Consider the following 144,179-nt stretch of genomic DNA (forward strand, 5'->3'; position numbering starts at 1 on the left):
GAAAATCTAGATTGCAGTCAAATGTTAAGAAACAAGGGTGAGTAGAAACCTTTTGGGTGGAGAAAATTTAAGAAATTAATATTGTGAATTTTTTGGTAATTAATTGATTTTTGCAAGTACTAACACTTCTCAATGTCAAGTAAAGACCTAGAGAGTTTTGTAACTTTCAGATACTCAAATTGTGGATTTTGATGCAATTAAAACATTTTCAAGGCCTGAAATTTCTTTGGAGGTTGCATGCGGGCAGCCTAAGTTATCCTGCTTGAATTTCTTGATTAATCCTATTGCAACTACAATATGTGCTCTCTCATGTAAAGTAAGGTTGTTAGAAGCTTTTCTGCAACTCAAGATATGCCTTACTTTTCACCTGGTGTGGGTGCATTTCTCATGTTTAGTGAGATCCCTTTTCTGAGTATAACGTTTCTGGCTTTCCCCTCCTGTATAAGGCTTTAGTCCAGTGTGAATTCTCTCATGTGAAGTGACATTGTATTCATGATTAAACCTTATCTGATATTCAGAACACACATCATGCTTTTTCTCCCGTGTGAGTTTGCTCATGACAAGTGAGAAGTAATTTGTGACCAAAACATTGCTTGCGTTTCGAGCACTCATAAGGTTTTTCCCCAGAGTGGGATCTCTCATGAAGCATAACTCTGTCTTTCAGATTCAAGCTTTTATGGGACTAGGATTTTCTCCAGTGTGGAGTTTCTCATGGTGAGATAGCGTTTTTCTCTGCAGCTTTTCTGGCATTCAGAGCACTCATAAGGTTTTCATCAGTATGGAGTCGCTTATGGTTAGTGAGGTTGTGCCTATCAAATAGGAATTAATTTCTGGCATTAATAACATAGGGAATGTTTTTTCCCTGTGTGCGTCTGCTCATGTAGAGTGAGATTGCGTTCAAAATTGATGCTTTTCTGGCACTTGGAGTACTGAAGTATTTTTGATGGTGTGTTTTCTTATGGTGCATGTAACCATCTCTACCTCTGAATCTTTTCTTACATTTAGAGCACTGATAATTTTATTCACCAGTGTGGATTCTCACATGTGCAGTGAGATCAGATTTACGGCTGAAACATTTTTGGCATTCGGAGCACTGATAAGGTTTTTCCCCAGTGTGGGTTCTTATATGGTGAGTGAGATTGATTTTTTCACTGAAACATTTGTGGCATTCAATGCACTGATAAGGTTTTTCCCCAGTGTGGGTTCTTCTATGCCGAGTGAGTATTCTTTTTTCACTGAAACATTTCTGGCATTCAGAGCACTGATAAGGTTTTTCCCCAGTGTGGAATCTCACATGTGCAGTTAGAAGTGATTTAAGTTTGAAATCTTTTGGGCATTCAGAGCACTGATAAGGTTTTTCCCCAGTGTGGGTTCGTATATGCTGAGTGAGACTGAGTTTGTTTTTGAAACATTTCTGACATTCAGAGCATGGATAAGCATTTTTCCCAGTGTGGGTTATTATATGTCGAGAAAGACTTCTTTTGTCACTGAAACATTTCTGGCATTCAGAGCACTGATAAGGTTTTTCACCAGTGTGGAATCTCACATGTGCAGTTAGAAGTGATTTAAGTTTGAAATCTTTTGGGCATTCAGAACACTGATAAGGTTTTTCCCCAGTGTGGATTCTTATGTGCCGTGTGAGACTACTTTTTATTCTGAAACATTTCTGGCATTCAGAGCACTGATTAGGTTTTTCCCCAGTGTGGGTTTTTATATGCTGCGTGAGACGGCATTTTTCATTGAAACATTTCTGGCATTCAGAGCACTGATAAGGTTGTTCCACAGAATGAGTCATTGCATGTTGAGAAAGACTTTGTTTGTTACAAAACCTTTTCTGGCATTCAGAGCACTGATAAGGTTTTACCCCAGTGTGGATTCTTGTATGTTCAGTGAGTCTGATTTTTACACTAAAAGATTTCTGGCATTCAGAGCACTGAAAAGGTTTCTCCCCAGTGTGGGTTCTTATATGATGAGTGAGACTGTTTTTGTCAATGAAACATTTCTGGCATTCCGAGCACTGATAAGGTTTCTCTCCAGTGTGGGTTCTTCTATGCCGAGTAAAACTGGTTTTGGCATTGAAACATTTCTGGCAATCCGTGCACTGATAAGGTTTTTCCCCAGTGTGGGTCCTTGTATGTATAGTAAGTCCTCTTTTGTCACTGAAATATTTCTGGCATTCAGGGCACTGGTAAAGTTTTTCCCCAGTGTGGGTTAATACATGTCGAGAAAGACTTTGTTTTTTACAAAACCGTTTCTGGCATTCAGAGCACTGATAAGGTTTTTCCCCAGTGTGGGTCCTTGTATGTATAGTAAGGTCTCTTTTTTCAATGAAATATTTCTGGCATTCAGAGCACTGGTAAGGTTTTTCCACAGAGTGGGTTAACACATGTCGAGAAAGACTCTCTTTGAAACTAAACCTTTTCTGGCATTTAGAGCACTGGTAAGGTTTTTCGCCAGAGTGGGTTATTACATGTCGAGAAAGACTTTGTTTGTTACAAAACCTTTCCTGGCATTCAGAGCACTGATAAGGTTTGTCCCCAGTGTGGATTCTTATATGTTCAGTGAGATAAGATTTACTGCTGAAACTTTTTTGGCATTCAGAGCACTGGTAAGGTTTTTTCACAGAGTGGGTTAATGCATGTCGATAAAGATGCGGTTTGATACTAAACCTTTTCTGGCATTCAGAGCACTGATAAGGTTTTTCCCCAGTGTGGATTCTCATATGCTCAGTGAGATTAGATTTACGGCGGAAACTTTTTTGGCACACAAAGCACTGAGAGAGGTTTTTCCCAGTGTGCATTCTCTCAAATTCAGTGAGATGAGATTTATGGCTGAATCTTTTTTGGCACAGGTAACTTTTTTCCCCAATTTGGGTTATTTTGCTTTGATTGAGGCGGGTTAGAACACTGAATTTGTTCTCACACCCCGTGTTTTTATAAGGTGTATTCCTAGAGTTACATTTAGTTTTTTCTTGCTTATATGCCACTGTAAGAGTGAACCCGATTTTAGAGTCGGGCTTGTTTAGATAATGTTCAGCATTTATCTCTAAAAGAAATAGTGTGTAATCTTCTTAACACTTGAATTGAGCAAAATATGTCTCGATGCAGCCCTGTAAAACCTGTCGAAATGTTTCTAGCAGATAACAGTCTTTTGGTTATAGCCTCTCCGGCAGCAACTTATTTTGTGACTGAAGTTTCTCTCAAATCTATTTGTATAGGTTCTTAGCAATGCAGTGATAAGGTGTTAGTCTAATATTTAATGATTAAACTGAGAAGTACCTTTTTGCATTGGCGTAATGGCAGTAACTGAGAACATTAGAACATGCACAGTACTATTGTGGCTCACCAGTCGCAGAACCAAAGTTCCTTTTACCCTTTGTATGTTTGGTGTAAGGGTAAGGATTGTAGTTCTGAAGACGAGGATTTATTTACATTAGCTATGGCACAACGGTGCTCATTAAATCCATTTTTATATTTAACAGTTTTACATATCACTCATGCACAACAGATAATGTTGAGGCGATTTACATAGAATTACAGAACAGTACACAATAAAAAGGAAACAATCTGAGATGGTCATTAACACAATAAAGTGGTGAATTATTAAGGTTTTCGTCAGAGTGAGTAGAGTGGGTGGAGGTGTTATATCCCGAGGCATATAGTCTCAAACTTGCGTAACTGGTTAAAACGGTTGTTGAACAAAAGTCATTTTCAAATCTTCTGGTTGTTCGCGTGTCAGCTTTGGAGTCTTCTTTCAGTGTCTTTTCTTTGATGGTTTGCAGAAGAAACCTTTTGCTATATCTTTCTTTTATGCAGTGTGTGCTTCCACTCTGGAATTACATGATGCTTTAGATCATGTGTGCTTTAGATGAACGTTATTCTGTCATGCTGAGGCAATTTGTCTTTCTGATAATATTTCAGATGAGGATGTTGTGATTGGTCTTTCTGGCATTATTTCTGATGCTGTGTGGACAGATATGACTTTGCTCTGGGTTATTGAAATGCAAAATTAGAGACTTCACTTACAGGTATAGTACTTTCCTCAGCTCTCGCAACACCGAGATTTTGGAAATTGTTTAAACTTAGAATGCTGGATGTCCTTCAGTTTTTCAAAATAATCCTTCCTATGGCACGAACATTCCATTGGCTGGTGCTAAATCTTGCTTTCTTCGTCCGTAATCACCTATAGTATTAAAATTAAATAGTTAATAGATATAAATATCCCCAAAAATAATTTACAAGCCATATCATTGCAGAATTGCAGAATTTTGAAAGTGTTGAGCTGTTTTTCAGACAGAGCAGAGTCTAGAATGGTAGCCTGAGAGTACTTGGATGTAGGAGTGAGGATTTGTAGAATTTTCAACATTTTATTAAGCTCAGAAAGGATATATGTACCCTATGGACTTGTATCATAGAATCCCAAAAGCAGGACTTAAAGTCATATGGACAGGCACCAAACAGATATTTAAAATAGAATACTATTAATTAAAATGTAATGTAGATTTCTAGGATGGGCGTTTCCCCCTGCCCTGAGTTACCACCTACTTGTATCTGGTATCCTGACTTTTGAGCTCTGGCCTCTGCCGCAAGCAAATCTATTGTGTGCTGCGATGACTATGCCTAGACCGATCCCTCAACTATGGTCCAGAGTATGAATCAAGGGCAATGAAATTAAGGAGTACTTTAATGTGTTCATTTTATTCCACCTGATTATCAGTTGTTAGGCTTTTCTGCACCTGGATTTACCGGGTGCAGAAAAACAGGACACCATTTTTTTCCAGACAGAAAAATTAGACTGAAAAGACCCACAAGACTCTGGGTGCAGCAGAAGCAGCCAAGACTTATGCTGTTTTTTTACTAACTGGGGGAAACATAATTCTTCCCTCTGTTAGAAAGTGCTTTCCTCTTCCCTCCCCTGCTTCACCCATCTCCCCCAACCAACCACATGCATATATCTACCACCTTCTTAAAACAAGTGGTAAATAAAAGCAGAAAAACACTATGTAATAGTGAATGGCATGTGGTTTGACAGGCAGAAGAATCTGTTCCTCGTGGCAACTCCCCAGTCCATGGCGTCAAACTTGTAACTGCATGTTACTGGGATAAATCTACCACAAAACAATTACATGAGATTTTTCTGCCACCTGTGCAACTTCTAACAAGGGACTATGAGAGATCTTGGACCGGTCCTGTGACCTGGAGGGTCACACCAAGTGTGCCCACATTTAAGGCAGAGGACTGTCATGGGTTTTACAGCTAGAGCGGTAGTGGAAAGCACCCTGTTGTAAGGATCAATAGCCTGATGAGTTCTTTGCATCATGGTCAGTGGAGTGGCTTTCTACTGAAAAACCCATGTAATGCTCCATTTCTATGCCTGTGCCCAGACTTTGCAATAACATCAAGAGCATGTTTAGGGTGTTGGTGTGCGTAGCATAAATGCAATGTGAGAGTGCGACAGAGTAAACTGCATCTCCTGCCTGCCAGTTGTGTATACAAGTGGAACCATCTATCCCTCTTTTATACCCCAGTTCAAAGTCCTCTGTTACCAAGGAATAATGTGCTCTACAAAGTACTCAGGTGCCTGCTGTGACACCAGGGATGGTGTCAGCCTGACAATTTATCTAAGTTGAAGGGACATCACCTGCCGGCTGAATTAATTAATGGAGAAGCTGTGCACCTGTCCTGAAGAGCCTAGAAGTCTGCCTAGAAGCCTGCCTGTCTAGTAAGAAAGGAGAGGGAGTTTGACTATCCAGCAGGAGGACAAGACTGTCCTGGAAAAAGCAAGGTCCGACACATCCTCGTTATCTGTAGGGCGGGCCAGAAAGCCATGCAGCAGGACCAGCTAGTCTGAGGGATGACCAGACTCTCCCAACAGTTCAAGGCAGAAAATAAAACTCTACGACAATATGATTGTTGAGACCCAGTAGGATGATTGTGTGCTGCCAACCGTCCCGTTCAAGGTTGCATTTGCCAAATTCCTAACACAACAGAGACTGAATCTACTGACTTCCTGGAGAGCCTGTGTTGGGCTTTTAGCAGCTGAATTTCTGACTACTCTGTGTCAGAGGCCCATGAGGGACTACAACTACTCCAGTGTCGAAAGCCCTGTCTGAGCTCACGCCTGTGGTCCAGCCGGCCACAATGTGGGCTCAATTGCTGATGGTCGGGTCTCCAGAGGGGGCTGCACTTACAGACAGGCCAGGTGTGACTGCTACCTTGGGACTGCTGATCTTCAGGCAACTGCAAAGAAAAGACAGAGTGGGTGCCCTACTGAACGCAGCACTACATCCAGGACAAAACCGCTCCACAAACGCATGCTGGTCGGTCACTGCTCTCTCGAGTCTTCGCGCGTGCCATTCAAGTGTCGGGAAACAGGAAAGAGACCCAGACAAGACTGACTCATCCTGTGAAAGGGTAAGACACTTACGACAGAGCATACAGGCATTGGGATGACTGGAGTGACAGAACTGCACCTATACTATAGTCATGATGCTTCTAAATGCCCCTAGAGGGGAAGAGGGTATCAGAACCGGATGCACCTGTCTGCAGCACATGGTAGTCTGGCATGCCTGCACTATCTTTTCACCCAACTGTCCATAAAGATGATTTTAGAGCCGCTACGCACATAGCAGGGGCAATCTCAGACCATTCGCTGGTGGAGTTGCAACTCGATGGTCCGGTTGTGGCCTTCATGCTACCCCCAAGGGTTGATCCGTGATATTTAAAAGACAAGACGTTCAAAGCTCGTATGAGAGATAGAGCAGAATTCTATTTTAAGGAGAATGGGCGGCCTGTTGAATCAGTTTGCGTGCTATAGGGTGAATTTAAGGCAGTGATTCGAGGCCAGACACAAGCCTTGATTGGGAGAATGTCGAAGGAACGTAAATTGAAGTGCGAGGCTCAGGACAAGGAATGTGCTTTCCTGGAGGTTCGCTTGGCAAGTGGGGAATCAGTTTCTCTCCCATTACACCATCAACTGAAGCAGCACACATTAAGAGCACTAATGGAAAATAGCGGGCACTAATGCGCTGGCTACCCAGCATTGTCTCTATGATGTCGGTGATAAAGCCAATGAGTTGCTTACATGGTTAGAGAGACAAGACAAAGGACGGAACTGGATCCTTGAGGACACAGACAACAAGGGGACGGAAATACTGGGAGAGACTTCCTGAAAGACCTGACCCTGCCAATGCTAACGAATGAGGACCGAGACGCACTAGACCAAGACCTGACAGTAGACTAAATAAATTAGACAATAGGAACCTTGGAAACAGGGCAAGCGACTGGACCTGATGAGCTCCCATTAGAATTATATAAAAGCATGATAGATAAAATCAGGGAGTACCTCCAGAGTATATGAAAATAAGGGTGTCTCCCGGAGGACCAAAGAACGTCTGAGGTGGCGGTCATCCAAAAAAGGACGAACCGGCAACTGAGTGTGGGTCTTATAGACTTATCTCCCCGCTTAATATTGTGATTAAGGTCCTTGCGAACGCCCTGGCGATCTGCCTGCGGACAGTAATTGCAACAGTGGTCAGCCTGATCAACTGGGATTTATACCACACCAAGGAACGCGCTTAAATCTCCGACACCTTAATGGAGTACCATATGCAATAGGGGATTCCTTTGCTGAACCAGTGGCGCTGCTCTTACGCTCTTGTATGTGGCCACTCTAGCGCGCATGCGTGTCAATAATACAGTCTACCGAGTCTTTGCCGTCCGACAGGGATGTTCCTTGTCTCCTATGCTCTTCACACTTGTTTGGGTTCACCACGACCTCTCATATGGGGTATTCCAGTTGATCAGGATATAATATCAACTGGAAGAAGTCCTTAATATTCCTGCTGGTGGCAGGGACCCTGCGGCTGTAGTCTAGGTGCACAGTTAGGGTGGCACTACATGGCTTTAAATATTTGGTTGTGTTCATTACAAGAGAGCACAGGCAGGAACATACTTCCGAAATTAGACCGTCTTCGCTGGGATGCCCCACACTTGCGGACGATCTCCTTACTGGGCCAGGTGGCCCTATTTGAAGTGATGACGCTCCAGGGTCTCCTGTACATTGTGCAAAAAATGCCCTTTAAGATCCCACCAGACATTTTTTTTCAAAAGGTAGTCTGAGAACTTCAGCTTCTGTTGTGGGATGGCGGCACGTCACGCTAAGTAAGGTGCAGAGGGGAGTTTATTAAGGTGGACTGGCGGTCAGGAGTATTCACAAGTATTACTGGGCCACGCAGCTGGTGGCAGTCAACAACTGGGTTTTTGCGGACTGTGAGGATCCTGCTTACCGGGTAGATAGATTGGCCATGGGCAAGAGAGGTTACCCCTCCCCGGTGCTGTATCGAAGAAAGTATGAGTGCACCCTACCTACTCATACCCAAACATTGGTAAGGGTGTGGAAAGAGGCTACCAAGTATTTAGGCTGGGAAGGTAAGCTGACTGAAATTAATCTAGTGTAAGATGGTGATCTCTTAAGTGCAGTGGGAGGATTGCAGGGCTTCATAAAATGGGGATTGATTAGCTTAGAACGGCCCGTCGATGTGTGGAGGGGACAGGCACTTGTGTCCTTCACGATCCTACAACAAAAGTATAAATTAGGCGACTAAACACAGTTCTGACATTTGCAGGTGGCCACGCTCTGCAAAGTCACATCCGGGAAGGGGGGCAGTTGCCTGATGCATCCCTACTGGAGGACCTGCTGCTAACTAATCCCGGACCGAAAAAGCAATCTCAACCATGTATAGGAAGTTGATCTGCAATTCTCTGGATCCCTTGGGGACGCAGAGAGCTGTGTGGGAGAGGGATCTAGGCAAGCTTTGCGATGGCGATTGGGTGGAGGCCATTCAGGATGCCAGGGAGGTGGCATTTAGAACTCATTTTTGTCTAATTTAACTGCAGATACTAATACTGCCAAATCAATTACCCTGTTTACATTAAAGGGCAGCTTGAACTCAGAATTCAACAACAGACTCAATTGAATAAATGACCAGCACACTGCTTATCTTCCCAAGACACAGGTACTTTGTAAAACTCTTTTTATTGAACTAGTGCTCAATCGATAGTGTTGACACCGAAAATACGGGGCACATTAGTGAGAGTGATCAGACCAAAAACACAAAGTCTGCAAATATAGAGTGAGTAACATAGCTTGGTTTGTCCTGACACTCCCTGGCCAAATCCCACTACATAAAACTAGATTGCCCTTTATTGAAGGCAGGTAGTCCTCCCAAGGTTCTGGAGGTCGCTGGGCTGCAAGTCAATAGTTCTCCACAGATCCTCACCAGCAGAGAAGGCCGCAGTGCCTGGCTCTTCTTAGGTCGCCAAGAACTGAAATTCAGGGTCTGGGGATGCCACCTAAAATCTTGATTTAAGGGTGTTACAAGGGAGTGACAGGTAGAGGCTAATTGGCCCCTTTCCTGGGGTGTCTATACCCTCTATCATGCCCACCTCCTGTGGGAAGGGGACACAGTCCTAGCCCTGATTGGATAAGTCCCATCATCTTCAAGATGGTGGGCACTACAAAGTGTACTTCACCTCGCCTCCAGCTCCTGAGGGGTGGAGTTGAAAGAGGGGGCGGGGGTTGCACCTCCTGTTCTATCTAAGGTTTCCCACCTGTCCTTGCGCCTAAAAGGGGTTGAGGACAGGAAGATCGCTTGCTCCCCCTAACAGGAGAGGCTGGGGTCGCATTACAAAGTGGAGAAGTGTGGCTCACTGGTTAGGAGCGGCAGACCCTGAAGCAGAGGTCGGCCCGGGACCAGGGTTCAATTTCCGACGCGGCAGGGTCTTGGGTCAATGTCCGCGGACTCGATAATTCTCGCTTAGGTGCCTACGCTAACCATGGGTCCCACTCTGCAACTCTGGGCAATAGCTTGCTTAATCTCCACAACGGCCCCAGCAACGCCGGGGATGCCTGGCTTCACCTTGGGGTGCCCTCTCACAGGGAAAGCCAGGACGGGTTCCCCAGCGGTATACAGCGCCAGGACGCCACGTAACGAGGTAACAGTGCGCTTTACAAGTATACTTACATTACATTACAAAGGCAGCAAGGCCTTTGAAAATCCCGGCCACAGATGGCTTTGCCTGACTAGGGGGAGGAGTGAGCACCTCCACCCAGGAAAGGCATTGTTATCAATCTCAAAGTGCACATGCACTCTCCCCATGAGGACAGAACACACTCTGGTGGTAGCAGGCTGGCTTAGGACAGTCGATGACCACACTAAGGATTGGTAGATTTTAGGGGACCCCTCTAAGGGGCACTCTGTGTGCAATTTTTAATAAATTGGACACTGCAATCGGCACAGGTTTATTATGCTGAGATCTTTGGTAGAAAATATCCCATATTTCAGTGAAACCTTCATGGAGCTGTGGAACTCGTAACGACAAAGGTGCAGCCAATGCACTTACTATAGAGCTTCCCTGGTCACTTGCAATATCCCGGAATCAACAAGGATATTGCTGGGGCATAGCTGCTCATGCAGCTGCGCCCTCACAGGAGATATCCCTAAAGCAGCCTGTAATATAAGGCCTGCTAGAGGGGTGTCTTACCTATATCTCAGACAGGCCCTAGGGGCATCGCATACAGGGATGTGTGCCATGTCGACTCTTCAGTTTTGTCTGCACCAAGACACGCAGGCTGCAGTGGCAGTATGTATGTATGTATGTGCTTGGTGAGGGGTCCATTAGGGTGGCATAATGTGTGCTGCAGCCTTTAGAGACCCTCTTAAACAACAAGGCCCTTGGTACCAGAGGTATCTTTTACAAGGGACTTATAAGTGAGCTAATGGGGTGACAATCGTGGAAACAACAGGTGCACTTAAGGGAAGGAGATCGGTCTATGGGGACCTGGTTGGCAGGGACCCTGTGCACTTCCAGTAAATACTATATTATCATTTTTTTCCAGGTAAAAAGTGAAGGCTAACCATGTCCAAAACAGGCCCTTTCCTACATTGAGACATATTTCCTAGGACATCGAAAACTCTACAGCAGGTCTTGCTCACAGTCCTTATACTGTGACTGCCACTACTGAACATTAGTCTTGAACTGTTAAAGCAGGGCCAGGATCTGGACAGGAGCCAATGAACAGGAGGGCAACTCACCAGATAATAGAAGTCTTCTGTCTTCACACGCACTCAGAGAGAACAATGCCATCCCATGTATTGCATGACAAAGAGCCCACAACCCTCAGTGAAACACTCACCTCTCAGATGGGATTCGTTAATAAGAATAAAATGAACAAAACGGGTTCCTGGGAACCCCACAGATACTCCGTTCCTACCAGTTCTATAAATGCTTGGGGTCCCGCAGGTAAACCTAACAGTGCTACAAAGGCGTAGGGGCCCTACAGGTAAACCTTTCCTAACCCAGTGCTACAAATGCTATGTGCTCACTGCAGCAGGACTGGGCGTTCTAGGGGCGCAATTAAGTTGCTTGGCATTCATCTACCCTTAGCAAAGCCATGTGATAAAGGCAGTCGATCAGGATGATTCTCCTCGATCAGAAGTAGCTATCACTATCGAAAAGATGAAGACCCTAGCATTCATCTACCCTTAGCCAAGCCACGTGATAAAGGCAGTAGATCAGGATGATTCTCCTCGATCAGAAGTAGCTCTCACTATTGAAAAGGTGGAGACCCTGGTATAAAACAAACGGAGACATGCGGTTCGGCTCTACCAGGACATGTAGAAAACTATTAATTTATGTATATGTAGGATTAGATTGCATTACAAGTTAATTCTTATGTCACTATTTTCCGCACACAACATACAACATAGATTCCTCACGTGCACCCTCTGATGAAGGGAGAACCCCCAAAATGAATTGGGCAGACTGAATTTGAATTTAATTGAGGAACAGTGGATTTTGAAAGTGATTCTATGAGAATAAATATGCTTAAACTGCAATACAGGTGGATTTGCTTCCAAGGGAAGGAGACATTGATGCACTTTTAAGGGAACAAGCTGTGGAGCAAGAGACACAGACCAGATCTAGTCTGGAGCTATATAAACAACTCTAGCCACACACATCTACCTTCTGGAACGCGATGAGTGGATTACATAAATACTACAATAATGAATGAAAAATACACGGCATGCATAGACAAGGTTTGCTGTGTAACATCTGGACTCCTGTAAACCTAAACAAACACCAGTAATCAGACACTAGGGACATCCCCTGAAGCTCCTAAGATTCTCCTTTTGTTTGGTATCTTGTTTTTGGGAGGTGGGTTTTTAGGATAAGCTATTTTTAGGTGTGTCTTCTTTTATTCCATGATGACACTGGTTTTAGCATTGTCATCTTTTATACTCTGCATACCAAGTTGCTGACTTTCTTTCACGCATCCCCTATTTCCCCGAACGGGAAACGTCTGGGGGTGGGGTGTGTCAGGTAGCCCCTGTGGTAGACGATGGGATAGAGGATAAGGAGTGCATTGCCATCCCTTCATATATTTCTCCCCTCCTATATTCACAGTCCCCTTTTACCAGCTGTCAGCTTTGCTGTCATCAAGAAGTGGAGAGGGGGGAATTGGCAGGTGGCCCCTTAAGCCGGAGCTGAGGAGGGACATCAGAGAATAAACGCTTGAAGAAGGCGGGGTGGAGAGCGCGTCAGGTTGGTCAGTAGTTGGTCCAGCTACACATGGCATGGGAACGCGAGGCGGAGAAACCAGCGGGGGAAGACCGGAAAGACAGAGAAGGACTAACAGCCTTACGAGAGAGAGTACCGGAGCCCAGGGGAGGTCACAGCTTGTCGGCGAGCAGAACACCCGAGCCTGGCGGAGGTGGGAAAGCCGAAACAGAAGACCAGACTTCACTGAAGGACGCGTCAACTCGCCACGGCCACGGAGAGATTTGGCTCATCCAGGTGTGTTGGTGTCTATGGGGCTTTTGGAAAGGGGTCTGAGTCAGAGAGGGACGGGAGGGGAGGCTGAGGGGTGAAAGGGATCCAACCTCTACCCCCCCCTTCACATTTATGCATAGCTATAATTTATCCCTCACATCCTCCCTTGACTAAACTATAAAGCAAAAACACTTACCTGAGTCTTTTCCTTCTGTCCGAGAGACGACGGCGGCCGAGGCTCACCTAAGGGACTGAAGTGGAAGACCCTGTGGAAAAAAAGAATAAAAAAGAGACAATCAATCACTGTGATTTCCTGTAATACTAATATGCATACCAAGAAATTATTCAATGCAGTGTGCTCCGTCTTGACCGACTCTTCTACAACGGGGAGCTACATACTTTCCCTACAGGGAATGGGAGACAGACACACAGAGACCAACAGACACACACAGACACACACACACGGGAAAGCATGGTAGAAAAACACTATATACAGTTTTTATATGCTTGCATATGTACATTGTTTTAGAAAGATGGTGGAACTATTTATTCTGTTCAATGTGCTTATTTTGCTTATTACTTTTATCTGCTTCTATTATCATTGCAGTTTGGGCTGGACTGTTTCCATGTGGCACAGGGTCTAGACTGATTTGCATATGACCAGGCCTAAACTGGGGTGGCATGGTGAGCAAAATAATGATGGATTTAACCCAGATCTCTTGACTGGGGGTGAATGTTTTGATTTGTTCTGCATTCCGTCCATCAATTGTGTGTCTTTTGCTCTATTATCATTGCAGCACATAAATTCTATACAAGAATTAAGATGGTTCAATTAATAATAAAAATGCTAATGATATGTTATTTTAATTTGATATCGCACAAGAATTACCTCTAAGCAGAAACTACTTTAAGGAGAAATTTAGGATTGGTACGTAGAACCACTCAATCTTTGTGAAGTTGAAAGAAAGGCTCTTGTATAGGTAATGCCTGAAGTTCCTCGACTCTCCTTAGTGACTTTATCGTTATGAGGAAAGCAACTTTCCATGAACGGACATTTGTGCATTGGTTCAAAAGGCGGGCCCATTAGCCTTGTAAGGACTATGTTTAAGTTCCACTCTGGAGCAGGAGGAATACTTGGCGGTATAACCCTTTTTAATCCTTCCATTTTTTTGTTTGAATATGTTTATTATATTTTGTCATTATACAACAGTACACATATGCAAGCATAGCAAGTAAGAGGCGCTGTTACTTAAGTCATGAAGTCCCAGAATATGTGGACCATCCCCCTCACACAGAAGTGTGGCGGTAAGGAGCAAACTATATCGGTGTACAGGTAGACCACATATCAAAGTGGGAGTGCAATAGCTGTTGTGTTACATTTACGTTCAGTAATGGCAGTGCCCAGTAGCGGCGTAAAAGAACTGCTGCTTTGTGTCTGCATACCTTAGACTCATTTCGTATAGCGCTCAAAGTATACCATGACCGGAGAAACAGAGCTAGCATTCACATTGGCAACATATTACACATTTCAAAATTGCATTAGAAAACTATTAACTATACAAAACAATTCCAGATATATAGGAAACCATAAACCAGGTGGTGTCTGTTAGCGGTCATGGGTGTGTGTGTGGAGCTGGAGGTGCGGAGAGGAGTGTAATTCAAGAGTGTCAGAACAACAGTACTGTAACATTCGTAGGAGTTTCCACCTGTGCAGCGGGGTGTGAGGGAAGCGCCGCGGAGAGGGGGGGGGCAGGGAGGGGGGAGAAAGAGGAGGGGGGGGAAGGCTGGAAGCAAGAGGAACATTGGGCGTGTCACAGGTGAATATGGCGTAAACACTCACTCAATACCATTCCGCAGACACTCTCGGTGGTAGGCCACCAGGACACCATCCCACTCCAGCGCAATAGGGTACATCCGGAGACCCGCCGTCTCCTCCCGGTGCAGTGCCACACTCTCAGCTCTCGCCCAAGCATCCAGTGAGCGACGCCACTGCACCGTTTGGGGGGGCAGACCATGTTTCCAACGACTGGTAATGAGACGTTTCGCCGTTATCAAGCCCAGATCCCAAAATCTCGCTTAAACTTTTGTCTGCTTCGTCCTTTTAAATAGCCCCAACAGGCAGGCTTCCCATGTGTGTGGTAAGGTACCTCCCGTCGCCCCCGCCAAGACAGTCGACACTGCGGTCCAATATGGCTGTAGCAGATTGCAGGACCAGAGGACATGTAGGAACTGTGCATCCACTAGTCCGCATTTAGGGCATCCTGTCGTAGTGAGCCCAAAGTAGCGATTAATTTTGTCCGGGGACAGGTACGCTCGATGGATCACATAGTACTGAATAATCTTGAAGCGTGCATTGCGTGGGACATATAGAGCTCCAGCCAGCACCCCCGTCCACTCCCTGTCTGTCCAGTCCCGGCCTCTATCAGCCACCCATTTGTCACGTAGTCGCTGAGGGGAGAATTGAGTGTGCGTGTGCAACGCTTGGGCTAACCAATGTACAAGGTGAGAGCCATGTCCCATCACATGTAAGTATTGTATGAGCAGGTGTATTGGTGGTTCCTCCGTCAGCGGTCCCCAGGCGTTCGTCAGTGTGTGTAGCAGCTTCGCATATGTCAGGAACTGTCCTGCCGGCAGTCCAGTGCTGACTGTCAGTGTCTCGAAAGGGAGCAACGCACCCTCCTCGAACAGGTCGCCCAAGCTCTCTAAATCTGCCGCTCCCCAGCTGTCCAGCAGAGGCGCCGCAAGCATCCCGGATCCCCAAGGCGTGCCCAGCAATGGTAGGTTAGGCGCGTATGGTTTCACCGCAGCAGTGAGTTTCAGGCTTCTCAAGAAGCACCTTCTCGCCACCTCAAGGTGGAGTTGGGTCTGAACAGGCGGCTTAGCCAGAGGATGAAACAACGCATGCACCTGCGGGACCGTCAGGATAGTCGTCATCGTGGCCGTATCACACAAGTTACGTCCACTCAGCCAGTAGGCTACCCATTGCAGCTGTGCAGCCAGGAAATACAACTCATGATTTGGAACCGACAGCCCACCACTATCTGTCGCGACATATAGGGTTTTTAAAGCTACCCTGGGACGACGTTTGTTCCAAATCAGTCGCCTGTGTATAGTCTCTAGCTCGCGAAAGGTGCGGACCGGCACATATACCGGCAGGTTTGCATAATAGTACAGTAACCGAGGCAAAACAACCGCTTTCGCCAGGGCAATACGGCTGGGCACAGTCAGCGGGAGAGTAACCCTTTTTAATCCTTCCATGAAGGCTTTAATCACTGGTACTGGTACTCTGAGAGAGATAGGTGTTGTCTATTTTGCAAGTATGCAGCTACGACTCCCAGGTGTAAACGAATGGATGTGTAAGTTAATCCCCATTGCTGTAAATACAACAGTTAACAAATGATGTTCTGCACAAACGCATCAAGATGATTGATATTGTTGTTGTTACAATAGGAAATAAAACGTTTCCATTTGCTGCATAACATGCTCTAGTAGTAGGCTTTCTAGCTTCCTTGAGTATATTCATACAGTCTGGTTGTGGTTGTAAATAACCAAACTCTATGACTTCAGGAGCCAAATCGCTAGGTTGAGTTCTCTGGGAATTGGATGTCTACTTTCTCCATGGCTCTGAGTGAGGAGACAAGGTGTGAGATGTAGCTTTTGATGTGGAACCACTGAGAGTGCTAAGGATGAGAGTACCAAGGTTGACGAGAACATGTGGGGGCTATTAGGATCAGTGTGAGGGACGTTTGTCTGAGCGTCCGAACTAGTAATGGAATTAGCAGGAGAGGCGGAAAAGCGTAAGCAAATATCCCTGACTAAATCGTCCATAGGCATTGCCTTCGGATGCTGGGTGTGGGAACCTGGATGCAGAGTTTGGGCATTTTGCGTTGTGCACTGTGGCAAACAGATCTATCTGTGGAAAACCTCTGTTTTGAACATAGGGAAGAAGAACTTGGGGAGGAAGTTTCCACTCGTGGACTTGCTGCCTGTGTCTGCTGAGCAGGTCTGGAATCTGATGGTCTACTCCTGGGAGGTGTTCTGCTAGGAGATAGATTTTCTGGCGAATCCCCCAATCCCAAATGCTTTGTGCAAGGACCGACAGCTGGAAAGAGTGAGTCCCTCCCTATTTCTGTAGGTAGTACATTGCTGTCATGTTGTCCGTGCAAACTAAGAGTCTTGCCTACAAGTTGGGTGAGAAAAGCTGAGTGCTATGAACACTGCTAGAAGTTCCAGGTAGTTGATGTGGAGACGTTTGTGTTTGTCCGACCGCAGCCCCTGGACTTTGTAATGTTGAAGATGGGCACCCCAACTGGTTACTGTGGAATCGGGTCTATGAAAGGCTGCCCTTTTGCTAAGTTTTGAGGGTTCCACAACTGCAGCGAGCGATGGTTTCAGTTGTCGACCAACACTAGGTCGGGGTCGCAAATAGCGAGGCTCATTAATATTAAAGAGCATCCCACAATCTGCGAGCCCATTGGGAATGCCAGCCCTACCAGGGATGGTGGCCTGCTGGGCTCAGCAGACCACTATGTCTGGGACTGCTTTTTAATGAAGCAGCTTTTTTTTTTCCTTTCTTTTTTTTAAATGCAGCCCGTTTTTCTTAAAGGAAAACGGGATGCATTTTTAAAAAAATGAAACGTTTTCGGTGTCGGTAGTAAGGTACAGGGGTCACTACTGACTGGAGTTACTTAGCAGGATAATAGGTCCCAGGGAGTCACTACTGACTGAAGCTGGTTAGTATGATCTCTAGTCCAAAGGTGCTACTAATGACTCAAGTTGGCTAGAATGATAACAGGTCCTAGGGGCCAGTACTAACAGGAGCTGGCTAGTAGGCTTACATACAGGCCCAAGGGGCCACTACTGACTGGAGCTGGCTAAAAGAATAACAGGCCCAAGGGTGGTGGGGGTGCGAGTGGCACCAGTGACCAGAGCTGGCTAGAAGCATTGACGACCTTCGGTATTGATTAAATGCAGGATTCCAGGTCACAGGAGGCACTGCTGAATACAGCTGGATAGCAGCAGTGGTGGCCTCTAGGAAGAAGGAATTGAGAAAGCATAACTGGATATACTGGTTTCTTTAATGCCGATAATTGTTTACACATCATACACATCACTGTCACAACGTGCATTGATATATTACATTACCAAATTACAATATTCTTCTATTAATTTGATGTGACTGTTCGGCTTAATATGCCTACAAAGTTACATGATTCTATTAGGGCCCAGAACCATTTCATTTAGTGATGTCCATCTGCACACTTTCCTGCATCTTGTAGTAAATTGAATATTGACAAACAGAAGTGTTATTTCCAGAAACAGTGAATTCTGCAGCTTGTCTGTGTATCTTTGATCTGCACCTTATGGACTCCTCACATTCCTCTCGAGAGAAGATCCTGCCTCCTACTCATTAGTGTTGTTTCAGTAACTGTTTCTATCACGTGTTCATGTTTCATTGACTTGTATTAGGAGAAAAGTGTAAAAAAATACATTGTGTAGCATTAGCATTATATACTCCAACTTGCTTTAGGGTGGATGCTCTCGTCCATTGCAAAGACAATTGTCACTTGTTAGTTTGCTTAGCCTTTTGCTATTTTTGCATTAAATGTATGATAGATGTGTTGGCCTCCCGGTGTGTTGTGTTTTATTTTACTTAGCACAAGAGACGCTGAGGAAAATGACAGTCCAGTATACACATTCTTCATATAAATCAACTCACAGTATACTGTTTTGGAGGTTCAGTCCTACAGACATTATCTCTAACTGAACGCAGGCACCCTAGGAGGCATGTGCTTTTCAAACCAGTTGCCCTCTGATGCGGCGTCCGTCCTCGTTATTGGATAAGTCAGTATGTCCTGAAGTTTAAGAGGGTTACCGTATCTAGTGCATCCTGTTAGACAGTGCTCAACTGTGGTAGTAAGATGGTACTAGGCACCTTATCACCTACGCACGGTGCAGGGCTTTGAGTTACAGAGCTCCTCACGCTGTGGTGAAGATTAGGTCACATTTACCCATTTTCCCATATTTGGTCCTGATGAAATGCCAACAGGTTGCTCCATGACTACACAAGGAATGAAAAAAGTTGACCTGAAGTATAGACCCCAGCTTACCAGCAGGTCCACAGGTGATCGACACTTTCACACAGTGATAGGGGCCATTAGTTCCTCAATTTCTCTGCCACTGTTTTTAATCTCAACATGGATCAGGATGATCACATTAACTATATTGCGCCAACTGGTCGATATAGGCTTTCACCAATCTCACATCTTATGACACAACATCCTCTGTCCTACTATGCTCATCCGGCATACTTAATAAAAGATCTCCGACAAAGTGCCTTCTGGTGCTGCCCGCCAGGCATTGTAGCGCCAGCCTGGTGAGGAGTATAGCCCAATAATGAAGCAAGTCACCATCAGGTGAGTGAACGAAACTTGGGAGAAGCCTGTTCCTGGGATCTAGCCGACGAATTGGATGACGGCCCCTTTAACTGGAAGACACACGAGTACGCAGCTCCACCCCCTGATGACGATGCAGGATTCCTAGTGGGTAAAAACGTGGAAGAAGATGTCCTGGCGTGTGACGTCACCGACCAAGGATCAAGAGTGGGAGAGCGGCCCGGAGGAGCAGAGAACGGAGCTTTTGGAGGCGAACCCGAGGACGACAGGAGTAAGCCAGGAGGCCACCGGATCCGTGAATCGCCATGCCACACTCCCGAGGGAGGAGTGTGGCTACAACAGGTATGGCAGCATTTGGCGGGCTGGGTAGGAAGACGGGGTTCTTCTAAACCGTAGCCGCATGTGTGCCAGAATATCTGCCCAACCTTTCTTTGTCTTCACCAAGTAAATATACCCCTCCTCACCAGTAATCACGCCTCTGCACCCTCGCCCGTTTAATAAAGTGTTTAGCACCTTAGCACGGGTGTCCCCTGCACTTGCCCGGTTCCCTGTGGGAGAGTCCAGATAGAGTACATATCCTGACGATCTGTACCTGTTTCTTTTCCCTGGCGGAGTCCAACGAGGAGTTAGGAAGAACGGAACATCTCCTGAAGTCTGCTTCTTAACCATCTGGAAACAAGACCATAACCAGGCGCCATCACGGACCCCAGAGCTTTTCAGAGGGACACCTTCACAACCCGCCATAAAAAGACGTTTTCCAAAATAAAACCTTACCTACCCCGAACTGGTCTTAGGTCTCTTCTTGATCCCACGCCACAGTCACACACTACAACATCTTTCCCTTTAAACCGAAGATAACAGCCTACAATAAAAATAACCAAAATGCGACAAAACTAGAAAATGCATTTCCAAAAGCTGCAAAAGAGAAACTGTTACTACAAATGCACAATATTAAACTTTGTTGGTACCTTAGTAATGTGCTTACTTCTGGGCTTCACTCTATCTGCAGCAATAACGCTCTGAAATGAGAAATTACTGCTGTGAGTCTCAGAGTCTTCAGTATTACTGGTCTCAGTTACGAAGACTGTGGTGTCGGAAGATAACTTTCTCTTATTTGGCTTCATAGATCCACCAGTCACGCCATCGCTATTAGCAGACAGGCCACTGTCAGCAGCATCATAACTTCAGGCAGACCAGTAAAGCGGCTCTCACCACTCACATTGGTTGAACAGACTCGTCTCTGCTACATACATCCACTCTGTTCTCAAATTTGCTTGGGGCTGTCAAAATGCAAAGAGCTGCAATATATTCGCCACACTTTCCTGACTACCTTGTTTTAAAAAGTTGTGACATTCAACCGTGATTCTTGGTTCATCTCCAAGCTGAATTTTTTTAGAGGATCTATTGCCACACAATACTATTCCCATATTCCAGTTTGTCCACAGGGTGCTTCAAGCCTGGTAGGTTATCACCTGCCTGTTTTACAGATAATGTCCGATAGTTTCTGTAATAAACTGAATTATTATCTACGGTAGATGAGGAACAATCACAACCGTTGTCAGAATGAACTTTCAAAGCCATTCAATTAACCTAGGATCAACCCCCTGGTACCTAAGCACAGAACAGGCAGGCTTAACTTAAGGTAATATGTCAAATATTTATGCAGAAACCAAAAAAGTAAAAGTCAAAATGCAAAACATTAAAAAACCCAAACCAAAATAGAAAAAAAAAAGTAAAATGTATTGAATAAAATGACATTAAAATGACAAAATCCAATAAGGGGAATGAGATATGAACTGTAACGCTGTAAGAATCACAAGGTGCCAATGTTATGTTATGTTAATTTCGATTTATATAGCGCCAAATCACCGACAGGTCTCTTAGCGCTTGCTTTGGGAACCCGTCCTGGCTTTCCCTGCGAGGTTACCCCTACTGGGCATCCCCAAGGTGAAGACCAGGCATCCCGCCGCGGGGGGGGCGTAGTGGAGATTAAGCAAGCTATTGCCCAGAGCTGCAGAGTGTGAACCCATGATTCGAGTAGGCACCGAGGCGAGAATTATCGAGTCCGTGGATATTTGGGCTCAAGACCCTGCCGCGTCGGGAATTGAACCCTGGTCCCGGGTCTGACCTCTGCATCAGGGTCTGCCTCCTCTAACCAGTGAGCCAGGCATGGATTAGTCTCTCTGGAGCGGACTGCCAAGTCTGAGTGAACTTGTTCTCCCAGTTCAGCAGGAAGTCACTATACCGGAGAAAGGGCTTTAAGTGGAATGAAAAACCTTGTGATGGCTCCCAGAGGGACGTGGTCGATGTAATGAAGGGCGTGGCTTAAAAACCCAAATTGAAAATCCATGCTCGGCATAGTGTGTCGCCCCACTGGTATTTTGCTGCTTCGCCATTGCATCCATATACAACAAGTAACATTACATCCACTACAAGCCAGGACTATTGGCTTTGTCAATGGTTGTTAGTTGCATAAGATAAATATGCAACAGCGATGGCTTCAAAGCTTGAGGGGGGCTGCTAAGGGTGAGACGGGGCTGCGAGAGGTGAGAGAACTGTAGCTGGTGTGAGAGCGGCGCTGCAAGGGTGTAATGGGTGCTGCGAGGGTGTGATGGGTGCTGCGAGGGTGTGATGGGCGCTGCGAGGGTGTGATGGCCGCTGCGAGGGTGTGATGGGCGCTGCGAGGATGTGAGAGGTGCTGCGAGGATGTGAGAGGCGCTGCGAGGGTGTGATGGGCGCTGCGAGGATGTGAGAGGCGCTGCGAGGATGTGAGAGGCGCTGTGGGGTGGTGAGAGGACGCTGTGAGGGGTGCTGCTGGGGATGAGAGTGGCGCTACTAAGGGTGAGAGGGGCTCTGCTAGAGGTGAGAAAGAACTCCAGGTGATATGAAAGCTGCACTGCTTGAGCGAGAGAGGGCCTGGTGGGGGTAACAGATGGGCTGAAGAGGGAGCGAAAGGGCACTGTAGTAGACAAGCAGTAATTCGGGAGTTAGAAGGGTAACACAGGGTTCGGGGACGGGGGCTGCAGGGGGTAAGGGATGCCCTGCAAGGGGGGAGAGTGTGATAAGTGTGTAAACGGGCGCTCCTCTGGTGTGAGATTGGATGCCCCACGGAGGGAGGCCGGGCAGCGCGTCACTTGTTGAAGGTGTAACTCAGGGAGTGATCGGAGGTGCGCGTCTGGTAGTGAGCCGTCACAGTGAGATCTTGAAAGGAGTGAGTTTGTATGGGGGGGAAGTCCCTGTCTACTGGGACTGTGTGTGCACACGTGTGGAGGTGTGAATAGGGCGCACACTGCAAGAAGTCACTGTGGGGAGAGTGGATGCGTGCACGGGTGATAGTGAGTGTATGGAATCACCGTGTGAATGTTGCATCCGTGCAGGTGGTGAGGAAGCAAGGAGAGGGTGAACCAGTGTGTGTAATGACTGTCTGCTGGAGGGTTGTGTGCAGCGATGAAGGGCTATTCGTTAAAGGTGTGTGCAGCGTGATTGTGAGGGTACTGTGAGTGCAGGTAGTGTCTGAGAACAACTGTCTGCCAGCAGTGCGTGATACGTCACTGATGCCCTGAAAATGCGCTGGCCGTACATATATCGCTGTGACACCCCTCATGGAAAGTGCGTGCAAGGCGCGTGTCTTCAGAGAAATGTGTGCACCGGGAACCATTGTGCAGACGTTATATCAGAGGGAGTGTGTCAGTGAGATTGTGCATAGAGAGGCTTCTTGCAGAAAGTCACTACAACAAAGTGTGTGTAGGGGGAGTTCGTGTATGGGGGTCACCAGCTAGGAAGTCACCACAGCCGATTAGGAAGTCACTGCAAGAAAAGTGTGTGCAAAGGGGGTCACCAGCTAGGTAGCCACTAGCCACTGCAGGGAGAGTGCGTGCAGGGTGAGTGAGTGCATGGTGAATACCAGCTAGGAAGTCACCGCAAGGAAAGTGTGTGCAAGGCAAGCGCGTGCATGGGGGGTCACTGGCTAGGAAGTTATTGCGACAAAAGTGTGTGCAGGGTGAAGGCATGCATGGGGGTTACCAGCTAGGAAGTCGCTTTAAGGAAAGTGTGTGCAGAATGAGTGCATGCATGGGGGGGTTACTGGCTTGAAAGTTATGTGGCCTACACTGTCATCCACTCGAAAGGGTGTTCTGTTCTGTATTATTATATGTGTGGTATACGAGGCTCCGAGTAGGATTGCATGCCATGAGTCAGCAGGGGGCAGTTATTCCGCAGCTGTTTACTCCTGTCGCTCATGAGTATTCTAAGTTATGGGTAATCCACACGCACAGGGGTGTAATCACTCAGAAAAACACAGCAGGCCGTACACGATGAATACCACTTTCATTTGAAAAGTCCCAAAGACAGCTCTGTGATCAAGAACAGAGAATGGTGTATGTGTGCGTGCTTACGTGCGTGTGTGGGGATTGCCCTAGAGTAAAATGTCAATGTCTGTGTTCCCTCACAGATTTTCTGTAATTTTCGCCAAACTGCGCTTAAGTGGACAATACTGCGTCCATCACCACCACATCCACCACCTCCATCACAACCACCACGTCCACAACCACCACCATGTCCATCACCACCACATCCATCACCACGTCCACCCCCACCATGTCTACCACCACCGCGTTTAGGAAGGGCCTCAAAACTTGGCTCTTTACCCTGTAGGTAGCAGTTTCTCTTTTTAGCTAGGTCTTCTGTTTATCTTTTCTGTTCTGTTTTTGCCTGTTATGTTGTGATTTCAGTTACAATAAAGCGCCGGGACACTCTATGAGTAGCCGTGCGCTATACAAGATTCAAATAACATAAGATAACATAACATAACACGTCCACCAGCACAACCACCACCCTTCACCTCCACCACCACCATGTCCACCACCACCACACCCACCACCACTACCACCACCACCACGTCCACCACCACCATGTCCAACACGTCCACCACCACCATGTCCACCACCATCACCACGTCCACCAACACCACGTCCAACACCACCACATCCACCACCACCACATCCATGTCCTCCAACACCACCACTACCATGTCCACCACCAATACCACCACATCCACCACCACCATGTCCACCACAACCACCACATCACCACCACCACGTCCACCACCACTACGTCCACCACCATCATGTCCACCACCACTACGTCCACCACCATGTCCACCACCACCAAGTCCACCACCACACCCACCTCCACCAGCACCACGTCCGCCATCACCACACCCACCACCACCACGTCCACCACCACTACCACCACCACCACCACCATCACCACATCCACCACCACCATGTCCACCACCACCACATCCATCACCACCACGTCCATCACCACCATGTCCAAAACCACCATGTCCACGTCCACCACCACACCCACCACCACCACGTCCACTACCACATCCACCACCACCACATCCACCACCACTACGTCCACCACCATGTCCACCACCACCATGTCCACCACCACCACATACACCTCTACCACGTCCACCACCACCACATCCACCACAACTACGTCCACCACCACCATGTCCACCACGTCCACCACAACTACCACCACCACCACGGCCACCACCACTACATCCATGTCCTCAACCACCACATCCACCACTACCATGTCCACCACCAAATCCACCACCACCATGTCCACCACCACCACCACATCCACCACCACCACGTCCACCACCACTATGTCCACCACCATAATGTCCACCAACATGTCCACCACCACCACCACGTCCACCACCACAACAACTTCCACCACCACCACATCCACCATCACCACACCCACCACCACCATGTCCACCACCACATCCATCACATCCATCACCACCACATCCATGTCCTCCACCACCACCTCCACCACTACCATGTCCACCACCAACATCACCACATCCACCACCCCAACCACCACCACATCCACCACTACGTCCACCACCATGTCCACCACCACCACGTCCGCCACCACACCAACCTCCATCACCACCACGTCCACCATCACCATAACCACCACCACCACGTCCAGCACCACTACCACCACATCCACCACTACCATGTCCACCACCTCCACATCCATCACCACCACGTCCATCACCACCATGTCCAAAACCACCATGTCCACGTCCACCACCACCAAACCCACCACCACCACGTCACCACCACATCCACCACTACTACGTCCACCACCACCACCACCACGTCCACCACCACCACATCCACCTCCACCACCACCACGTCCACCATCACCACCATCACGTCCACCACCACCATGTCTACCACATACACCACATCTACCACCACCACCACGTCCACCACCACCACATCCATGTCCTCCACCACCACATCCACCACTACCATGTCCACAACCACCACCACCACATCCACCACCACCTCCACCACCACCACGTCCACCACAGTCATGTCCACCACCACTACGTCCACCACCACGTCCACCACCACACCCACCTCCACCACCACATCCACCATCACCACACCTATCACCACCACATCCACCACCACCATCACCACATCCACCACCACCACATCCATCACCACCACGTCCATCATCACCATGTCCAAACCCTCCATGTCCACGTCCACCACCACCACACCAACCACCACGTCCATCACCACATCCACCACCACCACCACATCCACCACCACCACTATGTCCACCACCACCACGTGCACCACCACTACCACATCCACCTCCACCACCACGTCCACCTCCACCACTACCACGTCCACCACCACCATGTCCACCACGTCCACCACATCTACCACCACCACCACGTCCACCACCACCATGTCCACCACCACCATGTCCACCACCATCACCACGTCCACCACCATCACATCCACCAACACCACATCCACCACCTCGTCCACCACCACCATGTCCACCACCACCACGTCCATCACCACCACCACATCCACCACCACCATGTCCACCACCACCTCGTACACCACCACCACGTTCACCACCACCATGTCCACCACCACCACCACGACACCCACTTTCACCACCACCAAGTCCACCAGCACCACACCCACCACCACCACGTCCACCACCACTACCACCACCACCACATCCACCACCACCACCTCCACTACCACCAGCACGTCCATCACTACCACATCCACCACCACCACCTCCACTACTACCACATCCACCACCACCACGTCCACCACCATCACGTCCACCACCACCACGTCCACCACTACCACGTCCACCACCACCATGTCCACCACCACCACCACGTCCACCATCACTACGTCCACCACCACTACGTCCACCAACACCGCGTCCACCACCACCACGTCCACCACCACCACATCTGCCACCACCACCACCATGTCCACCACATCCACCACCACATCCACCACAATGTCCACCACCATGTCCACCACCACCACGTCCACCACAACCACTAACAACACCATGTCCACCACCACGTCCACCACTACCTCCACCACCATGTCCACCACCATAACATCCACCACCATAACATCCACCACCACCACCACCACGTCCACAACCACCACCTCCACCACCACCTCCATCACCACCACGTCCACCACCACCACCACGTTCACCACGAGGCCACCACCAAGTCTACCACCACCACGTCCACCACATCCACGTCCACCACCATGTCCACCACCACGTCCACCATCACGTCCACCGCCACATCTACCACCACCATGTCCACCACCACCACGTCCACCAGCGCACCCACCACCACTGTGTCCAACACCACCGCGTCCATCACCACCTCGTCAATCACCACCACGTCCACCACCACCACGTCTACCACCACCATGTCCACCACAATGTCCACCACCACCCCCACCACCAGCATATCCACCACCACCACGTCCACCACCACTAAGTCTACCACCACCACCATGTCCACCACCACCACGTCCACCACCACCACCATGTCCACCACCACCGCATCCACCGCCTTAATTTCCTATGCAATGAATAACGTTAACAGATTTTTCAGTGGCCCATCTGCAGAAAAGTCCTCTTCCTGTTGGAAATTAAGAGAAACTTAACCCCTCACCCAAACAATAAATTTACAAATAAAAATGGACTGAATGAGAGCCGTGGCCTGCGGCCTTGGTGCTACAGTAATATTACACCTGGCCAAGAAACCAAGCGCGTAGAAGCCCTGAGAGCACGGCCGCCGCGCCGCAGATGCACGCACCGCGGCGGCCATCTGTGGGTTCTGCCCCGGTAGCTCGCATGGTTTAATGTAACAGGCCATTGGCTTTGAATAGATCCCACGGGCTTCCCAGGGGCGGGATACACTTACAGGGGCAGATTTAATCTTCCATGAAAAATCCGTGGGATGCCAGTGGAGCATGGGACAAAGAGTCGCAAGTGGTTTATAGCCGCTGCCAAAAGGACCACTGGACATAACTTCTCCAAACAGTATATGTCCATCTTCACCATTGACCTAGTAATGCACACCAGAACCGGAGTCCTCAAGGACAACCGTGGCAATCAAACCACACACACAGGTATCTGGGTAATCCATAGGATTGCTTCTGTTGTGGGATGGGAAGGGGGAATTCCATAAATCTAATGCCATTTGAATTAATTAAATTGGGGACTTTACTATAAGGACAATAGTACTTCAAGGAAGAAAGCGGCCACTGAGGCATTTATGCCACACACATGTTTATTTGTTGACAGGAAAATACACTATGCAAAATGTTTCAGTAACAGATAGCTTTTGGTTAAACCTGGGCAGAATCATTCAAATTCAAACTTTGTTGACAACGAATTAGAAATTTATGGTTGTGTGTACAGCGCCCTGGGCCATAAGGGCCCACACAAAAGCTTCAAATTTAAGTTTTCTAATGTTACTAAAAAGACCATGAGACTGAAGATAACAAGCATTTGCAATGCAACAGGTAGCACATTTACACGAGTTTAAGCTATTGGGATTGTAAATGACAAAGCATTTTATTTATGTTTTGAAACCCAAAACATAAATAAAAGGCATTGTCATTTACAATGCCAATAGCTCAAACTTGCGTAAATGTGAGACCAATTGCATTGCAAATGCTTGTTCCAGTTTGTTGTGTGTCCAAACACCCATTTGGTAGCAAGTAGCAGGTATACCCCAACTGCCTGGTTTTTAGTAAACATCAAATGAATCGCTAGTGGGCTGCCAACTATCAGGATCGCACTGAGATAGAGAATATTTACGGGCACCAAAATAAAAATGCTCACCATTAGCGAATAGCTGAAGAAGTGGCATCTATAAGCTAACTGTAATGCACAGCTATCATGCAAAAGGGAAATAATAATAGACTACTGCATAGAATATCTGTGCAATGCAGTAAAAAAAGTACATAGATATGCAAGTCATATTCAGAGAGGACTATATTCATTCTGTATCATGTATTACAATATTTTGGCTTTCTCCCACTGGAAACTTGCTCTGCCCAATAAAAGTTAATGTTAACATGTTCCCCCACGTTTCATTAAAACTACCCACATTGTTGTACCAAAATACATTTAAGCTTTCTTTATTCATGTACATGAGCGTATACGCTGCTCATTTGTGTGCTTATATTACGTGAATCGCGGTTCATTACCATTACAGAGAGGCATAATAGATTTGCTATGTCCCTCTCTGTGACATTACTGCACACTGCCTATGCTAATTTGCAAACCCTGCCCCTCTAAAACCTATTTTTTGCTTTGTTTAGGGCTCGTGCCCCCTATACTTTTCATGTTTGTACTTGCGGTTTGCTGTTTTCAGTATCTGTATGGACTTAAATATACAAAAGTGATGTTATTACAATCCTTAAAATAGCAAATGTGTCACAAATTGTGGCTTACGTGAGGACGGAGGGACAAGAGACTGATTAGTTAAGTGGTGAATAAATACACCAGCCTCGTCACACTCACACTTCCTTGAAGACTTGACGAGCCTGTCTGCTCTGACACTTCTGGAAAGTTAGGGAAGGATTAGCAGAATGAGCAGCTTTTACTCCCATGGGACCACCAAGAGCAAAGGAGATACAGCGGCCCCGGCTCAACTGCGACCCCTTTTTGAAGAACATGGAAATACACATGTAGCTGGGGTGGTCGCCGGGAGGATCTAGATCAGTGATACTCAAAGTACGGACCGGGGGCCGCATAAAGCCCTCCAGGTCTTTACATGCGGACCCCTGGGCAGCAGTAGTTCTGGGCTGCCGTTTACAAGACTCAGAACTAACATGAAAAAGAAACGTATATATACAGCAAACACTTATTTAAAGGTTAATTGCAGTTAGGAAAAGGAAGTAACTAGGCCTTTAAGTTTAGGAACACCTTCATTCTTAAAGGCAGCCACTAGATATACATGCTTTGTTTCCCTCCCCCTACTTTACACCCCGCTGGCATTAGTGCGGTCTTCGGTCACACCATAGACCAAACGTTGCGGCCCCCAGGAAAATGTTTGTGAGTAACCGTGATCTAGATCAACAAAATGCGGGAGTAGTTAGACACGAGGACGAAACAGAAGCATGCATCTCTAAAAGGCTCAAACAGGAACCAATAAAAACAAGCATTGGCATAGCCAATAGGTCGCGCCTTTGGGACCTTATACGTGTTTAGTCTTGCAACAGTTGACGTTGTTGCACCAAGGGTATTGTGCTGGATATCTAAACACGTATAAGGTCCCAGAGGCGAGACCTACTGGCGATGCCAATGCTTGTTTACCTGATGGGCATTGGCTGACCGCTGCCTGGTCACTGAGGCCCTAGTGAGGTTGAGTCATATTTGGGGAGTTTTAGCCTCATCAGATGATGCTGTGCAGGCCCAGCCCAGGTGCAATGAGGCGCAGTCGGTGCTGACTGGGAGTGCGTTCTTTCACTTTCGATTGACGGGGCGGCCCCCCTTCACTCTCCCAGGTACAATGAGGCGCGGTCGGTACTGGCTGGGAGTGTGTTCTTTCACTTTCGATTGGCGGGGCGGCCCCCCTTCACTCTCCCAGGTACAATGAGGCGCAGTCGGTGCTGGCTGGGAGTGTGTTCTTTCACTTTCGATTGGCGGGGCTGCCCCCCCCCTTCACTCTGGGGAAAGACACAAACGGGATTCAAGTCGATCTTCTCATCACACAGACTTTTCAGGTGAAAAAAATGTCACCGTTTGCTGAGGCCTTCAAAAGAGCGACCCAACTCCAGCAGTGAGGGCCAATGAGCATTGTTGAGACAAAATAATCATCGATCGTTGCAACAACAACAACAAGATGAACCCCGGACAGCAGGCTCGAGACCCTCCAGCACCAGGCAGTATTTGTATCTCCTGACCTCACCTGGTCCTGTGCTCCCTGCTGGGGTCGGGCCTCCTCCTGCTGAGCCGGAGGCCAGGACTGAACCATGAGCGCGGGGTAACTCCACCAAGGAGCCCCTCGGTTCGGCTCCTCTGTGGGGAAAGTGTCTCTCCTCTGCGCAGGCGCTGTGAGCGGGGAGTGTCTCTCCTCTGCGCAGGCGCAGTGAGGCTGCGCGGCCTCTGTCCAGGGCAGTTCACAGGCTGCACTCCTAGCAAGGCCCTAACTCGGCGATAGAAAGTAGTATCTTCGCTCCGCACATGCGTAGCAGTGACGCGCGGTGCTGCGCGCGCGCAGCCGTGAGACGCCATGTTTTGTTCGCGCGCCTGTGGCTGGGCGTGAGCGCGCGCGTCACTCCGGGGCAATAACACACCGGAACACACTCCTCGCAGGCAGCCGGGCCCCCCGTGCCGGACTCGGCGGGGCTGCCCCCACCTCTACCCCCGGCCCTGCAGCCTCCACTGAGCGGAGCACAAGGAGAGGTGAGGCACTCTAATCCCAGTTTCCAAGCTCCATTGGGACTGTCATCTTTGCGCGTGCTGGAGACAGTGTCTGTTCTCCGCGCATGCGCAGTTGCACGGCGCGTGAGACTCACTATTCTATGCCTGGCTGCAGCATCGTTTTGTATCTGGGACATTTCAACGGCCACTGGGGCTGGGGGGAGTTTGGAGCGCTGCCCAGTGTGGTCATGGGACGGGCGGGGGAGCATTGAAGTGTTGAAGAAGCCGAGTCAGTCACCGGTCACTCCTTGTACACACCCTCCGAGGGATCATAAGAGGGTCAGTCACCGGTCACCACTTGTACAGACCCTCCGAGGGGTCATAAGAGGGTCAGTCACCGGTCACTCCTTGTACACACCCTCCGAGGGATCATAAGAGGGTCAGTCACCGGTCACCACTTGTACAGACCCTCCGAGGGATCATAAGAGGGTCAGTCACCGGTCACCACTTGTAAAGACCCTCCGAGGGATCATAAGAGGGTCAGTCACCGGTCACTCCTTGTACACACCCTCCGAGGGGTCATAAGAGGGTCAGTCACCGGTCACTCCTTGTACACACCCTCCGAGGGGTCATAAGAGGGTCAGTCACCGGTCACTCCTTGCACAGACCCTCCGAGGGATCATAAGAGGGTCAGTCACCGGTCACCACTTGTACAGACCCTCCGAGGGATCATAAGAGGGTCAGTCACCGGTCACCACTTGTAAAGACCCTCCGAGGGATCATAAGAGGGTCAGTCACCGGTCACTCCTTGTACAGACCCTCCGAGGGATCATAAGAGGGTCAGTCACCGGTCACCACTTGTAAAGACCCTCCGAGGGATCATAAGAGGGTCAGTCACCGGTCACTCCTTGTACACACCCTCCGAGGGGTCATAAGAGGGTCAGTCACCGGTCACTCCTTGTACACACCCTCCGAGGGATCATAAGAGGGTCAGTCACCGGTCACTCCTTGTACAGACCCTCCGAGGGATAATAAGAGGGTCAGTCACCGGTCACTCCTTGTACAGATCCTCCGAGGGATCATAAGAGGGTCAGTCACCGGTCACTCCTTGTACACACCCTCCGAGGGGTCATAAGAGGGTCAGTCACCGGTCACTACTTGTACAGACACTCCGAGGGATCATAAGAGGGTCAGTCACCGGTCACTCCTTGTACAGATCCTCCGAGGGATCATAAGAGGGTCAGTCACCGGTCACCACTTGTACAGACCCTCCGAGGGATCATAAGAGGGTCAGTCACCGGTCACTACTTGTACAGACCCTCCGAGGGATCATAAGAGGGTCAGTCACCGGTCACCACTTGTAAAGACCCTCCGAGGGATCATAAGAGGGTCAGTCACCGGTCACTCCTTGTACACACCCTCCGAGGGGTCATAAGAGGGTCAGTCACCGGTCACTCCTTGTACACACCCTCCGAGGGATCATAAGAGGGTCAGTCACCGGTCACTCCTTGTACAGACCCTCCGAGGGATAATAAGAGGGTCAGTCACCGGTCACTCCTTGTACAGATCCTCCGAGGGATCATAAGAGGGTCAGTCACCGGTCACTCCTTGTACACACCCTCCGAGGGGTCATAAGAGGGTCAGTCACCGGTCACTCCTTGTACAGACCCTCCGAGGGATCATAAGAGGGTCAGTCATCGGTCACTCCTTGTACAGACCCTCCGAGGGATCATAAGAGGGTCAGTCACCGGTCACTCCTTGTACAGACCCTCCGAGGGATAATAAGAGGGTCAGTCACCGGTCACTCCTTGTACAGACCCTCCGAGGGATCATAAGAGGGTCAGTCACCGGTCACTACTTGTACAGACCCTCCGAGGGATCATAGAGGGGCAGTCATTTGATGGTTTTGCAGATTATGTTTTCTGAGGAAACCGAAGCCCCCTGCGAGATGCCGCGTTTGTCATGCACAGATACTCCTGCAGTGCCGTTAGGATGATGATAGCAAGATATGGACTGGATCTGTGCCTACACCTGCGTAAAATTAGTGTCATTTAAGCAATACATATTCAGAGGGCACGAATGTGTGTTTGTCGACATGGCCGAACAGACTATTCAGTGGACTAATAATTACTGTATTGAGTTACTCTTTCTCTTAACTATAATACACTTGCACCGATTATATGGGGCCCTGGACTGAAAGCTGGGTGTTTCCGGTTATCATACCAGATTCGGGCACACATACTCATCCAATATGGCGGCGTTTACTAAACCGTCGAATCGGAGAGGGGGAGAGGTGTCATATCTCCCATTAAAAAAAAAAAATAATAATAATAATTAATGCACCTTGTTTTTAAACTGCATAGCTAGAATATGACATTTTACTGAAGGTTTTATGTTGAACTGACTGGAGTAAACAAAAAATTAGGGAATATAACTTATGTCGTTTTTTAGATAACTATTTTTATATTGTCAGCATATTGTAATGATTTTAAATAATTGAACAATAAAAGCTTTTTCACCCGTCGAATCGGGCAAAACGGTCTAGCTATTGCACGGTTGGCACTCCTTTACAGTGCTTCCGGCATCCGGCTCTGAACTCTCGACCATACTGAGTTGCCGGGTGACGAGTGAGGATCACGGAGGATGCCGCATACAGGTTAGAAGTGACGCTGGTTAGAGTTAACTCGCACCACGTGCCCTTTTTCTTCCTAGATATGGATGTTTGCTCGGATACTAATGGTAGTCCCCGTTTGTCCTTTGTATTTGCCTTGTAGCATCCAAGCACAGACTATAATACAGTTCGCGAAGCAGCACGCATACCAAACCGTGCTTTTTGAAAATATAAGGATCTTTACAGCGCGCACACATATCGTGCGCTGATTTTGGGGTAATCAATCATCAATCATAGCATTTGTATAGCGCGCTACTCACCCTGAGGGTCTCAAGGCGCTTGGGGGGGTCTGCTATTGCTCGAAGAGCCAGGTCTTGAGTTGCTTCCTGAAGGAAAGGTGGTCCTGGGTCAGTCGGAGGTGTATGGGGAGGGAGTTCCATGTCTTGGCTGCCAGGTAGGAGAAGGATCTTCCTCCAGTGGTGGCTCTGCTGATACGTGGAACGGCGGCGAGGGCGAGGCTGGTGGAATGTAGCTGCCGGGTGGGAGTGTAGAAGGTCAGGCGGTTTTGAGGTACCTGGCTCCCGGGTCGTGGAGAGCCTTGTGTGCGTGGGTGAGGAGTCTGAACGTGATCCTCTTGCTGACGGGGAGCCAGTGCAGGTCTCTCAGGTGTCCGGAGATGTGGCTGTGTCGGGGGATGTCCAGGATGAGTCGTGCGGAGGCATTCTGGATGCGTTGGAGTCTTTTCTGAAGTTTGGCTGTGGTTCCGGCGTAGAGGGTGTTCCCATAGTCCAGTCGGCTGGTGACGAGTGTCTGGGTGACTGTCTTCCTGGTTTCGGTGGGGATCCACCGGAAGATCTTTCGGAGCATACGCAGGGTGTTGAAGCATGACGACGAGACGGCGTTGACTTGTCTGGTGATCGAGAGGGAGGAGTCCAGGATGAAGCCCAGGTTACGAGCGTGGTCCGTTGGCTTGGGAGTGGTGCCCAGGGCAGGGGGCCACTCGGATCTGAATGGGGGAGGCGGACTCTCTGGGTTCTTCCGGTGAGGAATGAGATGATCCACTCCAGTGCCTTCTCTTGGATTCAGATGTTGTTGAGGCGCTGCACTAGGGTGCGGTGTCAGACCGCGTCGAACGCTGCGTAGAGGTCCAGGAGGATGAGGGCTGCTGTTTCCCCGTTGTCGAGCAGGGATCTGATGTCGTCTGTGGCTGCGATGAGGGCAGTCTCGGTGCTGTGGTTGGCACGGAAGCCGAACTGCGAGTGGTCGAGGGATCCGTTCGTCTCGAGGAAGGTGGCCAGCTGACTGTTGACGGTCTTCTCGATGACCTTGGCAGGAAAAGGGAGGAGCGAGATGGGACGGTAGTTCTTGAGATCGGTGGGGTCCGCTGTAGGTTTCTTCAGGAGGGCTCTGAGCTCGGCATGCTTCCAGCTATCCGGGAAGGTGGCGGTGTTGAAGGAGGTGTTGATGATGTCCCGGAGTTGGGGTGCGATGATGGAGTCGGCTTTGTTGAAGACGTGGTGGGGGTAGGGGTCGGTAGGTGATCCGGAGTGGATGGTGTTCATCACGCGGGTGGTGTCTTCGGTGCTGACCGGAGTGCAGGCGCAGAGGGTGGTGGTGGGGGGCGTTGACTCAGTGGTAGGGCGCGTGGTCTGTGCGTCGAAGCTGTTGTGTATGTCGGCGATCTTGCTGTGGAAAAACGAGGCAAGGGAGTCGCAGAGGTCTTGCGGGTAAGCCTCATTTCTGCTTCTAATCAATACACACGGTATAAATAGGGAAGGTGAAACCCTCTGTAGACTAATGATTACCGAGCACGTAATTAAAGCCACAAACCCGAACACTAGAAGTTGATGTAAGTCACCGGATATGAGCACTTACCATATACTCACATAATAGATGCTATATAAGTATGATGCAAGGGCTAAATTTACACTTGTATGATAATGATAGTACCCATCATCTTTGTACAGAGAATTTAACAAGATTGACGTTCAAGATTACGTTTATTACCCAGCCGATCTTAGGCTGGGTCGGAACTATAACCAGGCAGAAGGTATGTTTCTTACCTCCTGGTACTAAATAAATTCACAATCTTGGGATAATGAGCAATTACTAAATATGGTCACATCTGGCTACCCTCTTTAGGCATAGAAAGAGAAGTTGTACTTTACAAGGTAGGCCTGAGCTTTTCTGCTCAGTGTGTGTTTGGGAGAGGACACAGATGAGTGTATTTTCACTGACGTATATTATTAAGTATAGTAATGCGCTTGACCCTTCCTACACTTTCCACCACGAGCACCATGGTTTTTCTTTGTGATGTTCTTGATCTGTTGCTTATACTTCAACGTTTAACCCTTTAACCCAGGATATTGGGGCTTTTGTCTCTTCCTGTCCCTCACCCTTTTTTTCCCATCTACTACCTCCAAGTGCTGGTGGGATTTGTGATGTTGTATCACAACTTTGGAAATGTCATAGCATGGATTCTGCTAAAGTGATTTTAATGTAACAATGCCCGAGGAATTGCGGGATTACATGATGTTTTCTGTTTTTCTTTCCCAGCCCTGAGGAAGTCGTGGGCCCTACCCCATACGACGAAACACGTGTTGGCTGGATTCTGAACAAGATACTAACATTAAAAGCATCTTGTCTAACTATTGTGCTCATTCTGTAACTTGAAAGTAATTTAACTTGAAAAAATCTGTACTTTGGTGTGATAGGGCTTTACATGTACGTTTGAGATCTGCGGGTCTATTTTAGGGGATTTTGGATGATTGCCCCTCCCTAAGCACCCACTAAAACAAATAATCTCAAGTAACCCAATATTGCCGAAAGACCTGAGAGTGCCATAATCCATCCAGGATAAAATCATCCCAGCTTTTCTCATAGAAAGTAGTAGTCTACTTTTGTGTGTGGAAGTGGTAGGTCATTCACCAAAGATTAAAGCCACAGGTTTGGATTCGGGCAGCGCTCTTTCAATGACGAGGCTTCTAATTTGTTACTGTGTCAAATCCATTGGGTCTGGGAACGAAACTAGAATATCTGCAAGAAATGTGATATACATTGATTGCAACTGTTGTATGTATTCAGGAATTGCTGCTGCCCATCGGAATTGAGACACACATGTACATCAAATAATGCGGCTGGTGATACTAATGTTTCTGCGGATAGAATGGACTTTTGTTGTCTATTGGCAGTTTTAACTGACCAACATGGCTAGTAGCTCTGATTGTAAATTATCCAGCTCCAAAAAATGCGTACCAGGCTTTTATCACAGAAATGACTATTTTATGAGGATTATAGCAATGAGTTACTGGTTTTGTCATAGAGATCCTTTTGCTATTCGTGTAATGTCTGATGAACTACAGCACCGAGCACTGAGCTGGGAGAGTGGAGGGTCAGGTGCTGTATATTCAGAAATAACATGGGTTTAAAACCACCTGCTGACGAATTCCTTGTGTGTCCAAGAGTTCTCAGGCAACAATAAAAATGTAAAGATGCCTCCTGTGAATAATGTTCCTGCTGGAGAGAGAGAGGCATTTTGTCTAGTGCCTGTTTTTCCTCATCATGAAGTAGCGGAAAGGGTTAATGTGACTACTGCAAAGAACGTGTACTATGCAGACCACTTAACAGCATCTTATGTGGCTAGCTCAATGAGTTACAGCTTGTCGCAGAGGTCCATTTGTTACTTGCATTTCATTAGTTACAATCCTAAAATGGCACAGTTAGGTATGAACTGTCTTCAAGAACTGCATTCAAACTGTGTGTATAGGTTAGAACATTCTTTTCTCCCCCAGTTTTTCATTATCCTAATGCTGCTAAAAAGGGTTAGTTCGCGTAGATGAGCATTCTTTTTACTTATGCCAATTACTGTGGTATGTTTTAAATCCTGAGTTTATGCTTCTCCAGATCATATACTCTTAAAATATACTGCATACTTATATCTATGACGTGATTCCTACAACTTGCAATCCTCACCGTCATATGTAACATTTCCTATAGACTACATTTACACAGATATGATTAATTGTCTCTGTATAATGTGTGTGTGATGTATCGATCTCTGACACTCCACATTGTTATGAGCAGCTCTATAAAACAAATAAAACGTATATGAGAAGGTAAGCACCCTTCCATTTTCATAACTTAATTTTGATAGCGAGAAAGTGTCACTCTAAGTGTCACACATTTGGTCGTTGGAAGTCATTCATAAGTACACTGAAACTATGAAAATGTCACACATAAGCAATCTGAAACCTTGGCAGCTATGGAGATTTAGTGTGCCTCACTCACATAACCGTCCTGACCCAGTCAGCCACGGTCGCTCCACTCGCTCCCTGAACCCTTTTGCGCCTGATTGTGCTCCGATCTCGCCTGGAAACGGATATTGCCCTCAGCTTCTGCTTCCTTGCTGATTGGGCCCCCGAGATCGCCTGTGGTCATATTGTTGTGCCTGGTATCGTATTTGTATAGATATTGGTATCATATTTTGTAGCTATTTATTTGTTCTGCTTTGCATTGTGCCTGGTTGTGCCCCCGACCCCCCCACTACATTTTGGACATTTTGGACCGTGCCATTTGGTCCTAGCACCCTGCCGCTGCTCCCCCGCGGCCCCACCCCCGTTCCCTCAAGCTTTCCCTGGACATCGCCTCCCCGCTCCCGCCTCCCAGCTGCTCCTCCCTCCCACTACCAACAAATAGATAGTCCCGCGAGCGGAAGCGCTGTCACCGTCCTGACCCAGTCTGCCACGGTCGATCCACTTGCTCCCTGAACCCTTTTGCGCCTGATTGTGCCCCCGATCTCGCCTGGAGACGGATATTGCCCTCAGCCCTGCTGCTTGCTTGCTGATTGTGCCCCCGAGATCGCCTGTGGTCATATTGCTGTGCCTGGTATCGTATTTGTATAGATATTGGTATCGTATTTTGTAGCTATTTATTTGTTCTGCCTTGCATTGTGCCTGGTTGTGCCCCCGATCCCCCCACTACATTTTGGACATTTTGGACCGTGCCATTTGGTCCTAGCACTCTGCCGCTGCTCCCCCGCGGCCCCACCCCCGTTCCCTCAAGCTTTCCCTGGACATCGCCTCCCCGCTCCCGCCTCCCAGCTGCTCCTCCCTCCCACTACCAACAAATAGATAGTCCCGCGAGCGGAAGCGCTGTGACCGTCCTGACCCAGTCAGCCACGGTCGCTCCACTCGCTCCCTCAAGCTTTCCCTGGACATCGCCTGCCCGCTCCCGCCTCCCAGCTGCTCCTCCCTCGCTCCGCCCCCTCCGCTCCCCACTTATGACAGATGCATTCGCGCGCAGCGTTCACGCGCAGCGGACGCGCCCCATGCGCGCCGAGGTCGCGCCAAAGGTAAGCCCGTCTACACCCGTCCGCGCCTGGACCGCGCTCAGCGCCAGACCCCCTGGCCCCCGCTAAAACCTCTCCCCCCGCCTAACGTACGATGCCGCAACCCTCTCTGCACTCAACACCGGCCGACTCCCCGACTGCCACCAAGCCGCCCCAGGACGTACCCATGGACCCTTCACCTGCCAATCCTGCAAGCTCTGCTGCATCAGGACCAACACTACAACCACTAGCGCCAAACTGAGCTCAAACAACAACCACCTGAAGTGCATCCTGCTCAACACCCGGTCGGTCCACAGACACACCATTGAATTATGGAACCTACTCGACACCATAACACCGAACGTCGCCTTTCTTACAGAAACCTGGATGAACGCCTCATCAGCGCCCGACATCGCCATAGCCATCCCGGACGGTTACAAGATCGTCCGAAAAGACAGCATCAACCAAACAGGAGGAGGCATCGCCATCGTCCACAAGACACCATCCGCATCTCGACCAGCTCCGACGACACCCTCAAAGCAGCCGAACACCTTCACTTCCAGATACACACCGACCCCAAGACCACACTTAGAGGCACCCTCATTTACAGACCCCCCAGGACCCCGCACACAATTCAGCAAAGACATTGCTGACTTTATCAGCCCACACGCCCTCCCCTCCGAGGACTACATTCTCCTAGGAGACCTCAACTTCCACCTGGAAATGGACAACGATAGCAACACCACCTCCCTTCTGGACAACCTCGCCAATCTCGGACTCAAACAACTGGTAAACACCCCCACCCACTACGCCGGACACACGCTCGACGCAATCTTCTCCTCCAGTAAGCACGTCTCCTTCAATCACGCCACAGAACTCCACTGGACGGACCACAGCTGCGTCCACTTTCAACTTCAGAAAGACCACGACCCACCACCACCCACAACAAGTCTCCCGCAGAAACTGGAACAAAATCACCACCAACCAGCGCACCACATTGCTAAACCAAAATCCTCCCGCCAGATCATCGGACCCAAATCAAGCAGCCATCAATCTCGCACAATGGATCACCCACTGCGCTGACGAATTAGCACCCTTGAAAAACCATCACAACAAGCCAGGAAGAAAAAAAGCCCCCTGGTTCAACGATGACCTCAAGAACTCCAAAAAGAACTGCCGATCCCTCGAGAAAGCCTGGCGAAGAAACCCAACCACAGACAACATGACCGCCCTCAAGGACGCCACCCGCAAACACCACCAGCTGATCCGATCCACCAAGAAATCAGCATTCAAGGATCGACTCGACAACAACGCCCACAGCAGCAAGGAACTCTTCAACATCGTCAAAGAGCTTACCAATCCCAGCGCCGGCACCAACGACATCACTCCCTCTCAAGACCTCTGCGACTCTCTAGCATCGTTCTTCCACAGCAAAATCACTGACATACATAACAGCTTCGGCGACCAGCCCACTCCCCTTACCTCCGAACTGAAGCCCCCCACCACCACCCTCAGCGCCTGGAACCCGATCAACACCGAGGACACATCCGCTTGATTAACTCCATCCACTCCGGATCGCCAACCGACCCATGCCCCCACCACATCTTCAACAAGGCCGACTCCATCATCGCACCCCAACTCCGAGATATCATCAACTGCTCCCTAAACACCGCTACCTTCCCGGAAAGCTGGAAACATGCCGAACTCAGCGCCCTCCTGAAAAAACCTACAGCAGACCCCACTGAACTTAAGAACTACCGCCCCATCTCGCTCCTCTCATTCCCTGCCAAAGTCATAGAGAAAACCGTCAACAGTCAGCCCGCCGCCTTCCTCGAATCAAACTGCTCCCTCGACCCCTCACAGTCCGGCTTCCGAGCCAAACACAGCACGGAGTCCGCCCTCATCGCAGCAACAGACGACATCCGAACACTACTCAACAACGGGGAAACAGTTGCCCTCATCCTCCTGGACCTCTCCGCAGCGTTTGACACGGTCTGTCATAGCACCCTTGTACAACGCCTCAGCAACGTCGGGATACAAGGAAAAGCATTGGATTGGATCATCTCGTTCCTCGCCGGAAGAACCCAGAGAGTACGCCTCCCCCCTTTCAGATCGGAGGCAACCGAAGTCATCTGCGGCGTACCACAAGGATCATCACTCAGCCCCACCCTCTTCAACGTCTACATGAGCCCCCTCGCGACCTTCGCACGCCAACACAACCTCAACATCATCTCATACGCTGATGACACACAGCTGATCCTCTCCCTCACCAAAGACCCAAACACCGCCAAAACCAACTTACACGAAGGGATGAAAGACGTAGCCGAGTGGATGAAGAACAGCCGATTAAAACTGAATTCAGACAAGACGGAAGTCCTCATCCTAGGATCATCCCCCTTTGCATGGGACGACTCATGGTGGCCGCCGGCCCTGGGCAGTGCACCCAAACCAACGGACCATGCTCGCAACCTGGGATTCATCCTAGACTCCTCCCTCTCGATGACCAGACAAGTCAACGCCATCTCATCATCATGCTTTAACATCTTACACATGCTCCGAAAGATCTTCCGATGGATCCCCACCGAAACAAGAAAGACGGTCACCCAAGCACTCGTCACAAGCCGACTGGACTACGGAAACACCCTCTACGCCGGAATCACAGCCAAATTACAGAAAAAACTCCAACGCATTCAAAACGCCTCCGCCCGAATCATCCTAGACATACCCCGCCACAATCACTTATCCGGTCACCTGAGAGACCTTCACTGGCTCCCTGTCAACAAGAGAATAACGTTCCGTCTCCTCACCCACGCACACAAGGCCCTCTATGACCTAGGACCCAGATACCTCAACACGCGCCTGACCTTTTACACCCCCACCCGCCAACTACGATCGTCCAATCAAGCCCTCGCCGCGATACCACGCATCCGAAAAGCCACCATGGGAGGAAGATCATTCTCCTACTTAGCGGCCAAGACCTGGAATTCGCTCCCCACCCACCTCTGCCTCACACAGAACCACCTCTCCTTCAGAAAACAACTCAAAACTTGGCTATTTGATAAGTAGCGAACCCCCCCTCCCTCAAGCGCCTTGAGACCCTCTGGGTGAGTAGTGCGCTATATAAATCTTCGACTTGACTTGACATAAATGCACGTTTTGCATCAGAGAGTGATTGACACTGCCAGGATTCTGTTCCAGTGTTGGCCAGCTAGGTGTTCGCTTGGGAACATTTAGGGGATGCTACTACTATTATGATAGTAGTATACCAGGGGTGTTAGCGTCTTCCTTGTGGCTTTATGTAGCTCATACAGTCCTAATCTCCCTGATGTACATACTGTACTATGCAAAGGGAGACCAACTTGGCCCATCAAAAGAGGTTGGAGAAGCAAAGATCATTCATGGAAATGAATTAATAGTTCAAAATGTAATTTTAGATTAGGAATCTAGGAATAGGTTATCTGATTTAAAATAATCAATACTGTGTCTGTCAAACTGTTTTTTGTAAAGAGAGTACCACCAATCATTGTTCTTTTTATCTTTATTCCTTTCATAAGCACCCAAGGGCAAGAGGGCACCTTCATAAGCAGCTGCCACCACCACCAGCGCCGCGGAACGTTTGAAGACAACCACAACCAGGTTGACTCCCACCACCAGCTCTGCAGCCTTGGCAGATGGTTCTGCCGACCCCAGTAAATCATGTTTATTATTATTTCTAACGTGTAACTATTCCCACTAGTAAAAGTATGGCCTTGTACATTTATACTATTTACTTTTCTTCAACTTTACTATCAAAGGTTTTTTATCCCTTCATTTTCCAGTGTTTTTCTATCTTGTGCGGCTGACTTTCTCCTGTCTGTAACTTTTTTGCATGGACATCGATTCATCAAAATGCCAGGGGTATCAGAAGTGACATCACACAGCCTTTGACCTTAATGAATCATAGCATTTGTAAAGCGCACTACTTACTCGGGTTTATAGACGAGGGTTCCTCTGAGAGTGGTGTTGGGGTCGGTGTGGATCTGGAAGTGGAGGTGTTCGGTGGTGCTGAGGGCTTCGTCGGTGTTGGGCGTTTCCTCCTCCTACTCCGTTGGTGCGGTCCCTGCTGGTGATCTTGTAGCCTTCCGGGATGGCTATGGCGATGTCGGGTGCCGAGGAGGGGTTCAGCTAGGTCTCCGTCAGGAAGGTGACGTCTGGGGTGGTTGAGTCGAGTAGGTCTCAGAGTTCAACCGCGTGTTTGCGGGCAGAGCGGGTGTTGAGAATCAGAGGAAGTTATATCATATGACCTTTAATCCTGAGTCTTTCCAGGAGGTGAAGTCATATAACCTTAATCCTTAGGACATCACAAGAATTGACATCACTAACATTCTATAATAACTGCATCATTATTATGAAAATACAAGTTAAACAAATGTCTGTTTTAATTTCCACCTGTATTATGGTGCTGATATGATCTTCGAAAGTGGTGGGAAATAATACTAGCTCTGAATTGTAGAAAGCGAAGCAAATGAGCCAAACCTCCTCTATGGAGTGTGCAGAGAGGTTCAGAAACTGAGGAAATGTTTTTAAGTATTGGGTCAAATAGTGCATTGTAAAGCACACTTTTCAAATAGATTAGCTAAAAGGGCTCTCATTAAATATTCATGTATTTTCCTATTATGCCAAGCCAATCGACCCCATTGTTTCAAAATGTGATCTAGGGCCCCTATATGTTAAAAAATATCTCTAGCATGTCAGGACCAGCATTTGATCATGGCTGCCCGCTCCCATATCCCACTGTTGTGCTCCCATATGCAAAGACTTACCTCCAATGTGCAGTAATCATATCTACAAAAACATCAGCGAACACATACAGAGGAAAACCCCTTAAAGTGCAGCTAGTCAATCATCAGTCTTAAAAAAGCAGGGGAAAAACCTTTCCAGTGCAGTGAATGTGTGAAAAGCTTTAGTCAGCTATCAATCCTTCAGAGTCATCAGAGAACACACACGGGCAAAACCATACCATTGCAGTGAATGCGGAAGTAGTTTTAGTAACTGCTAAAACCTAAGGATGCATCAGAGGACACACACGGGGGAAAGCCATACAAGTGCACTGAATGCAGGAAAGGCTTTAGTCGCTCATCAGTTCTACACCACCATAAGCAAAAACACACCTTCATTGAACACACATGGAAATAATCCAAGAGATGCAGAGAATCTGGCAAGACCCTAAACACATCAACAATAATACTGACCCATTTGTGGACACACACAGGAACATAAAAGTGCAGTTTGTGTGATGGAAGACTTGACTAGAAGGAAATAAATAAAATGGAGATATTTGTGGTATTATGAAAGTGTCTATTCTCAGCAAATGTTCATTTCTCTACATGGAGGAAAAACCAAGAAGTACCAGGAAGCTTATTGGGAGACTAGCATAATGTGGAATAAAAGAAAAGAATCATGGTATCTTTTCGAGTGAAACAGACATAAAGAAAAGCATCCAAGCACAACTGATCACGCTACTGGTTAAAGCAACACTATGAACAATACTTGCACTCATGGGTATTTTCAGCAAAATTTAGGGATTAGTGATAAAAACCCGTTAACCCATAAACCCAAAACAAATGTACTCCCATGGAATGCTCATCCAAAAGTCAAAGGTAGTTCCTAATAGTGAACAGTGTAGTATACATGTCATCCAATCAGAAGGATGGTAAAGAGGCTTTACTCCAGGAGAGTGACAAGCACAAGAAGAGCCAACACAGGCTGACACACAACATGAGAAATAGGCAAGCTACTGACGACATTTATCAAACAATATCCTAGGATAAAAGCTAGATATGAGCATAGTTTTTGTTCTCTGCACTAAATAATACAAACAATCACGTACATGCCGTTCACTCGTGTCTCTCTTTATTGAAGAGTGCTGTTACCATCAAATTTCCTGATACTCATTGTACGAAACATAGATGGAAGAAAGGCTGAGTCAGTCATACCGAGCTGACTGGTGTTCTGCCAGTTTATATTTCTATAAACCCTACCTTAGGAAGGCAAGAATAACACTATAACGCTATAAACTCTAAAGTAGAAAATCATTTGTGGGAGGGAGGCAGCAACTCAAGTCAGTCACACGTAATAAAAGAGGCACATATTTCCCCTATTGGAATTTATATCATAAGACAAACATATATGTTCAAAATCTGACTCAATGCCGATGAATATAAAAGCTATTTGAAAACTGTAGACTGTATGAAGTGCTTTTTTAGTGTCATCACTGCCAGACGTTCATGGGCATGTGGCATTATTAAGAAATCGTTTTGGTGTAATGGTGGAGGAAGAAGGTGTTAGACAGATGCTGATAACATAACATATAACCAATCGAAATTGATCAGCGTGTGGGGGCCATCGGTATATGTATTACACTGAAAGCTGGACTACCTGATCAGGATTTTTGTTTTTTGTCCTCATCTTGCCAACTCTCTTGCTAGGGTTGATCTTACCCCACAAATGTCCGGGAGGGGACGGAGTACATCTCTGCAGAAGAATACTGCTGGTTCCACTTCCAACTCCTTTACGAAAAGGGGACCACAACACAGGAGAGGCCAGGACCCACATCATGTTTGGCTTAATCATTGGACCCACTGATGTTTTCTCTCCAATTTACCAACATTGTCCAGATCTTATCCTGACTCCTTGGGTCACAGGCCATATCAGTCTGGCTCGTATAGATGAGAATTTTGAGGCACTCAGAAAAAAATGGGGGACTTTCAGACTTCCAAAGCCTACATATCTCGCGCCTCGCCACCAAAACCACATAGAAAATAAACTTGGGAACAGCAGAATGTATTCGTACATCTTCCTCTATGTTGAGCTCAAAGAAAACAAGACGAGGGCTTACCTTAATCTGTTTACCTATTACTTCCCCAAGAAAATCACACACAGGACGGTAGAGTGGTAGAGTGAGGGCAGTAGCATGAGGGCGGTAGAGATGTAGAGTGAGGGCAGTAGAGTGAGGGCGAGATGGTGGGAGAGTGAGGGCGGTAGAGTGAGGGCGGTAGCGGGTAGAGTGGTGAGGGTGTGTGTGTGAGGGTGTGTGAGGGTGAGGGAGTGTGTGAGGGTGAGGATGTGTGTGAGGGTGAGGGGGTGTGTGAGGGTGAGGGGGTATGTGAGGGTGAGGGTGTGTGTGAGGGTGAGTGGGTGTGGTGGTGTGAGGGGGTGGGGGTGTGAGGGTGAGGGTGTGGGTGAACGGGCACTATCAGCGGAGCAGAAGGCAAGAAAAACTAGTGCAATCAGGGGAGCAGAAGGCAAGAGAACAGGCACAATCAGGGGAGCAGAAGGCAAGAAAAACGAGTGCAATCAGTGGAGCAGAAGGCAAGAGAACGGTCACAATCAGGGGAGCAGAAGGCAAGAAAAACGAGTGCAATCAGGGGAGCAGAAGGCAAGAGAACGGGCACAATCAGGGGAGCAGAAGGCAAGAAAAACGAGTGCAATCAGGGGAGCAGAAGGCAAGAGAACGAGTACAATCAGAGGAGCAGAAGGCAAGAGAACGGGCACAATCAGGGGAGCAGAAGGCAAGCAAACGAGCGCAATCAAGGGAGCAGAAGGCAAGAGAACGGGCACAATCAGGGGAGCAGAAGGCAAGAAAAACTAGTGCAATCAGGGGAGCAGAAGGCAAGAAGAAGGAGTGCAATCAGGGGAGCAGAGGCAAGAAGAACGAGTGCAATCAGGGGAGCAAAAGGCATGAGAACGGGCACAATCAGGGGAGCAGAAGGCAAGAGAACGAGTACAATCTGGGGAGCAGAGGCAAAAAGAACAAATGCAATCAGGGGAGCAGAAGGCAAAAGAACGAGTACAATTAGGGGAGCAGAAGGCAAGAGAACGGGCACAATCAGGAGAGCAGAAGGCAAGAAAAATGAGTGGCATTGCTGTGGGGGGGCGGGGCGGGAGCGCATTGCTTTGAAGTCTGATGGCGGGGGAGCAGCTTGGGAGGCAACATTCCATTGCGGTGCGAGGCTGATAGGTTTGACGTGCACACGCGTCTCACACGACTGGTCCACATGAACTGGACGTAATCCGCGCTTGGTCAAGAGTTTGTTTCGCCTACTATATACTCTCGCTATTAATCCCTGCGGGATATAATAGCGAGACCTAACAATGTACATATGCAAGAATATAAAAACTGTATATAGCGTTTTCCTACTATGCTTTCCCGTATGTGTCTGTCTGTGTGTGTCTGTTGGTTTCTGTGTTTCTGTCTCCCATTCCCTGTAGGGAAAGTACGTAGCTCCTCGTGTAAAAGAGTCGGTCAAGAAGGAGCTGTCTGCATTGAATAATTTCTTGGTATGCACTTTTTATTAGTATTACAGGAAATCACAATGATTGATTGTCACTATTCTTCAGTCCCTTAGGTGTGCCTTGGCCGCCACCGTCCCTCGGACAGAAGGAAAAGACTCAGGTAAGTGTTTTTGCTTTATGGATTAGTTAAGGGTCTGTGACAAAGAGGAAAAAATGTTGCTTTCATTCTTAAATCTTTTATATTTTCCTGTATTGGTGGTGCCCAGGTGCGCAGCGCCCCTACCCACTCCCTCCCCCGCACTCCTCCATGCCCAAGGCTCACACGGGCATTCTCCATTAAACTGAATTGTTTATGGGTTTTTTTCGTAAGGTCACAAGCCGCAGCGTGCAGAATGATGTAAATGTGAAAGCTTCTATTGGGCTTCTTGGCAACTTTTCTTCCCAATGCACCGCAATCCCGGGGCTGCCCCAAACCCCAGGCCAACCCCCTGGACCCAATAACCCACCGTATTCACTCATTGAAGGGCCCTTTGCCAAATGGACTATCCACAAATGAAGACCATTTAACGTGCTAATAAGGCTTTGTTGTTATTCATATAAGAGCCCCTGCAGCGCCACTCTGCCTGTTGCTGGAAGGCCCGCGGGGGTGATCTAAACAGCATACTAAAACCGGGACATTTGGATGTTTTACCCGGACGCTGTTGTAAAACCCGGACATTTCTCTACTTTGGAGAAAAGTGTCGGGACACTGGGACACTCCGCCAAAAACGGTGGTCACCCTACTTCAGTACTCCCTCCCCCCGCCTCGTCGTGTGTGACAGCCCGGGACCGCTCACAGCCGCACCCGAGCACTTCACAGGTCTTTAAGACCTTGTGCATGTTAATAGGGCTTTGTTGTTGCTTCGCCCCTTCTAAGAGCCCCTGCAGCTCGACTCTGCCGATGCGACACACCTACATATGGGTCGCGCAACATAGTTTGGAAAGCTGTGGTGTAGAGGTTGGAGCAACCAAAAGAAAAAGAGTATCCGATGATTTCTGCTCTTGTCTTTGTTTCCGTCTTACTTATTTCCTTTTCCCTGGGTCCCTTTCACCCCTCAGCCTCCCCTCCCGTCCCTCTCTTACTCAGCCCCTTTCCAAAAACCCCGTAGACGCCCACGCACCTGGAAGAGCCACATCCCTCTGGGGCCATGGTGTGGTGACTCCGCGTCCTTCAGTGAGGTCTGGTCATCTGCTTCAGCTTTCCCTCCTCCGCCAGGTTCGGGTGTTCTGCTCGCCGACAAGCTGTGACCTCCCCTGGGCTCCGGTTCTCTCTCTCATAAGGCTGTTAGTCCTTCTCTGTCTTTCCAGTCTTCCCCCGCTGGTTTCTCCGCCTCGCCTTCCCATGCCGCGTGTAGCTGGACCAACTACTGACCAACCTGACGCGCTCTCCACCGGCCTTCTTCAAGCGTTTATTCTCTGATGTCTGTCCTCAGCTCCGGCTTAAAGGGGCCGCCTGCCGATTCCCCTCTCTCCACTTCTTGATGACAGCAAAGCGGACAACTGGTAAAAGGGGACTGTGAATATAGGAGGGGAGAAATATATGAAGGGATGGCTGGCACTCCTTATCCTCTATCCCATTGTCTACCACAGGGGCTACCTGACACACCCCAACCCCAGACGCACCCAAAAATAGCTTATCCTAAAAACCCACCTCCCAAAAACAAGATACCAAACAAAAGGAAAATCTTAGGAGCTTCAGGTGTTGTCCCTAGTGTCTGATTACTGGTGTTTGTTTAGGTTTACAGGAGTCCAGATGTTACATAGCAAACCTTGTCTATGCATGCCGTGTATTTTTCATTCATTATTGTCGTATTTATGTAATCCACTCATCGCGTGCCAGAAGGTAGATGTATTTGGCTACAGTTGTTTATATAGCTCCAGACTAGATCTAGTCTGTGTCTCCTGCTCCACAGCTTGTACCCGTAAAAGTGCATCAATGCCTCCTTCCCTTGGAAGGAAATCCACTTGTATTCCAGTTTAAGCATATTTATTCTCATCGAATCACTTCCAAAATCCACTGTTCCGCAAGTAAATTCAAATTCAGTCTGCCCCAATTCATTTTGGGGGTTCTCCCTTCATCAGGGTAAGCATGTGAGGAATCTATCTTGTATGTTGTATGCACAAAATAGTGACATAAGAATTAACTTGCAATGCAATCTAATCCTACAGATACATAAATTATTAGTTTACAACATGTCCTGGTAGAGCCTAACCGCATGTCTGCGTTTGTGTTATACCAGGGTCTCCACCTTTTCGATAGTGAGAGCAACTTCTGATCGAGGAGAATCATCCTGATCTACTGCCTTTATCACGTGGCTTAGCTAAGGGTAGATAAATGCCAAGCAACTTAATTGCTGCCCTAGAGCGCCCGGTCTTGCTGCAGTGAGCACATAGCATTCGTAGCACTGGGTTAGGAAAGGTTTACCTGTAGGGACCCTAAGCCTTTGTAGCACTGTTAGGTTTACCTGAGGGACCCCAAGCATTTATAGTACTGGTAGGAACGGTGTATCTGTGGGGTCCCCAGGGACGCGTTATGTTCATTTTATTCTTATTAACGAATCACATCTGAGAGGTGAGTGTTTCACTGAGGGTTGTGGCCTCTTTCTCCTGCAATACATGGGATGGCATTGTTCTCTCTGAGTGAGTGTGAAGACAGAAGACTTCTATTATCTGGTGAGTTGCCCTCCTGTTCATTGGCTCCTGTCCACATCCTGGCCCTGGTTTAACAATTCAAGATTAATGTTCAGTAGTGGCAGTCGCAGTATAAGGACTGTGAGCAAGACCTGCTGTAGAGTTTTCGCTGTCCTAGGAAATATACCTGCGATGATTGCAGTGTCCAATTTATAAAAAATTGCACACAGAGTACCCCTTAGAGGGGTCCCCTAAAATCTACCAATCCTTATTGTGGTCACCGACTGGCCTGAGCCAGCGTGCTACCACCAGAGTGTGTTCTGTCCTCATGGAGAGAGTGCCTGTGTACTTCGAGGTCGATAACGATGCCTTTCCTGGGTGGAGGTGCTCACACCTCCCCCTGGTCAGGAAGAGCCATCTGTGACAAGGATTTTCAAAGGCCTTGCCGCCTTTGTAATGCGGCCCCAGCCTCTCCTCTTAGAGGGAGCAAGCGATCTTCCTGTCCTCACCCCCTTTTAGGCGCAAGGACAGGTGGAAACCTTAGATACAACAGGAGGTGTGCCCCCCGCCCCCTCTGTTAACTCCATCCCTCAGGTGCTGGAGGCGAGGTGAAGTACACTTTGTAGTGCCCACCATCTTGAAGATGATGAGACTTATCCAATCAGGGCTAGGACTGTGTCCCCTTCCCACGGGAGGTGGGCATGATAGAGGGTGTAGACACCCCATGAGAGGGGCCCGTTAGCCTCTACCTGTCACTCCCTTGTAACACCCTTAAATCAAGATTTTAGGTGGCATCCCCAGACCCTGAATTTCAGTTCTTGGCGACCTAAGGGCACGGCAGCCTTCTCTGCTGGTGAGGATCTGTAGAGAACTATTTTCTTGGTCCCAATCCTACTGGCCTGTCTGCATCCCTGGATGATCCAGAACCAAAAGTCAAGTCGTCTTGCAGCCCAGCGACCTCCAGAACCTTGGGAGGACTACCTGCCTTCGATAAAGGGCAATTTAGTTTTATGTAGTGGGATTTGACCAGGGAGTGTCAGGACAAGCCAAGCTATGTTACTCACTCCATATTTGCAGACATTGTGTTTATGGTCTAATCACTCTCACTAATGTGCACCGTATTTTCGGTGTTAACACCATCGATTGAGCACTTGTTCAATAAAAAGAGATTTACAAAGTACCTGTGTCTTGGCAAGATAAGCAGTGTGCTGGTCATTTATTCAATCGAGTCTGTTGTTGAGCTCTGAGTTCAAGCTGCCCTTTAATGTAAACAGGGTCATTGATTTGGCAGTGTCAGTATCTGTAGTTAAATTAGACAAAAATGAGTTCTGACACCCTGAAGGGCCTCAACCCAATCGCCATTGCCAAGCGTGCCTAGATCCCTCTCCCACACAGCTCTCCGCATCCCCAAGGCATCCAGAGAATTGTAGATCAACTTCCTATAGATGGTTGAGATTGCTTTTTCGGTCAGGAGATCAATTAGTAGCTGGTCCTCCAGTAGGGCTGCATCAGGCAACTGCCCCCCTTCCCAGGTGTGACTTTGCAGAGCGTGGCCACCTGCAAATGGCAGAACTGTTTTTAGTCACCTAATTTATACTTTTGTTGTAGCATCGTGAAGGACACAAGCGCCTGTCCCCCCACACATCGCCCGGCTCTAAGCTAATCAATCCCCATTTTGCAATACTCCAGCTGCACTTAAGAGATCACCATCATACAGTGGAGTAATTTCAGCCAGCTTACCTTCCCAGCCTAAATACCTGGTAGCCTCTTTCCACACCTTTACCAATGTTTGGGTATGAGTAGGCAGGGTCTTCGATACAGCACCGGGGTGGGGTAACCTCTCAGGTCCATGGTCAAACTATCTACCCGGTAAGCAGGATCCTCACAGTCCGCAAAAACCTAGTTGTTGACTGCCACCAGCTGCGTGACCCAGTAATACTTGTGAATGCTCTGGACCGCCAGTCCACCTTAATAAACTCCCTTCTGCAACTTACTCAGTGTGACGTGCCACCATCCCACAACAGGAGCCGAAGTTCTCAGACTACCTTTTGAAAAAAAATGTCTGGTGGGATCTTAAAGGATCTTTATTGCACGATGTACAGGAGACCCTGGAGGGTCATCACTTTAAATAGGGCCACCCGGCCCAGCAAGGAGAGCGGGAGCGCCCGCAAGTGTGGGGCATCCCAGCGAAGACTGTCTAATTTCGGGAGTATGTTCCTGCCTGTGCTCTCTTGTAATGAACACAACCAAATATTTAAAGCTATGTAGTGCCACCCTAACTGTGCACCTAGAGTGCAGCCGCAGGGTCCCTGCCACCAACAGGAATATTAAGGACTTCGTCCAGTTAATATTATATCCTGAATAATCTCCAAGTATGTGAAAAATGTGTAGGATTCGTTCACTCGAGAAGGCTGGCTACCTGTCATATAACAAAACGTCTGAGTAGACGGAGATTCTCACATCCCACTCCTGATCAACTGGAATACCCCATGTGAGAGGTCCTGGTGAACCCAAACATGTGTGAAGAGCATAGGAGACAAGGAACATCCCTGTCGGATGGCAAAGACTCGGTAGACTGTATTATTGAGGCGCATGCTCGCTAGAGGGGCCACATACAAGAGCTTAACAGCAGCGCCACTGGTTCAGCAAAGGAATCCCCTATTGCATATGGTACTCCATTAAGGTGTCGGAGATTTAAGCGCGTTCCCTGGTGTGGCATAAAGCCTGATTGATCAGGATGAACCACTGTTGCAATTACTGTCCGCAGGCAGATCGCCAGGGCGTTCGCAAGGCCTTTGTCTCAATATTAAGCGGGGAGATAGGCCTATAAGACCCACACTCAGTTGCTGGTTCGTCCTTTTTAGGGCTCTGGCCTACCGTCCCACTGCGTCAGCAGTGGGCGTGGCCTAAGAGTCCTTTTCTCAGGGCTTCCGAAAACGTACCTAACAACTTCCAGGCTGCTTGTGGTTTTTCGTGCTTTTTTTTGCTACGTGCATTGTTATTGGCCTTCGTGTGCATGTGCTTTAGAAACAGAACACGCAATAGGCCATAGACGGTCGAGTAGCTCCGCCTATGGCCTATTGGTGTCTGTTAAGCGCACCAGAAGGCCATATATCTTCAATTATCTCAGCCGTCACGGCGGAGATAATTCAAGACATATGGTGGCAGTGGCGCGCGCGCGTGCACCACTCGCCGGCGGTTTACGATTATGTTTCTTTCTTTTTTTTTTTGCGGCTTCTGTTTTTTGTTGCGAGTTTCTCTCGTATCGGGCATACTAATATCTGTTATAAGATAGAGTAGGCAGGGGTGCTGAGAGATAGACTCGTATATTATATTTAAATTATATTTAAAACTTTTAATTGAGAGACTGGATACATTTCATACCCATGATTTATGTCAGCAAATGGGGCCGCTTAGCTGTCTATGAACTGAATAACAAGAGCACTTGGAGCCGGCGCTTGCTTTCCAGCTGGAGTTGGCAAACTGCAAAAATTCCAAATATGTATTTAGAGCACGGAGCTCTCCCTGTCAGCCTCTTCTCTGTGTCACCGCTGGGCTTGGGCAGGGTCAGTCTGCTCCCAGGGCATGGTTCTTGCGACACAGAGGGGCGCTGGGCTGGGGCAGGGTCAGTCAGCTTCTAGGGCAGAGGTCTTCAAACTTTTGTCGGCCGAGCCCCCCATCTAAACCTTTTAAACGTCGAACCCCCCCCCCCCACCACCACCAGACAAAAAAGTTCTGGAAGCTGGTACTCTGCATCATTTATGACCATTCCCCCCTGCAGAGCCCAGGGTGAGCGGTGGGTTGAGCGCATAGTGATCAGTGTGAGTACATTGTGATTCCTGTGTGTGCAGGGTGAGTGTGAAAGTGAAGGGCGGGTATGAGGAGTGAGTTGTCTGAATGCAGGGTGCATTTCCAGATACAGTTGGAGTAACTCAGCATGTCCTTGAGGCCTGGCATAGGGTTTCAGATATTAGTTAAACTATTGCTTTTATGGCATTATTCAGGGTCCAGGGGTCGAGGGTGGGGGAAATAAATATTGTGCTCATCCTGCAACAAACTTCCAGTCTTGCGATTAGGGTTGCCAGCTCATTATAGTGATGTCCCAGACGGTGCAAAAGTAAGCAGTCCACTAAAGCTTATTTTCAGCACTTATCTGTGCATACTTGGAACAGCAAAAATAAATAGAAAACATTTTTAATTGTGTTCTAAGGTTGCCTGAATGATCTATGACTTATAAATAAAAGGAACAAAGTTTGAAACATCACATTACAAATGAATACATACTATTTTATGTATAACCCTATTTAGTGTCAAGACAAGATCTTTGCAGGGTCTTTAAAAAACACATGGCTGGCATTTTTATTTTGGTAACCCTACTTTATATTCCCTGTTCATGAAATGCATTCTCACATTAAGGCAGTAAAATGTAAAGATAGGCAGAGTGGGGGCACAGGGGGTACTTGAACCAGAAAACAAACAGCCTCTGTAATCAGTTTACAAAGGTATGTAAATATGCACAGCCCCCCCGCCCCCCTCCATCCCCCCGCATATTGTGTCAGCCCGGACTGAGACAGCCTCCAGGGCACACACAGACAGTTTTGGAGCTGCCAGCCACAACCTGGGTACTTCACACGTCTTTAAAAGACCATTTACGCATTAAAGAGAGGCTTTGTTGTTTTGTCACTCCTTCTTAGAGCCCCTGCATTTCCACTCCTCATTTGCTGGAAGAATTAGGCTCCCCACACGAAATTGTTGCACCTCTGGCCTTTAAGACCTATGAACCCAGTCACACTCAGCCGGGCCCCAGGCAGCTGGAGCTGCAGCAGCCTGGCTGAGACACACGGCTCGACTCGTGGATAGAATCAACAAAAAAAGATGACGGTGGGGTGAAGTGCGCGCCCCCCCTGAAGGGATGCTGCGCCCCCCCAGTGGGGCGCGCCCCACAGTTTGAAGACCGCTGTTCTAGGGCACGGTTCTTGCAGACACAGAGGGGCGCTGGGCTGGGGCAGGGTCAGAGAGTGTTGAGTGCAGAGAGTGTTGAGGGCAGAGAGTGTTGAGGGCAGAGAGTGTTGAGGATAGAGAGTGTTGGGGGCAGCGTGTTGAGGGCAGCATGTTGAGGGCAGCGTGTTGAGGGCAGCGTGTTGAGGGCGTGCAGAGTGTGTGTGAGTGCAGAGTGTTGAGTGCAGAGTGTTGAGGGCAGAGTGTTGAGGGCAGAGTGTTGAGGGCGTGCAGAGGGCAGAGTGTTGAGGGCAGCGTGTTGAGGGCAGCGTGTTGAGGGCAGCATGTTGAGGGCAGCGTGTTGAGGGCAGCATGTTGAGGGCGTTGTTGTAACCTAGTTCTGTTTCCCCCCTGCAACCTTTGGCAAGTGGTGCCTACCAGCTCTCCTGCGCGAGAGCATCCATTGTCCCCTGCCCTCCTGATTGGTTCCCCCACATTCTGCACTGTCCTGGTTCCGTCCCCCTGCCCCCAACTGTCATAATGATTCTAACTAACTGACCGACGCACCGCCTTAAGGTGTGGGGCTGATTTAATAAAACTTCTACTTCGTTATCTTACCTTGACTCTGTCTTCAATTCAACAGTGGCGACGAGGACCTCAGCCCCTCACCGCGAACCCACTGCCGACTTTTGAGTGAGTCGAGCGTGAAATGAGCCATCGACTTGTGAGTAAGTCGAATGTGAAATGAACCAAGGACGCTTAGCAGATTGATCCGACCAGTGAAAACCATTTGAAACTCGAGCGTTCTTGTGAAACTGACGAAGTAAGACTCGAGATAAGGATAACTGGACTCTGCGCAAGCAACCTCTTCTTAAGGCACGGTGCTGCAGCCGGTTCAAGGAAGAACTGGTGCTACGCATGACTGATTAGCCGTGTCTTAGGTGATAGTGAAGTGCATTTAGAGCGGCGTAAACTTTGGTTGTGTAACAGTCCGTATGAGAAAAAAAAGTGTGACTCTCCTCAGCGCGAGGCGAAGAGGCCCATCTGCACCATTGAGCGTCAGCTGTCCTTCTGGCCTTTGCTGTACAATTCAAAGTGATGATTAGCTTACCTTGAAGTCATATATTCGAGAACTTGAAAGTGTATGCGGCTGACAGACCCCAGCGGCGCTCGGCGATCGTTGAGTTTTCCTCAACACTTTGGGCGCGAAGGGGAGAACGACGCACTTCTCGCAGCAGCGCCACCTTGCCGTCTAAGGCCGCAACTGCACAAAGCGAGTGGTACTGCACATAAGTGAATAGGAACAGTACCCCTTGGTGGAACTTACTAGCAACTCGTCAAGAAAAAGTGTTTAGAAATAAAATTCTCTGAGGCAAATCCAGTCAGCTGTTTTCGCGCTTCTTCTTCAAGCCAATCTGCGCATGCTCAACTGCGTGTGACGTCACTGGAACGCAGCGCCGGAGGCCATTTTGAGTAATAAGTAAACAAAGGCGCCTCACTCACGCTTCCCGCTAGTCAGTGTTCAAGCCTGCCAACGTTGTGATTGCGAACTGTGCACTAATTAAAAACAAAAGCTACTAATACTACAAGCATAACGTGACAGTACTAGATGTGTATGTGAATAGAAGGTAAACGCGAAAGATAATCCACTCTACCTGGTGACATTTCATGAACTGCTGCAATTCCCTCTTCACACATTGCAAAATTCTATTTCATAATAAGTACATAGACTTCATGAACACAATAATTCCGAGCAATAACGAAATCAAGTGGTACAGCAAATGAATGAATAAGAATAATACCCCCTGGTGGAATTTACTAGCAACACTTCCAGTTAAAGTGAACTTCAAGGAGTGAGGAATATCAACTGAACTAAGTGCATCATCCACAGCAACATAGGGAGAAACAACGGCACGATGAACACATAAACTTTATCGATTGGAAGGAAAAGGAACACGCACAGAATCTAAAGCGGTCAACGTGTTGACAGTGGAATTTACTGTGAAGAGAAATCTGTATCCTTTAATAAGTTAATACCAAGAACTGCTTGTTGTGTGTGAATTCAAAGAGATAAGGGATAAGGGAAGCGACATTGTCCTTTAATAAGTTAGCGCCTAGATCTGCTTGTGTGTGTGAATTCAAAATTTGATAAGAGAAACGACATCATTTATTTCATTGCGCATCCTAAAACAAACAGAGCAGTAGTATATACGTGCGTCCTAGTTTTATCCTGCACAGGATTATAGTTTCTCTGACTTCATTGGAAATCCTTGTTTAGGAATATTGGATATTCTAACTGAAGAAACGGAGATACTGGGACATATAAAGGCGAAATTATTGGAATAAATATAAATGGATGTAAAAGATATGTACATCATAGTAGGAGGAATAAAAATTAAAATCATCGCAGATTCAGGGTCACACTACACGGTTATCAGCGCGAGCATGCGGAGTAAGAAATTTGCAAAAATACATGGGTTCGATTTGAAGGTGGCCAATGTATCCCTGAAATTGTTCACGGGAGAAGACATTATATTGATAGGGTACAAAGTGATGGATTTATGTTACAAAGAGAGGAGCACTAGGAGTGCTATATACATTTCTGATAACCAACTCTCCATGCTCGGGTGGAATGATCAGAGGAAATTGAGAATATCTCTTGATCAAAATTGGAATGAACACCAAAATGATCTGGCGCTTTGCAAAAGCATACAATTGACAAAGTGCGAAATGGAGAATGAAAGAACGCCACCATCTATTAGCCTAGTTGACAAGGAGGAAACTGCTAGGAGGAAGATAAGGAAAAAAGAAGCAGCTGAGGACAAGGTCAATAAGAAGCAAGAGGCTTACTGTGTATTTAAGGATAAGTTGAATTCAAGCAAGTGGTATGAAAGAATAGACAGTGAAGAGAATTTTGGGAAAAATGGTAATTGTGAGAAATTAGGAAAACAAATTGTTACACAATCCACAAATGGACGATCAGACAGAAAGAGTAACCATTTCAATTTCCGGGCAGTGCGGCAAAGAGCTGCATTCGCAGGACTCATGTCAAACACAGGAGATGTGTATGGGGGTTGTATGACTAAGGAAAGGGAAAACGATTTGAGTTTCGAATACTGGAAGACTAGACACAAAGCAAATTATTCTAAATGGTTGAATTGTGGTATGCTGTTGGATAAGAGCAGGGAAGCACAAGATCTCTTTCCATATCCTCCAAATATAGTTGCATCAGGGAGGATGGATGTGCTCGATGAGTACCTAAAGAAACATGAGTCATCCAGTCCAGTAGACCCAACGGAGTTTTTCCACGGAAGTCAGTTGAGGGAACTGGAGGATGGACTGTTCACAGTTGAGGCTAGTACCAATGTAGCAGAATGGCCTGAAGTGAAAAGTGATAGTGGCTTTGATAACGTTCAAAACCAAGGAAATGAAGCAAGAAGTTGGTCAAATACAAATACAGATGATGACATCGAAAAGGTGGCTGGTTGCAGTAAAGGACATAGACGCAATGTAGTGGATACTCAATGCTATTCTTACCACGTGACGACCCCCAGGGTGCTCAAGGGGTGCTTGATGTCGTTACAGGAGAAGATGTGTTCCGGAAATCCAAGGTCTCAGCAACATCCACTAATAAATGTCGTTCATCCAAGTGGGAGGTTGGACCGGTCACTGCTTTGACCCTTGCAGAACGTATGAACCTCTTATTCCACAATGTCACCAGAGATTCCAGTGCTGATGACAACTAGTAGTTATTTAGGCTCTCCTGAATGTGACTCTTGAATAAGGATACTCTCTTTTATGTACATGGAATCCCATTCTGACACAGTGAGTGTTTCTCATGCCCTTGTTGCCAAGAGAACACCAGGGAGAACCACCCACAATTCCAAATGTTATTAAGACTGTGTTTGTGACCAATGTTTACTAGTTCACTTATCACCCAAAGTTCCCTTTGCCACACGTTGGGCCCACCTGTCAAAACCCTCAAGAGAGGAAGATGTGTTGTAACCTAGTTCTGTTTCCCCCCTGCAACCTTTGGCAAGTGGTGCCTACCAGCTCTCCTGCGCGAGAGCATCCATTGTCCCCTGCCCTCCTGATTGGTTCCCCCACATTCCGCACTGTCCTGGTTCCGTCCCCCTGCCCCCAACTGTCATAATGATTCTAACTAACTGACCGACGCACCGCCTTAAGGTGTGGGGCTGATTTAATAAAACTTCTACTTCGTTATCTTACCTTGACTCTGTCTTCAATTCAACAGGCGTGCAGAGGGCAGCATGTTGAGGGCGTGCAGAGGGCAGCATGTTGAGGGCGTGCAGAGGGAAGCGTGTTGAGGGCGTGCAGAGGGCAGAGTGTTGAGAGCAGCGTGTTGAGGGTGTGCAGAGGGCAGATGGTTGAGGGCAGCGTGTTGAGGGCAGCGTGTTGAGGGCAGCGTGTTGAAGGCGTGCAGCATGCTGAAGGCGTGCAGCGTGTTGAGGGCAGCGTGTTAAAGGCGTGCAGAGTGTTGAGGGCAGCGTGTTGAGGGCAGCGTGTTGAGGGCAGCGTGTTGAAGGCATGCAGAGTGTTGAGGGCAGCGTGTTGAAGGCGTGCAGAGTGTTGAGGGCAGCGTGTTGAGGGCAGCGTGTTGAGGGCGTGCAGAGTATGTGTGAGTGCAGAGTGTGTGTGAGTGCAGAATGTTGAGGGCGTGCAGAATGTTGAGGGCGTGCAGAGGGCATAGTGTTGAGGGCATTGTTGAGGACGTGCAGAGGGCAGAGTGTTGAGGGCGTGCAGAGGGCAGCGTGTTGAGGGCAGCGTGTTGAGGGCAGCGTGTTGAGGGCAGCGTGTTGAAGGCGTGCAGAGTGTTGAGGGCAGCATGTTGAGGGCAGTGTGTGAGTGAGTGCGGCAGAGTTTGAGTGAGTGCGGCAGAGTTTGAGTGAGTGCGGCAGAGTGTGAGTGAGTGCGGCAGAGTGTGAGTGAGTGTGGCAGAGTGTCAGTGAGTGCTGCAGAGTGTCAGTGAGTGCAGAGTGAGTGCAGAGTGAGAGTGAGTGCAGAGTGAGTGCAGAGTGAGAGTGCAGAGTTAGATTGCAGAGTGAGAGTGAGTGCAGAGTGAGAGTGAGTGCAGAGTGAGAGTAGAGTGAGTGCAGAATGAGTGCAGATTGAGAGTGCAGAGTGAGAGTGCAGAGTGAGAGTGCAGAGTGAGAGTGAGTGCAGAGTGAGTGCAGAGTGTGAGTGAGTGCAGAGTGTGAGTGAGTGCAGAATAACTGCAGAGTGAGTGCAGAATGAGAGTGAGTGCAGAATGACTGCAGAGTAAGAGTGAGTGCGCAGGAAAAGACCACACACATAAGACCACACACATAAGACCACTCACATAAGACCACTCACATAAGACCACACACATAGGACCACACACATAGGACCACACACATAGGACCACACACATAAAACCACACACATAAGACCACACACATAAGACCACACACATAAGACCACACACATAAGACCACCACACACACCACCACACACTCACCACCACACACTCACCACCACACACGCAACCACACACACACACCACCAGCCGTCACTGCACACTTTCACCGGGCACAAACACCATCAGCTGTCAGTGCAGGCTTCCATCAGGCACACAACACCAGACATCAGTGCAAGCTTCCACCAAGCACACACACCTCCAGCCGGCAGCGCATGCTTCCACCAAGCACACACACCACCAGGCATCAGTGCACACATCAATTGTTAACGCATCCACAATTAACTATTGTAGCAATCGCAATATGGCGCACTTTACTTTTAAACATATTCATCTAAAGCGCAGCATGCCACCATTGCTACAATTCCAATCCAACCCACATAATTCCACTACACACCACATGCATACACTCCATAACACATGGCTAAAAGACTTTGCCATTTACAATGCCATTAGCTCTAACTCAAATAAATCCGAGACCTATTGCATTTTTAATGGTTGTTGGGATGACCACCACCTCAGACGTTCTTTGGTGCTCCGGGAGACACCCTTATTTTCAGGCAATCTGAAACCTACTCTGGAGGTACTCCCTGATATTATCCATCATGCTTTTATATAATTCTAACGGGAGCTCATCAGGCCCCGTCGCTTGCCCTACTTGCAAGGTTCCTATTGTCTTATTGATTTAGTCTACTGTCAGGTCTTGGTCTAGTGCGTCTCGGTCCTCATTTGTAAACATTGGCAGGGTCAGGTCTTTCAGGAAGTCTCTCCCAGTATTTCCATCCCCTTGTTGTCAGTGTCCTCAAGGATCCAGTTCCTTCCTTTGTCTTGTCTCTCTAACCATGTAAGCAACTCATTGGCTTTATCACCGACATCATAGAGACAATGCTGGGTAGCCAGTGCATGAGTGCACGCTATTTTCCATTAGTGCTCTTAATGTGTGCTGCTTCAGTTGATGGTGTAATGGGAGAGAAACTGATTCCCCACTTGCCAAGCAAGCCTCCAGGAAAGCACATTCCCTGTCCTGAGCCTCGCACTTCAATTTACGTTCCTTCGACATTCTCCCAATCGAGGCTTGTGTCTGGCCGCGAATCACTGCCTTAATTTCACCCTATAGCATGCAAGCTGATTCAACAGGCCGCCCATTCTCCTTAAAATAGAATTCTGCTCTATCTCGCATACGAGCTTTGAATGTCTTGTCTTTTAAATATCACGGATCAACCCCTGGGGGTAGGATGAAGTCCACAACCGGACCATCGAGTTGCACCTCCACCAGCAAATGGTCTGAGATTCCCCCTGCTATGTGCGTAACATCTCTAAAATCAACTTTATGGACAGTCTGGGTGAAAGGATGGTGCAGGCATGCTAGACTACCATGTGCTGTAGACAGGTGCGTCCGGTTCTGATCCCCTCTTCCCCTCTAGGGGCATTTAGGAGTATCATGAATATAGTATAGGTGCAGGTCTGTCACTCCAGTCACCCCAATGCGTGTATGCTCTGTCGTAAGCGTTTTATCCTTCCACAGGATGAGTCAGTCTTGTCTGGGTCTCTTGCCTGTTTCCCGGCACTTGAATAGCACGCCAGAACACTCGAGAGAGCAGTGACCCACCAGCAGGCTTTTGTGGTGCGCTTTTGTCCTGGATGTAGGGCTGCATACATTAGGGCACCCACTCTGTCTTTTCTTTGCCTTTGCCTGAAGATCAGCAGTCCCAAGGTAGCAGTCACACCTGGCCTGTCGGTAAGTGCAGGCCCTCTGGAGGCCCGACCATCAGCAATTGAGCCCACACTGTGGTCGGCTGGACCACAGGCATAAGCTCAGACATGGTGTTCGAACCTGGAGTAGTTGTAGTCCCTCATGGGCCTCTGACACAGAGTAGTCAGAAATTCAGCAGCTAAAAGCCCAACACAGGCTCTCCAGGAAGTCAGTAGATTCAGACCCTGTTGTGTTAGGAATTTGGCAAATGCAACCTTGAACCGGGTGTTGGCAGCACACAATCGTCCTACTGGGCCTCAACAATCACGTTGTCGTAGAGTTTTATTTTCTGCCTTTAACTGCTGGGAGAGTCTTGGCGGGGGAGGAGGGGGTCCCCCAGACTAGCTAGTCCTGCTGGATGGCTTTCCTGCCCGCCCTACAAATACTGAGGATGTGTCGGACCTTGCTTCTTCCAGGACAGCCTTGTCCTCCTGCTGGATAGTGAAACTCCCTTCCTTTTCTTACCAGACAAGCAGACTTCTAGGCAGACTTCTAGGCTCTTCAGGACAGGTACACAGCTTCTCCATTAAGTAATTCAGCCTGCAGGTGATGTCCCCTCAACTTAGATAGACTGTCAGGCTGACACCATCACTGGTGTCACAGCAGGCACCTGAGTACTTTGTAGAGCACATTATTCCTTGGTACCAGAGGACTTTGAACTCTGGTATAAATGAGGGATAGATGGTCCCACTTGTATACACAACTGGCAGGCAGGATATGGTGTTTACTCTGTCGCACTCTCACATTGCATTTATGCTACGCACACCAACACCCTAAACATGCAATTGATGTTATCGCAAAGTCTGGGCACAGGTTTAGAAATGGAGCATTACATGGGTGTGTCAGTAGAAAGCCACTCCACTGACCATGATGCAAAGATCTCATCAGGCTATTGCTATTGATCCTTACAACAGGGTGCATTGCCATCACCGCTCTAGCTGTTAAACCCATTACAGTCCTCTGCCTTAAATGAGGACACACTTGGTGTGACCCTCCAGGTCACAGGCCCGGTACAAGGCCTCTCATAGTCCCTTGTTAGAAGTTGCACAGTACTGCAGTGGCAGAAAAATCTCATGTAATTGTTTTGTGGTAGATTTATCCCAGTAACGTGCAGTTACAAGTTTGACGCCATGGACTGGGGAGTTGCCACGAGGAACAGATTTTTCTGCCTGTCAAACCACATGCCATTCACTATTTCATAGTGTTTTTCTGCTTTTATTTACCCCTTGTTTTAAGCAGGTGGTAGATATATGCATATCGTTGGTTGGGGGGAGATGGGTGAAGCAGGGGAGAGAAGAGGAAAGCATTTTCTAACAGAGGGAAGAATTGTGTGTTTCCCCCAGTTAGTAAAAAAACAGCATGAGTCTTGGCTGCTTCTGCTGCACCCAGAGTCTTGTGCGTCTTTTCAGTCTGATTCTGCCTGGAAAAAAATGGTGTCCTGTTTTTCTGCACCCGGTAAATCCAGGTGCAGAAAAGCCTAACAACTGATAATCAGGTGGAATAAAATGAACACATGAAAGTATTCCTTAATTTCATTGCCCTTGATTTATACTCTGGACCACAGTTGAGGGATAGGTCTAGGCATAGTCCTCGCAACACACAATAGATTTGTGTGCGGCAGAGACCAGAACTCAAAAGTCAGGATACCAGATACAAGTAGGTGGTAACTCAGGGCAGAAGAAAACGCCTGTTGTCCATGGAGGGGTCATTCCCTTCCCAGAAATCTACATTAAAAATTAATTAATAGTATTCTATTTTAAATATCTTTTTGGTGCCAGTCCATATGACTTTAATGTCTGCTTCTGGGATTCTATGTTATAAGTCCGTAGGGTACATGTATCCTTTCTGAGCTTAATAAAATGTTGGAAATTCTACAACTCCTCACTCCTAGATCCAAGTACTCTCAGGCTACCGTTCTACACTCTGCTCTGTCTGAAGAATAGCTGAACAACTCTGCATTTATATGGCTTGTAAATTATTTTTGGGGATATTTACATGTATTAACTATTTAATTTTAATACTATAGGTGATTGAAATTACGGAAGAAGAAAGCAAGATTTAGCACCAGCCAACTGAATGTTAGTGCCATAAGAAGGATTATTTTGAAAAACTGAAGGACATCCAGCATTCTAAGTTTAAACATTTTCCAAAATCTAGGTGTGGCGAGGAAGTGGGATCTGAGTAAAGTACTATACATGTAAGTGAAGTCTCTAATTTTGCATTTCATTAACCCAGAGCAAAGTCATATCTGTCCACACAGCATCATAAATAATGCCAGAAAGACCAATCACAACATCCTCATCTGAAATATTATCAGAAAGACAAATTGCCTCAGCATGACAGAATAACGTTCATCTAAAGCATGCATGATTTAAAGCATCATGTAATTCCAGTGAGGAAGGACACACTGCATAAAAGAAAGATATAACAAAAAGTTTCTTCTGCAAGCCATCAAAGAAAAGACACTGAAAGAAGACTCCGAAGCTGACACGCTAACCACCAAAAGATTGGAAAATCACTTTTGTTCAACAACCATTTTTAACCAGTTACGCAAGTTTGAGACTATCTGCCTCGGGATGCAACACCGCAACCCACTCTGCTCACTCTTGCGAAAACCTTAAAAATGTACCACTTTATTGTGTTCACGACCATCTCAGATTGTTTTCTTTTTATTGTGTGCTGTTCTGTAATTCTATGTAAATCGCCTCAACATTATCTGTTGTGCAGGAGTGATATGTAAAACGGTTAAATATAAAAATGGATTAAATGAGCACCATTGCACTATAGCTAATGTAAATAAATCCTCGTCTTCAGAACTACAATCCTTAACCTTACACCAAATATAGAAAGAGTAAAAGAAACTGCTGTTCTGCGACTGGTGAGAAACAATATTACTGTGCATGTTCTAATGTTCTCAGTTACTGCCATTACGCCAGTGCAAAAAGGTACTTAACAGTTTAATCATTAAATATCAGACTAACACCTTATCACTGCATTGCTAAGAACCTATACAAATAGATTTGAGAAAAACTTCAGTCACAAAATAAGTTGCTGCTGGAGAGGCTATAACCAAAAGACTGTTATCTGCTAGAAACATTTCAACAGGTTTTAAAGGGCTGCATTCAGACATATTTTGTTCAATTCAAGTGTTAAGAAGATTACACACAATTTCTTTTAGAGATAAATGCTGAACATTATCTAAACAAGCCCGACTCTAAAATCGGGTACAATCTTACCGTGGCATATAAGCAAGAGAAAACTAAATGTAGAGATATTAACTCTAGGAATACATCTTATAAAAACACGGGCTGTGATAACAAATTCAGTGTTAAAACCCACCTCAATCAAAGCAAAGTAACCTAAGTTGGGGAAAAAAGTTACCTGTGCCAAAAAAAGATTCAGCCATAAATCTCATCTCACTGAATTTGAGAGAATGCGCACTGGGAAAAACCTCTCTCAGTGCTCAGTGTGCCAAAAGAGTTTCTGCAGTAAATATTATCTCACTGAGCATATGAGAATCCACACTGGGGAAAAACCTCATCAGTGCTAGGAATGCCAGAAAAGGTTTTGTAAAAAACTAAGTCTTTCTCAACATGTATTAACCCACACTGGGGAAAAACCTTATCAGTGCTCTGAATGCCAGAAAGGTTTCAGTTTAAAAAGTAGTCTCACAAAGCATATAAGAATCCACACACTGGGGAAAAACCTTACCAGTGCTCTGAATGCCAAAAATATTTCAGTGAAAAAAGAGACCTTACTGTACATACAAGGACCCACACTGGGGAAAAACCTTATCAGTGCTCTGAATGCAAGAAAAGGTTTTGTAAAAAACAAAGTCTTTCTAAACATGTATTAACCCACACTGGGGAAAAACCTTATCAGTGCACGGATTGCCAGAAATGTTTCAGTGACAAAGCCAGTCTCACTCGGCATAGAAGAATTCACACTGGAGAGAAACCTTTTCAGTGCTCTCAATGTCAGAAATGTTTCAAAAACAAACTCTTTCTCACCCAGCATATACAGACCCACACTGGGGAAAAACCTTATCGGTGCTCTGAAAGCCAGGAAAGGTTTTGTAACCAACAAAGTCTTTCTCAACATTCAATAACCCATTCTGTGGAACATCCTTATCAGTGCTCTGAATGCCAGAAATGTTTCAGTATAAAAAGTAGTCTCACACGGCACATAAGAACCCACACTGGGGAAAAACCTTATCAGTGCATTGAATGTCAGAAATGTTTCAGTGAAAAAAGAATACTCACTCGGCATACAAGAACCCACACTGGGGAAAAACCTTATCAGTGCTCTGAATGCCAGAAATGTTTCAGCTGTAAATCTGATCTCACTGCACATGTGAGAATCCACACTGGGGGAAAGACATTATCAGTGCTCTGAATGTCAGAAAAGATTCAGAGGTAGTGATGGTTACAAACGCCATAAGAAAACACACCATCAAAATAATTCAGTGCTCCAAGTGCCAGAAAAGCATCAATTTTAAACACAATCTCACTCTACATGAGCAGACGCACAGAGGGGGAAAAACATTACCAATGCAGTGAATGCCAGAAATTCCTATTTGATTGGCACAGCCTCACTAACCATAAGCGACTCCATACTGATGAAAAACCTTATGAGTGCTCTGAATGCCAGAAAAGCTGCAGGAAAAAACGCTATCTCACCATGAGAAACTCCACACTGGAGAAAATCCTTATGCCATAAAAGCTTGTATCTGAAAGACTGTTCTGCTTCATGAGAGATCCCACTCTGGGGAAAAAGCCTTAGGAGTGCTCGAAATGCAAGCAACGTTTTGGTTACGAATTACTTCTCACTTGACATGAGCGAACTCACACTGGGAAAAAAGCCTTATGTGTGTTCTGAATGTCAGATGAGGTTAAGTCTTGAATACAATGTCATTTCACATTAGAGAATTCACACTGGACTAAAGCCTTATACAGGAGGGGAAAGCCAGAAACGTTTTACTCAGAAAGGAGATCTCGCTAAACATGAGAAATGCATCCACACCAGGTGAAAAGTAAGGCATATCTTGAGATGCAGAAAAGCTTCTAACAACCTGACTTCACATGAGAGAGCACATATTGTAGTTGCAATTGGATTAATCAAGAAACTCTTGCAGGATAACTTAGGTTGCCCGCATGCAACCTCCAAAGAAATTTCAGGCCTTGAATTTTTTTTAATTGCAACAGAATCCACAATTTGAGTATCTGAAAGTTACAAAACTCTTAAGGTCTTTACTTGACACAGAGAAGTGTTAGTGCTTGAAAAAATCAACTAATTGCCAAAAAAATCAGAATATTAATGTCTTAAATTTTACTCCACCCAAAAGGTTTCTACTCACCCTTGTTTCTTAACATATGACTGAAATCTATATTTTCATGGTAAGATTAAGCCTAGGCGGAGCTCCTCAATGAAGAACTCCGCAAAGTGACAAAGAAAACTCTGGCGGTCTACGCAGAGTTCCGTAAGCAGCGGAGTGCATAAGGGTCATGATGTTCGTGGTAATTTAGATCTCCTGATGTTTGTCCCGCCCTATAAAAATAATCGCGAAAAGCACCATTTGCAGCACAAGAGGGTGCAGCTGCTTCTACTCAAGCGGCCGCTTTGTCAATGCGAAGGAAGGTTTTTCAATGCGAGTGGTTGTGACCTGCCACGACCACTTGCATTGAGAAATCCGACGACCCGCTTTGAGAAATCTCATTAGAAGGTGGATTTTCCTCGCTCCGTCACATAACGTTGAAGAGTGTGAGCGTTGAAAAAAACCTTGCTACGCTCCACAGAGCAGAGTTTTTAGGAACTCCGCGAGCTCCGCGGAGTACGGAAAACTCCGCCAGCGGAGTTCACCACCCAAAATGAGATAATATACAACAGCAGGAAAACATAACACACCAGTTACTTGCCTATGGTAACGCTCTTTCTGGTGGATACTCCTTTACCTGCATATTCCTCACCTTGTGAATATTCCCCACACACCAGACTGGGTCCTCTAACTTTAAAGCAGAGTAGGAGACAACATGCAGCTCAGTCAACGTCATTCTGCTACAGAAGTGACAAGCGGAGACTCAAAGAAGCACTGTGAACAACTACAGAGGCCTATGAGTTCATTATCTCACAGGTCTGTATCACATATGCAGGCCCTGGCCAGATATTAATTCACCATTTTTACCATGATTAGAATTCAGATGAGGCCTTTTCATTTCCCAAAAATCTAATTGTGTTCTCAGCAGCAAGTGTATATATAGATCATTGAGTGATGACTGCGCAGTGCTCAAGATGAAAGTGATATGATGATAAAACTGTCCGATCCATATTTTGTACACAGAAACGGGGCTGTAAATACTTTTGTACAATACAAGTTAAGCAAAGGCGATTCTTAGAAGACATAATTTATACAAAATAGTCCCTGTATAGTTAATGTTTCGACCGTTCCAGTTAATTACCGTGGTCTCATCAGGACGGTAGATCACCGCCTCTCCAATATGCTTCTCAACTATATTCAATACAACACAGTAAGGATCTTTCTGTATCTCGGGGCACCGTACCTGGGAGGAAGTCAAATTCAACTAAGCAGTTCCAGCTCCTGTTCGTCGGACCAAACAACTGCAGCCAGTGGATCCTCGGCTCGCTGTCAAACAAGTTCAAGTGTGACTCTTCCTGATGAGACCATCGTCATTGACTGTCTTGTCTGTGAGAAGCTGCACCAGCCCTCCTGTGATGGTGGGCCGGAAGACCTTCATCGCTGATGGCGATGAAGTAGCAGCTTAATTTCCAGAAAGGCATGTTGGCCATCAGTTGTTGGATGGCCAACAATTGCCTTAAACTTAACTCTGAAAAAACAGAGATTATGATATTCAGCAAATTACTGCCAAATTAGTCTTCTTCATGGTGGCCATCTTCTTTGGTGCCCCTTCCACTGCCAATCACCAAAGTCAGAAATGTGGGCGTCATATTTGACGACAGACTGTCCTTTGTCCCTCATTTTTTTTTTTTTTTTTTTATTTATTTGTTATTTTCAAACACCCACAACAAATAAGAGGATGGGCAATTGCCTCTACATGGAACCCGACCATTAGGAAGAAGGAGATAGTGACATTGTCACACAATAAAGGTTATCCAGCGATCCCAAATCAACCCCAGACACGGATACACCTCAATACCAGTATTGCCACAGTGTCAAAGTTCCTATATTTCTCCTTGCTACTATGGTTAATGTCTTCTGCATCAAAGCCTCATCCTACTCTTCCTCAGATGCCCGCCCCATAATCGCTCACCCCCTCACCCCCCTGCCGGCGCTACTGTCTTAAGGCTAAGTGGGATCAAATGGTGAGTCATATGGTAAGGGTTCCCCAGGTGACCTCATTTTAACAACATTATTAAGCATCCTGACTACTATGGAAGCCGGGAATCGCCTCACGCTCTGCGCCTCAATATCAAGATACCTAGTCTACTGGTCTCCCTCAGCCATTAATGCGCTCGCCTCTGAGTCAGTTTCTAGATCTGTTGCTTTCAGATCTGTCACAAGGGCCTCCCAGGCTCGCCCCGCCTCTAATGCCTTGTCATTATGGGATCTATAGGCTTGCTGTAATCGAACGGAGCTCTCGCTGTTTGCCCAGTTAAGGAATGCAGATTTCCACCTTATATAGCTAGGACACGCCGCTGCTTTCCAGTGGGATGTAATTTCTCGTTTAGCAAGCACCAATCCTAAGTCTATGAATTTGCTAGTTAACTTCGTTTTGCTAGTATGCGGAAACCAATGTAGCAGGCAAATCCCCCCCATTCGGAGCGATCTGTCGCCCCGTTATATTACAGAGTAAAGCTGTTATCTCTTCCCAATATGTCCAATCTACAACGGGGGCAAAGAGCCGTATTAACATGGAAATATTGGTTGGATTGTAGTCGGCGTAAGATATGCCCTGTGCAATATAAAAAATGGAATCAGCTGGAATCTAGCATTCCTGGTGCCCTTCCATGCCCTTTTAAGTATCTGCGACCAGGCCGCGTCAGGTATCTCTTTAGCTAAATCCACCGCCCACTGCTCACGTAGCCTCTGCTGCGGTGCCAATCCCTCTCCCATCATACGTTTATATAAACAAGTGACCGCCTTATACGTGCCCACCGCCATCACTACACATTGACACGCCTCGCTCGTTGGCGTTTCCAAAAGGCCAGTGACCCAGTGCTTCTGGATGGCGGCACCCAGGGCCGCATGCAATAAGAAGTGACCCTGTGGGAGTCCAAAGGTGTCATGCAATGCACCATAAGGTAATAGTACACCATCTCCAAATAGATCGCCCACCATCTGAAGTCCCAGTGTTTCCCACTCCGCGAGGGCAGACCAGTCTCCGCCATGTTGCAGGGCCGTGCACATGCCCATCGGTATTTCCGGGGCGTAAGGTCGCTGTACCCCAACTCTGCTGTGGTAGCGTTTCCAGCATTGTCTCCGGACACATTCTGCAGATGACAAATCGGTAGCCCGTAACCTTTGCTGCAGTACCACAAACGATAGAACATGCCGCGGAACAACCGGCTCAGTCTCTCGCTCCGGCCCTCGAAACTCCTGCGCCACCGCCTGGGTGAAGTGTTGGAACTGTGCAGCTAAATAATATAATTCAAAATCAGGGACAGCTAGGCCTCCCTCAGCTCTTGGACGGATCAGAGTATCCAACGCCACTCGGCGCCTCCCTATTCCCCAAATAAAGCCCCCCACCATAGAGCAGAGTTGCCGGAATAGTGCGACGGGTATACATATAGGCAAGGTCCGGAAGAAATATAAAAGCAGAGGGAGCGCCACCATTTTCAACAATGCTACTCGGCCTGCTACCGACAGTGGCAGAGTCCCCCAGAAATGCATGCTGCCCTTAAGCCCCCGTAACGCTGTTCCTATGTTACCTTCAAGCAGACCTTCCTGCCTATGATAAACGTGCGTCCCCAAATATGGAAGGAACCTAGGTTCCCATACCAAATCAGGCGGTAGGTCAGGTTGGACACACGCTCCGGCCGCCGGAAACACACATGTCTTCACCCAATTACTCGCAGGCCAAAGATATCCCAAAATTGGCTGAGCAAGGAACGCGGTCCCACCAATGCGCCTCCCGCATCGCTCAAAAACAGCGGCAGATCGTCTGCATATAATGAGATATAATGTGACTGACCACCGAGCCTCAAGCCCCGGAACGCCCTCCCCATCCTGGCCCTCGCCGCTAACGGTTCCATCGCTAGGGCAAAGAGCAGCGGGGAGAGTGGGCGTTTTTTGAGCGGACTGCAATAGACTGATCCTCGCATAAATCAAATGGTAAATTCTCCAAAAAAAAGGTGAAACCTCTTCGGGTTTTCAGAAACAAGAATATGAAGAATGAGATACATGCAGAGTCGAAATGATCATAATACAACAGAAATATATGTTGGTGAGGAGAGTGGTCTGAAATCCAATTTAATATGAAACACCCTGGGATAGGCCATGTGGCTTTTAGTCGCATTTATTAATGAATATCTTGTATCCACCCAATAAGTTGAAGTGATTCTGTCGAGGTCCTGAGGAAGGTGGTACAAGCCCACCGAAACGCGCGTCGACCTGGCGTTTTATATCACATAATATTCTGTGGTTGCTGCTCAGTCAGAGTTGTTCTCTGTTATACCTTATGTACAGAAGGAGTGGTTAGTTGTGAACTGTGGTATGCAAGTGTTTGTATGATTGACTGGTGAATGAGGTTTAGGTGTGGATACTTTGTTAGTTTTATGAAGTGTAGTATAAAATAAGTAAATCTTGATGATGAAGTATGTTTTTATATTTGTCCTAAATTCTTGAAAATAAATACAATGAATTTGTAAACAAAAAAATTATGGTATTTGGAGAAAACTATATATAAAAACGAAGTTTTTGTAATATATATATATATACACTAACTTTCCAAAAAAAGAGAATAAAATTTGATAAATATATGATCACTTGTTGTGGGCATACTTTGAAGGACGAGTCACAAATTATTGTAAACTAAGTTACAGTGAAAAATACGAAAACCATAAGGGAATTTGTTACTTTTTGCAACCATGGGGTAGTACCATGCACTACTGGGTACGAAGAGGATACAATTCTGCCAACCCTCACTCTGGCGCTTGCCGACGAATATAATATTTCAGTCCAGCGTGTATATCCCTCGCAAAGCAGGAAGGCTTTCATGACTGAGAATAGGTAGGGCCAGTCCAAGCTGTCAAATGCCTTAGCAATGTCCACTGAGAGGACAACTGCGTGCCCCTCCGCTCCATGGTCCCCATCTAGTATCTGTATTAGTCTGCGTATGTTGCCAGCAGTATTGCGAGCCGGGATGAAGCCGGCCTGGTCAGAGTGTACCAGCCGCGTCATTAAGGGAAGGAGTCTCGTAGCCAATACACGACTCACTATTTTATAGTCAGTGGTGAGCATAGATAGAGGTAGGTACGCGGACGGGTCGGTTGGGGTCTTCCCTGGTTTAAGGAGGGGAATGATGATGGCCTCCCTGGTGGAGGTCGGCAACACACCCCGCTGCCTGGCCTCTTTATATACCGTCAACAGTCTGGGGGCCAGGAGGTCGACATAAGCTAAATAGAATTCTATGGGCAACCCATCGATGCCCAGAGTTTTGTTGCGTGCCAATTGTTTAATGGCATAACCAATTTCAGTGAGTGTGATGTCCCGACCAAGGGACTCCACCTCATCCGCCTCGATGGTAGGCAGTTCGAGGTCCTCCAAAAATGCCTGCACATCCATCTCCCCTGTTTGTAAGCAACTGGTATATAAGTCCGCGTAGAAGGACCTAAACCGATCATTTATTTGCTGTTGCGTATATTCCTGTGGTCCCGACAATGAAGTCAATGCCAATATGGGCACACACCTAGGGGTGGGATCGGCCAACCATGCCAATAGCTTACCCACCTTATCCCGTTCAGCATGTGCGCGGGCTAAGTAAGCTCTGTGGTCGAAGCACCGTAAGCATTCCACGACCACTGCTACTGCTTCCCTCCGGGCCTGGACCGTGTCCCGGTCCTCGGTGCCACCAGAGTGGGCTCTTTCAGCCTCCCTAAGGGCCTGTTCCTCAGTTTCAATTTTTTGCAGCAATAGCTTCCGCACACCCACCCATTTATTAATACAAATCCAGTGAATCACTACTTTAAAAGCGTCCCATTCCAGGGCAGTCATTGAGGCCGAGCCTTCATTTTCCGCAAAATACCTCTCAACACCAACACCCAGTTCAGTATGGAAAGGTGGGTCTTCCAGCAACTCCGGGTGCAGCGTCCAGGTCGAAACTATAGGGCGCTCCGCAACCCAACAAAGGCTCACCAGTAATGGATTATGGTCTGATATGGTGCGCGATAAATATCCGCTACCAAGCGCCATGGTCGCCAATCCGGGGCTGCATAAGACCGCATCAAGCCGAACATGCAAGTCATGCAAAGCGAGAAATACGAATAATCCCTATCATCTGGGTGCTGCACTCGCCACACATCCACAAAGCCCCAGTGATTCTACCACTGAACCCTGCTTTTCGCCAATTTATGAATCGTGGCGGTGGGTAGCGGAGGGTGCAATCTGTATATAGCCACATCCACAATAGAGTTAAAATCCCCACCCATCAGAACCGGGTTCGTAAAATAGTCAGCTAGGGCAACAGATAAGCTCTCCAAGAAGGGTGCCTGCTCCAGATTGGGTTCAAAAAGGGGGGTGGTGATGGACAAAGTATCTGAATTAAGCAGAGCACTCCTACCCAGTCAAAAGATCAGGGCTTGATCCATCACTGTTTTTTAGCTCACTGCACCATCCCAGTTCAGAACCTGGCTACATGCAAATTAGTCTGGCCCTGGCCCAGTGCATCATGGGAACAGGGCAAACCAAACTACCAAGCCAATTCTTTACTGGAAAGGAAACAAGCTTCCGGGGACCGGTTTCTGGCATTGCAGCCATCTTCGGCCCGGCTTGCTTGAATCCTGATGGTGCAGTGAGCAAGGGACTCACATCTGAGCATACCCTTCCACACTTGTGGTGGCTAAAACGATTCAAAAAGGGTGGTGGTGATGGACAGAGTATCTGAATTAAGCAGAACACTCCTACCCAGTCAAAAGATCAGGGCTTGATCCATCACCATTTTTTAGCTCACTGCACCATCCCAGTTCAGAACCTGGCTACATGCAAATTAGTCTGGCCCTGGCCCAGTGCATCATGGGAACAGGGCAGACCAAACTACCAAGCCAATTCTTTACTGGAAAGGAAACAAGCTTCTTGGGACCGGTTTCTGGCATTGCAGCCGTCTTCGGCCCGGCTTGCTTGAATCCTGATGGTGCAGTGAGCAAGGGACTCACATCTGAGCATACCCTTCCACACTTGTGGTGGCTAAAACGATTCAAAAAGGGGGGTGGTGATGGACAGAGTATCTGAATTAAGCAGAACACTCCTACCCAGTCAAAAGATCAGGGCTTGATTCATCACCGTTTTTTTGCTCACTGCACCATCCCAGTTCAGAACCTGGCTACATGCAAATTAGTCTGGCCCTGGCCCAGTGCATCATGGGAACAGGGCAGACCAAACTACCAAGCCAATTCTTTACTGGAAAGGAAAAAAGCTTCCGGGGACCGGTTTCTGGCATTGCAGCCGTCTTCGGCCCGGCTTGCTTGAATCCTGATGGTGCAGTGAGCAAGGGACTCACATCTGAGTATACCCTTCCACACTTGTGGTGGCTAAAACGATTCAAAAAGGGGGGTGGTGATGGACAGAGTATCTGAATTAAGCAGAACACTCCTACCCAGTCAAAAGATCAGGGCTTGATCCATCACCATTTTTTAGCTCACTGCACCATCCCAGTTCAGAACCTGGCTACATGCAAATTAGTCTGGCCCTGGCCCAGTGCATCATGGGAACAGGGCAGACCAAACTACCAAGCCAATTCTTTACTGGAATGGAAACAAGCTTCTTGGGACCGGTTTCTGGCATTGCAGCCGTCTTCGGCCCGGCTTGCTTGAATCCTGATGGTGCGTGAGCAAGGGACTCACATCTGAGTATACCCTTCCACACTTGTGGTGGCTAAAACGATTCAAAAAGGGGGGTGGTGATGGACAGAGTATCTGAATTAAGCAGAACACTCCTACCCAGTCAAAAGATCAGGGCTTGATCCATCACCGTTTTTTTGCTCACTGCACCATCCCAGTTCAGAACCTGGCTACATGCAAATTAGTCTGGCCCTGGCCCAGTGCATCATGGGAACAGGGCAGACCAAACTACCAAGCCAATTCTTTACTGGAAAGGAAAAAAGCATCCGGGGACCAGTTTCTGGCATTGCAGCCGTCTTCGGCCCTGCTTGCTTGAATCCTGATGGTGCGTGAGCAAGGGACTCACATCTGAGTATACCCTTCCACACTTGTGGTGGCTAAAACGATTCAAAAAGGGGGGTGGTGATGGACAGAGTATCTGAATTAAGCAGAACACTCCTACCCAGTCAAAAGATCAGGGCTTGATCCATCACCGTTTTTTAGCTCACTGCACCCGGTCCCCGGAAGCTTCTTTCCTTTCCAGTAAAGAATTGGCTTGGTAGTTTGGTCTGCCCTGTTCCCATGATGCACTGGGCCAGGGCTAGACTAATTTGCATGTAGCCAGGTTCTGAACTGGGGTGATGCAGTGAGCTAAAAAACGGTGATGGATCAAGCCCTGATCTTTTGACTGGGTAGGAGTGTTCTGATTAACTCAGATACTCTGTCCATCACCACCCCCTTTTTGAATTGCTCCACATTGGGGGCATAAATACTGCAAAGTGTCACCTCCCGCCCATAGAGGCTTATGAGGACCACAGCATAGCGGCCCTCGGGATCTACCAGGTGGTCAATCATTTGGAAGGGGACCCCAGCCCTAATCCAAATCAGCACCCCTCGCGCAAAAGCTGAGTAAGTAGTGTAATAAAGTTGCCCTCGCCATCTGCGCTGCAGAGCCAGCCCTTCTGCTCTAGTCAGGTGTGTTTCTTGCAGGAAGGCTATCTGCGGGCCTCCAAGCACTAAGTAGGAGTGGACTTATACCTGCGCTGCATGGAGTGCAATTGTCGCACATTCCAAGTCACACATTTCACATCAGGTAACGGACCCATAGTATCGACTTAAAAAACACAGAAACCTCACATTACATCTTAACCGTGCCGGTGGACTCCCTCCCACATACAAATCATTCCGTTCCCCCAATAATCCCACCCCACCCTCAACACCGCCCTCCCCCCCCCCAAGAACAGGCACTAACGTAGTGAATCCCATCCAAACTAGCCCAACGTATGCCTCAACCGGTATCAAGGCCATCTAACTGGGAACCATCCGGTGGGGGCTGGAAGGAGCCTAGCACACATTCAGTAGTTAGTCAGTGCGACACCCAGCCTCTGCCCCTAGAACACCCCACCAATTCCTCCCACCCAGCTCCCTCCAAGCATAGTTCCACACATCGCATTAACCTAAGCTACAGTCCGTACTGTCCACCCTGAGTGAAGCCTGGGTTCTTCTTCAGTTCAGTGCCAGTAAGACCCCTAAGGGGTGCACCGCATTTGCTATATCCCCCTCATTTTCACTCCACACCAGACCATATCAGGCCCCCCTCCCCGCACAATACACAGAGTCTACTCATCCATCAGGCCGTCCGCCGTTCCCGGTGTAACCAGTGGTAAGTGCACACTGTCTGATGCTGAAGTGTCCTCCTCCGATGCATCCTTATCGTTCTCCAGGTCTGAACCTCTCGGAGAAGTCAGCAACAGTTCGCCAGAGATCACTGATACCGCCGCCAACACTCCTTTGTGCTCCAGCCCAGTTTGTGAGGTCGATGGTTTCCACAGACCTCGCCGCCGGCGTCTTATACGCTGTGATCTTCGGGGTAGCAAATCCTCAGCCATAGCCCTTGTCTCGCGTTCCGGTCCATCCCTCCCAGCACAATAGGATTCTAGCCAAGTCCACGCGTCCTCCGGCATTTCATGAAAACTCGTTTTCCCATCCAGTATTATGCGAAGCTTGGCTGGGAATAACAGGGAATATTGTATTCCCTCTGTGCGCAGTTCTTTTTTCACGGCTTGGAAGGTCGCGCGGCGCCGTAGAGTCTCAAATGAATAATCCAGGAATAGGGTGACCTTGCTATTGCCGACCTGATAAGGTACTTCCTTGCGTGCCTTTTGAAGAAGCAAGTCTCTGTCTCTAAAATGTAGCAGGCGTGCCACCACCGGTCTAGGAGGGCGTCCCTGCTGTGGGGGTCTAGCAGGGACGCAGTGCGCACGTTCAAGAGTGTAGAAGGCAGATAAGCCCTCAGGTGCCACCTCCGTTCACAGCCAATCCTCCAGATATCTCACCATGTCTGACCCCTTCGTTTTCTCAGGCAGACCCACCACCCGAATGTTTTTGCGCCTATTTCTTCCTTCTGCATCCTCCGCGCGCATCTCCAGCACTGCTATCCGGTCTAAGGCGCTCGTCATCATTGCAGCCAGTACAGTCTGTGCAGGTGCTACCTCTTGGATCACATCTTCCACATGTTTCACCCGGTCTGATAGTTTCGAGTGGTCCGCCCGCAGTAGGCCCAGCCCCGTCGCCACTTGTGCAATGTCCTGCTGCAGGGCAGTTCGCGAGTCCGCGATGGCGGATAGTATCTTATCCAGATGTTGCTGCAGTCCAGGCTCCTGTGCCAGGTCCTGTGCATCTTGTTCAGCTTGAGATGGGGACTCCGCGTCGGAGGTTTGGGGATTTTCATCTCTCCTCCCTCTGGGCTTTTCCATGGTGTCAGCAGGCCTAGTTCAGAGGAAGGGCCCGTGGACCCCAAACGCACCGCACTCGTCGGGCAGGTACAGGGGCCAAGCCTCAGTCTGGCAGGTTCTCCAGGGCTCTGAGCAGGTGTTCAGTTCATCTTCCGCTGAGTCGCCTCTATCAGCACTTCAATCCAGTGCCTACCGTGCGTCATGCCAACTGCGTAGGCCCAGACATGGCAGCCAGGTCAGGATTGTGTGGCCCAACACACTCGCGAGCCAGTTGGTAACCCAGCAGCTCAATGCAGGGTAGCGCCCGGGCCCACGCCAGCTCTCATGCACCTCAGCGTCTCATCGTCTCATCGTCCCCACAGTACTGTGCAGGTAGTGCCCTTCTTCCCAACTCCCGGTAGGGCTGCTCCTTCGTTGGGCCCGCCGCGACCTCAAGCCCACGCCGCTCAGTGCCAGCCAGTATCCCCGGGCAATGGGCCTCCCATCTATCCACTACGCGGTTCCATCCACGTGCAGGCAGCCCCCCGTGGGTCCCGGGCAGGGCAACCCGAGCGCTCCGCGATAGTCAGCCAGTGTTTCAAGGCACAAGACTCAGCCCTCGAGTTTCCAGACCGCTAGCCGCACCTCAGGGCCAAATGCGTGTGCCTCCGCGGTCCAGAGCTCCAGCGGCCGCCTCACCTCGCTCTCCGGTTCAGCCCCTTGAACCCCGCAGGCCTCAGCGAGCCCCGGATCACAGTCTCTCTTCCAACGGCCTCCGGTCCGCGATGCAGGACAAGGGCGGGTCAAGGCCCCACCCTCCGTGAGCTCCGGATCACGGCCTCCTTTCCAATGGCCTCCGGTCCGCAGTGCAGGGCAAGGGTGGATCAGGGCCCCACTCTCCCGCCTCACGCTCCCGGCCCGCTCGACGCAATCACCAGTGCTCCGGCCGCAGCCTCCAGTCAGCGCGGGTCGCCCTCCGCAGCGGCTCCACCAAAGAGAAGGCCCCACCAGTAGTACTCCTCTTCCAGGACCGCTCCGATCCTTTGGCACCGGGCTCAGCGAGTCACTGCCGATTTAGCCCCGGGGCCCCAGCCGATGTAGTCGCCCCTCAGTCCGTCTGCCGCAAAGGGCAGCGCGCTCCGCAGTGCAGTCTCAGCGGCCGCCCACAACACTCACGGCGCTTCGCAGCTCCTCTCAACATCGAGGAGCCGCCATTTTGAGTGAGCTGATCGTGGCCAGCGCCGTTCCGGAATCCCCTCACAGGTTTTCGGGCTGCGCCGTCGGGTGAGTCCAGATCGCCTAGGGCCTGCTCTTCTCCGTCGCGTCGCCCCCTGGTGGTGCCAGGGGGGGGTCCTAGGGGGTCATTTAACAGGATTACAGCAGGGTTCGCGGGCGGAGCTCAGCGCTCACTCCGCTGCCTGCATCGGCGTCCAAGCCACACCCCCGTCCTTTGTCCCTCATGCCAACGCTGTGGTTTCATCATCATTCCATAAATTAAGAATGATATAAAAGCTCTTACCTTTCCTACCTCTTGGGGCTTGAAAGACACCAGTAAGCACCTTAGTTATGTCCACCATTGACTATTGCAATTGGCTCCTTAATAATGCTCAAAGCAAAGTCCTCCATCAATTCCAAGTGGTTTAAAACTCAGCAGCCAGAATGCTATCAGGTAGCCCCAAATACAAATCCATCTCACATACACTTCGCCAGTATCATTGGCTCCCCGTGAAAAATCGAATTAAGTTTAAAGCTCTCTGTATTGCATACAAAGCTTCACGCAACTCAGGACCTCTGTTTCTGAATGAGGCCCTTGATGCTTACATTCCAAATTGGGCCTTACGCTCTTCCACAGCAATCTTGCTAAAGGTACCTTGTACTAAGACAGCATCATGGGGTGACAAGCGATTCACTGTTGCAGCAGCGAAACTTTGGAACTCCCTCTCAATTCATATCTAAGGCAGCCAGTCCTCACTTGCTTTCAGAAAAATGACAAAAACATGGCTGTTTATTCAATAAGCTACTCTGTAGTCTGGTTCATGCTCGTTGTCCCCAGCGCCGAGACACCTTCAGGTATTTGCGCGCTTTACAAATCAAATAAATAAGATAAGTAACTTGTTTGTTTTGTGCCAGCTAGGGATGGTGCATCAATTGAGAAAGAGGGCAGTTAATGAACAACATTAAGAAATAAAGAAAACTGGGTGGGTGCCAGTGCACAGCTTGGTGAACACCTTAATTGATAGGAAATCGTTCAGTCACCTGGCCCTGGGTTCTCCAGTGAACCTGGGCATAATTACCCTCATGTAGACGGATCAATAGGCTCAAGAGCCTCCTGGGATGGCCCATATCACCCAAAACCTACCATAGCCTGCTTCGTGGAACCAGGACAAAAGCAGATTTAAGGTCGATGAAGGCAACATACAAGTTTCCCTGCCGACCACAACGATCTTCCAATAGAATAAAAGGAAGCGGAAAACCTGATAAAATGTGGATATCTTCTTCCGAAAGCCTGTCTGAAAGGGGGATACGATATGATGGCTTTAGCAGCAGTCCATTCCTCAATCCTGCTCAAGACCAATTGGGCAGAAATTTTCTTCGCACAGTTGATCAAGCTGATCAGCCTGTAATTGGCTGGATAGAATCTATCCCCCTTCTTATATATCGGGACGAGGTCCGCTCCCTTCCAAGAGTCAGGTACTGGGGCACCACTGGTAATGGCATTAGTTAAGGAAAAGTTATTCCAAGACAATTTATCTCTTTCTAGCAGAAGGATATATGCTGCAATGCTGTCTAATGCTGAAGCTCTACCTCTGGTTATTGCATCCAGAGCTGAGGATGTCAGCCAGGTTAAGGAAAGGGCCAGGTACAGCTACTGAGTTGTCTGTTTACACAGTCCCCAGCACAGTGTCCGGCTCATTAAATGGAGTTACTGAATAAAGATTGTAGAAATGATCAACCCAGGTCTGGGGAGAAATGTTATTTTGCAGAGGTGAAGCAGAGACCTCTCTCCCCTCCACTTTACAAGTGCCCAAAACCTGGTGGAGTTCTTAAGAGAGCAAGCCAATTTGAGTTCCTGTCGTCTTTCTTCTTCCCATTCTTTCTTAGCCCGAGCCTGGGCCCTTTTGTACCTCTCTCCACCCAGACTGATTTCTGAGATGTCCTTTGTGCAAAGTGCCTTACCCCGATATCTACGTGATAGTCTGAATTCCATATTAAACCAATTGTTTACTTTATGAAAATGCTGTTTGTGGTCGTTAATAGGGCCTAAAAGGTAGGACAATATTTTCTTGAAGTTGTTGTGGAAGCAGTCATTGGCATGCCACACTCTTAGTTCTTGCAGATCGATTTCCCGAAGGTAGTGATAGATTGATCTTCACCTCGCCAGATTACCAAAATATCGTTGATAAACACATATAACTGAAATCCCAATTGGCACAGACAAACCATGGGAACGAAAGCAGTGATTGGGATCGGACGGGCCTGAACACCATTTTCCCTTGTCCATTTAGGATAGTCCCAAATCTCCATTGATTGCAATAGGAACAAGGCAGTTGTCCCTTCTCTGACGGAGGGGGCCCCATTAGACTTGACCTTTTCCACATGAGTGATTTTTCAGGGTGTGTGGTGAAGTGCCACTGGTCCCCTAACATGCAAGAGAATACATGTGGCTAACCATATAGAACTATGGCTCCTGATAACCAGGTGATAGAAAAGGGGATGATGGACGGAGCGTTTGAGCAAATCAAACACTCACCCCCAGTCAACTGATCTGGGTTTAATCCATCACCATTCTTTAGCTCACTCCGCCACCCCAGTTCAGACATGGCCATATGCTAACCAGGTGCCTTAGAATATGTGCGAGGGACACTGCCTGTTCTTTTCTATATTTTCAAATATATCTTTATTTTTATTATATTCTCATAAGCTCAGAAGAAGATTACCACCACCAGATACCTGTAACAGACTGTCCGTTGGACATGGTCCAAACATCCTACACTTATCCATACAAGATTGGGCACTCTGATTCAGGTGCACTGACCTCTCTATACCCTTAGACATATGGGGCTGACCGCTTGCAACAGGATACATGCGTAGTACAAGGGACATGATTTACACACCCATCACTCATTTCTACTATGGGCAATCTGGTTTTCGGGTGTGCTGATTTTCCTAATGGGTCTTCTGCCCTTGGGTATACAGCGCTGACCCTTTAAAAACACATGCCAATACATCGTGGTATTTGCATTTAACTTCGATGAAGGCCCATCTTTAGTGATTTTATTCCACGTGAAGAAGCGGCTGTGTGTGACAGAGGCAAGAAAGCCGTCACCATTTAGTGCGCGTTCATTTAGATTCATGCTGCCGGCATAGGACTACATTTCCCAAGTACTCGTGGTCACGTGACTGCATCAGAGTAATGCGATTATACATCCTGAGTGAGTAGCCACACACCAAATTCGGCTTTAGCTAGCTCCGGATTCTCTATTCGAGCAACAGCAATTACTCTGGACACCTTCCTCCATCTGCTGTGGTATAACGGATTGCTGGCTCCCCGTATACAGCGTATACAAGTATGGGTCTCTGACCTTACGTTTGTTATGTCTTTAATTTTTTCTGCACCGAGGCAGCGTGTTCCCTGTATACAGGAATGGGTCCCTGAACCTACCTTTTTGTTTAACTTGAATCTTTTGTGCATTGAGCGTGTCTTTTTTTTTTCCTTTTTATGAAAACGTACAGAATGCTGCATTCATGTTAAGGATATGGAAGTGTCAAAGCACACTCTCTCATGTCGTAGGAAAGTTCTCAGTGCACATGTGGCAGGTGTTGTGTCTTGAAAACAAAGCACGCTGCCCCCATGCAGAGGTCAACTATTTTAAGCCCATTTCCTCCACTGCATTGCAGCTTTGTTATTGCAGTGCACATCAAACACGACCGCAGTTTTCAACTTGAAGAATGCTGCAACAATGTTTAAACTAGGCAGTGTTATCATGTGCCTTACCGCTGCATATTTTAATGGGGCAGTTGCTTCTGAAATCTAAGCACGCTGTACTTGTGTGTTAGGCCAACTAGCTCCAAGTGTCTCTTTTTGCCCCACAACACCACATGTTTCCTTTGGAAGTTACTGCACTAGGTTCTGCCTTTGTTCACCCTGTGCTGCCGCAACACAAGCCTGTTATGAGGCACGAGCCATCAAAAACATTGATACACAAATTTCAAGGCAGACACACGACTGCCTCCACGGTCTTGGCGTGTCTCCCCCTAGTGTTAACCACCATTACGCTGCCCGCTTGTCTCGATAAACCTTAGTGACATCTGAATACATGCTAGGAGAACGTATTAGAGACTTCACAGCCATACGAAAATACCTCAGTCACTATTGCAGACACCGCCTATGAGTATATGGACAGTTTTTAATCTATATGGGCACACTTTTTCTTTACACTTGTTCTGAAATGCCTAGAACTGTTACAGCCTTCCAGAAGACTTATTATTTTCTTACCATGCTCACCTTCCTATAATTCTTTATTAGGGCGGAGAGAAAGTATCCACTGTACAAGCTGTATTAGGTGCTTAGCAGTAGAGTGACACAGAGGGCAATAAACACTCCACTCAATCTTTTTTTTATTATTAACAGTGCTCATAAGACCATACAATTCAATACCATGTACAAAAAGCCCATTGCGGAACAGTTCAGGCATCATCTGGGGATTATATATCCGAGAAACACAAGTGTCTTTCATGAATACAAATTGACTACTCCTCAAAGGACTGCACTGTTTTATTGACACGGGCGAAAAGGCAAACAAGCAGTCAGGAGGCGCACTGATTGTATACCCCCACCTGACAGGATGATGACAGACCCCAACCACCTGCAGGGGAAACGTGCCACCTCACTTAATAGCTGCCAGACGCTTTACTATGTAAGCAGACTGGTGGTTTACAACTGCGCCTACGTTGGGGCACCACATGTTTTTTCCAGCATAATCTGGTGTACTCCCCCTGTGTGGGATGACAGCACCCACTGAAATCTGCACCGTAGTGAAGTCTGGGACAGTGCACCTTCCATGTTATTCTGAACTGGGCCTTTAAATACGGTACTATTTTGTGTGCCTATTTAATTCAGGTATACAAAGAATGTGGTACTACTTGAATACTAGGGTAGGACAAGGAAGATTACATTTCTATGGTGACAGAAATGTTTTTGTCAACGTGCTTTATGTCCTAAACACTCTCCCGTACCCTGAACATAATGAGATTACGTACAATACACCTCTGCGTGCCAAATGCTGCCATTTACATTTCAAGACCAGTGATTAATGTGGCTTTATCAAGTTCAAAGCCATTAGGCGTTCCCGACCTGTCTGATACTTGCATGTGGGAAAAGATGTGTCATTTGAACCTAAATATATATAAACATATTCATAGGTCACGATTTATGTCTGCATCTAATATAAAACTGTAAATTAGGATAGGTGATAAGTGAGAAGTTAAAGGCAGCCGCTAATCGAGCTGCATTTGTACATAGGCCGTCCTATATTATGATATCTATTCCTGCTTCAGTATTTAATTGTAATGAATACTTTAATACCCAGGCATGAAGTCATCGTCGAGCTGTTTAGATAATCCACCTATCTCGCCACCTCTTCCCCACTGCATCCTTAATCAGTGGCCTAGCCAGTGTGCCCTGGGCCCCAAGGCAAGAAAGGAAATGTGACCTCTGCCGTTTATTTGTACTGTGGAAAACAGCAATAATCATTGTTCTGTGGGCCCCTCAGGCCTCTGTTTGAACTGTGACAAACAGCAGTTATAAGGGTTCAGTGGGCCTTTAAGGCATCTGGGACCTGGTGCCACTGCACCTGCTGCACCAATGGGAAGCTAAGCCCCTGCCCTTAACAGCTTCTATTCTAGCCCCACTGGAGAACCAAAACAGCCAAGTACTGATCTGGCCATATATGCAGGCATGCAGCCGCCTCTTCCACTGAAGGGATTTAAGTCCATGAAAGCAGCATGCGGGAAACAACCATTTTCTGAGGCAAAGTCAACCAACACCTCGTCTGTTCCAACCTGAATCCATTTAAAACCAGGGACGAAAAAACAGTTCAACGTCATCCCTTGCTTATCAGAAGGGTAAAACAGATTCATCTAACATTACAGTGTACCACATAACAAATTGTGATTCTGTTTACAAATTAAAACTAGCATGCATATAGAAAGGACAGCCTTTGGCCAAAATAGCCATTTTCCCTACCCATACTTTTAACACATCTTATACAAAAAATGCTAATTACATTGTCATCCGGAAATAGTAATTTGCGCCTACTCATAACCAAATGCCACTTGATATAAAAGCAGTATTGAATTTTTTGACGTTGTGTACTCTTAACAAAATTTAGAGCATCAATTTTATATGACACACCATAGAAAAAAGGAGTTGGTTATATATACTAAACCTCCAGAAACGTTTGATTAACCAGTTATAAAGTCACGTCTAGCTTAGTTAGTTTATAATCTTCTTTTTTTTAATAGTAAATATTTTACATTGTTACTGAATATACATGGCTAAACACTTATAAGGTCCCAAAGGCGAGACCTATTGGCTATGACAATACTTGTTATAGATTGAGTACATTGAGCGGCAGAACTTTTGATTAAGTCCTGAAGAATGCCGCAAACACCTTTTTGGAGGGTTAAATGGCTGAAACATGTTGACCTCTTATTAACACTAACAGTGCATATATATTTCTCCCACAGTGTCCTGTTTTTAATCCAGGCCCAGGGGCGTACAAATAATGGAAACCACATACCCTTAGCAAGTTTTAACTTTCACACTGCTGCCCCCACTGCCTTGAGCTCATTATTGTGATATTTAGTATCACTTTCTCTATAACAAAATATGCCTGAACTCCTCCCTCTCAGTGACTGGGTTGTTTCATGGTGGAAAGAGATTCCCAATAAGGAAGCATGCCAACTATGGTCAGTGAGGAAAATCGTCCTTTTAAAGGGATATTTCATCTTAGCTAGGTCTTCATTTGCAACAGTAATCCTCAGAGACCGAAGGTTTTCTTGATTGTGGTAGAAATGCATTTTTACACCTTCATTGTTCGTTCAAGCACAGACCATTGCATGAAATGTTGTGCTCTATATAGGGAAAATACTCTGTGCACTGACAAAATGTGTTAAAAAGACAGAAAGTTGATAATCGTATTAAATAACTTCTGATACCTAGATTTATCTAGAAGAGAAGTCTGTTAATTCTATCATATTTTTGATACCACAAGGTATAAGAAATTAGGGGATCTTTATCTGATATCTTTATCAGTAAATTATCTGAAATTATTGAACATAAACTTTTCCAAGTATTATTGCTAAAGATTAAGGAATTGGTCCTTTCAAAACTAACCCCAGTGCATATGACTACAATAACCACCTCTCTCAAATCAATATTGTGCTTGTTCTAGTGAGAAAGCTAAATGATCTAGGAGAAACCAGGAACTGGCGTCAGTATTTTTCTTAGGATAAAGATATTTCAATATGTTTGACAAAAAGAATAGGTACATTTCATGACAATATTGAAAGGGGAACTAACAGGAACAAATATTTACACAACATTACAAAAATATTAGAGACTAAATTTCAGCAATATAGGAAATACTGAGGTTCATGCACTAATAATCCATTTGGTAAAAAGTGGTTGCTTGTAGAGTCAGCACACCACTTTGTCTGTGATAGCTTTTAAATAAAGGCATTTTTTAATGCACCCCATTTTACTTTCAGATTCACAAATGTCCCCTTGGGTTACTACCTCCTGTTACTGTTTTTCAGTCCACATATGGTTTCAAAGCTCAATACATACCTTAACAATGTATTAAATATTCAGAAGGGAAACTATTAACATTCCCCTTCCAAATTCTGAATTGTTAAATGGGCTTAGTATATTTCAAAAAGGGGTTTAGCATTTGCAAACTCTGTGAATTACTGAACCAGTGGATTTTTTAACAATAAAACATGAGGCCATTTTTCTCAATTCCCTCCAAATTAAGTTTGCTAATAATGTTAGTTGGATGATAACCGGTGCATGTACCTATTTAGTGTTAGTGTTGCTTCAGATCAAATAAAAACCATCACACATAACTCTTACACAATACTTAAAGACAGAATTTCTGAAATCCAGCGTTAATGTTTTGTTAAATATAATTGCAAATGTCAATTAAACAGGAAAGCAGCTAAAGCAGTCTCTGGACATAAAATAGGATGTAATCATAATCTTTAGATACATTTTCTGAGTTTCAGGAACAATGTGTGTCTTCTAGGTTTACTCTAAACCACTATAATAAACATATTCAATGATTTTATATTTGATCTGTTTGTACTGGTTTCTATTGCAGACAATAATCTAGATTTAGACCAAGGATCAATTCCACCCATGGCTTTTAAAATCTATTTATCAATGATCTCTATTAGTGCTATCACAACTAAAACTGTACTAGAACTGATCTGAGAGATGGACCTTCAAGTATTATGCTCAGTCAATTTATTGAACAAACTATGGAGTTAAAATCTGAATAGATTAGATCCACAAGCATTGCCTGACCACTGTATTTTACATCAATAGATTACTTATCAGCATATTTTCTCTAAGTACAATTCAGTCATCTTCTATTTTTCGGTGAGCTCGTGCTGGGTCTGTTAGAACTCTTTCAAAAATATGACATTTAAATGTCCAAAAAATCAGGAATTCTAGTTTCAAGCCTGGTCAAACCTTAATGAATGCTACACCAAAATATGCCCTTGTGTTCCTACATTTTATTGTGCACCATGATTCAGAAATGGCATGTTTTTGCTTTCAGAGGTAAAATTCTAAACATATTTATTGTTGTTGCCATCTGAAACATTATCACTAATTGGCAAGATAACAACAAGTGGTCTTGTGATGCTTGCTGGAATGGGAAGTGTTTAATCAAAAAGTGGATGGAATTCAAGTTCAGGAGACAATTTTACAAAAGTGTATGGATGTTGTTTATATTTCAAATTGTTGATCTCCAAAATGGCCTAAATCAATAAATTGAATTGAAATTCAAGGTTATCATTTTAATCCTATTGTTGGAAAATATGTGATTTTGAACCCCATGCGGTGGTTCCTTTCCAGAAAGCATTCAGGTTGTAATCATGAGTCAAACAATGCTTAGGAGGATACAATATTCAAATTGAATTCTAATTACATATGAAATGTTCATTGTTCAATATATTTCTCTTAGTATTTTAATGTGAGGACTTTATTGCCTAAGCAACATAATTAGTATTTGTTTTTCTATATGTAGGAAGCATTACATTAATGAAATCACTGTATCCTACCTTCTTTGTTTCCTTTCCTGTTCTTTATGAACGTTTCTATTGTTGAACTTTAAAGATTGCCCGAAATTAGGAATTGTGCTCTACATAACTTTGCTGTGTTACAGTATGTTGATTTTTATGTACTACATTTGTCTCTTATGTGTATGGCAACTGATGTTTTGTTTTGCTTTAATAATCAGCTTATGTTTATTAGGTTTTATTATTCAATAAAATGTTTCAAACACAACAAATAGTAGTTGATATGTATTTACAACTGCAGCATTTTTATTGTATGGGCAGTTTCAAAGGGGCCAAATTATGGTCTGTGGGATGACGGAGGACCACATTGACATCAGCAGGGAGAGGTTTGGGCAGGTGATTGGGGTATATGTAAGGTTGGAAGTAGGGGGAACAAAGCATGTACATTGTGTGGACTGTGACTCCTGGAGTTAGTGTGAGGGATACCATGCTACCCTGTAAATGAATCCCCTAGTGATTATTATCGACAAACTTTATTCGGTTTTACAAAAGAAAAACATCTTCCAAGTTACAGATTGACAAATATAATATGTCCAAGTTAATCAGAACACAAGATAAAAATTCATGAATTACAGCAGTAGCTTTTTGCGTCTGTGAGATATCAATGAATTCCGTCATCAGACTCGGTAGCCGCTGGGGACAACACAGTGCATGGGCTGTTACTGGTTCAAGCAAAGTATCAACATCCGTTGGCATGACTGATGGGAGTGTGAGACATGTGTCTAACACGCATTCTTCTCAGCATATCAGGCAGCGTAGAACAGGTAGGATGCAATCTTGCCAAATTGGTCTGAATGACAGAAACCATGTGGTATTTAGTTCTCTTAGACGAGGTAGTCCCAAAATTTGGACGATGCGCTCACGACACTTCATCGCCAGTAGAGTTGTCTCCATGGAGAACTGGGTGTTGTTTGTGAAATGACTTGCCATAACGCAGCAATAGAAGCAAAAATAGTATTCCTGGAGCGAGTCCCAAAATGATAGGCAATCCGCGAAACACAGAGTGCACAAAGTTTGGAAATATTACCAGGACTGCTTCAAAAGGTGCTAACAGTCCAGAAAATACGGTCTTAAATACATGTACAATACCACTCATATCAGACATGTTTAAGATACGACTTAACATTTCTGAGAAATGTATTGGGTAATGTGTAGTTAAGAGGGCATGTAACTCTGCAGAAGTACTTGCGATTTGCAGATCATAGGTTTCTTTTGCCGAGGTCAGTGGCAGTGTTTTTTGCAAAAGAATGGCTTTCATTCTGCTTAAAGTATCAATTTGTATAGAAGAGATGTTCAGTGAAGGCCAAGGTGGCGACTCCCAGCTGTCTTGGTTTTAGGAAACAATACTCAATCAATCAATCAATCAATCAATCAGGTCATTTGTAGAGCGCACTACTCACCCGTAGGGTCTCAAGGCGCTGGGAGGGGGGGGGTGCCGCTACTGCTCGAACAGCCAGGTCTTGAGCTTCTTCCTGAAGGAGAGGTGGTCTTGGGTCAGGCGCAGATTGGTCGGAAGTGAGTTCCAGGTCTTGGCGGCCAGGTAGGAGAAGGATCTTCCTCCTGTTGTCGCTCTTCGGATGCGGGGGACGGCGGCGAGGGCGTGGTTGGTTGATCTGAGGAGGCGCTTGGGAGTGTAGAAGTTGATCCGGTTGTTGAGGTAGCTCGGGCGTTGGTCGTGTAGGGCTTTGTGCGCGTGGGTGAGGAGCCGGAAGGTGATTCTCTTGTTGACCGGGAGCCAGTGCAGATCTCTCAGGTGTCCGGAGATGTGGCTGCGTCGGGGGATGTCGAGGATGAGTCTCGCCGAGGCGTTCTGGATCCGCTGGAGTCTCTTCTGGAGTTTGGCAGTGGTTCCGGCGTAGAGGGCGTTGCCGTAGTCCAGTCGGCTGGTGACGAGGGCTTGGGTGACCGTCTTCCTCGTCTCGGTGGGGATCCACCGGAAGATCTTACGTAGCATGCGCAGGATGTTGAAGCATGACGAGGAGACGGCGTTGACTTGTCTGGTCATGGAGAGGGAGGAGTCCAGGATGAAGCCCAGGTTGCGTGCGTGGTCCGTCGGTTTGGGTGCGGTGCCCAGGGCGGGGGGCCACCAGGAGTCGTCCCAGGCGGAGGGCGTGGAGCCCAGGATGAGGACCTCCGTCTTGTCTGAGTTCAGTTTCAGGCGGCTGGTCGTCATCCATTCGGCTACGTCTCTCATCCCTTCGTGCAGGTTGGCTCTGGCGGTGGCGGGGTCGTTGGTCAGGGAGAGGATCAGCTGGGTGTCGTCGGCGTAGGAGATGATGTTCAGGTTGTGTTGGCGTGCGATGGCCGCGAGGGGGCTCATGTAGACGTTGAAGAGGGTTGGGCTCAGCGAGGATCCTTGGGGTACGCCGCAGATGACTTTGGTGGCCTCTGACTTGTACGGTGGTAGGCGGACTCTTTGTGTTCTTCCGTCGAGGAAGGAGGTGATCCAGTCCAGTGCCTTCTCCTGGATTCCGATGTTGCTGAGGCGCTGTACTAGGGTGCGGTGGCAGACAGTGTCGAAAGCCGCGGAGAGGTCCAGGAGGATGAGGGCCGCTGTTTCTCCGTTGTCCATCAGAGTTCGAAGGTCGTCGGTGGCGGCGATGAGGGCGGTCTCGGTGCTGTGGTTCGCTCGGAAGCCGGACTGTGATGGGTCGAGGGATCCATTCGTCTCGAGGAAGGCGGCCAGCTGTTTGTTGACGGTCTTCTCGATGACTTTGGCCGGGAACGGGAGGAGCGAGATGGGACGGTAGTTCTTGAGGTCGGTGGGGTCTGCTGTGGGTTTCTTGAGGAGAGCGCTGAGTTCGGCGTGCTTCCAGCTCTCAGGGAAGGTGGCGGAGTCGAAGGAGGTGTTGATGATGTCCCGCAGGTGGGGTGCGAGGACAGCGTCGGCTTTGTTGAAGACGTGGTGAGGGCAGGGGTCAGTCGGAGATCCGGAATGGATGGAGTTCATGGTGCGGATGGTGTCTTCGGTGCTGATCGGGGTCCAGGTGCGGAGGGTGGTGGTGGGTGGCGTCGTTGCGGTTGTGGCTTGCGTTGGTTGGTTGTTGAAGCTGTTGTGTATGTCCGTGATCTTGTTGTGGAAGTAGGACGCGAGGGAGTTGCAGAGGTCTTGCGACGGGGTGATGTCGTTGTTTCCGGCGTTGGGGTTGGAGAGCTCTTTCACGATGTTGAAGAGTTCCTTGCAGTTGTGTGCGTTGTTGTCCAGCCGGTCCTTGTATGCATTTTTCTTGGTGGCGCGGATCAGTTGGTGGTGTTTCCGGGTGGCGAGCTTGAGGGTGGTCATGTTGTCCGTCGTTGGTTCCCTTCTCCAGGCTTTCTCGAGGGCTCGACAGTTCTTCTTGGAGCACTTGAGTTCGTCGGTGAACCATGGTGTTTTTCTGCTGCAGGATCTGCTGGGCGGGGTCCTCAGAGGGGCGAGTTCGTCCGCGCAGTTGCTGATCCACTTCGTGAGGTTGTCGGCGGCCTGGCTGGGGTTCGCTGAGTTGGCGGGAGGGTGCTGGCTCAGGGAGGCGGTGAGCTGGTCGGCTGTGATCTTGTTCCAGCTTCTACGAGCAACCTGTTGCTGGAGGTGGTGGATCGTCGTTCTTCTGAAGGTGAAGTGGACGCAGCTGTGGTCCGTCCAGTGGAGTCCTGTTGCGTGGCTGAAGGTGACGTCTTTGCTGGATGAGAAGACGGCGTCGAGTGTGTGTCCGGCGAGGTGGGTGGGGGTGGTCACCAGTTGCTTGAGTCCGAGGTTGTCGAGGTTGTCGAGCAGGGTGATGGTGTTGCGGTCGTTGTTGTTCTCCAGGTGGAAGTTGAGGTCCCCCAGGAGGATGTAGTCGGCGGAGGGGAGAGCGTGCGGGCTGACGAAGTCGGCGATGTCCTCGCTGAATCGTGTGCGTGGTCCCGGGGGTCGGTAGATCAGGGTGCCTCTGAGGGTGGTCTTCGGGTTGGTGTGGATCTGGAAGTGCAGGTGTTCAGCGGTGGTGAGGGTGTCATCGGTGTTGGTAGTGATGCGGATGGTGTCTCTGTGGATGATGGCGATGCCTCCTCCGGTCTGGTTGTCGCGGTCCCTCCGGGTGATCTTGTAGCCCTCTGGGATGGCGATGGCGATGTCAGGGGCTGAGGAGGCGTTCATCCAGGTCTCGGTGATGAAGGCAACGTCGGGGGCGGTGGTGTCGAGCAGGTTCCAGAGTTCTACGGCGTGTCTGTGGACGGAGCGGGTGTTGAGCAGGATGCACTTGAGGTGGGTGCTGCTGGAGTTCGGCTTGGCGGGTGCAGGGAAGGTCCGGATGCAGGTGAACTTGCAGGCGAGGCAGCTGAAGGGTCCGTGGGTGTGCTTCGGGGCGGCTCGGTGACATCCTGGGATGTGGCCGGTGTTGAGTGCGATGAGGTCGGCAGCGCTGTAGGTTCGTCGGGTCGGCTTCCGTCGGTGGGGGCCAGGGGTCCTGGCGCTGGTCGCGATCCGGTCGCGGACGGGCGCAGACGGGCTTACCTTTGGCGCGCCTTCGGCGCACAATCGGCGCGCCCGCTGCGCGTGACCGCTGCGCGTTCGCACGGTCGCCATTTAAGGCGAAGTGCGCGGGTGGGCGGGGCAGCTGGGAGGCGGGAGCGGGGAGGGTTACAGAAGAAAAAGGGGCGGGGACAAGCGGCGGTGGCGGGAAGGGAGGGCGGGGGGCGGAGCGGTAGGCGGACAACCAGGAAGGAGGGTACACACGATACAATACTGAACAGGCACAAAATAGCGACAAAAACGGGGAAAAAGCAGAGAAAACAACAGATCAGTGAGACAAGCACAAATACCTGACAAAACAACCAAAACAAGGGGAAAAAGCGCTCGCAGCGGCGGCAGCCGGCGAACGAGGCAGAAACGAGGCAGCAGCGAGGCAAGGGGCACACGCAGCAGCTGGTGGCCGTGCGGCGCGGGGGTGTCCCACAAGTACTTGCATACAGCAAGTGACCCTGGCTGACACAGTTACTAGATATGGTAATCCTGGCAACATGCCACAGCATCTGCGATCATTCAACGTAAGGTAACTCCCATTCGAGAATTGTCCAAAAATTGGATTGCATTTTCACAATTTTCCCCGCTAAGAAATACTTCACGACCCCCACTCCAACATCTGTATGTGTACAGCCATTCCCAGGATGTCTTGATGTATTCTTTACCCAACCTTTTATATGTGCCTGCTGGTATATATTGTAGGCAATATTGAAAATGGAAAATTGTAACAGACTGAGTGAATGTTCCAATGTATAATCCATTCCATAACTGGCTTTTCAGCGACAGTAAATAGCAATCTTTCCAGTTTTTCAATGCTCAGCACCGTATTGTCTGCTCCCCTTTGTGACAATTTGATCTGTTTATCAGTGAGATTGAATTCTGAAAACAGTGACGTAGTATAGCCTGAATGAAGGTTTTGCAACGTCCAGCCTAATAGCATGATAGAACGTACTTGCGACTGACCATGTTGCAACATGACCAAGTCCTGTTCCATGATGTCTATGGCAGAAGACACTATGCTATCTAAAGAATATATCCTGGACCACAGAGTCGTTAACCCATTGTCAACCACAGAGAGAGATTTCTCTAAATGAATACGATCAATTTCTCGTATTCGTTCTGCAGTCTCTGCTTGCGTAATTTTCCATGCTTCATTATAAGCAGCAAAGATACCGGCATATATAAAACGTTTATGACGCGGTGTTCTTGTTCCTAGCAACAATTCCCTAAGATCACGCCATCTTTAAGTAAAGATAAGTGTTGCTTTACATCCTTAAGTGTAGATCTATGTATCCAATCAAGGCAAAGTTTCCCTACACTGTATGTTGTTAATATTCCTGGATGCTGTCTTTGAACATATCTTGGTTCTGGCCTAATGAATGTGAACCCCTTTGTTTTATTCAGGAATCTATCTTGACAGTTGTTTGTGTCTGTGGGCCAGATCAACCATTTATTCCAATCTGGGTCTGTTCTGTTGTGATGCAAAATAGTATGTATGTCGACTCCCCCCTCTGAAGTGTTATCACTAACAGGTGTAGGTGTAGGTATAGACGGATTGTTCAAGTCTTTTATCTTGGCTAACCCAAGACAAGACGTCTCTTAGACAGTGTCATTCAAAAACATAATTTGCTCAGGGATGATGCAGGCACTAAATAAAGCTTCTATCCCCTGCACTTGCCAATATTTTGTGCCCCAGACAGTTTTTTGTCTCAATGTTGTCTTTCCATGATTCGAAACCTAGTGCAGACAGTGGAGCATAAAAGGCTGTAGAATACATTTGCTTGGTATTTGTTAACATACTTTTCATTCCTGTTTTTGTTTACATTTTTAAAGTAAAATGATTCCGGATTGGATACATTGAACCCTGAAAAGTACGGACATTTTAAAAAATATATTTTTGAGCTACCCTTTGGTGGCATAGGACAATGTTCCCATTGGTTATCCATTAATACATTTCTAGGATTTGCAGATTTGTGCAAGAAATGATGATCATAGTCATTAGAACAATACATTTGTTCATAATCAGATGAACCTTCTAAGTATTCATGATTTGTAAAGTCTGACATCATATTTTTAACAGTCTCGAAGTCCCAATCATCAGAAAAGGTACTAGATGAAACAAAGTCATTCAAGGAAATCTTTAACTGGTGTAGAATCTTCAACAGCTCTGACGGGCCAAATATGTCATAATTAGTTCTGTCCCAAGCTATACTCCCTGGTATTGGAACGGCTGTGATGTTCACTGATGACAAGTCTATTTGTTCACGATGGGATGATTTGTATGGCTTGAGAATTAAGTTGATGTTCTTACTTGCTGTGTCCATTTTGACATATCTTCCATTTATCAGCATTTCCAAAGTTATTACCAGAGTCAACCAAAGTAGAAGAAAAAGCACACCCAACACAATCCAAAGTTCATTCCATGGTGAAACCAAATAGGTATTTTCCAGGTGATGAAAAAGGTCTGTTGCTTGTTCTTTCAAAGTTCTTTTTACTGGCGCAGTTTTAGGTTCGCTTGGATCCTCGGAAAATGTATCAAAGTTAATGAAATAGCCAGAGGCAGTTCTGTCAATTCAATTCATAAGCTTTTATTCGATTTGAAGATACAAATCATACAAGCACATTGAAATACAAAGCCTTATAAAAATAATACACAATATTCACAAGAATAGTACAAAAAAAGGGGAATAGGAGACATGTCCAAAAGCTAGTGGGCAACAATTAATAGTTTAAAAGCATATGACTAATACGAGGGTATTTACAAAACGTTCATATGTGTACAGACAGGAAATCAATAAATTAGTCATAACAAGTGGAGTTTCCTGGCAGCTGTACGTTGAAACAAAACAAAATCCGGACCACTCAAATGGGCATAAAGGATAAATTTGGAGTATAAAAAAGGGACCAAACAATACATACTGGGGACATCAAACATGAAAGATTATTCCATATTTACAAAACTGTAATAAAACTTTTATGTACAGACAGGAGTGTATAAAATAATAGCAGCACTATACATTTCCTGGCAGCTGTACATCTCAAGTACAGACAGGTAAGTATAAGAAGGTTACAGCACTATACTTTTCCTGGCAGCTGTACATTTCAGAATATAGGTAGCCAAAAAAAAGCAAATATCCTCATTCTCCAATGAGGATAGTAATATCAATGCGGTCTTTGTGGATCGGGTGTTATACTTTATAAAAATGGGCTTAAGGTATTTTACCCTAAGGAAGTGAAAAAATTTACAAAAAAGTAAAAAGTGGCAACAGCTCTGGCGTGAAGTACTGTCGCACGGGCAGGGTGTCTCGGATCTAACTTTCTGGATTGGGAACGCAACAAGGTGGTGTACGATACCCAATCTGACACGAGTTAATACAAATTGGTGAGATGGACGGGTCACGTTCACAAGGTAAGATTGGAGCCCCGGAGTTAATTTCAGGTCCTTATAGAACTTCACGGTGGCTAGCTTACCGTGTACTTTGTCTCACTCTGCCTTTTTAAAGTTTAAGAACGTTGACTTAATTTCTTTTTTAGGGATGGTGACTGCCTGCTCTGGATCAAGTAACACATCGATATTAAATAAAATGTTATACCAGAAATGAATGTATCTCATCCACTGTATACGTGATGAGTGGTCCAAACCTATACAATCAAGAATTATTTCTTGAGTGAATCGAGTCTCTGGCTTAGCCCAAATAGAACGCCACAATAAGAGTGGCCGAACGGCTGCTAAGTCAGATATAAACTCGATCCCTACCTCGTCATGAATCAGTTGAACAGAGGCGGAAGGAGGAACACATAACAGTCTCTTTAAAAACTTATTTTCGTCAGTTTGGAGGGATGGGCCTTCGCTATGGCCCCATAAACCTGCCACATACAGTGCAGAAGAGACACAGCGAACATTATATATGTTAATCATATCTGGGATGCTTCTCGAACCAAGTTTAGTGGCAAATCGGAATATGCTGCTAGTGGTCCGCAGCATTTTCAATCTAATGTTATCAAATTCGGAAGTCCAAGACCCACTGTTGTTATAAGTGATTCCCAAATAACAAAAAGTTTTAACATGTGTCATTTTATCTTTATCCAGGAAGAAAGTGTGCTTCATCTTGTTTGCAGCCTACCCGCATGACATAACATACGTCTTGGATTTGTTCACACAGAGCCTCCTATTTTGGATAAACAACATAAAACTATCAATTAGGCGCTGGAGGCCAATCTGTGTGCGGGATAAAAGAACAGCGTCGTCCGCATAAAGTAAAAGTGGGACAGGTTTTCCTCCAATCAAAGGGGCATCCGCGGGAATATCAACCAGGGTACGGTCAACGCCATTGATAAAAAGGGAAAATAAAAGAGGGGCCAAAACACATCCCTGGCGAATACCCCGTGAAACTTTGAAAAATGGGGTACATTCGCCTAGGGTGCCATAACGGATCTTACAAGAAAGTTTTTCGTAAAGCCTGGCTAAAAAGTGGACAATTTCCTTCGGTGCCCCAGACTCTAGCAAAACCTCCCAAAGAATAACATGATTAACTAAATCAAATGCGCTGCTCAAGTCAGCAAAACATAAAAAAAGGTTGCCATTTTTGGCCACAGTGTATTTGTTAATTATAAGGTCCAAATTTACACATTGTTCCAGAGTGCCCATACCTTTCCGGAAACCATATTGGACTTTAGTTAAAATATTCAAATCAGTTGCCCAAGTTTCTAACCTTTTAAGCAGAATCCTACTCATAACCTTTACTGAGGCATCCAACAGAGAAATCGGGCGGTAATTGGAGGCCTCTGATTTACCACCTTTCTTGTATAAGGGAATTATAACTGATTGGCCCCAGGAAGGAGGGAAGTTATCTTCTGCCGCGCAATTAAAGATCCTCACCAAGATGGGGACCCACAAATGCGGTTCGGCTTTTAACAGGTCAAGCGGGACCCCATCCGGGCCGGGAGCTTTTCCTCCTTTACTATTGGAAAGCCCTTCATAGCCTTCTTCCAATGTTACTCCCATGGGTAGGGGTAACCAAGATGTAGCCTCATCAGTCGGTGCCTCAAGAGGCATCCCTTCCGGGTTGAAGATGTTGGTAAAGTGGGTAATCCAATCATTACATGCAACGTAAGAAGTTAATTCCGGGATGCCATCTTTATTGAGAAAAGGACTGTTAATTGTTTCCCAATATAGTTTGCAGTTTTTAGTCTCTGCTGCTTCCTTTAGCTTATCCCATGCCTCGCTCTGTAAGAGCTTTTTTCTGTTGGTGATTGTCATTTTATAGTTGGCCCTAAGGTGTTTTATTCCCTCGCTGTCGCGTGGTTTAGTGCCTAATGCCTTCTTAAGTTCCCGGAGGGCAAGCATGCAAGGTTTGTCAAACCAACCCTGCTTCATACCTCTATTGGACGTCAGAGCCCTAGTAAAGATACCTTCGATAGTAGTATTGATGGTGATAAAATGTGACAGTAGGGAATCCGGGTTAATTACATTGTTTAAACAATAACTGATTTGGGTTTTACAGCTAGTTATAACCTCCTTCTGTTTGGCCTTGGAATTAGTTCCAGACCATCTGATCCTTAGACCATTTGGTCTGATGGGTACTAAGTCAGTAGAACACTGTTCTCCTGACACAGGTGATGTACCATGACCCAGGAGGGTTATACAGATACTGTTGTGGTCACTGAGACTTTCTTCTTTAATATATAGGTTGGAGAAGTCTCCGGTACTAGACAGCAAGATATGATCTATAAATGACCCCGCATCCCTTCCAGTGAAGGTAGGACACGTAACTGCCTGGATTTTTTTGTTACAGTTTAACAGGTACAGATCTAGCTTAGTTAACATTTTGTTAAGTATTGAACCATAATTACAGTGTGGGAAGTGGAGGAAATCCTCCCTCTCTCCCAGTCCCCCCCATTGGTTATACATTTCTGTTCCAAGACCACAGGGATTCCCATTGGACAAATAGCATGGCTGTAGGTTAAAGTCCCCTGCCCATATAACCTCTGCCTTTCTGTTCGAAATGCCCATAACCCTTACAATTTCTTTTTCAAGGGGAAATAAAATATTCCCTCTGGAGGCATCAAAGATATTGTTATAGAAATTTACTATAACCAAATCGATTCCCTTTCTGCACTCAACCCTCACTACCTGGCTGTGGGTTCCAACTGTCGAACTGCTTTTAACTACACAGTTACTCAACTTGTTAGACAGGAGCAACAGAAGACCCCCCTTGGCCCTACCTGAACTGGATTTGGTAGCTTTAAGGCAATGTGATGAATAACCTTCGATATTGATATGTTCCTGGCACCAGGTTTCCTGGAGGAGGATTAAATCAAATCCTTCCCCAATAAACCTGGACCAAAAGGGTGAGTCTAATTTTCCTGCAATGCCAGCGATGTTCCAGGAGATAAGGGTAAGACCGGCAGACTTGATGCTATCAACAATGGCCGTCACCGGCTGGGTAACGCAAGATATGGTTGAACTGACCTCCTGGGTACTCGCAACTAAGCCTGGTCTAGGGGCATCAAAAGGTATACTCACATCAGTACTGATACAATGGGCACCTTTACAAGAATGAGTAGTTGGATTAATACTGGTAATATTGTAAAATGGGGAAGGTTCTGTGGGGCTTCCCTCTTTTACCGTATCATAACGTCTGCCCGCCAGATCAACGGTGGGTACACAGTCCGACGTACGGGATGCCATAACTCTATCATAGGCAGATACCTTGCGAGCATAAGGTGACCCAAGCTGCTTGGTGGCGGGCTGGCTAGAGGGTAATGGGGCACTGTGTCAGTCGACCATCTCCAGACAGTCAAATCTGTTGCTGGTATGAATACCTTGCCATCCGTTCCCCATAGGTTGACCTTTAATGGGGTACCAGGGACGGGATGGCCAATCCCTATTCCTGCTCTTTTGTGTCATCCAGGGGCCTCCATAATTCCAGGGTTGTTCTTAGGGGATAACCCAATTGGGAGCTAATATTGGAGCATGAAAATTGAATACTGGTGGATAGAAAAACGAGAGCCGCTGGGTATCGATTCCCCCTTTCTTCTCCAACTCCGGCCATGAACAGATATGATTCACCGAGGATGCCTCTTCGCAGGTGACAATGACGCAGTCCCCCTGAATACTCTTAGGACTCGCCCCCACCCATGGAACCCTACGGACATAAGATATTCTACAGGTATTAGCAGGCTGTAATGGCCTGTTGATGCTAAGCCATTGAAGGATTTTATTCAAAAGGGACCAGGAGGGTTCATCGGTACCTGCTGGAAGTTCCGGGACTCCCGTTAAAATTACCGTGAATGGGGAGACCTCCGGTGGAAGATGAACTGGACGTTTAGGCCTAGGCCCCCTCTTAGCATCTGTATGATGTAGTTTTTGAGTGACCGAGGGATTATCTTGGGATGGCTGCAGTGACCCCTGTGCTGCGATGACATTAGCAGCTGGGGGTAAAACTGCAGGGGGGAGTTGGATAGAGTTTTGTTGACTGGTTATATGTGACTGAGATGTAGGTTGTGAAATGGGTTTGGCATTAGGTTTGGAAAATACACTCTTATTCGAGACAGGTACTAAGGTGGTTAAGGGCTCTTTAGTTTTTGCCTGTACTATGGGTGTGACCAGCGGTCTGGATGAATTAACCGGGGTGGTCCCCGAATTGATTGTTACTGGTGCCCCTCCAGTTGTAATAGTACCCGCCCCGGTCTAATTGGGTATTTTAGGGAGGAGTATGGCGAGTTGCTTTTCTATTGCCATGATACTCTTCTCCAAGGGTTGGAGGTGGAGTTTTAGTAGGTCCCTGAAGCTAGCAAGGAGTTGTGATGTGTCACTGTCTGGCAGGCTGGGGCCGCCTTCTAGGACATTGACCAAAATAGAACATTGTAGGCTAGATGGATCTGGTGCAACGGAGTTATTACTGGGAGGGACATTTTTGGATGATGGGACACTTGGCCCTTTTATTTTGCTGATAATATCGGGGTTTGATATAGTATTCCCCTTTTTGTGCTCATCAGGCTGCTTTGGGACAGCGCCTTCTCTGACCCCCCTAAGCTTGTTAGCCTGTGCTAGATCCTGAACCGGATCTTCAGATAGAATATGCTCAAGGTCAGGGGTTGTCTCAAGGTTCTCCGTTAAATCCAATTCCAGTGACAGATTAGTGGCTGATAAATCCACGGCACTAGGGATGGAATGAACTTGTGCTGTGGTGCCAGATTGTATTAGAATGGGAATTGGGGTGACTGATGGCAATGGGGTTAAGGCAGTTGCTATGGGGCCCAAAGAAGATCTCTGGGCAATCGCAAGGTCCTGAGAGACCCTACGTTCTAAGACAGCAATATTCTGATTAATGGCCTCAGTTGTTTTAGAGATAAATAAATCAATAGGACCAGTAAATGAGGCAGCTTTAAGAGCAGTTTTACTTCTTAAACCCCTAGTCATGATTTTAACAGTTTATGATCTCACAGTTGGATAATCAAATGTCCAAAGTCAATAGGTGAAAAACAGTACCTTTAAGGCAAAGACCGGAAAAAGGGGCAAGGGGGGTGGCCCAGCCCAGCCTGGTTCGGTCTGGAACGGGCTGAAACGGGCCCGCCCTTGGCCCGGGCTTCGCCCGGCGTCCCGCGAGACGGGGGTGACAGCAGCTTTAAGCGCCGCCTGGCGCGTGATTGACGCGGGAAGCGTCTCCGGGAATGCTGGGAGTTGTAGTTTGTAAGCAGCAACCAGCGCCGCGCTCCGCTCGGCGGCCGGACCCAGTGATGGAGCTGGGGTCTGGCGGCGGGAGGCGGGCGGTCTAAGGCACAGAATAACGAGGATTACACTCTCCTCACAGCAAGGGTTTCCAAACAGTAATTTGCTTTGTGGCAATTCCCCCCCTCGACCGGGGTGACAGCAGCTTTAAGCGCCGCCTGGCGTGTGATTGACGCGGGAAGCGTCTCCGGGAATGCTGGGAGTTGTAGTTTGTAAGCAGCAACCAGCGCCGCGCTCCGCTCGGCGGCCGGACCCGGTGATGGAGCTGGGGTCTGGCGGCGGGAGGCGGGCGGTCTAAGGCACAGAATAACGAGGATTACACTCTCCTCACAGCAAGGGTTTCCAAACAGTAATTTGCTTCATGGCAATTCCCCCCCTCGACCGGGGTGACAGCAGCTTTAAGCGCCACCTGGCGCGTGATTGGCGCGGGAAGCGTCTCCGGGAATGCTGGGAGTTGTAGTTTGTAAGCAGCAACCAGCGCCGCGCTCCGCTCAGCGGCCGGACCCGGTGATGGAGCTGGGGTCTGGCGGCGGGAGGCGGGCGGTCTAAGGCACAGAATAACGAGGATTACACTCTCCTCACAGCAAGGGTTTCCAAACAGTAATTTGCTTCATGGCAATTCCCCCCCTCGACCGGGGTGACAGCAGCTTTAAGCGCCGCCTGGCGCGTGATTGACGTGGGAAGCGTCTCCGGGAATGCTGGGAGTTGTAGTTTGTAAGCAGCAACCAGCGCCGCGCTCCGCTCGGCGGCCGGACCCGGTGATGGAGCTGGGGTCTGGCGGCGGGAGGCGGGCGGTCTAAGGCACAGAATAACGAGGATTACACTCTCCTCACAGCAAGGGTTTCCAAACAGTAATTTGCTTCGTGGCAATTCCTTGACAGTTATTTGTGTCTGTGGGCCAGATCAACCATTTTTTCCAATCAGGATGTGTTCTGTTTTAGGTTAAAAATATGGGATACGTCTATCTCAACATCTGTAGTGCTATTACTGTCAGGTGTTGGCTTTGGAATAGACGGTTTGTTTAAGTCTTTAATTTTGGCTAGGCCAAGACATGTTGTCTGTTGAATTGTGTCATTCAAGAATATAATTTGTTCTGGGATCATGCAGGCTCTAAATAATGATTTTATACCTTGGACCTGCCATTCTTTAGTACCCCAGATGGTTTTTGTTTCAATGTTATTTTTCCAAAAATCAAAACCAAATGTATTCATTTTTTCAATAAAATGTTTCTGAATAGATTAATTTAGTGTTTATCAGCATGGTTTTCATTCCTGTCTTACTTAACAGTTTGAAATGAAACATTTCTGCATCACTTGTGTTAAACCCTGAGAAGTATGGGAATTTATCATAAAATGTTTTTGAACTGCCTTTTGGTGGAGTTGCACAATGTTCCCATTGATTATAATTAAAAACATTTCTAGGTTGAGCAGATTTATGCAAATAATGGTTAGCATAGTGATTGTAGCAGTACATCTGTTCATAATTTGATGAACCCTGTAAATAATCATGTTCTGTAAATTTTGCTGACATAACTAAATCTGACATCATATCATTATTACTTTCAAAGTCCCAATCATCAGAGAATGTGCTCGGTTTTACAAAGTCACTTAATGAAACCTTGAATTGATGTGGATACTTCAAGAGCTCGACCGGGCCATAAATTTCGTAATCTGTTTTGTCCCAAACTACCCCACCGGGTATTGGATTGGCTGTGAAATTTACTGATGATAGTTCTCTTTTCTCGATGTGGGATGACTTGTGTGGTTTTAGGACCAAGTTGATGTTCTGACTTGCTGTGACCATTGTACTATATTTTCCCTCAATGAAATTTCCCAAACAAAGTACCATGATGAGCCAAAGCAGGAGGAAAAGTACACCTAACACAATCCAAAATTCAATCCATGGAGAAATCAGATAGGTTTCTTTGAGTTGATGAAAGAGTTCTTTTGCTTTGTCTTTAAAAGTCTTTGTTGTTGGCTGTTCTTCAGGTTCGCTAGGATCTTCAGAAAAGTCATCGAAATTGATGAAGTAGCCTGATGCAGTTCTGTCAATTGTTAGAATCGCTTCCGGGTTTTCATTTGCTTTTGGAATTTTCTTTGTTTCATTAGCATAGTCTGTGGCTACATCGTTGTAGACAGGTGTTTCTTTTTTTTTATGTATATTTTTATTAATTATAACACAAGAGAAGAAATGTACATATCTGGTATCATTTGGTGAAACACATTATAATGGCGAACGGGCAGATGAATTAAGAAAATACACGACAATTATAGGTATCTGAAAGTTATCAATACCAGCTTAGAGCTGAGGCAAAACAAAACTGTACAGAAAACCTGAAGCGAACAGCATTGAAACCCGCCCACCCAGAATACAGGATATGAAGATCGGACACTCGATACCCGGATCTGAGGAACAAAGGATCAGGAGAATATGCCACATCTCTTGTGAAGAAGGGAAAACGGAGAAAGAAAGGTCATAGAACAAAATAAAGGAAAAACAAAAAAAAAAAACTCAGCCCCCCACCCTGCACCCCTGCAGATGGCTACGACCTAACCCCACTAGCACGTGCCTGTCGCCCACTAAACTAACCCAAGGAAGGGAAAAGATGGAGGAGGAAATATCGTACGAGCTCCCGAGCCCCTCCCCCCCCCCGCCGAAAACAAACAACCCCTACGATCAAATATAGCAAGCTAAACAGCGAGTAAATGAAACAAGTAGGGGAAGCTATGCAGTACCCCGCCCAACTCCCGTAGCAACAAAGGCGGCAAATCCTGTATCAAAATTAAAACGTCACATCGAACCCAAATAAACGCCCAGGTCTTCTCGATCTATCGTTAGGACACCATACAATCAAATCAGAAAAAAATCAATATCTCGAACGCAAACAGACAAAGTCAGCCCTGGCCTTTACGATCCATCGTTGAACCACTGTACGGTCGAACATCCATTGTAGCCAGAAAGTCTAAACGTGTGAGAAGAAGCAGATCAGTACGGCCAGAAAAGGCCCCCAGAGGAAAGTCTCGAAGTCCAGCAGCAGTGCAAGACTCGATACAAAAGATACGACAAGAATCTTTCAGGAGGAAAAGAAATGCCCGGTCTTTCATGGGCGATAGCTCAGGGGATTGCTATAAGAAATCAGAGGCTCCAGTCACGCACCAGTCAGTTCGTATGTTGGAAAATAACACCAGTTCTTGTTTCAGTGCGGGGTTCACTCTTTGGGCTACTTCAAGTTTCGCTGGAACCATCGTATATTGCGGGTCCGGCAAAAGGCTGGAGTCCGGTCTCAAACACACATTATCAATCCTTGTGGACAGGGCATGAAAAGCGGTCTCCATGTGTGACTGCAAGGCTCCGATGGCGGCCATTATGGTCCCTAGCGAAGGCAAACGATCCATCGAACCCATCTCCACTCGCTCGAGAACAAAGCAGTCTTAAACCCCGGAGGCCGGCTTCTCCGGGGAAAACAGGCAAGAGCGGGATGGGCAGAAATAACGGGCGATACGTTGATTAGCAATCTTGACACCACCATAGCGAGGGGTCCCCGTCCGTAGACCCCGGGAAGGCAGCAAGGCCGTCAGGACACGGGTCCCCACCCACCGCCACAATCACGTACTGCCGCCGTCTTGTAAATATCTGCCGGGACACAGGACCGCCACCGAGGTAGATCAGGAAAATTACTCTCCAGTAACACCGGACTCCGCCGGATCACGTAGCCGATGTTGTTCAATGGCTGGGTCAGTAATCGAGGCCCCGGCTCACACGCTGAAGTAGGCCGAAAATGAAGGACGATGTAACTTCGTCCAGCACGTCGATAAAAACACCAGGATTGCACTCCTGGGCACAGCAACAATTCAGGAGCACAGGAGTCGGGCGTGAGTCCAGGATAAAGTACAGGATATATCAGCGAACGACGGAGGTCGACGGAGCCTGGAGCTTATGCGGCCATCTTGGATGCTAGCGTGGCTCCTCCCTCAGACAGGTGTTTCTTGACGAACTGTTGCAATTTGTTTTTTAAGAGGCATAAGTTCCATGGCTTTGTTGCATAGTCCTTTTTGATTCACTGTAGGTTTATCAAATGTGATTAGTCTCTCAGTTTGAACCTCTTGTATTGTAGCAAACGTTGGTGTTCTGCTATTTCTTGGGAGTCCACTTGGCCTACTACTTATTATTGGCCACATCATTGTAGTTTAACCAGGTCGATGGATACAACTCGGTTCTCCTTTTTACCAGCAAGGGGCGGTATTACAACTGATCTTGTTCCGTTGACAGCCAAGACAGGTACTGCTTTTCTGTAAGAATGCCCAAATTCCTTCTTCACCGCGATTTTCTCTCTGACCAGATCCCCAATCTTTGGAATCCAGACAGGCCTTGCTGGGACAGGTGGTTTTTCTTCAGTGGCTGTTGGCTGCTGTTTTAACTTTATGTTGCTCAGGTCTTTTCTTGTTTCATTTAAGTCCTGTAAAATAGCCAAACGATCTTTGATATCAAAGCATTTTTCTTCTACCACTGAAGTCTGACTATCAAGGTCCTGGATATGCATTCTAGTCCCGAACAATAGTTCGTACGGACTGAAACCTTTTAGAGAATTTCTTGGCAGATTGTTAAGACTACGTTGGACACTTGTTAAATGTTTGACCCACCCAACACCCGAACCTAATACCTTTGCCGTTATAGATTGCTTTATGTTTCGGTTTTTTCTTTCCACAATCCCGTTTCCCTCAGGAAGGTAGTGACAAGAATACCGCAATGCAATGCCCATGCTGGTCATGGCCTCCTTATAAGCTCGAGAGCTAAAAGCAGGACTGTGGTCAGAATGTAGCATGCCAATTGCGTATGTGCCGATATAGACTCGCAAATCTTTTATAACAATTCTGGCGTCAGCCGAGCGCTGGGGTCTACATTTTAAATGACTCTAGTCTTAAATAATATACATTGGGACGCATTTCTCCTGTTTGATTATGCGTATAGATCGCCTTATGCTTTCTATTAGGTGTTCTGGCACTACATCGGCCGGTTCGCCACTGCGATCTCTGTTGCAGTTTTCACAATTTTTTGCAAATTTGTGATTATCCAAGCTCATTCCTGGCCACCAGTATTATGATTGTAATTCTGACATCAGAGATTCTTTGATCATCTGATGCCTTAGACCTAATCCCATATGTGCTTCTTGTATTAAAAAGATTCTCCTGTTCGTGTTTGGAATTACCCTATCCCCCACTCCAGGGATTCGAGCAAAAGGAACGGAGTTTGCATCGATTATGTATGTATAATTGAGTGGATAGTTCACGGGCAGCGCTGCACAGTCGCCTTTTGAAGACGTTTTTACCGCCAGCATGGTTTCCCCATCTATGTATTTTTCTGAACGCTTTTTTGTGGCTACGGAAGCCGGTTTAGTTGCTTCCGCTGTGGCTGTCTCAGCCAATGAATTCCCTGCAACGTGAACGCCATCCGCTGATGACTCAGTGTATGTATCACGTGAGTCTTTTGTAGTTCTTTCTGTAAAAGAACTACTTGTTCCCAAATCGTTTTATGCTTGATTGTGGCACCTGTGTCATCTTTGTAACCGTTTTCAACCCATTTCTGCAAGTCATTATTGTATGATTTGATGCAGTAATGCGAATCGCACACTATTAGTGTCGGGAATTCGCGATCAGCAATATCGAGCACCATTTTTAAAGCTATTAATTCAGTTTGTTGACCTGAATTGTCTTTTACAGATTGTCACATTGTTACCAGTGGTCTCAATTTACCTTCGCGCCACCGGCATTTAACAACCTCGCACATAGCGTTATAGGCTTGTTTTCCCCAAACTGAGGGTTGTGCATATCCGTCTGTATATATTACACAGGCGTAAAGTTGTAGGGGCAGAATGTCGATAGGCAGAGGATATTCTTTTTCATATGTTAGATTTTTCAGTTTTTTCATGTTCAGGTCAAAATAGTATTTCACTTTATCTGTAGCAAGAGAATTTTCCCATTGTATCACTTTTTGATTCTAATGCCATGGTAGTTAAATTACGTGGGCTTGTTAATGCCTCAAAGGCTGATTCTGCTGTTAAAACAGTAATCCTTCTGAGCTGGGCTTGGGCTCTTTCTTTTGCTACAGCTGTTTGAACCGCATGTACAATGTTTTCCGCAAGACTGAATGTTTTTTCAGCTTATGTATACAAATGTGATTTGTAAGCTATTGGTACCGTTTCTCCCTCATTAGAGGTCAGGTACGTGAATCTGCATCTTCCTGGGATGACTCGGATTACAAGGTTGCGTGTGTTATCGCGAGTTTGCAATTTTGTTTTAGCTAACATGTCTGTTTGCAATGATCTCAAAATTTCAGTGTGTTTTTGAGTCCAATTGATTGGTTTAAAATCATGTTTTATTAGTTCATAGAGAGGTTTAACCCTCTCTGCATAATTTAGAATGTAAGTTCTTCCGAAATTCAGGAAACATAAAATTGATTGTAAATTCTTCAGCGTTTTAGGTGCTTGGAGTACAGCGCATTTCTCTAAGAAATTGTACGCCAGGCTTTTGCCTTCACTTGATAATTCATATCCTAAAAACAGGACTGTTAGATGGGCAATTCGTGATTTTTTAAAGTTGAATTTGTAACCCTCTGCTGCGAACCCAAGTATTATGGTGTTCACTCTTTTCAAGTGAGAATCCAAGTCGTCATCTGTTAGATAGATGTCATCGACATAAGATACTGCCTCATCATCATACATTTGTAGTAACTCTGTTACCCTCGCTGAGAATAATCCTGGGCTATTATTAAACCCCTGTGGGAGTCAACAGAATTTTTTCTGCGAGTCCATTATTGAGAAAGCGGTCAAATACCTGCTTTCTGGTGCTATGTTTTGACAAAAGAATCCATTAGAGATGTCTAATGTTGTTTTGTATGTTTTGCGCACGATGTTATTCATTAGTGCTGCACTGTGTGAGTTTTGTACTGCAAAAGTTTTGCAACATGAGTTAAGGTGTCTGTAGTCCAAAACTAGACGATATGAATCGTCTGGCTTGGAGACAGGAAACAAAGGATTGTTCATTTGTGAGGTGCATGTTTCAATCGCCCCCTGGTATTCAAGTTGATCTAAGATCTCCCTGACCTGTTTTTTAGCTTCTTGCTTAATTGGGTACTGCCTCTGTGCAGTTGGTTGACATTTTAACTGGATATAGTGAGGAGGAGAGTCCTCATCCCATCCAACATGGTTTTTTATATAATGCAGGAGCTTGGGCTACTGCCCACTTTCTTGCAAGTGTATATTTTCTATGAATTGGAATATGATTTGAGAAGGCAGGCATAATCATTTCTTCGCCATGAGGGCACTCCCTGACAAACTCTGGTGGATAGTCCTTTTCAGCTAAAAGGATGTCATAGCCTTTGGAAAGTTTATCCCAAAATAGACCCCTTATTTTCCTAGTCTTATCTCCCTCTATACGTAATGTTATTTCGTATATTTTATGAGGTTTGCTAACTCTGGTATCTGCAGTTTTCACCTGAATGTATTCATTCGTGTCCACTGTCTCCAGATGATTCATCAGGATCTTGCGAGCTATGCTCACTTCTGTTGCGCTGTCTAGCATTGTCTGAGCCCACTCTCCGTTTTTCAGCTGTGTCCTCAGGATCCTCGGCATGTTTGATTATTTTAATACTGGCTACCTTCTTTTTTGGAAATTGTAATTTTTTACTTTGATGAGCAGGTTCCTTGTCTTTGGACTTGACGTGCTCTTCCCTGTGTTCTGACCGTCCTCTTCTTTCCGATTTCTGCGAGGAATTCTGAAAAGATCGAGAGGGACGTGTATTAATATCTTGATATCTATCAGGTTTCTTTAAATTATCCCTATTTCTAAGGTTGTATCTTTTCTCAGAGGGCTCCCTCTGGGGAGACTTGTGTCCTTGGTCCGGAAATCTTTTTCTCCGCCGAGGAGACCTTCCTCTGGACTGGAATCTTTTTTGTTTGGGAGTGGTTTGTTTATTTCCATCCCAGCTCTTTTTTGGAGTGTTTAAATTATTTTTAATAAATATTTTTTCAGGATTTTCAGTTAGTTGGGGTTTTACCGGTTTCCCACCCAAACTATCTCTTCCTAGTTCTTCATAGGATTTTTCTATGATTCTGGCAAGTTCAAATGGCTGTTCTGCTATATCGGTTTGTTTAAATTTCTGGAGGAAAGTTATATCCTCCATTGCCAATTGAACCAACTCTCTATATGCCTGTGTTAATTCTTTCATTTTAACTAAGAGTTCTTCGCTTGACATTTTATTAATGTCAGGATGTGGTGTGCGGCTGGTAAGAACCGGCCACGTTGCTCCTGGTCTACCTAACGGACCGAGCCTAGTCATGTTATTATTATGTTTTAGGGCGCCTTTAAACCAGAGCAGGTGCTCTTGGTATTTTAATGGGATTTCCACCTCCTCGAAGGAGTGTACTCATCCGGAGGTTCCTCTATTTTGTAATAGTGGAATTCATGTGTGACAGCGTTTGCTGCTGGAAAGTTTATCCATGAATAGAATACCTCTGTCTGTATTCGTGTGCCTCTATTACGAATATGACTGTACCACCTCTCGATGTCAGTCCATTTTCTATAAGTTTAAGAGTTATAGTTTTTCTTATGTTGACCGGATTGAGTATAGCATTCGGGTCGCTCTGTAGGAGACTTGTGTCATCCTCTAGGAGTAGAGCTGCTATTCTAGCTGCCTCCCTTTCTTCTTCACCGTCTGACATTTTTACTGACAGAAGGGTTTTTGTTGCAGATCAAGTTTCCAAGGAAACAAAGATTAGGTGCACAATATTTTGGAACACTGTATCCTTCAACGTTGAATAAACCAAAAACCATACATAGGAATCTCTTCCTAATAAGTTCCGGTGGATTTTAACCTTTTACCCACTCCAGATGTCTTTGGAGTATTTACGGGAAAAGGGTCTGTGTGAAAAAGCAAGACTGAGTTACTCTAACGTCTTGCGTTAGATTTATCGCCTTACCAAACGTTGGGCGCCATGTAGTGTAGCTCCTATATTCCCAATAGGCTCTGCGCATTGGAATAATATATTCAGCAGTATAGACGTAGGACTGAGGTCGACTAGGTCTCTACTGACTATATTAGACTTAAGGTTTGCCAGCTAGCTCAGAGGTCACTAGAAACTTTCTTGAATAAACGAGGAGGAGTTTAACCTCCCTGGATAGACAAGAAGGGATTAGCTTCTGACAACCATAAAACATGACAACTTTGCTCTCCCTGATTAAGAGTACATCTCTAGAGTCGTGTGAAAACAAAAGACAGCTATTTCACTCAGTCAAAGGTGCGTACTTAGTTTCACCAGATTGCAGAGAAAAGAGAGACGGGCGTTTTCAATAAAAGGTATAATTTATTGAGCAGTCTCCTTCCTCATACAAGAGAAATGAATTGCTACAATTGCAATACTTATAGTAAAGTAAAGTGCGTACAGTAAAAGGAGTATTATCAAATAATACTGTAAAAGCATTGATATGGTTTCTTAGCCATATGATACTTTAAAATAGATAAAATATATACATACATATATACATTGACTAATCGTACTCAACTGGTGCTTCTAAATACGCCTACCCCGGTGTACCTGACCTAAGCCTAATATGTGGGAAGGAGTAAGTAAGTAGCAGTTTAAGTTAAGTTTGTTTTGCCAAGAATCTGACTCAAGAATTCTCTGTAAGGGTTTAGTCAGTTCAGTACCTGGGTAATAGAAAGCAGGAGGGCTGGTATCTCTCTCTCAGGACTCGATATCCCAGTCACCCGCAAGGGTAGGCTGGAAACGCCGGAGCTGGATTTTCTCGGCAGGAGAAAAGACAGCGTCTTTCTCAGCGCGTCAAAAGGGAGGGGCAGCGTCCGTGGGCTCTCGCATCAGCTGGGCTCTCGGGCAAGTAGATAGCTACTCCAGAATCACCACCGTGTGTTTGCTTAAGGCAGCGTTGTTATATTTATACCTGAAAGGTGCCGGGTTTGACGTAAGGCTGGACATAAGCCGTCAATAAAGATGTCACTAAGAACTGGTCGTTCTTGCAGTGCTTTACAGGAGTTCTAGGACGAAATCAAAACCAAGGCAATGGGGATTTCCCAGGTTGCTGGAGGCTTGGTTTTGTTTGGAGAACTCGGTGTGCTTTCTAGGGGGCTGGAGGAGTAGTCTTGCTTAATGTGACAGCATGTGCTACTACTGATTATGAATAGGGTTTTTATGCCGTTGTATGGATATTATTGATTTATAACCGGACAAGGGCATAAAATAGAAATATCGAATCCGGTCCCTAGATAAACACACTACAGGGCAGATGGGGGTTATTACCCCTCATCTGCACCCCAGGGGGAAGCCCACTATACACCAGGGATTTCATTTTTATTAGAAAAGAGGGATGGGGGCTACCCGCAATGGGCAAAGCCATGTACCCATTCACAATTATAAAAAAAGAAGTCTTTCTACCCCTCCTCAGGTTCAATTGAGGGTACCAGCCCCCAATCTGCCCCATGGGGGCAGAAAGCCCACTAGTCCCCAGGAATTTCTTGTTTTTAAAATGTATGCCAATGCTCCCACCTCCAAACAAAAAATGGGACAGTCTTTCTGCCTGCCTTCAGGGGGCAGATGGGGGTAATGCCCTTTATTTGCCCCTGGGGGCAGAAAGCCTATTAGACACCAGGATTTGTTTTAATAAAAGATGGGTGCGATGCTAATGCCCCCTCCCCCAAAGGGGCAATAGCCCCTGATCTGCTCCCTGGGGGGGGGCAGAAAGACCACTAGGAACCAGAGAAATGTCTATAGGCTTAGCCTGGGTCGGTCATCTTTTTTTGTAAACAAATCTTTGCTGCTTCTGCCCCCCTCCTCCCTTTTGGGGGCAGAGCAGCGATATTTTTAGGCTAATCTGCTAAAAACCTCTTGACACTAGCTTCTTTGTTTGTGAACTGGAATGCGGCTGATGGTCCGTGTTTACTGGCGTTTGGCTGACTGTGTGTGAACCTGCATTTTGCTGGTGGTGTGTGTGGGCTTGCGCTTAGCTGGCAGGGTGTGTGGACTAGTGCTTGGCTGGCAGTGTGCGTGGATTGTCGCTTGGCTATCGGTCTGCATGGATGGACAATGTCTTGCGGTGTGTGTGTGGACTTCAGCTTTGCTTGTGGTATGTGTGGGCTGTCCCTTGACTGGCGTTGTACCTGGATGTTGTGTTACTGGCAGTGTACATGGATGGTGCTTGGCTGGTGGTGTGCATGGATGGCGCTTGGTTGGTGGTGTGCATGGATGGTCCTTGGCTGGTGGTGCGCATGAATGATGCTTGGCTGGTGGTGTGTATGGATGGCGCTTGGTTGGTGGTGTGCATGGATGGTCCTTGGTTGGTGGTGTGCATGGATGGTGCTTGGCTGGTGGTGTGCATGGATGGCGCTTGGTTGGTGGTGTGCATGGATGGTCCTTGGCTGATGGTCTGCATGGATGGTGCTTGGCTGGTGGTGTGCATGGATGGCGCTTGGCTGGTGGTGTGCATGGATGGCGCTTGGCTGGTGGTGTGCATGGATGGTGCTTGGCTGGTGGTGTGCATGGATGGTGCTTGGCTGGTGATGGGCATGGATGGTGCTTGGCTGGTGGTGTGCATGGATGGTGCTTGGTTGGTGGTGTGCATGGATGGTCCTTGGTTGGTGGTGTGCATGGATGGCGCTTGGCTGGTGGTGTGCATGGATGGCGCTTGGCTGGTGGTGTGCATGGATGGTGCTTGGCTGGTGGTGTGCATGGATGGTGCTTGGCTGGTGATGGGCATGGATGGTGCTTGGCTGGTGGTGTGCATGGATGGTGCTTGGTTGGTGGTGTGCATGGATGGTGCTTGGCTGGTGATGGGCATGGATGGTGCTTGGCTGGTGGTGTGCATGGATGGTGCTTGGTTGGTGGTGTGCATGGATGGTCCTTGGTTGGTGGTGTGCATGGATGGCGCTTGGCTGGTGGTGTGCATGGATGGCGCTTGGCTGGTGGTGTGCATGGATGGTCCTTGGCTGATGGTCTGCATGGATGGTCCTTGGCTGATGGTCTGCATGGATGGTGCTTGGCTGGTGGTGTGCATGGATGGCGCTTGGCTGGTGGTGTGCATGGGTGGTCCTTGGCTGGTGGTGTGCATGGATGATGCTTGGCTGGTGGTGTGCATGGATGGCGCTTGGCTGGTGGTGTGGGTTGCGTGAAACCTCCAGCGTTTTACTACCCACAAGCTCCTGCAAAACTTCAATTTAGCTAAAAAGTCACACTTTCCTCACATTTCTGTGTGGAAAAGTTGTGGGATCATCGTACCGGCACACATTTTCCACCACAATGCGTATTCCTCAGTTTCCTGATAAAAATGATACCTCACTTGTGTGGGTGCCCAAAACAGAGAACCTAAAAATGTATGAAATGAAAAACTGAAGGGGACCACAGAGGGTCCAAAAGGGCTGTTATTTTTATATAAGTAATTAGGCTGACTCTGCTATGGGCACCCACACAAGTGAGGTATCGTTTTTATCAGGAGACCGAGGGGAACGCTGGGTGGTGGGAAATGTGTTCCGGCACAGTGATCTCACAACCTTGGCACACATCCCTAGACTCCACCAGGTGTCTACTTTTCAGAAATGTCTATGTTTAGTAGGCCAAAAACGCAGGTGCTCCCAATCTATCACAAAACAACCTATTGTTGCAAAAAGGACACCTGCGTTTTTGGTCCTGGGCTCAGCTGCCATCTAGGGAAACCTACCAAACCCAGACATTTCTAAAAACTAGATACCCGGTGGAGTCCAGGGAGGTGTGTGTTGCGTGGATCCCCTACTGTTTTTTTCGCAGAATCCCCTGCAAACCTCAATAGCTAAAAAAAAAAAAAAAAAAATCCTCACATTTCAGTGTGGGATAGTTGTGGATTCACAGGGCCCACACAAATTTCCCACCACCCAGCATTCTCTTAGGTCTCCCGATTAAAAATGCTACCTCGCTTGAGTGGGAGGGCTAAGGGGTTGCGAAAGGGAGTGTCCCAAAACTCATTGTGGAGACATCAAAATTATCTATCACAAAATTACCTGGTTTTGCACGGTGGGCACCTGCATTTTTGGTCCTAGGCTCGGCGGCCATCTAGGGAAACCTACCAAACGCAGACATTTCTGAAAACTAGACACCCAGGGAGTCCAAGGATGTGTGGTTTGCTTGGGTACCCCAATGTTGTCTTACCCAGAATCCCCTTCAAATCTCACATTTTGCTGTGGGTACACAATGCTGGCACAACTTGCCTACCACCTGACATTCCCCTCTGTCTCCTGAAAAAAAATGATGCTTCACTTGTTTGGGTGGCCAAGGGTCTGCGACTGGGAAAGGCCAAAAACGTGGAGATTGAGGAAACAGCACAGCAAGTTCTAAGCACCCTATTTTTTTAAACATGTTTTTAGGCGATTCTGCATTGGACACCCAAACAAGTGAGGAAATTTGTGCCTGCAAGGTGTGATTCTTGGTAAAAAAACATTGGGAGATCCACTCATGCCACCCCTCCCTGGACTCTCCCAGGTGTCTAGTTAGGTCTCGGCTTGGCAGCGCATGTGCTGTCTTGTTGAGAGATGCTGTATACAGTATTGGAAGGGAAGCTCCGCCCACTTTCCATCTATGTTCTTCATTGGCTTCAATCTTAAATGGTGCATTTTAATTTCTTTTCATGTTGTTAGTTCCTCCTCCAGATGGTCATGTTGTCATTTATATCGCCCTGAGTTGGCAGGGTGTGCCCAGACGTGGGTCCCTTGCTCACTCTACCACTAGATTCAAGCTAGCCTGGCTGATGAGGGGTTGTTACCCCGAAACCAGTCCCAGGATGCTTGTTTCCGGTCCAGGGAAGGGCTTGGCAGTTCGGGCTGGACTGTTCCCATAAGTCACAGGGTCAGACTGATTTGCATATGGCCATGTCTGAACTGGGGTGGTGGAGTGAGCTAAAGAATGGTGATGGATTAAACCCAGATCAGTTGACTGGGGTGAGTGTCTGATTTGCTCAAGCACTCCGTCCATCATCCCCTTTGGTGTCCATTATATCCTTCCCTGGCCATTGGTCCCTTTATTCCAAAATTATTTTTGCCCCTATATCACTCGCCCTCCACCTGCCTCAGTCCGTGACTCGCCGCCACTCCTTCAGCCTCCCCCACTCCCGTTCCTGCCTTCCTTGACCCCCACCCTTCCATTTTTAATGAAATATGTTTCGCGTAAAAACGCGCCCTATTGCATTAAGAAATACTTGTTTGGCGTGTAATTGGTGGGTCATTTGCACTCTTTTGTCTTGCATGTGCACGATGCCTTACATTGTAGCATGCGTGAGAAAACAGTGGCGTAGTTACAATTTACTTCAGGAGGCAGAGACAGCACTAGGTAGGAATTTGACCTCTCTTGCTAGTCCGGCCACAGATACGTGCAGAGCGGGGGACAGCAGCAGTCCAGCTAACCTACCAGGGGAAGCACAGAGCGCGGTGAGCACTCTTCCATCGAGCACTTGATAGCTTACTTAAATTGTGACAGTCGCACCACTCACCTCGTTTTTGAAAGCGACAGACGCCCGAGGAGGGAAGCTGCAGGGGCCAACACTGTACGGCCACAAAGACCACATAACTGGACACTAAGGAGTACTCTGGTAGTACCACAGAGGAGGAAGGGGCTAAGCCCAAAGTGGGTACTGCAGCACTCTGTAACAATTGGTAGAAGGGAAGGCCGAGGATCCCAGAAAATGACGTCGCAAATATGACCGGTAGCGGTTGCTCACGTTTTTCAGCCAATCCTAAGGACCAATACAGTCTTGGGCAGCCCACAGCTAATAAACAAAAAACAAAGGTCCGCAGCCAATCCACGTAAGAGTTTTTGTAACCAATCCAAGGCCGCTACACTTTCCTGCCATTCAATAGCTTTCCGCCAACGTGTTATTATTATGAGTTGTGACTCGCGTTATACAGTGACACTGTGCAATCCTCGGGAACGGCCAGCACTGACGTGAAACTGCAGCACAGCAGTAGCAGGGATCCGAGCAAGTGGGATGCTGAAGCCAGGCGGGACTTGGCGGCTACTAGCTTCGTCCCTGCATCGGATCAGGGCCAGCTTGAAAATACTTCTTTAAGTTAACCTAATAAACAATATCCCTTCTCAAGATGATGACCGTCTCGGCTGCAGTAACACTGCAACGTCTAACTCTTTACTGAGAGCCACGGTCTAGTCTCTTAGGGGGGATATTATCAAGCAGGGCATTACAAATTATCGCTGTTTTAGTGGCAGAAAACTGCCGCTAAAGTGGCGATAATGGGCTTGATAAAACGCCCTGGAGAATTCCCATAGAAGCCCAGGTTCTGGTGTGAAGGACATCAAACGATGATTTTTAACGCCTTGTTTGATAATATGCCTCTTATTTATTTCAATTGTTCCTGTATCCCGACTTCGCTTCCTCGCACGAGACTGTCCTCCCGCTGCCTACACTAGGGGCCGGACCACAACCCCCCAGAGCCTCACTCTGCGACTGACTCCATCTGCCATAGTTGGCCGGTGGGCTGCCCCAGACACACTGCTTAGCGACGTCTTCAGTTCTACTGGTGACAGCTCCAGTATAGTGCCCCTTGCAGCCTTTTGGTTATTTATCAGCGCCTCAGATGATACAGAGAGAAGGAGGTGCAGAAGGAAAGGGGGAGCTTACGGTCTGATCTCCTGAGTTGAAACCAGCGTCCGGTGTGCTTCATCTGCAGCGCCTGAGTCGGTGTATTGTTAGGTTAAAGACAAGACAGTTTAAACGACAATCCTGAACCCTCAGATCAGGTTGAGGGGGTTCCGCAGTCTACCGTGCCATGTTTCCTTCTCTTGAGAAACATTGCTTGATCTGGTTTTGATCAGTTCATAGTTAGGTGCCGGTTAGAATAGTAAACGTTGCTAGTTTCCCTGGAGTTTAATTCCACTTTGTTCTGCTTTTCGCAGTTTCCATGGAGCCATGACGCATCGCAGCCCCTCCCACCACCCCATGCGCCGTTTGCACCATTCACGTTCCTTGCTGGATTCAGGTGTGTGCAGCTGCTCACACTCTTATAAGAAACATAAGGCAGACGTGTTTGCTCACTTTGATGTCCTCTTTGAGCCACCAGAGATCTGCCCTAAAAGGGAGGTGGCCATAAGCCCCTTCCTTCTGCCACGGTACTTGTTTCACAAAGTCTGCGCCCCTGGGGCTGTGTGCAGAAGCATGTCAGGCACAGCACTGGTCTGGGCTTGCTTCACTTTCACCAACAATCGTGTTCTCTCTACACTAACTAGTGCTGTGAAATGGCTACAAAGTGGTATTGAGGGCAATAAACAACACATTCATATATTTATAAATTATCGTGGTGAAGGAGAGATTGGAAGGTAACAATTGTCTTGCATTTGCATACTGGACACATCATTTGGACATGCAGCGCCAGAAAAAGGCTTGCAAGAACATTCTTAATATAAATGTATTCAGCCCGGTGTAATGATGTGCCTGCCCCCCACAGATCACAAGGACGCTGGTATAGGGTCTTAAACTATTTATTTCTGGGAGAGCGCCGGGAGACACGTCTGCTCCGTGTTCTCCTCCCACACTGAATTCCGCGATCCAAAATGGCGGCCGCGGTCCGCGTCATCACGCTGCTGCGTGACGACTGGACCGCTACACTACATATCTCCTTCCTTTTATTCTTTAACACAGATTTGGCAAAGTCTCAATGTCTATCAGCCCTTCAGCTGTTCGCCACCGCTCATATCATACTCTATGTACCTTGCTGGTCTTACCACCATTCTCCCCAACCGGGTGCACCTCACCGGTGTAGACTGTGGACCACCTGGACTTTCTTCTCCTGCAGATGTCACCCTTCTACCGGCTGCCAGGGGGGTTTCTCTGCCCACCACTGGTCTGGGGCTGTTCTGGTGATCCACGTTTCCCAGGTCATTCTCCCCATCCATCTCTTCTTCATTTCCTCTCATTCTTGGATTCTCTTCTTCTTCTGGTGACGGTATGCTGACCTCCTGTCAGTTCGGGCTTCCTTTATGTTGCAATTCTTCTCTGGCCCACTGCAGTATCTTATTACATTTTGCTATCCTGTCTTGGGACCATGTTTTTCCATCACTCAGGAGAGCAGCCCGGTCATACACCTCCTTCACTTGTAAGGGCTCGCTAAATTTCCTTTTCTTTTCAATTGGGATGATTTGACTCTGACCCATTCCCCTCTTTCCAATTATGTTTCCTTCACAGTCCTCCTCTTGTTGTAATGCTCCGAGTATATCTTCTGGGCCCTTTACAAGTTGCGATGGACCACTGCTGGTGACCATTCGCTCATGACCGTGCGTACTTTCCATGCTAGGTTGTCTTTCGTGAGCGGATCACGACCTCTCAGTATTTGGAAGGGACTGTATCCTGTGCATGTCGGGGTGATTCTGTATGCCCATAGGGTACTTTTCACCTCCTTTTCCCAGTCTTTCCCCGCGCCTATTGCGGCTTGAATGGAGCCCATTATAACACGATTCAACCTCTCGGCCAACCCATTGCCAGCTGGGTGATAAATGGAGGTGTGTTTTATCTTAATGCCATTCCTTGCCATATAGTTGTTCCATTTCTCTGAGAAAAACTGAGGGCCGTTGTCACTCAAAATGGAACGCGGGATGCCTTCCCTGATGAAAGTAGCCGTGAGGAACTTTAGCACTCTTTCCGTGTCCATATCTTCCTGGATCTCTATTTCGGGCCATTTCGAATACCTATCAATTAGCACTACTACGTACTTTTGTACTCCTTGAGCGTCCAGCTCCGGGCCCAAAATATCAATGGACAACTCCTCCCACGGGTTTGCAGGGGAGTCAAATTTTCCCAACGATGGACGCATCAACGTTTGTGATTTGTCCGCTTTTTGGCATTGCTCACACTCCCTGACATATCTCTCAATCATACTATCCATCGCTGGCCGCCAATACATCACTTTCGCTCTCAATTTTGTTTTCACGATGCCAAGGTGTCCTTCATGAAGAATGGCCATCAATCGCGGTGTCAAGGAGTCCGGAGGAACCACTTTTTCACCTCGGAATAAGAATATTACCCGGTCCCCTATGGACAACTCTTCCCTCACTTCGAAGAATTTCCTCCATTCTTGTCTCATGTGTCTTTTCTCGGGCCACCCCCGGAGTATGCATTGTTTCACTCCTTCAATGTCTTGGTCTTCCTCGTACGCTTTCACCCATTCCTGTTCGCATATTACTTTTTCATGGTCCTCCATGAATGCGACGCTGTCTTCTTCGTCTTCCGCTTGTGATGGGGCCTCTTCCATGGCGGAAGCTCGACTAAGATAGACCTTGTTCCTTGCTCCCGGAATGTACTCCACATCATACCGGTAATCCAACAGTTTCAAGGTCATTTTGGCTATGCGCGGGGTGGCATTCTCATGCCCACTGGATGTGAGTACTTTGATTAGGGGTTTGGGGTCTGTCTTGAGTCTAAATCTGGTTCCCCAGATGAATTGTCTGAACTGGCCCATGGTCCATACAGCTGCCAACATTTCCTTTTCTATTACACTGTATTTCTGTTCAGTGGTTGACAGTGCCCTGGACGCAAAACTGATGGTGACCGTCTCCCCATTTCTCCTTTTCTGCATGAGGACGGCTCCCAGGCCCCGCTCACTGGCGTCCGTGGTCAGTATGGATTCTTCCTGTTGGTCAAATCCTTGCAAGGGGATGGCCTTGCTGATGTCTTCTTTATTTCTCCTGAACTCTTCTTGAGCCTCCTCCGTCCATACGTACGTTGTCTTGTCTCGAATAAGTTGTCGCAATTGGTGTGTCTTGGTTGCGAAGTGTTGAAAAAACTTACTGTAGTACTCGGCCATCCCAAGGAAGGACCTCACTTCTTCCTTACTCTTCGGTGGCGGCGCCTCACATATGGCTTTAACGTTTGCTTGCTTGGGCGTGATCCCTTGATTGCTAATCTCATGGCCCAGGTAGGTAACCAACGTCATTCCAAACCGGCACTTCTCCCATTCCGCCGTGAGTCCGTGCCGTTCTAGGATCCACAACACTTCTCCCAGCTTCTTGTCTAAGCATGGGCTGAAAATTCGTTCCGCTCGCGGAATTTGCGGATTTTCCGCGATTTCGCAATCCGCGAATCTCGCGAATTCGCGGTAAAATCCGCGAATCAGCGGGGACGAATTTTCTGCCAAGCACTTACAGGGTTACAGCAGCAGGTGCAAAAGTTGAAGCTAATTTTTTGTAACCTTTTAAAAAAGGGTTACAAAGAAATTAACTTCAACTTGGGCACCTGCTGCTGTAAGCCTGTAAGTGCTTCCTGGCGCATCGTTGCCTACTTGCAACTATTCTCTGACCCTGCTCTGACCCTTGAAGCAGGGTCAGAGAATAGTTACAAGTAGGCAATGAGGCGCCTGTCACGAAAATTAAACCTCAACAGGAAGCACTGACAGATATAAAAACAAGCATTTGCAAGGCAATAGGTCTCGCATAGGAAAGTTTGAGCTATTGGTCTTGTAAATGGCAATTTTTTTTATTTATGTGTTGGTTTTGAAAATAGCTAAATTAATAGCTTTGTCATTTACAATGCCAATAGTCATAACTTTCGCAAATGTGACACCTATAGCATTTGTAATGCAACATGTTTTGTATTTACGTGACTTAGCTGTATTGATATTACAAATTACAATGGCTTTTTTAATAAACCCTTTTTTTTTTTTTAAACAGATTTTATTGACTGCATAGCAAGCACATATTACGCAATGCTCTGACATCCAGAGACAATTACCAGTATCAATGTTTCAGATTCAAATGCAGTTAGTGCCGGTAAAGAAGCAAACATACAAGCAATATGGTGAAACTGATGAACCCCCCCACCCCCCAACTCACCCATAGCCCCACCCCCCCACGCGCAAATTACAATGGCTTTTAATTTTTTAAAATAATTAATACTTAATAAAAGTGATTTTAATTCATAATGGCAATAGCTTAAACTTTTGTAAATAACTTTTGTGAAGATTATGTTCAGTGTATTTTATTGTGACGAAAATCCAAGAACAGAAGTGAAATATTAACATATTTTTGTGACATTTGTAATAAAGTTTGAAACATTGAGAGAACATATTTGAACCAGTTGTTGTTGAATGGTTGCGCAGATTGATGCTGGGGTGGCGCTGAGTGGTGCTGTGGTGGTGCTGAGGGGTGCTGTGGTGATGCTGAGTGGTGCTGTGGTGGTGCTGAGTGATACTGGGATGGTGCTGAGTGATGCTGGGGCGGTGCTGAGTGGTGCTGTGGTGGTGCTGAGTGATGCTGTGGTGGTGCTGAGTGATGCTGTGGTAGTGCTGAGTGGTGCTGTGGTGGTGCTGAGTGATAATGTGGTGGTGCTGAGTGATGCTGTGGTGGTGCTGAGTGATGCTGTGGTGGCACTGAGTGGTGTTGTGGTGGTGCTGATTAGTGCTGTGGTGGTGCTGAGTGATGTTGTGGTGGTGCTGAGTGATGCTGTGGTGGTGCTGAGTGGTGCTGTGGTGATGCTGAGTGATAATGTGGTGGCCCTGAGTGATGCTGTGGTGGCGCTGAGTGATGCTGTGGTGGCGCTGAGTGGTGCTGTGGTGGTGCTGAGTGATAATGTGGTGGTGCTGAGTGATAATGTGGTGGTGCTGAGTGATGCTGGGGTAGCGCTGAGTGATGATGTGGTGATGCAGAGGGCAGAAAGGCACAAAAAGCAGTCTAACAAAGGGCAGACGGGCAGATAAACAAGAGAAAAACGAGTCTAACAGAGGGCAGAAGGGCACAAAAAACAGTCTAACAGAGGACAGAAGGGCAGAAAAACAAGCAAAAAATGAGTCTAACAGAGGGCAGAAGGGCACAAAAACAAGGGAATAACAGAGTGCAGAAGGGCACAAGAAACGAGTCTAGCAGAAGGGCAGAAAAACAAGAGAAAAATGAGTCTAACCGAGGGCAGAAGGGCACAAAAAACGAGTCTAACAGGGGGCAGAAGGGCACAAAAACAAGGGAAAAACGAGTCTAACAGAGGGCAGAAGGGCACAAAAACAAGGGGGAAAACGAGTATAACAGAGGGCAGAAGGGCACAAAAAACGAGTCTAACAGGGGGCAGAAGGAATCCCGTCTTGCGTGTTTGTCCATGAAGATGCCACCTTTATGTGCAATACCTCTACTTAACTGGAGTACTTTCTACTGTCTAATCAGTAAGTGCTCCCTCGTTGGCTAAATGTATAGGGGCAGATTTACAATAACTGGCGCATTCCCAGGGATGCGCCAGTTATTGTGCGCCGCAGCTCCGCCACCCATGGTGTGCCGCATTTACAATGCAGCGCACCATGTGGCAAAAACGGCACAGATGCGTCACGCATCTGTGCCGTAAAAGCAGCGCATTGCTGGAGCTGGGTCACGCTTGCGACCCAGCTCCAGCAATGCTCTGGGGGGCCCTATCTCCCCAATGCTGCATCAAGCCTTGCGCGTGCTTCAAGCAGGCGCAGGGTTTTGACGCAGCATTGGCCTAAAAGTGACTGAGTGAATTCTTGTAGATTTCACTCAGCCACTTTTAGGAGGCGATCCTGCGCAGGAACGCCCTCCCCTGCGCCGGAACGCCTCCTGATGGCGCAGGGCTTTACAATGTGACGCATCTCTCAGATGCGTAATGTAGTCAATACCCAGCACCATGGCGCATCTTTTGTGCTGCCGCTGCGTCACAAAAGGTCTCAGTAGAGGGTGGCAGTGGTGAACCAGAGGGTGGCAGTGATGAACCAGAGGGTGACAGTGATGAACCAGAGGCTGGCAGGGGTGAACCTGAGGGTGACAGTGCTGAACCAGAGGGTGGCAGTGGTGAACCAGAGGGTGGCAGTGCTGAACCAGAGGGTGGCAGGGGTGAACCAGAGTGCTGAACCAGAGGGTGGCAGGGGTGAACCAGAGGGGGGCAGGGGTGAACCAGAGGGTGGCATGGGTGAATCAGAGGGAGGCAGTGGTGAACCAGAGAGTGGCAGTGGTGAACCAGAGGGTGGCAGTGCTGAACCAGAGGGGGACAGTGGTTAACCAGAGGGTGGCAGTGGTGAACCAGAGGTGCCGTGATGAACCAGAGGGTGGCAGTCGTGAACCAGAGGGTGGCAGTGGTGAACCAGAGGGTGACAGTGCTGTACCAGAGGGTGGCAGGGGTGAACCAGAGGGTGCTGTGATAAACCAGAGGGTGGCAGTGGTGAACCTGAGGGTGGCAGGGGTGAACCAGAGGGTGGCAGTGGTGAACCAGAGGGTGGCAGTGCTGAACCAGAGGGTCACAGTGGTTAACCAGAGGGTGGCAGTGGTGAACCAGAGGTGCTGTGATGAACCAGAGGGTGGCAGTCGTGAACCAGAGGGTGGCAGTGGTGAACCAGAGGGTGACAGTGCTGTACCAGAGGGTGGAAGGGGTGAACCAGAGGTGCTGTGATGAACCAGAGGGTGGCAGTCGTGAACCAGAGGGTGGCAGTGGTGAACCAGAGGGTGACAGTGCTGTACCAGAGGGTGGCAGGGGTGAACCAGAGGGTGGCAGGGGTGAACCAGAGAGTGGCAGTGCTGAACCAGAGGGTGGCAGTGGTGAACCAGAGGGTGGCAGGGGTGAACCAGAGGGTGGCAGCTGGTGAACCAGAGGGTGGCAGTGATGAACCAGAGGGTGGCAGTGGTGAACTAGAGGGTTCTGTGCCCATACACGACCGCATGGGTAACTTTGCCATGCAAGTGGCCCGCGAACACGCAAAAAGCCCCGCGAACACGCAAAAAACCCAGCGAACACGCAAAAAAAAAACGCGAACATGCAAAAAAACAAAAATCCGCAAGTTCGCACGAATTCGCGGATTTTTGCTAATTCGATTTCGCGCGAATTCACGGAACGCGAATTCGCAAATTTCGCCCATACTTATTCTTGTCGTGATCTTCTTGATCCTTGCCCATCACCAGGATATCGTCCTGGAAGTATTGTACTCCTTCCACGTTTTTGAACAATCTGTGCATCAGCTTTTGGAATACTGCGGCAGCAGATGCCAGTCCAAAGGGCATCCTGCGGAATTGGTAACATCCGAATGGAGTTATGAACGATGTGAGTCTCCGACTGGTGTGGTGCAGGGCTATCTGATGGTAGGCTGAGGTAAGGTCAATTGTGGAAAACCATCTTATTCGCTTCGTCCTTGTCAGCATCTCATCTATCCTGGGCAGAGGGAATTTCTCCACTACAATGTTCTTATTGAGTTCCCTCAAGTCCACACATAAACGGACCTTGCCGTTGGGTTTCCTTACCACCACTAGGGGTGCCAACCATTCCGCACAGCTTATCGGTTCTATGATTCCATTTTTTTCTAGCCTTTGCAACTCTTGCTGCACCGTGTCTCTGATGGCCATCGGTATATTTCTCACTTTGTGAGATACCGGTTTCGCATCACTCTTGAGATCGATCTTGTGTGTGAATTTAATCAGTTTCCCGACTTTCCCGCCAAACACTGTGGGGAATTCTTCCTATAATTTTGTAACTTTAGGTTGCACTTCAGGACCGGTCATCAAGACTTGAGTGCCACCTCCCGGATTCAACTGCATGCCCAGGTCGCCCTGGTCCATCCACCCTAGCACCGAGGGACCCTTCTCCGCAACGTACAGTTTGCACTCTGCACTTCTCTCCTTGAACTCGAACATCAATCTTCTAAATCCCACCAGGGGGATCGGTTCCCCTGTGTAGGTAACCGGCCGGATATCCAGAGGTTCCAACTGTGGTCCTAGTTTGCATTCGAAGCTTTCATCCCACACTTTCCTTTGTATGATGGTGTACGGGGACCCTGAATCCGCCACCATCTTGATCGGTACTCCCCCTATTACCAAGTCACACTGATGTTTCTTGGGGCGGTTGCAGTCAATGCCTAAGATGTACTCTTCGATACACAGCACACTGTCCTCTTCGTCCTCTTCATCCTCTTCTTCTCCCCTTGACTCCTGGGCTATGCACTTGACAGTCGGCCTCTGTTTCTTCCGGCGACATACCTTCTCATAGTGTCCCACTATTCCTCAGAACATGCATTTGGCACGGAAGGCTGGGTAGTGTTTGTCATATGCAGCATGAGATGAGCTGCCGCAGCGATAGCACTCCTTCCTGTTTTCTTTGGATTGGCTTCTACCTTGCTCAGCCCGGGGTGTCCCTATGGTCGGCGTTTTTCCTTCCGCTGATGCTGCCTTCCCCCTCTCAGGAGGTTCCTTGTCCGTGATCCTGTTGACCATAGGCCTTGCTGTGGCGTCCCTTTTTGCCGCTTCTGCACTCCTTTTTGACAATTCCGCTTTCTTTACCATCGCGATGACTTCCTTCAGGGTGGCTTCTCCATTCACCCACAATTTGTCCTGGACAGCCACATTGGTCGTGTGCACGACTATCTGATCTTTGATGAACTCATCATGCATGGTGCCAAACTTACAAGTGATTGCTAGCTTCTTCAAAGCTGCGACATACTCGTTGACGGACTCTCCAACCTCTTGTTTCCTTTGTTGAAAATTGAATCTGTCAATGGAAGTGCACACCGCTGGTCTGTAGTGACTGTTCAAATCCTCAATTGGATGGTGAAATATGTCATCATCACCCGCTTGTCGTGGCGTTGGGACTAGGTTCTGGAACACCCGTATGCCTTCTGGGCCCATGTTGTGGTGCAGTATCTTCCTTTTTCTCTTGCTTGGGTATTCCTCCCCACTCTCATCTTCCAAAGCCTCCAGGTAATTCATAAAGTATTCCCTCCAGTCCTCCCACTTCATTACGGGGTCCCCCGGCCTGGGAAGGAACGGGATCGGTGTCGTTAGCGATGACGCTTGGGCACACATTTCGGCCTGTCTCTGTGGTTGCTCTTCTACTCCTCTAGGGCTGCCCGGTGCACCCGACCTGCTCGGGAGTGCACGGTCCTGCTGTGGACTGGTCGTGCCCTCTTTACGCGGTAACGCGTTTCTGCCAGGGCCCCCCTGTGCGTGGGTTCAGTCGTGCAGGGTGCGGGCTATGCAGCTTGGGGTAGGACACTCCCCGATCATCCCCCACAACGCCTAGGCCCTTGTACTCACGTGGGCACAGTCATCTTCTTTCCTCGCCCACTACCCGCAGGCTGCTCGAGGATGCGCTCCTGGCCGTGCCACTCCTTCGCCTGTTGTACTGTCCCCTGCCGTGCTCTCCCTGTGTTCTGCCCTGTTGCCCCCTCGGTGGTGGGGTGCTATGTCCAGCTCTCGGTGGCTGATGTGGCTCTTGCCTTGTGCTTTTTTTCAGTACGTTTTTTTTCCCGTCTGATCCCATCCTTGTCGCCACTGTAATGATGTGCCTGCCCCCCACAGATCAGAAGGACGCTGGTAGAGGGGTTTAAACTATTTATTTCTGGGAGAGCACTGGGAGACAGGTATGCTCCGTGTTCTCCTCCCGCGCTGAATTCCGCGATCCAAAATGGCGGCCGCGGTCCGCATCATCACGCTGCTAAGTGACGACTGGACCGCTACACTACACCCGGGGTTTTCAAATACCACGTTGTTTATGTCCCCGCTCTAATCGCGCTTAGGATTAGTCCAGGTTTGGTTCAAGATAAAGTCACAGAGACGCACAGCACAAATGAAAACATGAGGAGCTTTTGTAGTCATGTGTTCACAACAATAACCACGGTCAGACGTGTGCGTCTGAGTGAGTGAGACATGTGGCCTGAGTTTCTAAAAGAACGCTGAAAGGCACTTAGACCGCGGATGAAATGTGAAAAATAGATGCAACTTGCAACCCACAGCTGGAAACGAAAGCAAACATCCATTGGCATTATTTATGCTTAGACGGTCTATCTAAGAGTTTTCTTTCTTTTGTACCTTCATGTGATAAAATTCTAAACGGTGTCCTTCCGTTTTCCCTTCTTTCCTTACTAGCTTCCACCATTCATTTCTTCCAGTCTTTTCTCTCCCCACGGTTTCCTTTCTTTCTTTCTTTCTTTCTCCTTTCCATCTAGGCTTTTTTCCTTGTTATTTTTCCTTTCTATATTTCTTCCAGGCTTTTTTCCTCTGTCTTCCTTACTTTCCTTCCTTCCTTAATCCAATCCTCGTTTTCTCTGCCTCCTTCACTGCTTATTCCTTTCTTCATAACTTAATACACCCTTTACTTCCTCTCTCATTCCTTCCCCTCATTCTCACTTTCCTTATTTCCCTCTCATCCTTCCTTCCTTCCTTTTTGCCTTCCGCCCATCAACTGCTCCTTTCTCACCTTATGCCTTTCTTTGGTCATTCCTTTGTTCTTTCCATCTCCCCCCCTCTCTTCATGACATAATGCTGTACATTACCATGCTTTTGTATGAGCCTTATTAAGAGTGGACAAGCTGGGTTGATTTTGCTTGACATCTCATTTTAGCCCCTTCGATTCACACAAGCCAGGCATGCTCCAAACATCCATGACAGAAAATATTTCTACATTTTTGCACTGATGCATTATATTTCCGCTCGGGGTTTACAAACAAGTTACACATTGCTACAGAGCAAGTTCCACCATAACACAGTACCACCAGCCCTAGCCTGTAGTGCAACGGGGTGGAAAATAAATAGCTGTGATATTTTTGAAAGGGCTATTTGTGGATACCTGGCAGCTCAAACTTTAATTTTTACCTTGCAACATAGATTACAAAACAATGTAAACATCACATTATTTGCTGTCTTTAAAAAAATGCAAACAGCATTTGAAGCTTAAAAACTACTATGGAGCAAAATTGCATTCCTTTTTGCTTGTTTACTTTAGTCAAAACGTATATTCGTACTTTTTATATTAGCCCCTTTTTTGCTTTATTGTTGGTTTTGTACAGGTAGTCAGAGGCGGCCTCAGGCATGTGCAAGCTGTGCACCTGCACAGGACTGCTAAACCCCAGGGGCCGCCACGCCAATATATATCCTTAATATTATAATCCTCTGAGGATGGATACATATTTGCGTGGCGGCCCTGGCAGGGATTTGGCGGCCTCCAGCTCTGTTCCACTTCCAAACACCCTGACCCCCCCCCTCTTCACTGGCCTCCACACCTGCATTCCTCCAGGTTCCTGATTGGCTTCTTTTTTTCCCCTACCCACTGCTGGCCCACTGGTACAGGCGTATATAACATTGCAAGCAAAATTAAGAGAATTTGAGTACACAAATCTAGTTATTCGAAACGAAAGAGAAAGGCGGCTCAGCAGGCTTTTCATAGCGTCACAGGAAGGAGCAATCCTGAACTTTATCACCCAAGGGAAAACAAAAGATGGAGAATCCTCCGGCCAGATTACTGCTGATGCACTAGATAAAACAGGTGCTGACGTCCATAAACAAGAACAAAAAAATGATGATATCCATGATCAGAATGATACTCATGGCGGCCCCTGGCAGGGATTTTTCCGTGCAAAGAGGCCACCGATTCTTTCTCTGTGGGGGGGGGGCTGTGGGTATGGGGCCCCTGTAATGGCCCTGGCACTGCAGCCGTCTGTGCCATTCCCTCACGTCATATGTCACATTTACCCTCCTCCTCCTAAATGTTATCGTTCTGAGATGAATTCGGAAGGGTAGGAGCAGCCGCAGGTACTGGTCATCTAACACCTTTTCTGGACGTTTAAAACACCTTCCTGAGCTCTGGGGGGGCTCTGCCCCACCCGAACCCCCTCTTCCGGGGCCCCCTCCCTACCCACCCTTCCTGCCCAGGGCCGCCATGAGCCTAGAGCCGCCCCTGAGGTAGTAATTGAGAGTAAGTAAGGAAACACAATGCTTTCATACATAGATAATGCATCACTTGCCCAGTGACTGTGTTGAAAATTTCTCACTTTAAATTAGGGGAATGACTGGATTGTTAACAGGATAATGTGCTTACAATTTCTAAACACTTATAAGGTCCCAAAGACGAGACCTATTGGCTATGCCAATGCTTGTTTTTAGAAATGTTTGGGTTTGGTAGGTTTCCCTAGATGGCCACCAAGCCCGTGACCAAAAGCATACGTGACTCCCTCACAAAACCTTGCCTTTATGTGATCGATAATTTTGAAGTCTTCACAGTATGTTTTGGGCAATTTCCTGTTTCTATGTTTCCCTACGTGCCGGCTAAAATGGGTTCCAAAATGCACAGGTAGGCACATTGCGAAAAAAGGGGAGAGGAGTTGGCCTAACGGGTAGGGCTGTCGCCCTCGAATCTGGGGAACTGGGTTTGAGTCTCGGCAATGACACTAAACATCCTGTGATTCTGGGCAAATCACTTAATCTCCCTGTACCTAACAAAACTGAATGTGTCCTCATGTAATGCAACTGGCGCGATGTAAGGCGCTCTGATACCCAATTCGGGTAAAGTTTGCACTATATAAAACTCTGTAAAAAAAAAGTTTTCTTTGCAAAAAAATATGTGACCACGTTGATTTTGTTTTCGGACCGTTTCCTGTTGCGGGCACTAAACCTACCCACAGAAATGGGTATCAATTTTATCGAGACACTTGGTGGAATGCTGGGTGGTTGGAATTTTGTGGCTCCCCACAGATTCCAGAACTTTCATCGCAGAAATGTGAGGGAAATGTTTTTTGTTTTACAAAGTTTGAGGTTTGCAAGGGATTCTGGGTAACAGAACCTGGTGAGAGCCTCACAAGTGCCCCCATCCTGGATTCCCCTGGGTGTCTAGATTACAACAAATGTCCATGTTGCGGTTTAACCCATTACCTGCCATGGGCACTAAGCCTACTCACACAAGTGAGGTACCGTTTGTATCGGTAGACTTAGGGGAACTCAGAATAATAGAACAAGTATTATTACCAGTTGTTTTTCTACGCATTTCTGTATTCCAAACGTAAGATAACCTTGTAAAAAAGAAGACATTTCTAATTCACATGCTGGTATGGCTATCCACAAATTCCGAGATGTGCAAATAACCGCTGCTTCAAAACTCCTTATCTTGCTCCCTGTATGAGAAATACATAGGTTTCCTTGATACCTATTATTCACTCTTTATATTTTACCAAATGAATTGCTGTATACCCGGTACACAATGAATAACCATTGCAAGTTACAGCTCAGGTATTGGCTCTGGTTATCTCGGGTTCTTGGTGAACCTACAAGCCTGATATATCCCCGCAACTAGAAGGGTCCTGCAAACATAACGGTATATTGCTTTAAAAAATCTAACATAGTTTGAAGAAGTTACAGGTGAAAATGTAGGCACAAATGGCTGTTGTTTTGAACTCAAATTCAATATTTTTTTATTTGAACTGTTATTTTCTATAGGAAAACCCTGAAGGATCTACACAATTGACCTCTTGCTAAATTCAAAATTATGTTTTTTTCATAAATCTATTGCTTTCCGGGATCCATTATTGGTTTTACACCCATTTCTACCACTAGCTTGAAGGAGGTTGAAAGCACAAAAAATATGAAAAGAGGCTATTTCCTAGTAAAATGCCAAAACTGTGTAGAAAATGTTGTGTGGTGGAGTGGGTGTAGCGGGCTGGAAAAGCAGGCGAGGAGGCCGTATGTAGTGGGCAATAGTTGGCTTTTATTACGGTTGTACAGTACAGATAGTTCCAAGAGGCGGAAGGTGTGGCTCCAGGCGATGGTCTCTGGGTCGGTGCTTCTCTGCTACTCGGCGTCCACCGATGGTCCGGGGAAGGTTCCGGTGACGGGGAGGCTCCCAGGAGGACCGGAAGAGAGAAAAAACAAGGGACCGTTAGTCCTATCCAGCAAGTACCGAGACTCAACTGTTTACCGACACCCGGGTAGTGCAGGAAGGGGCGGAAAGCGACAGTGCGGGAAGGAAGGTACCGGGAGGACGGAATACAGGTCGGGAAAATAGAGAGGGTGCTGGGGTGGGGCGTGAGAGGAACGGAAGGGGTCTTCGAGTGAAGTGCTGTACACTTATAATACAGTGCAGGGGCGGTGAGACTATGGAGAGAGGGAATATGTACAGGGACTTTAACACAGACTCCTAATGAGTAGGGATAAAGGAGGAAAAAGGCACTCACGCGGTCCGCCGTAACTCTCCTCCGAGTTACGGCCGCTCTCCAGCCACCTCCAAGGGACTCCACCACTCCTCGGTCCACACTTCGTCCTCGCACGTCTGCTCTCCTTCTCCGTCTCCAGCCAGAGGGTCCTGCCACGAAACGCCGACGACGTGTTGTGTTGAATCCCTGTTTTTATCCTGTGCTGGCTCTGCCTTTGGGGCGGGACTTCCGGGGTCATCGTGATAAGGTTCCTCTGGCCCTGTCGTTCTGGTTGGCTCCTGTGGGAGAGAGAAGGGCGGGGTTTCGTTGGTGATGGCTGGTGTTCGGCTTCCTGCCTTGGTTGCGGCGTTTTCGTGACATGAAGACAGTCCCGGGGGTGCCGGACAAGGTACACGAGGGGGAGGGCGCCCTCCTGGTAGGGGTCGGTGGATCATCGCCTCACATGTTGGTTTTCTGACAAATGTCTGCCTGTTCCTGAAAGCTGGGAAGATTGTGATTTTAACACCACAGACCCTTTGTTGATACCATTTGCAGGGAAAAAACTGACGCTGTCTTCTGCAGCACTATTTTCCCATTAAAGTTTTTTTTGTGGTATTTTGCCTAATTTCTCTCTCCCCTCCAGGAGAATCCACAAACTTCGGGGGCCTTCAGAATACTAAGGATGTTGGAAGAAAAGGACGCTAATTTAAGTGGACAAAAAGATACGGGTGCCTAAGCGCAAACCCCCCCAAATACCCAAAAAAGGGAGTGGCACATGGGGACAAAAGGCCTGGCAGCGAGGGGGCTAAGGTAATGGGTGATCACAGGGCAAGGAGGATGGTGCGTCAATAAAACATGCCAATCCTAAATAGAAGACAGTGCGTCAATAAAACAATACATTATAAGGAAGTAGGATGTAAGGAGGAGGCTGCCGGGAACACGTAAGGGTAGATCAACATAATGTCTAATCCATGCAATCTGCCAGAGTGGCTCCTGGTCCCACCATCGACAGGGAAATAGAGATCACAAGAACAGGAGGATATACATCATACTTGGGTACAATTGTACATGCACCAACTCACACAGGCTGCAATGGCATGCATGTGGTCAGAGTTTGGAGGGTCTCTTTTGGGTGGCATAACACATGGTGCAGCCCATGGGAGTTCCCTGGAGTTCCTTGACCCTAGGTACCTAGTACCATATACTAGGGACGTACAAGGGTACACCAGCAGCCAATTAGGAATGTACCAAGGTACTCACCATAGCCAATATAGGGAGGAAGCCCAGTGACTGGGGTCCTGAATAGCAGGATATCAGTCAGACTAGTCAGAAAAAACTGTATGACACCAGCAAAAAGTGGGGGTAGCCATGAAAGCAGATCCTACTTTCCCACACCCTCACCCATTCTCCCCACTCCTCTAGAGAGTAGCATGTGTAGTGTGTTATCTTCTGCTCGTGCACTGTGCAGTGGAGTATGCAGCTGCCTCTTAGTGTCCGGCACAGAGGCCACTTTCCAAGACGTTGCTATTGTCACTTGAAAACTATGTATGCAAGGTCTATGAACCTGTGTAAGTGTTTGTCCCCCTTTGCTTTAGGGTGAAGGCCTAGCAGGCAGGATTCAGGGGTAGTCGACAGTATATGGTCTGCGAGTTCAGCTGTGGTGGCTGTAACCTCGAGCCATGACACCTGTAGTGGTGGGTACTCCCACACCATATGTTAGAAACCGGCGTCAGCCAGTTTACAGCGCGGGCACTCTGGTGTCGAATCAGGAAACACACACTTTATACGGTGGGGGGAGAGTTAACTGTAATGTGTGTAGTTAGATTGTGTGAATTGGAATCGAGAGTTCCAGGACAACATGTTTTAGCGCCTGTATGCATGACTTGAGCGGTTGCGGGAGCACAGCCTTCCATCTATCCAATGCTGTCCCCGTGTGCAGCTGGTGAAAGGTTAATGGTCGGCATTTAAAACACCTTCCTGTTGCTCTGTTCTTCAAACAATCGTTAAAGATTGGCTGAGGTGGAGTGCTCAGTGCTGTATTATTGGAAGCCAGCATCCTACTTTCCGCTTCTATATCTCTGAATATTACTGAGCTATAAATGTTTTATTTCTGAGAGATATTGGCCTGCACCCGCTCTACATGTCATAGAGGAAAAGCTTCTGAGGAATTATCACACATGCTGCTAGTTTCAGGCTCTTCAATCAAAATGCAGTAACAATCTACTATCCCGCCGCCTCACCTATCGCTCGGTGACTCTGTCCCTGCCTTGGACCGATAAGGAGCTCAGCTGCTTTTAGGTTAGGTTTGTGCTGTACAAATACCACATGCATAGCACCTTTTTCAAAGGAAGAACACTTTGGTGACAACAAACTTTGCTGCTGTAGAACGCAGTTGAGATAGTAAAGAACTTTGGTGGCATGCTGCACGCTTTGGATCATTTGGCGGTCCATTTCACACTGTGAAATACTTTTATTTTACATTGTTGAGCTGTGCCTATGGTATTTTGTGTGTGTTTGAAAAGCAATGCTAAGCATCTGGTCCTTTGTAAAAGCTGTGTAGGGGCTGTGTCATTGCCGGGCATGTGTGAGAGTCGCAGAAGGCACTTTATCTTTATCTTATGTGCAGCGTGCGCTGTTCTGGTGCATTCTCCATCTTGTGGAAAGAATGAGCGCACCTCAGGATTGTTACATTAAATGTGGCCACGGTGGTTTGTACAGGTGATGTTGAATTGCATGAGTAGGAGGAGAGACCCATGAAAATTCATGGGAATTACATGGTTAGAAAATGTTGTTCGCAGGTTTTGTGCTGGAATAGGAATGTTGAAAGCAGGTCTATGCATGTGAGGTGCAGGTGAATACATTTGAGAACAGGCCCTACCTTGTATGGAGGGCAGCAGAGATGTAGGAGATATGGACAGAGCAGTTTGACTTAAGAGATGTTTTTAAGAGTATTTCGGGTGCTGAGCAAGATCCAGAGGTGAAAGGGTGCTAACAGGCTTTGGCGTGCCATCTGTGCTCTTGCTACGCTGATGCACCATAGTTGTCAACTAGTGGGCCACCAGGCTAGTGTGCTATCTCAAGCTCTAAAGTTAGTGGTGGGACAACTAAACAACAGAGCAGCCCAGCTCAATCTCCTAGTCCATCCGGGGAACTCCCACCCCGTTGGATAATACTGACAAACGTAAAAATATTTGAGAGAAATAAAACCACAAAGTAAATACAATCATTAAACTGCTGCTCTACTGCATATTGTGGGTGCAGTTGATGAAGCCAGGCACCTCTGCGAGCAGCAATATTTGATTCATGGCGCAACATCCTGATGTCCACCCTTCTATCTTGAGTCTTCCTGATCCATCTCACATCTCTTACTCAAAGAGCTGTTCTTGTTTTAACAAAACCTTGACCATATGCATCTACCTAAAGCTGTAACTAGTGTATGAGTGCTATGCGAGCGCCCTTTTTTTTTTACTAACTTACTCATGAACACCTTTGCTGAAATAAGTAAGATGTGACATATTCAAAGCAACTTTTATGTACATTTCTGTGTATGGTTAAATATGCCTTCATAAGTTTCAAAAATGGTAATCAAGAAATATTTATACAATCAATTAAAAATTGTGTATGCACATTCCGTTATGTTTCACTTTAAGTTATTTTAAATCTTTTTACATCCAACAGAAAACAATCTTTGATTGTACGAAATGTTTCAAAATAAGGAAGATAACACTGTAAATCTGCAAAGACGAAGTGCGAAATATTGAGTTCCAATATTCAGGAAAACATAAGTGCCGTCAGAGCCAGCCGGACCCGAACATAAACTGAGACATCCTGAAAGAAGGGACAAGGGACACGAGAAATTCAGTGATTCCACGAGTCTCAGCTGTGCACCTTCATGCCTCAAAATGAAGAAATAACCTTTAGAAAATTAAGACAACACTGATAAACCTCCTCTTGTGTAAACATATCCAATAACAGCTTTGATCATGAGGTTGGTATGAGGTGGTTACAGCAGTGCTCTGCTTCCTTAAATAATACCAGGCCACCATTCAGTGCTAGAGGTGTATTACAAACTGTTTCAGACCAATCCACAGCAACCATTGAAAAGCGCAACGGAGTGGAGTCAGACAACTGAAGATTAAAAGAAATAGGGGTTTTGCAGTCTAAAATAAAGAGCACTGTCCCAGTGTGTCCCGACCAGAAGGACAATGGATCTTTACCCGCATGCGTGCAGAACCATTATCCAGTCTGAAGACACAATCGCCCACGAAGAAGCCTTACACACGTTATGAGATTGGGAAATAATTGGTGACCATTGCACTTTATTCTTTAATCGGAAGGCAAACGATACATATAGAGAATGCAAGAATAACACAAGTGCTTTATTAGTCATGTTGGCCCTTCAGGAAGTACAGTCAATGGATGTAAACAAGTATATACCAGACCCAGAGACGCTAACCAAGAGAGAAGTCTCAGACACATGCAGTGAGGGCTTTAGTTTGTCTTCAATATTAAAACCCCATCAGCAAACACACACAGGGAAAAAACTATTCAAATGCACTGAATGTGCAAAGAGCTTTATTCAATTATCAGGCCTACAAATACATCAACGAACACACACAGGGGAAAAACCATATCATTGCACTGAATGTATGAAGAGCTTTAGCCAGCTATCAGGTCTCCAGACACATCAGCAAACACACACAGGGGAAAAACCATACCATTGCAGTGAATGTGAAAGTTGTTTTAATTACTCTTCAACATTAAGGGATCATCAGCGAACACACACAGGGGAAAAACCATTCAAGTGCAATGAATGTGGGAAGAGCTTTAGTCAATTAGCAAACCTAAAACGGCATCAGGCAACACACACTGGCGAAAAACCATATCATTGCAGTGAATGTGGAAGTCGTTTTAGTGATTCGTCAACATTACAGAATCATCAGCGAACACACACAGGAGAAAAACCATTCAAGTGCAGTGAATGTTTGAAGAGCTTTAGTCGATTATCAGACCTAAAATACCATCTGAGAACACACACAGGAGAAAAACCACATAATTGCACTGAATGTGTGAAGAGGTTTAATCGATTATCACACCTAAAACAGCATCAGCGAACACACACTGGGGAAAAACCATTCCAGTGCAGTGAATGTGAAAGAAGTTTTAGTGATTCATCAACATTAAGGAAACATCTGCGAACACACACAGGGGAAAAACCATTCAATTGCAATGAATGTGGGAAGAGCTTTATATATTCATCAGGACTAAAACTGCATCAGAGAACACACACAGGGGGAAAACCATTCAAGTGCAGTGAATGTGAAAGTAGTTTTAGTCAATCTTCAACATTAAGGAACCATCAGCGAACACACACAGGGGAAAAGCCATTCCAGTGCAGTGAATGTGGAAGTAGTTTTAGTCAATCTTCAACATTAAGGATTCATCAGCGAACACACACAGGGGAAAAGCCATTTCAGTGCAGTGAATGTGGAAGTAGTTTTAGTGATTTGTCAACATTAAGACATCATCAGCGAACACACACAGGGGAACAACCATTTAAGTGCAGTGAATGTGTGAAGAGCTTTTGTCAATCATCACACCTAAAATACCATCAGAAAACACACACCGGGGAAAAACCACACCAGTGCAGTGAATGTGAGAAGAGGTTTATTCGATTATCAGACCTAAAAAGGCATCAGAGAACACACACTGGGGAAAACCCATTCAAGTGCAATGGATGTGGGAAGAGCTTTATATATTTATCAAGCCTAAAATGTCACCAGAGAACTCACACTGGGGAAAAACCATTCCAGTGCAGTGAATGTGGAAGAAGGTTTAGTGATTCATCAACAGTAAGGAAACATCTGCGAACACACACAGGGGAAAAACCATTCAATTGCAATGAATGTGGGAAGAGCTTTATATATTTATCAAGCCTAAAACAGCATCAGAGAACACACACAGGGGGAAAACCATTCCAGTGCAGTGAATGTGAAAGTAGTTTTAGTGCATCTTCAACATTAAGGATTCATCAGCGAACACACACAGGGGAAAAACCATTCAAGTGCAGTGAATGTGAAAGTAGCTTTAGACGATCTTCAACATTAAGGATTCATCAGCGAACACACACAGGGGAAAAACCATTCCAGTGCAGTGAATGTGGAAGTAGTTTTAGGAATTTGGCAACATTAAGGAATCATCAGCGAAAACACACAGGGGAAAAACCATTTAAGTGCAGTGAATGTGTGAAGAGCTTTTCTCGATCATCACACCTAAAAGAGCATCAGAAAACACACACCGGGGAAAAACCATACCAGTGCAGTGAATGTGAGAAGAGGTTTATTCGATTATCAAACCTAAAACAGCATCAGAGAACACACACCGGGGAATTTCCATTCAAGTGCAATGGATGTGGGAAGAGCTTTCAATCTATATCAAACCAAAAACGTCATCAGAGAACACACACTGGAGAAAAACCATTCCAGTGCAGTGAATGTCGAAGAAGTTTTAGTGATTCATCAACATTAAGGCAACATCTGCGAACACACACAGGGGAAAACCCATTCAATTGCAATGAATGTGGGAAAAGCTTTATATATTTATCAAGCCTAAAACGGCATCAGAGAGCACACACGGGGAAAACCATTCCAGTGCAGTGAATGTGAAAGTAGTTTTAATGAATCTTCAACATTAAGGATTCATCAGCGAACACACAGAGGGGAAAAACCATTTAAGTGCAGTAAATGTGTGAAGAGCTTTTGTCAATCATCATACCTAAAACAGCATCAGAAAACACACACCGGGGAAAAACCATACCAGTGCAGTGAATGTATGAAGAGATTTGTTCCATTATCAGACATAAATAGGCTGTCCTGTTTTCAGTTTCTATTTTTGTTAAATTCTGGTGGGGGGTTTTCAGTGTTTTCAATATGTTAAAAAACAGTTGTTTTCAGTGGTTACACATTTTCACGCCACTAAAAACAACAGAAAAAGTGTTTTCTGGTGTTTATGGAACGTTTTGTTTTTATCATTGCTTGCTTTCTGCACTGACAGAACATGGTATATAGACAGTGTACGTATAGTGTATATGAGGTCCAAAGAGATTTTTGCAAATTAATCTTAATGTAGTACACCATACAATACTTCTTCAGTGAGTTTTTTGTCATGTGCGTTCGCGTTTTCCTTCTCATGTAAACTTCTCTGAAAAGGCCCTCTCAGCATTCATAGCCCCTTGGGCTGAGAACCGTCAGCTAAGGGACACAGTTGGGATGACTCTTTCTTTGATGCCACATAAAGCACAAAATGATAAATATTTGCGTTTTAGTTCCTGGTCATAAAAAAAAGTGCACCAGAATGGACTAAAAAGTCAATAGCATCCCTCATTAACTCTGAAGATTGTAAAGATGCTTTCAGCATACCATCTAACAAGTGGCAAGGATCTCCTACAGGGAATCACTTCAGCTCAGGTATCAATTTTGACAGGTCATCACACAAATTTTTTATATACATAGCTGAATCACTGCAAATACAAACAATATCACTCCAATCTTTGTTGAACTTGGAAAGAACCTTTTTTGCAGAGCATAACAAGTGACACTGCGTTCCATGTTTTCCAAAAGTCTGGTGTCACTTTTTTACCACTATCCCAGATGCTTGGTGATATATATACTTGTCACTATACCTTGCATTTAATGTTTAAAGCCTGAGGTGTTGGCAATTCACCTACTATCAATACTGACCCACTAGAAATTATGGTCTGATGTATTAAGGGTTTTTACCCATTCTCTGTGGGTAAATCTGATGACATATATTAGGAAAGATTTTTATGAAACTAGCCATTTTACCTATCAGTGAAATAATCAAATGCAGCCAAAATATCAAATATGAGTTTGATATGTCCTGATTCTCTACAGTTTATAAAATAATTAAACTAGACCTAAAACATGAAACTAAACCCTGTATCTTTAGACCAAAGGCAATAAAACTGAAAAAAACTAAAAGGAAGAAGAAACAATATTTTAGTGGCATCCCTAAAGAACAAAACTCAAGCAGAATAATGTTAGCCAGTCTTTCTTACTGCTAGCTTGTATAACAAAGTTAAATTTTATTGACCCCTTCAGTAAGAACAAAATTACTCTTTCACTTTCTTTTTCCTTTCTTTAAATGGCATTTAGTTTGTGGTTGTGCAGGTGTTTATATGTTTTCACCGGTGAGGGCTATTTTTCTTTCAGTGGGTTTTTATCAGTTATTATAGGTTTAAACCTAAAACCCCACAGCCTAGACATAAAACAGCATCAGAGTACGCATACAGGGGGAAATCATTCAAGTTCAGTGAATCTGGAAGTAGTTTTAGTGAATCTTCAACATTAAGGATTCATCAGCAAACGCACACCGGGGAAAAAACATTCAAGTGCAATGAATGTCTGAAGAGCTTTAGTCGATTATCAGACCGAAAGTACCGCCAGAGAACACACACAGGGGAAAAACCATACCATTGCAGAGAATGTAGAAGTAGTTTTAGTGAATCACCAATATTAAGAAAATATCAGCGAATACACACTGGAAAACCATTCAAGTGCAAGGAATGTGACAATGGATATATATATACATATATATATATATATATATATATATATATATATCAGGTCTAAAACGGCATCAGAAAACATGCACAGGGCATATTGCGCTATTTTGAGGATAACACTGATACTGCATCCACCCCACAGGTTGAATGGGATGCATTTAAGGTGGTCACGAGGAGACACTGCCTAGGAGCACAGGCGGGACTGAGGCGTCAGGTGGATAGGGAATTGACACGGGTGGAGGCTGATCTATTGATTGCTGAACTCGCAGCGGTGGAGGGAGATGAGGCGAGATTAGCGGAAAGTCGAAGGGAACATGCGAAACTCCTAGATAGGCTGAAGAACTTAAATTACACCGCACACTCGGCACGTACACATGACACTGGGGATAAGCCTGGTAAGCTGTTGACTTGGCTGACCCGGAAAAACGCTCAAACACCACCATTATTATCGATTCGCACAGCGCATGGTGTTGTGGTGCACACACAGAAGGCTATACATGAGGCCTTTATGACCCACTATGGAAGTTTATACCGTTCCCGTTTGCGAGCCACTAGGGATGACATTTCGGAGTACCTGTCTGACTTACCCATACCGACGATCACTAATACACAGAGTGAGGAATTAGGCGCGCCGTTTAGGGCAGAGGAACTCCGCACTGTTATCTTTTCTCTCTCCAACGGAAAGTCTCCAGGCCCGGATGGACTGCCGGAGGAGTTTTATAAGGCATATTCTACCATTCTCTTCCCAGAACTCTTACAGGTGTATACAGCAGCGGTAAATGATGCTGCCCTCCCATTGTCATTAAACGAGGCAAACGTGATATCGCTTTTGAAGCCCAACAGAGACGCACTTAACATGGGGTCCTACAGGCCACTTGCCCTCCTTAACACGGACTATAAAATACTAGCAGCTGTGCTGGCCCAGAGGCTAGCGCCCCTGATCCCCACCTTGATCCATGCAGATCAGAACGAATTTGTTCCCACCCGCAGCACTTCTTACAATATCAGGAGGCTGTTTCGTGTACGACACCTGGCTGTGACCCGATGGCCCCACTCGGGATGCGTGATTCTCGATCTCGAGAAAGCGGTTGACTCGGTGGAATGGGCCTACCTCGCGCTAGTGCTGGAGAAATTCGGCCTAGGTGCTGACTACCTCCGCATGGTGGAACTTCTTTACTCTGTACCCGTGGTGTGATTGCGCACGGGAAAGCTCTTCTCTGCCCCGATACGTGTTTGTAGGGGAACCAGGCAGGGGTGTCCTCTCTCCCCCTTGATCTTTGCACTCGTGCTTCCGGCGAGGCCTGGGGCATTCCCTTGGCTGATGGGATACACTCGGTATCCCTATATGTGGATGATCTACTGATCTATGTTAAAGATCTGACCCGCTTCCCAAGCGCGCTCACTGATATATTCAGTGCCTTTGGTGATATGTCTTGACTCCGTGTTAACTGGGCGAAATCAGGTGTATATTCCTTTGCTGCAGAGACCCCGGAGTGTGAGATCACTGTAATGGGGGAACGACTCCTTTGGTACCCGACAGTCTTTCGATACCTAGGAATACAGATCTACCGTGAACCTGCCGACATACTAGACGGTAACCTAACAAGGACTATATCGTCTCTTAGGTCACATGTCTCCTTTTGGCAAACGCTTCCGCTCAATGTGCCCAGCCGCATTGCACTAGTGAAGACAGTCGCTCTACCTAGGCTGCTGTACTTCTATGCAAATTTGCCAGTGTATGTCCCGGCCCGCATCTGCCGTGAACTGGAAACCCTGACCAGGCGGCTTATCTGGAGCAGGGGGCGACCCAGGGTTGCGCTAAAAACCCTCTACGCTGCAGCGGAGAGCGGTGGGCTGTCGGTACCTAACCACAAACTGTACTACCTGGCAGCACAGTTACAATGGGTTGCCTACTGGTTGAGTGGGAGGAATTTGGGAGATACAGCTTCGGAGGATGCCATAATGACAGTCCCACAGATACATGCACTATTCCACCCTTTGTCTAGACTCCGCTCTCCGGACCAGCTACATCTAGCGGTGGCGAGGAAATGTTACACAAGAAGCTTAAAACTTACCGCTGTAATGAAACCCTACGTGCCCAATCTACCACTACTTGGCACACCTTGGGAGGGAGGTACATTTGCGTCACCAATGTTAGACACTTGGGAGACGGCTGGTCTAGAGGGGCTGGGGGACCTCTTTGAAGACGGTGCGCTACTCCCTTTCGCGACACGGGCGGACACCACAGGACTGCCAGCCGGGCAATTCTTAACCCATGCGAAACTCCTACATACACTGACACAGGCCTGGGGCCCGCTAGCAGAAAAGCCACCGACACACCTCCTCATTCAATATCTACATGTGATGGGCAATGGTTCTCACATAGTGCACTGGCTCGCCCAAGCATTGCACACACATACACAATTCTCCCCACAGCGTCTGCGAGACAAATGGGCAGCAGATAGGGGCCGGGATTGGACCGACAGGGAGTGGACACAAATACTGGCTGGGACACGGAATATACCACGCAATGCACGCTTCAAGATCATACACTACTACATTGTACACCGGGCGTACCTGTACCCTGATAAGATTAATCGGTATTTTGGGCTTACCACTACAGCGTGCCCGGATGTGGGCTTGTAGATGCGCAGTTCCTACATATCCTTTGGGCATGCCCCTCACTGCACACCTACTGGACAGCGGTGACAGAGACATTGGCAAAGGCAACGGGGGGCAGCTTGCCATTTACATGGGAGGCTTGCCTACTGGCCTTATTTAAGAGGACGAAACAGACGAAAGTTCAGGCGAGGTACTAGGATCTAGGGCTGATCACGGCGAAACACCTCATTACTAAGCGCTGGAAACATGCTGTCCCCCCCCAGCCAATACACTGGCGTAACTCGTTGGATAACTGGGTGAGGGCAGAGAGTGTGGCGCTCCATAGGGAAGAGACAGCAGGACTCCGCAAGTTCCCAATAGCTCTAGACTGGTATGTCATCTTGGCATCCTATCAGCAAATATGCCAACAGGACAGCATAGTGTGACCACTCACCCCCCCCCCGCCTCCCCCCCTCCTCCCGGTGACACCCATGCACCTACCCCTACACTTTACACCCTCATAAACGACGAGAGGCAGTACGGACCTACTTGTTGCCTACCCCATGACCATCACACACACACAGGCTTTTGTTATCAGACACCACCCGCTATTTTGTTTCTAGAATTTGTTGGTTTGTTCTTTATAGTTAATTGCTTTGAAAAACAGCTTTGGATATATGTTGAGCTATTTCTAGGCCCTTTTCCTCTAGCGTTGCTGTTTCAACACCATTTGCACATCCGATGAACAAATCCGCGATGCCATAAGGAAACAATTTCAACTTTCTCCATCAGCAAGTGCTGCAATTACAGAATATTATTTTCTTGCATGTAAGCCAGACTTTATTGCCTTAACCATGCTGCTTCATTGACACTGTCCTTATCCTGATCCTTACTATTGGGCTCTTTTATGTATAATGTTGTCGGCACAGAGCTAGGACGAACAATTTTCATTGCGGCACTGTGTATTCTTTATGTTTAATCATGCGTAATGTTGTATGGTACCTGAAAATTTGCAATAAACATATTCAAACAAAAATCAGAAAACACGCACAGGAATTATTCAAGTGCAGTCAATGTTGAAGTAGATTTTATGAATATTCAATATTAAGTACTGATTAGCAAACACACGGAAAAGCCATGTCATTGCAGTAAATGTGTGAAGATCTTTTGTCAACTTTTAGAGCTACAAAGACGTCAGGCTCTCTTCAGGAGAGTGCAGGATCAATAATGAAGGTCACAGAGCTGCTGCAGCTGTGTGACAGCCAGGTCGAGCACACTTCAGAAGAGTGCAGGATCAATAATGAACGTCACAGAGCTGCAGCTGTGTGATATCCAGGCCGAGCACACTTCAGTAGAGTGCAGGATCAATAATGAAGGTCACAGAGCTGCAGCTGTGTGATAGCCAGGCCGAGCACTCTTCAGAAAAATGCAGGATCAATAATGAAGGTCACAGAGCTGCAGCTGTGTGATAGCCAGGTCGAGCACACTTCAGAAGAGTGCAGGATCAATAATGAAGGTCACAGAGTTGCAGCTGTGAGATAGCCAGACCAAGCACACTTCAGAAGAGTGCAGGATCAGTAACGAAGGTCACAGAGCTGCAGCTGTGTGATAGCCAGGTCGAGCACACTTCAGAAGAGTGCATGATCAACAATGAAGGCCACAGAGCTTCAGCTGTGTGATAGCCAAGCTGAGCACACTTCAGAAGAGTGCAGGATCAGTAACGAAGGTCACAGAGCTGCAGCTGTGTGATAGTCAGGCGGAGCAC

The 144,179-nt window shown here is 47.0% G+C and overlaps 1 protein-coding gene and 2 long non-coding RNA genes across 3 annotated transcripts; 2 read left to right on the forward strand and 1 right to left on the reverse strand.

The window, feature by feature from the left end:
* Window positions 1–3,335: 3,335 nt before the first annotated feature.
* LOC144806356 (uncharacterized) lies at window positions 3,336–30,681 on the reverse strand. Its single transcript, XR_013605776.1, has 4 exons — window positions 30,543–30,681; window positions 20,197–20,247; window positions 13,030–13,099; window positions 3,336–4,182 (listed from the first exon to the last, which is right to left on the reverse strand). It is a non-coding gene; the product is annotated as an uncharacterized LOC144806356 (long non-coding RNA).
* A 233-nt stretch (window positions 30,682–30,914) lies between these two features.
* LOC144806358 (uncharacterized) lies at window positions 30,915–64,808 on the forward strand. The gene is made up of 4 exons (XR_013605777.1): window positions 30,915–31,039; window positions 42,489–42,623; window positions 47,314–47,368; window positions 64,054–64,808. It is a non-coding gene; the product is annotated as an uncharacterized LOC144806358 (long non-coding RNA).
* Window positions 64,809–134,911: 70,103 nt separating this feature from the next.
* LOC144806355 (uncharacterized) lies at window positions 134,912–138,078 on the forward strand. The gene has a single exon (XM_078672733.1). The coding sequence runs from the start codon at window positions 135,618–135,620 to the stop codon at window positions 137,886–137,888; it is 2,271 nt and encodes a 756-aa protein (XP_078528859.1). The 5' UTR covers window positions 134,912–135,617; the 3' UTR covers window positions 137,889–138,078.
* The last annotated feature ends 6,101 nt before the right edge of the window (window positions 138,079–144,179 follow it).

This window comes from Lissotriton helveticus (genome assembly GCF_964261635.1).
Source record: "Lissotriton helveticus chromosome 1_1 unlocalized genomic scaffold, aLisHel1.1 SUPER_1_unloc_66, whole genome shotgun sequence".
In the NCBI taxonomy this organism is placed as follows: Eukaryota; Metazoa; Chordata; class Amphibia; order Caudata; family Salamandridae; genus Lissotriton; species Lissotriton helveticus.

Coding starts and splice junctions, on each gene's coding strand:
- LOC144806355 (XM_078672733.1), top strand. CDS start 135,618: ATGTTGGCCCTTCAGGAAGTACAGTCAATGGATGTAAACAAGTATATA.